This window comes from Pagrus pagrus (genome assembly GCF_965226575.1).
Source record: "Pagrus pagrus genome assembly, chromosome: 23".
NCBI classification, from domain to species: domain Eukaryota; kingdom Metazoa; phylum Chordata; class Actinopteri; order Spariformes; family Sparidae; genus Pagrus; species Pagrus pagrus.
Window position 1 is genome coordinate 23,305,330 of NC_140205.1, and position 135,040 is coordinate 23,440,369.

The following is a 135,040-nucleotide window of genomic DNA, read 5'->3' on the forward strand; positions in this document are numbered from 1 at the left end:
TTGTGTTTTCTACCTCGATCCAGCAGCACCTGGAAAGACTGGAGGAAGTATTCTCCCGACTACAAGAGCAAGGGCTCAAAGTTAAATTCTCTAAGTGCCATTTCTTTCAGAGACAAGTGAAATACCTGGGACATGTAGTGTCAGCTGAAGGCGTGGCAACGGATCCGGACAAGGTAGCAGTGGTGAGAGACTGGAAGACCCCAACTAACCTGGCTGAGCTCAGATCTTTCCTGGGGTTTGCCAGTTATTATAGGCGCTTTATAGCAGGGTTTGCAAAGATGGCTGCGCCTTTGCACCATGTGGTGGCACAACTGAGCCCAGGTGTTAAAAAGGGTAAGACCCCCAGGAAGGCTCTAGCCCCAGTCTGGACCGCAGAGTGTGAAGAGAAGTTCTGCCAGCTGAAGAAAGCATTAGTCTCTGCACCTGTCCTGGCGTATGCAGATTTTCAAAGACCCTTTGTGTTAGAGATAGATGCGAGCCATGCAGGTCTAGGGGCGGTTCTGTCACAGGAACATGGAGGGAAGCTAAGACCGATTGCATACGCTAGCCGGGCGCTCAGGCCCACTGAAAGGAACATGCAGAACTATAGTTCTATGAAACTAGAATTCCTGGCGCTTTAGTGGGCAGTATCAGAAAAGTTCAGAGAATATTTGCTGGGGGGCGCCTGCACTGTATATACTGACAATAACCCAGTCAGCCACTTAGATACAGCCAAGCTTGGTGCAGTGGAGCAACGATGGGCAGCCCAGTTAGCACCCTTTAATCTTACCTTAAAGTATCGTCCAGGGGCTCGAAATGGGAATGCTGACGCCTTGTCTCGCCAATATAGAGAGGCTGAAGAAGAAAAGGAGTGTGAAGGGGGGGCTCTGTGTATTCAATCTGATATCTCTGTCCTCCCAGGTTGCTCCAAGGAGAATCTAGCCACATTACAAGAGCAAGACCCAGTTATTGGGCCATTTCTGGAGTACTGGAGAAAAGCTACGCCACCTGATTCAAGGGAGAGGGAGAGGTTTGGCCCAGGTACGATGGAGCTTGCCCGTCAATGGGGACGGTTGAGGGAGGAGGAAAAGGTACTCTACCGCAGCTTTAACTCTCCAGATGGGGGTAGGGAGACCTATCAGCCTGTATTGCCTCAGTGTCTGCAGAAAGATGTTCTCACCCATTTGCATGACAACCATGGACATCAGGGGGTGGAACGTACTTTGCAATTGGTGCGTTCTCGTTGTTACTGGCCCAATATGTACAGAGATGTAGAGAAATGGTGTCAACAGTGTGGACGATGTGTTTTGGCTAAAGCTATACAGCCCAAAGTTAAGCCTTTTATGGGCAGTCTGCAGGCCTCACGGCCTCATGAGATCCTGGCAATAGATTTCACTGTCTTGGAACCTGCCTCAAATGGAAGAGAGAATGTATTGGTCTTAACAGATGTGTTTTCTAAATACACCCAGGCTATTCCCACCAAGGATCAACGAGCCAGTACAGTTGCAGATGTTCTGGTGAAGCACTAGTTCCAGTTGTTTGGCCCACCTGACCGTATCCATTCAGATCAGGGGAGGAATTTTGAGAGTAATTTGATCCGGCAGTTATGCAAGGTCTATAAGATCCAGAAAAGCCGTACTACTCCATATCATCCTCAGGGGATACTGGCCACAACATCTCCCTCAGGTAACCTAGGCATATAACACCACCGTACATCAGTCCACAGGCATGACTCCCTACTTTATCATGTTTGGGCGAGAGCCCCGTTTGCCTGTGGATTTTTTGCTAGGGGCTGAGTTGGACGTGACGGAGGAGGGGCAGGAGGAAGACTGGGTACAGAGGCATCAGGAGTTGCTGGAGGAGGCTTACAGCCATGTTCGTCAGCAGTTGGATGCAAGGAGGCAGCACCGAGACCAGAAGCAGGAGGCTCAAGTGAGAGATCCATCTTTAAGTGAGGGAGACCTGGTGTATGTCCGAAATCATGGAGTGAAAGGCCGTAATAAGATACAGGATGTGTGGGACCCAACCCCCTATCGGGTGGTGCACTGCCCCCCAGATCGTGGGGTTGTTTACTATGTCACCCCTGCAGTCCAAGGTGGGCCTGTGCGTCAGGTGCACCGGACCGAGCTGAGAGGTACTGTATGCCTGAAGGTGGCCTGAGGACGGATGCAGGCCAGGAGACAGGAGATGAACAGGTGGATGCTGGAGACATGGAGGAGACAGATTTCAATCCCCCAGGAGTGCTGGCCGAGGACTTAATGTCAGAATCTGATTTTTGTCCAGAGGAAATGGGAGAAGAGGAGGAGGACGTGGAAGTAGAGGAGACCGCAGGGGTCGTTGAGGGCCTCCATAGGTCCACTAGAAGTACTGCAGGCAAACACACAAATCCTTACCATCTGTCACAAACCGTAAGGTCAAAATGAGATCCATCAGTGTAGTTAAGTATCACTGTATGCTCAAGGGTTACTGAGTTGCTTATTTTTTTATTCAGTACATCGTCGGGGCGCCGATGAATTTTGAAGGGGTGATATGTGGCAGGTGGCACCGAGTGGGGAAGGGGAGGTGCAGGAAGTTAAGGGGCGGGTAGAAATAAGCCTACCTGTAGAGGGAACGAGAGTTTGTTTGTTGGTTCCGGCCGGAGGAGTGAGGCAGGTCCACACCTCACTCCATGCGGGCATGCAGAGAAACCAAGGAAAACTGACTTGTTGCCCGCTGGGGTTGTGAGTAGCTGGTAGCCGGTGAACGGGCACAATTCGGCAGACCAGAGAATCGGCGGCCTATCAGCTATTTCTTGCCGTTGTTTTGTTTATTATTTTGGGTTTATTATTTTGTCTAGTCCGCCGGGCAAGTGAGCCGGTAACGGGCAAAAAGAGCTTGGTATTGCCCTTGGGCGGACTAGTTTCTTTTTTTCTTTTTGTTTGTTCATTTGTTTGTTTGTTTGTTTATTTGTTTGTTTATTCTCTGCGGCAAACCCCCACTTGTTCACAGTCTCAGGTAAAGTCTCAGTCAAGCCGTCAAGGCAGGCATAAGGTGTGATGTGGTTAAAATGTTTGCAGTGAAATTGAGTTGTGTGCAAACCTTAAGCGTATTAGTTCACCAAGTGTGTAAACCTTTTGCAGTGTCAAGAGTGGTTTGTAAAACGTAATCTTGGCCTTGCTAGTGATATTGATGATGTAAACTGAGGAGATACAAGTGGGCCTATAACCTGTCAAGCAGAACCCTGTTATAAAACTGTTTAACTTTATTCCCTGGACTGTGATCATTTTGCTAATTAATTACCGGCAGTGGGAGTAACAAGTCTTTTATGTTTTTAACTTGACAGGGGTGGGGGTTGGTGGTTTGTTAGATGTTTCCAAGTATTTGTATGTACTTGTGGTGGTTGTATTGTCTTTTCAAAGTCCATTATGCTAACAATGAACTCCTCTCGATAGCTAAACCAAAGATAGTTGACAATGAGCCTCATCCAGACCAAAATGTAATTTACATAACATCAAAAAGCATATGGTATAATGTTAGAAAAACATAAAACAAATGGAACACCGTTACTCAGAGAAATGAAATAAGTTACGTCAACTCGTTTTCACTCTTACCACATGAAATTCTTCATCAAAGTTTTGGCTGCATGCCAGATGTCCATTGAATGGATCACACCTCAATCCTTGTACAGTCCGTGTACTTACTTTGCGAACAGTCGAGTTCCGTTTAGAAGTCAAAAAACGGAAAACAACTCGTTTATCATTTTTCGCTTCAAAATCAGAAAACTTTAAACGGAAAAGGACTCGTCCCGTTTTTTCATTTTAAAATCGGAAACCAAAAATCAGGAAACAACTCATTAACTTATTGTAGGTTCTGTGCTCATGAATGGAAATTGGGAATTAAGATAACAGTGCCATTTTTCATTCCAGATTTTGCTGTAGGTCTTTTTTTAATGACCCGGAAGGCATTGTCGGCCTAGACTGCTTGGCGGGTGATGGTTGATGAAGCAAAGTGTTCTTAACATAGACAGTAGAAGAAGGAAACTTGAATCTTGCATTTAGAGTTGCTAGCAATGGCGGACAGTTACATTCTGTTCAGAGGTACAAAGAGACTGGCCCTCAGGGAGGATGACATGACTGTTGCTAAAATTGGAAGAATTTTCGAAGGTGCTGTCATTTCTCAATATATCATAGTTTTGCATACAAGTAAGTTCATGCTAGGTTAAGCAGCTGGATTAGCAGAGGTAATACCATAGTTAGCTTTGAAATGTCAACAAAGGTAGACGTGTTTAAAAAGAAAAAAAATAATAAAACACTGGGAAACCGGAGGTTGCAACTGTAACTCTCGATCAAGAAAACAAATTACAATTCACTGCTTTTAGGACGCATGCTGTGGCAAAACCAAACTGTTGCCCGACCGTTATTGTAATGAATGAAATTAAGTATTGTAATTAGCCACCACTAGAGGACGCTATTCACCCATTACAGCCAGAGCCATTAATAGAGACTCTGGCTCTGAATACAGCAAGTAATGGGCCACCACCTTTAATTTTCACCTGGTCCAATCGAATGCTTCAAACAAAAAACACGAAATGTGAAGCAATGAGGTGTCTTTATTCACAAACTCATAAAATAATAGGCCAACCAGCAGCACACATTTAAATTAACTACATTATAGAGTACATGCAAAAAATGTTTAGAGTCACCATGCATTTATGATTTCAGTATTGATCTACAATTTCGAAAATAATAAAAATAAAGAAAAACCATTGAATGAGAAGGTGTGTCCAAACCTTTTGACTGGCAGTGTATATAAGAATGTATGTCTGACATAACCAATCTGCTTTATCCTCAGGTCAATACACTTCGCTGATGTTGTCGACAACCGGCTGACAACCTCCCGCACAATAGTGATCAGATTCACTGAGGCTGAGGCCACAGGCGAAGGCATCTCAACCAAAGTCAAAGATGCCCTTGGCACTGACAATCCAGTCACCCTTACTGACTCTCAGGGGAATGAGATTTTAGATTCAGAAGGCACAAGAAGTAAGAAATATGATCTAACAGTTGGTTGCAGTTTATGATTTTGAATTAAGTTTAATGTTGATTTTTAAATACAGAAGTCTAAATGTTTTACAGAAGTCTAAATGTCCATCAAGGCAAAATTATTTTGCCTTGATGGACGAGGACTTTCACTTTCACAAGTGGAGAGCTTAAGAGTCAGAAAACATTTGGACGAGGACTTCCGGGGGAATCATTTCTTGTATTGACTCATGTTTTTTCTGTTCATTTAAGTCGCGGGGTCGAGGACAGCAATACTGTCCAGCAAGCACTAGACCAACTAAAAGAAATGACAGACAACATAACCCGGCTGTCTGAGGTGGTCAAGGCCACAACCTCGGCAGCACTGAGTGCTGTCTATCCTGCCTTGTTTGCAAAGGTATGTCTATATACTGCATGGATATGCTGCTGATGCATTCTCTATAATTAGTGTGCAAAACAATGCAGTGTGCTTCATTGTTCTTCTTAGGTTTACTTTACTAGTGTGCTCATACACACACATGCATGCACACAAACACACACAAACACACATGCATGCACACACAGTAAGCTTTCATTGTTACTTGTCTTTTCTTTGATATCTTGCAGATATAATGGACAGAGCAGTGTTCGCAACCTGTTGCGGGTCTATTGTAGGCTGCTGGACCTGTGTGGAGCAGTGGCTTCTCTATTCTGAACACTGTCTCAAATGTAGAACGGAAGGGTTTAGGTTTAATATACATGAGGGTCTCTCTGCAGTGCTGTTATTTTTTAAGAGTACAGAGGCCTAATCCTGTATGTTAAATGCCGCTGAGTGAAGACCACTATGAAGTTTAAAGTGTTGTGGGTTGTGTAAGAGCGTGCATTGGTTTTGTAACTGTTTTGTTGTTTTTTGTAGATTGTTTGGTTTTGTTGATTTAAAACAATACATTTTGGGGTAAGTTCAAGGATTCCTCATTGTCCATGCATAGATCATTAGAGCATGACACTATATAATGACAAAGAATAGTAGGTAATATGCACCTTCTGACTGTTGTTAATTTAACATGTGCCTTTTTTAGATAGTGTGACAGTGTGATACGATTCTGAAGTTGTAGGACCAATTTATGCAATGAGGGAAACATACTTACAAGGAAATATTCCAAATTCTTTTATTATTTATTACACTTATGACATAGCACATCTTCTAGTGATGTCATTAAGACACTTTACTGCATTCTGAAATGGGGCAAAATCGTTGTTGAATGTACTGTGTAACAGTGACACAGGGTCAAATTGTGATCCAAATTTGCTTTCAGCACTTTGACTGCCTTCCTCGTTGGAAAAAGGGTCTATGCCAAACACACCCTCTCTGGTCAGTGCTGTCCCCACTTCCTGCGGGTAGAGGTCTGCTACAACCTTGCCTGCAGGAAGGAGGTCTTCTGAGATTTTAGCTGGGCATCCTAGTCCACAGAGGAGATTTGGTATCCTCTTTCCTGTGAAAAACAAGTGCTTGATATGATGTTGCTATCGATGGAAACTGAAGTGGGAGAAATAGTGGAATAAATGGGAAAAAACATACCTGGAATTCTGTGGGCATTCCATGCCTTCACAACATTTGTGAGGCCAACTCGGGCCATGTGGCATGTTAGGTTGGATACGCAGTATTTCATCAAACTGTCCTCTGAACAAATTTCATCCTGGTCACACATCTCGACTAGTGATGTGCGGTCTCGACTAGTGATCAGTGTTGCCAGATCTCGCGAGAGAAACAAACAACCAGCTCTATGGAAACAATCCTAACTTGGCTCCTCAAATAAATAAAATAAAGCCCAACAGGTGACCTAACCTACCACATTGTGTAAGAGAGAGGCCACTTGATAACAGTAAATTATTTTTGTTTGCATGGGCAACAGTAACTGGAGAACTGGGAGAGAATCAGGAGGGGTTCATACAGGGAACAAAGCGAGCCCAAATAAGCAACTACACTTTAGAAAACAAAGCCAAAAACCCGCAACCTACGATATTTGCAAGAGACTTTACAGAAAAACAAGCGGAATAACAAGTAGACTTGGCAACTCTGGTACTGTACTGTACTCTAAATATGAGCATTCTAAATATTATTGTATTTTCTTTCCAGCTACCATACGTCAAAAACCAGAGCAATGGCAAGTCAGGGCCCAACTACATCTACGCCAAGTAAGGGTCCAGGACCCTATCATCTACTAACACCAGTTTTCCTAATTTTCAAGTTGACTGAACGACGTGTTGTCTGCAGCCACATAAGCTCTGGATGTGGAACAGTCAGGCGCTGCTGAAGTATGGAATGGAAGGAGGGGACTTCATGCTGTCAACAAACATCCTGCTTTCTGGCAATAATGTTTCCAAGGTTGCCCTTCTCTCAGGGGCGCCGCTAGGGATTTTGGGCCCCATGAAAAGAATCTTTGCAGGGCCCCCCAACACAGTGGCGAAATTTTTTGATGCTATTTTAGCATATAATTTCATCATCATTAGGGGCCTCTCTGGGCCCCCCTCAATCATGGGCCCCTAGAATCCGTCTCCTTTACCCCCCCTTTTCGGCGCCCCTGCCTTCTCTTCCGCCATACAGGACACTTACTGTGTAGATGCTGTGAAGGAGTTTTGGGAGGAAAAGAGGGCTACGAGGGCTACTAGACACAATTATTCAATTCATTAATAATATCTACTTCAGTTTCATCTGGAAAACAAATGTCATTACATTAGGAGAGCTGTCATAACAATAGCAAAACAAACAAAAAAAACATGGACAGTGTATCACTCAAGCAATATTCAATATTCTCAATTCACTTTGTATTCATATCATTTGTATTCAAGTATTGTGTTTTTTTACACAATAACTCACAACATCTACAAAGTGTACAATGAAGTGTCATTCTCACTCATTTCTTTTATGATTTACAAAAGGTAACAGACTGAGCTAGTGTAGACAAGCTTGATCCAAAACATTGATTAACTGACAGCTGATTACACATTCTTCTTCTATAGAGGTAACAGAGTTTTCTCATGTAATTATTCATGTTTGATTATATCCCCTTCCAATAGTCCACAGCCTTGTCCAAGCGGTAACGCCTTCGCTCAGTGCAACGTCAATCTCTGTAATTCTATCCCGCTATAGAGTCTGCCATTTTCAGTTTGTAAAGAAAGCTCTCTGTAACACCAAGGACTCTGTTAAAAGACACAATGATGTGGCATGCTTGAAGGGCTCGTTGGATGCTAGGGATTAAGCGACCGACCCAAAGTCATTCATCAGCTTGTCAAACTGGCTCGAGTAGAAATACTCTGGAAGCTCATGCAAGCATTCACGTTGTTTCTGGCTTGGGTGGTCGATTTGACAGACAGATTTTATTTCTGTATTTGAGCCGAGCCCTGCTGAATAGGCAAACCACCACAGCTCACCGTGATTAGAAAAACAGAAGACAGCATCCTGTCAGGTTCATCGCTCTTGGCTCTTTGAGAAGAACCAGCTGGTAGGGTCCTTGGCAGACTCTCAGATGAGTGCTGGAGACGTAGAAAGCTGTTTGGGCGGCAGGCTAAATGCCCGATGCGGCAATGATGGTGGTGCTGAAGGTTCGGTGTCCAGCCTCGGTGGCCATGGTAGAAGAGGGAGCGACATGGCTTTTTTTCACAGTCTGTTGGTCCACATGTTGAGTAGTTACCAGACTCATGGACTGCATCCAAGGTAGAAGCGACATAGTTTTTTTTTCTATGAGTCTGTGGAAGAGTGGAAGAGTCAGTGGAAGAGTCTGTCTGGTAACCCGTTTTAAATGCATTGCTGATAGGGGAATAGGAGGAGGAGCCGTCTGATGCTGGGTGGGAGGGGATTAGCGGTGGGAACAGGAGAAGGGTCATCTGAAAAACTATTTTTCACCAGCAATATGTCCTTTGAGGACTGACACCTCTGGAAGAGTGCTCTAAGCTTTTCCACTTTTTCATCCATGATTTTCAATCAAGCTTTGACGGGTATCCGTAATGATGTCTGAAATAGGCATGGGCCGGTATGAGATTCTGACGGTATGATAACCTTAGGCAAAAATATCACGGTTTCACGGTTTCACAGCATTATGATTACAGCTCTAAAATGTGTATTTTGAATGTCTGTATTTAAAAACAAAAAAAGGAAAAAACATTACACATGTGCTTCTCTTCTTCACCTCATGTTAGAGAAACTAGCTGGTGTTATCCATCTTAGCAATAAAGATTGATGAAAGAAAAAAAGTTATGGATAACTTTTTTTTTTCTGAGGCAGATATAACTAGCATGCTAAGATGGCTCTATCTTAGCATGCTAGTAAGCATATCTGCCTTAGTAAAAAAAAAAAGTTACTATCAGAGATATAGAAAAGATAAGATATGGTAACTACCATCTGCCTCAGTAACAAGCTCATTTCACTAATGTCAGACGCTAATATGCTCGTTCATTTCAAGACAACATTAACTTTACCTTGAATTTAGCATACAGCGACGGGTGGTGCTTCCATAGATGCGCTATCATATTCGATGTATTGCCTCCATGGGCTGCCACTGTCCACAAGCACGTTTTGCACAGGTGACCTTCTTCCTCCGAGCCGTGGCCGTCTGGCTTTTTACGGTAGCCGAAGTATTCCCATACAGCCTACTTGGTCCTTTTAGATGGGGGAAAAGTTTGGGGGCTCGCCTCCTTCAGCCATCATGCTGTTTGTCACTCACAGCAACCGCAGGTGCGCGGGGGGGAGGGCACTTTACGCTGCAGCTGCACGCGGCGTGAGGGACCTCTACTTTCTCTCTGACGAGATGTCACATAAAAAAAAAAACGCTCATACCGCAGGAACGGTATGACGGAAAATTTTAGTTGTTTTGAAACCTTGACTGTTTCATACCGTAGTATACCTTGAAACCGGTAACCGGACCATGCCTAGTCCGAAATACACCACATGTAGAGCTGAAGTACTCTAAGACGACTGCGTACATTGTTTCCTCTCCCACAGACCCCTGCCGGCTTGAACGGTAGTACCATCTACCTGAGGCTGCATATTACTCCTAGACTGTGTGCTGGAAAGGGCTTCCAAAGACCTTCCTCATTTTAGCATTGAGTTGCCGATAGTGCACACACATCCTTAGCGCTCCTGTCTTCTTCTGCACCGAAACAATAGGTGATGCATAAGGACTGCTGCTCCCTGGAATCACTTTACTATCCAGGATCTGCTTAATGCGATCTTTTACAGCCTGCCACTGTGTAGGGGGTATACTCCTACATCTTTGACGGACGGGGATCTCATCGAGAAGTGGTATCACATGTACAATCTTGTCAGTGCACCCTAGATCCCCCTCACTCTTTCACCTGTTTTTCCTCTACAGGTAAAAGTCCTGGCCAGTGCAGAGCTCCAGTGGTCTCAGAAGGTGGAATTGTCATCAGTGGCCTTTGGTTCCCATTACAGATTCCTTTCACACTCCAAGAGCCTTCTTCCGTCCAGCACCAGTCACTGCTTCTATTTCATCATAGAGTTAAAGCAACACTAGGTAGTTTGGACTCATTACTACCCCTGGCTGGTTGAGAAGCGCAATTATCTGTTACCAGTGTCGTAAATACGGTCACAGTATGAGCATCCCTGGGGAAAATTAATACACGTGAATTTGTTGACGGAGCCGGCGAATCACGAAGCCTCGTTTGGAAACATGAAACCTCAATCATGTGCCAAAAACAAGCGAGATTCAGAGATAGCAGCTGGTAGTTTGTTAGCTTATAGGCTGCACAGCACATTAGCATGCTAGAATTATTCTCATACCGAGTTGGTTATAGTGAATGCACCGAGTTACTTCCAAAACACGACGCTTGGGCGTGAATGCGTTTAGTAATGTCTGAAAATATAACTATGTTTATGGGAGTAACTGAATACAATCGCAAGTTGTGACGTTATGTTTGGTGTAATAACTACAACCAACTCGGTACGACAACAGTAGCTAAGTAGCATGCTAACATTACCGATAACAACAATAGCCTAATGTTACCTCCCGACCACACTGTTCAACAATTACGTTGATTATCTGCATGAACTAAGGCATCCGCAACTTTTCAAGACGAGACGTTCATAGTGTTTTAGTAAGTTAGTCATCGTTTACAGTCACTACATGAAAACATGCAAGCTATCGAAACGGACAGCATTAGATTATCTCCGGGCTTTTATTACGGTTATAAACTGTGGACAAAGAGTGCCCCAATGAACACCACATAACAACAGATCAACTCAAAGTAAAAGTCGGAAAGATAATAAATATGTATATATGTAATATATGACTTACAAATCCAGTAGCATCAAGGCTAGGTCGCAATCAGTCTTGAAACCCATTTCTTCTCTCAGCTCGTGCCACCGAGTGTTAGCTGGTCTAATATTTATCCAGGTCCGGGCTCCTGTTCTATCACTTTCTCTTTTTCTTTTCTTCGCCCTCCTCAGACAATACCTTCTTGACTTTTTTAGCTGGCCCGGCTATGGCGTTGGTTTACAAAAAATACAAGTAGCTGCTGGCTAAATCCACCGATGAATAAACGTGTCGTAAAGCAGGTCGCACTAGACTTCTTTACGTCAGGTAGGTACCTACCCGCTTAGGGAAGTTACACAGTGCAGTTTCTGCCGGCGCGACCCCCCTCAGGCTGCAGAGGCATCACCGATCATCCTATTAACCGTTATTCTACCACTTAACTGAGTTTAGAAACATTATTTTAAGGTCGAAAAACTACCTAGTGTTGCTTTAAGATCCAACAAACAAACAAACAAACAAACAAACAAAAAAGCCTCTTTAAGTGTCCTGCTGAAAATGCCAAGAATGAAGTTCCATGAGCAGATAGTATCTGTACATAACTGATGTGATGGAAATTCTGTAGAGCTGGTGGACTTGTGGTTATGAAGAAAATGCACAGGAGACCCTGATGTCTTAAGAACCAGCATTTATTGACAAGCCTGATCAAGGAGAAGAAAAATAGGAGAATAATAGCGATCAGTACTGTGTGCCAACCACTACCATTCTGAAGAGCTTCCCGATCAGTAGTCTCTTCTACCTATCGCTGGATGTCCATGTTTACTTAAGAGTGACCTGGGTCAAACCATCGGCTATACTCTATCTTTTTGGGCTGACACACATGCATTCTGTACCGAGACAAAATAATCAGCCTAACCTTGTTTCCACAGAAAGGGGACTTGTTTGCTTCAGTGTTATCAAATACAGCCACACTGAGTTCAGAGACACAGAATGGAAGGATACTAGCTAAGAAGGAAAATTCCATCACAACTGACAGTGCCAACTCCTGTTAAGGGGCAGAAGGAACCTTTAAACCCATAGTAGAGACATAGTGTGTCTTGTGACCAAATCTATGGCTTCCCCAAACAGGAACAATTAGCAAGGGGGCATATACTGTATGAGAAATGAATGAAGTTTTATTACAAGATTACATGTGTGTGTGTGTGTGTATATATATATATATATATATATATATATATGGTAGTGGTCCCCACTGGTATTTTTATATATATATATATATATATACTGTATGTACACAAATATATATTCATACCCCTGGCGAATTTTGACTTAAACTTACTTTTATTCAACCAGCAAGTTTTTTCTTGATTGGAAATGACACAGGCGTCTCCCAGAAGATAATAAGACGATGTACAAGAGGCATCACTGTGGGAAAAAAAAATTCTCAGCTTTTATTTACATTTGAACAAAAAGTGGCATGTCCAAAATTAGTCATACCCTTCTCAATGATCAATAGAAAAGCCTTTATTGGCTATTAAAGCAATCAAATGCTTCCCATAATTGCTGACCAGCTTTTGCATGTCCCCACTGGTATTTTTGCCCATTCATCTTTAGCAATGAGCTCCAACTCTTTCAGAGTCCTGATTCAAGTCAGGACTCTGGCTGGGCCACTGCAAAACGTTAATGTTGTTGTCCGCTAACCATTTCTTCACCACTTTTGCTGTGTGTTTTGGGTCATTGTTGTGCTGAAATGTCCACTGGTGCCCAAGGCCAAGTTTCTCTCCAGACTGCCTGAGAATCTTGATGTATTGCTCTTTTTTCATAGTGCCATTTACTGGCTGAAAAACACCCCCAAAGCATTAGGTTCCCACCACCATGTTACGCCAGATGAAGGATACATCATTGTGGCCAAACAATTCAATTTTTGTTTCATCTGACCATAAGTCCTCTTTTTTGTCCAGATGAGCATTTGCAAAGGTCAAGCAGGCTTTTGTGTGCCTTATGTGAAGTGGCGTCCTCCTTGGTCTGCATCCGTGGAACCCAGCAGTGTGCAGTGTCCGTTGGACTGTCTGCCTACCAGCAGAGCCCAGATTCACCAGGCTGGCCTTGGTGGTGATCCTTGGATTCTTTTTCACCTCTCTCACTATCCTCCTGGCCAGCACAGGTGTCACTTTTGGCTTCCGACCACGTCCTCTGAGATTTTCCACAGTAAGGAACGTCTTGTATTTTTTAATAATACTTTGCACTGTAGCCACTGGAATTTGAAAACATTTAGATATGGCCTTATAGTCCTGTCCTGACTTGTGAGCAGCCACAATGCACAGCCACAGGTCCTCAGTGAGCTCCTTTGTCTTAGCCATGACTGTCCACAAACCAACTGCAGAAATTTGAGTAAGGAAAAACTTTTAACAGGGGGGAAAAAAAGATGGAAGAAACCTCAGGAAGAGCTACAGAGGAGGGATCCCTCTCCCAGGACGGACAGACATGCAACAGATTTCGCATGTACAGACAGGAACAACAACATCCCAGTTTACAAGTTGCATTGACAGAATATCTGATACAAATTGTAATATATGTAAAGGGTGTGGATCCAGGAGACGACTGAGCAGGCCTAGGCATCGCCAAGTGGTGCCTGAGCCAAACAACCTCCTGTCCACTGTGGTGACCTGGAAGAGGGCAGGCCACACAAGATAATAAGCAGTAAAACAGAGAGATCAGAGTGAAGAGGCATCAGAAATTTTACAGAAATACAGATATAAGGAGATAGTAAAACAGAGCAGAGCAATGATCCAGTGGAGCCCAGGGTATGACGATCCAGATCCATCAATACGTGAGACAGCAGGAGCAAGGAGGGGTAGATGGTCCCAGGGGCCTGTGGTCCATCAGAAGGGAGCCTGAATGAAAAGAGAGGAGGAGGACGCTACAGAGAGTGAGACAGCTTGCAGCTTGTGGGGACAGAAAACTAAAACAAAACTTAGAAAAATGCAGTGTTAATCAGAATAAGCTGTGTTTCTCGTCGGCAGGACAATGTCAATTCTAATACTATATCAAATCAAATCAAATCAAATTTTATTTGTATAGCCCAAATTCACAAATCACAGTTTGCCTCAGAGGGCTTTACAATCTGTACAGAGACGACACCCTCTGTCCTTCGACCCTCGATTCGAGTGAGGAAAAACTTGCCCCAAAAAAGGCCCTTTTAACAGGGAAAAAATGCGGAAGAAACCTCAGGGAGAGCCACAGAGGAGGGATCCCTCTCCCAGGACGGACAGACGTGCAATAGATGTCGCATGTACAGAGCAGATCAACGAGATCACAATGTATTCAATTATAAGCGATGGTTGACAGGAGTGAAAGGAATTGAGACTGACCCACTGAAGAAGCTAGCAATCAAAGTCAAGGACTAATTAAAGGCTGAGTCAAAGAAGTAAGTTTTGAGTTTAGATTTAAAGGTGTCAATAGAGCCAGATTGTCTGATGTCAGCTGGGAGGTTATCATCCAACAAATATAACACACAGTAGGTAAATAGCAATTAAAACTGGGCCTACTACAGTTAACTCTTGAACAACAATAGCAGTGAAATAGCGTCAAGGCTCACACACTTAAAATCTATAAAGGTAAAATCACAATAGAAAACAGTGGCTGGCCTGGACCTTCACCCGAATGGACACACTCCCAGCACAGAAATGCAGGAGGGAGAGTTCCATGGCAGTATTTCCGGGTCTCTTTAACCACAGTAGCTTACTGGTGGTTACGACAGTCATAAACGTCAGTTCCAGTTTCCCTCTTGAAGGGCGGAATGCTTTCCTTTAGCTATTCCCCGGTACAAGAGGGAGATTCCACCACAAATGGTGCGCTCAGCAAAAGTAAAAGGGCTCTCTACTGAGCCCGGCAAACTTTTTATCACTTCCTGTCGACTGGCCGCTAATCATGACCCTGTGTACACTCATGACCTAGATTCCCACATCTCCCATATCTAATCAATTAGTATTACAGCCAACAGAAATTGCAGATGCATTTGCAGCATATTATACAAACTTATGTGAAAGTCAGAATCTAGACAAAAAGATTGAGCAGATTCCAGAATTATTGGGACCCCTTAAAGGTTTGTCATTTATGTAGTTTTGGGGAAGAAATTTTAATCAGAAAAGAAAGTTGTTTTTTTTACGCCTAAACAAACTGTCCTTAAAAAACAACTGAGTTTCATACTGTTTTACTTAAATTTGCTGGAACCTGCCACCTTTCTAGCTTCAAACTGTTCTGGGGACCTTATTTTCCTCTGAGAACAGCTTGTTTATTCAATTATGAAAAAGTTAAATATTTCTGTGTTTGTACTGCTTAATGAAGGGTTTATAAAGCATTTCATTGTTTGTTAACAGTAAAATAATGAATGTTTAATGATTAATACAATAATATTTTACATATTTATATTTATTATGTTATTTTTATGATTGCAATAGTTCTTTAAACTTTCGCGCAGTTTTGAGGGTACACAAACATTTCACTAAATTACCAACCATACACAAATGAAATAATATTGCAAATATATTTTTGAAGTTTTTGGTAATTGCTTCACAGGAAATATTCAGGTTTAACAAAATAATGGCTCCTTAAATATGAAGTAAAAATATACTACAACTACTGAAGCAAATCAAAAAGACCAATGCACTAACTTTTTTAAGGTTTAATTTGTAAGAATTGGACACCTGTCAAATGGTGGGCAGCTTATCCCCAGAGTAACTGCTCACTGCTAACCGCTAACTGTAGCTGACATAGCTAGTTAGCTCAGTTAGCCGTGCAGCTGGCAGTCTGGACTGAGAGCTCTGGGCCCAGGGGAGTGTTGACGTTTACACCACAGGAGTTTTGGACCAGCATGGGGCTAGCTGGTTAGCATGCTTACTTCAGTAAATATCTCTGTAATAAAATACATAGACATTATAATGTAGAAACTGTTATTCCTTCACATTCTGTTTGAAAATGTCATTTTTTTTGTTTTACCTAAATTCTTACATATTGCACCTTTAATATGACCAAATTATCCAATGATGAGGCAGCTGAACTGGTCAGGCTGACCCCCGAAACAGAAGTAAAAGAAACCATCCTTAAACTTAAGTCTTACCCTTAAACCATCTTTTAACATCAGTCTTATCCCATTCCTAAGTAAAACATAACTTTATGCACTAGAAATGGGAGAACCACCTAGATTGTGATCTGATGCCATCATAACAGTAATTAAGAAAGAGGGAAATTACCTCACACTTTCTACAGGGTACCGGCCTATAAGTCTTCTATGTGGAGATTTAAGGATCTTAACCAGTATCCTAGCCAAATATATTTAAAAAGCTAGTCAAACCAGACCAAACAGGATTTATAAGGCTGCCAAGGCACTAATAATAATAGGAAGGAACAAAATTTACAATTAATAGCCAAATCTAAGACACAGACATCAATGCCTCTTAGCTTAGATGCTGATATATTTGCATCAAACATTGATAAACATGGGTTTCAGGGACAAGTTTGTTAGGAGGATTACACTATTTTATTAGGACCCTAAGTCCGGAGTCAGTGGTAATGGCTACTGCAAATATTCATCAAGTTCAAACGAGGGATGAGGCAGGGAAATGTGCTGTCCACAGTTTTGTTTGCACTCAGTATTGAGCCCCTGGCAGAAGGAATTAGGCAGAATCCGTAGAATCATGGGTAAATGGATGAAAGAGGGATTCAGCATAAGACAGCCTTATTTTTTGGATGACATATTATTGTTTACACAAAATGCCCTGTCCTTGACCCCTGTGCTTTTGAGCTGTCTTTGCACATACAGTATGGTCCAATCTCAGGCTACAAAGTTAATGAGAGTAAATCTGAGGCAATGATGATATCTGCAACCTGGCCCTCACAACTTAATGATATAGTGTCCTTTAGATACTCTCAGCAAGGTTTTGGATATCTGGGAATCACACTCACACCTAGCCCTGCACCATTACTTAGATAAAGTATAGGAAGTTACTTCATCAAATAAAAGAAGACTTAACTAGATGGGAAGTTGTTCCACTTTCTCTATTTGGCAGAACAGAACTCAACTAATTGCTGCAACTAAATGGATTTAACCAGGAGACGGGTTGGGTCCAAATAAAAAAGAATTCTTTGGGTATAGGCTACAGTCAGAACGAAATTGGGGGGAGCACTTTCTCTGTCACAAGCTTTGCATTACCCTCTAAAGATCTGTTCCGATACCTACAAATAAGGCACTACATTAAAAGCCATACAGAGTCGGAAAAGATTAAATGAGACCCAGTAGTTATCGAACAATATTTTATTATGGTAATGAAAATAAATCAGCCAAATAAGAATCACATCCACATATTTACAGGTTGTTAGTAGTCTGTTGTTTGTACTTGGACTACCTCTGTTCACCCTGCTGCCGTCTGGCAAAATATACAGCAGTATCCGCAGCCTTACCACCAGACTACAAAGCAGCTTCTTTCATTAGGCTGCAAAACTCATCCTCAACATGTCGCAATAACATTTTTTTCTTTTACTTTTGTAGCATAATGGAACTACAAGTTGCATTTCGTTGTACAACCCTGTGTTGTAAAATTACCTTGATTTATATAGCACTTTCTAGCCGTACAGTATATATATTTAATTCAACCATTACCAGTTTTAATGCAGGGTTTGAGCAAAATCTGAACATATTTACTAACGTAAAGAACTAAAGCAGGAGCAAATACAGGAAATGACCTTACGGCCACAGTATATTACTTGTCCACACAAAATGCTATGTTTCACCATATGCTCTGTCACTGTCTGTGTCACAGCTGATCGGCGATAGGAGTGCTTGCATAGGCAATTTCTTTAAATCAACCTGTTAGTATCAAATATCACTTCAAAAAATATAAGATATTCTTAAGTTGGAACGCTCCACACTAGTTTGTGTCTAAGGATTGAGCATCTTCCTTATGCAGTATTAACCACCTACTTATGTTCACATTGTGATGCAGTGATGCTAACTATAATTAATTATTTTATTTATTTTATGTATGCAGTGGAGCACAAATCTTTTTTTCAGTGCTCTGTCTTTCCATCAGTCATTGTGCTACCGGTAGCCCCACCCTCAGAGGAGGTGGCCGTGTGTTTGGGCTGGAAAGCCAACGCGGCCGAGTTAATACAGTGGCGTTTTCCTGTGGGTCTTGGTCCATCATCAAACAGGTGTCCCAGATGAGCTCCACACTGAAACACAATGGGAAGATTTTTATGCATTTTTGGTATTTTAGTGAAAAGATGTAACTATTTATGATTCTAGACAGGTGGACATGGCCACAGGTGAGCTGCTCTGTCATAGTTAGGGTTTGTGGTTCTGTTATTTTCTGCTTTATTTTGAACTCAAGTGTCATGTTGTTATGTTCTTCATTTCCTCCCGTTGTGTGATTTCCCGGGCATTTTCTGTGTTCACCTGTGTCCTGTAAGTTAATCAGCCCTTGTGTCTTGTGTGCTCCCTGCTGTCTTTGTCAGTTTGTCTGTTTTATTTCCCTGAGCCTGTTCCCGTGTCTTCATGTCCCTGCTACCATTTTTTTGTTTTGGGGTTTTATTCCTTGTGTTTTTTCCTAGTTTGTATTTTGCATTTGTATTTTTGCACTTCTTGGATTTTGGATTCTATGGTTTTTGGATTTCAGCTTGTTATTAAAAGCTTGCTTTTTGTTGTTAACTCTGCCTGCCTCCAAAGTGACTTGCATTTGGGTGCCCACCAAGTCACTCTGTTCCGGATTTATGGTGTTGAAAAACAGTTGGTTGCTCCCCTGTAGTAACCACTGTGCAGGTGAAAGCTGATGCTTCCAGCAACACCTTAGGAAGGGGAATGTCAAACGTTAAAATTTTACCTTCACCTCGGCCGCAGTCTCTTACTTGCTGGACGGACCACAGACTGCCTTGTGTTTACCAAACTGGTCCCGGATCCAGAGGAGGTGTAGCATAATCACGCCTCTCATACCTGCAGAAGAGAGGATTTCCCCCTCAGCAAGAAGCAGCGCGCTGTTCAGGCCTGTTTTCTTCACCTGGTCGACTCCGCTATAACGCCGAGAACAGCCATCGTCAGCCCACTAGCAGGATGCTGCAGCGGCCAACACCATTCATCCATAACGAGGAAACCAGCTGGATTAATGAGGCGGACAGACACACACTAACCGCCATGAGTGCAGTCACAAGTGAGGCTTATTTAGTGTCTGGGCAGATACTAGAGATTATCTTATATTTGTATGCTTTTAAGCTACTTTGTCAGTTTGTGATCCATTGAAAATTGTAAAACATTGTTTGCTTCTTTGTGCTCATCACAAGTTGATTTGAGCCTCTTCATTGTGTGGAGCCAAGTGTTAGCTTTGAGCGCACAATAAGCTGCATTTCTATTAAGGAACAAGGACCAGCAGAAGGTGATTCGTGCCTTGTTCACCGGCCGCTGAGTGATAGAAAGATGAGCTCTCCATGGCTGTTTCCTCCTCCTTGCTGCGTTCCAAGCATTTTTTGTCTTTCTCTTTCTCTACTAACCCACATGTACACACACACACACACACACACACACACACACACACACACACACACACACACACACATTCAGTTAAACGCACACATAATCTTATGAGTGGCTTGTTGGAAACTAATCGTTAACAACCCCACTATAACATCAGACACGTGTATCGCAGTAGCACATACAGCAAATTTGGAAGCTCAAAGTTCAGCTCTGTCTAAACCATACTGTGATTAATGGCATGCGTTAGGTCGGCAGGTGCTGTTCTCCCATTGTTTTGTTCAAGCCTCGCACGGTCACCTCCATTGACATGCTCGTGATGTGCCCACGTCCGCCATCTTGAACACTCCTGTGACTAGAGCCGTTTCTCAATACCCAGTACGCCAAGTTCGAACTTGTGAACTCCGGGAGTCTGGACTTGCGGAGTTCAGTTGGAAGAACGAACTCCCGGGGGACGGGAGGACGGTCCGCTCCGCTCCTCGGCCATTGCTATCACGAAATGCATTCTGGGATACGTAATTTCCCAAAGTCCACACAAGTCTCCACCGATGCATCCTCGATGAAATGGGCGGGGCAAGAACACATCCGGGGTATTCGACCGTACTTGGCCAGATGCAAACTTTGAATTGGAACAGTACTTGGTCCGGCGCTGATGACGTTTCTCAAGTCCACAAGAACAGAAGTACAGAGAAGAACGCATATTGAGAAACGGCTTTCATCTCCGAAGAGACCATGTCGGCCATCTTGGCTTACTATCTCTCCGCCATGCTGGCTCTCTCTCTTCACATCGGCCATCTTGGCTCTCTCTCCACAGCCACAATCTTGGCTCTCTCTCTCTCTCTCTCTCTCTCTCTCCCTCTCTGACACACACACACACACACACACACACACACACACACACACACCACATGCTTTCTTGTTTGTCTGTTTGTTGTTACTTGATTTGGTTTAGTGTTTTAGTTTCATAGTTTAGCTGCTGTAGTTGATTGTTGATTGATTGTTGTTGATTGTTGAAGTTGTTGTTGTTGAAGTATTATTGACTATTGATTCTAGGGGTGGAGCTGAACCCGAATACGGTATTCGGAAAGGCACAAATAACGTGTTTTTTACGAATACTTATTTCGAACAAATACTTTAAAAAATATTTGTATTTGGGAACAAGTAAAACATCATATCAAAAAGCTACGTTTCCTCATGAGACCGCAGTACATGCCCGGATGAGTGAGTGAGTGACGTTCAGGAGTCGGGGGTGCTGGCGTCGGAACACCGCTGTTCCGACCCCCCCGCCCCCGCAGCTGTCCATGGTGCTGCTGAACCAGGTGACATTGTTTACACTCTGCGTTGTGGCTTGTCTGTGAAACACGCGCTGCTCAGGGACTGGGCAGATCTGTCCCACTTGCTTTGTCCCTCACTCCGTTGGGAGATCTTCCACAGAGTAAAAGAAATACACATTGTTTCTCTCCCCCGCTCCGCTCGAGCGCGGCTGAACGCGGCTTGAGCCCACTTCACGGGCGCGAGGCTGCTGCAGCCGGCGACCCTGCTGACAGCAGACCGGGGGAGAAAAAACATTCTTTGCTCGGTGCTTTGGTTGGGTTTTAGACAATGAAGAAAGGAGTTGGTTAAGTTTAGTAAAAAGACCAGGTAGAGGCCAGAAGCATAATGACCGTTAGCTATAGGCTACTATGTCATATTATTTACAGATCAAGTTTAGTTCTTGGAATTCTGTGCATTAGAAAGAACAGTTCTTTTAAGTATTATTTGTTTTTATTCTGTCTGTTCAACGTCCTCCAACAAGGACGGGTGGTGGTGGGGTTCATAATGTTCACGATGATATTTTATTAGTTGTTGGTTTAACCATGGATAAGGTAATGGCTTATTTTCTTTTCAATGACATTCCTTGTTACATGTTCATTGCTGGATTTATGGAAAAACATCAATCAATATTGCATATCCAGAATTATTATAATGGATAATTAAAGAATACTTACACTATAACGAAAATTAGAAGTGTAACTCAAAAAAAAAAATGTTTATGCCTATTTTGAATTTTACTCAAATACAAATACAAATACAAATAATGAGACTGTTTTCCGGTCTGGTTATTTGTCCCCGATTCCAGGTTGGTGCTCCATTTTTATTAATTTATATTAATAATTGTATTATTGATTTTAATAATACTATTAATCATTATTAATTACTAATAACCAAACCTGCCCTACCTTTGTACCCCAACACCCAGATACAGTAACAGGGACAAATTGATCATCTGGTATGGTTCTTTGTTCACAATTATTCCTGTTTCTAGTTTTGTTTATTTACTAGTTGTTTTTTTTATTATTGTCTTTTGTTATTTTTCATTTGTATGTGAAATGCTGCACTGATAAAAGAGTAAACAACAGATGCTGTTAGTGTGTAATGCAGTGTTTATAGTGCACCTGACTGCAGGTAGTCTCCACTCTGTGCATTCCATAGGAGAAATCATCTGACTGAGTGATGGACTCCTCCTTCACAAGGTCAAAGAAGGATGGCCAACCTAAACACATGATGTTATCATCAGACAGCACTAGTCATACTGTGTGTTTGATGTGGCAGATATGGCAACGGAGTTCCAGGTAAGAGGACTGGTATAATTGAGTCCAGATGGGGGCCAGTGCCCCCTGTTGACTGACTTTTTTCCTGCCTCAGCATTAGCAACGACGTAATCGGTATTATTTACTTCACCTGTCAGTGGTTTTAATGTTGTGGTTGATCAGTGATAAGTAACCAGTAATGTAGCCATTATCACATCGTATTAGAAAGCACTAACTAATCCACAGTCCAGCACATTCACAAAAAACTGGTTTCAGTGCATTTAACACACACTGCAGGCATTTGGGTTGGTGGACCTGCTACTGATAGAGTTATTGGTTGTAGACCAGTCAATTAAAGGTGCAATATGTAAGAACTGGCCCGCTGTTTAAGTCATATTCACAAATACAGGGTCAGCATATCACCAGAGTATAACTAGCTGCTAACTGTAGCTGTCGTTAGCTAGTAAACTCAGTTAGCCATGAATTTTGTGGTCCAGACTGGGAGCTCGGGGCACCAGAAGAATGTTTGTGTTTACAACACTAGGACAGGAAGTTTAAGACCGGAATGGGCCAGGGCTAGGTGGTAAGCATTCTAACTTCAGTAGATATCTCTGCAACACAATACAAAGACGTCATAATGACTTTGGTTGTCACATTCTGTTATTCTCACATAATGCAGCTTTAAACTGATGGAATGATTTACCCCTTAGGTCCACTGGATGCAGCTGCAATGAGGCTCAGACTACATCAAGATGCAAATGTCCACTGGAAATGTTTCAAAAGTGGAGGGTCTTCTTAATGTCTGTTAATGTTATTTAGCAGAAGCTTGTTAATATTGTTTAATTGATTTGGCAACTTTTCTTTGTTTACAAATAAATTGAAAACTCATCTGCAGCTCTTTTACAGTATGATGATCAATGCAGTAACATATACTGTGGCTGGACGTTACTAGTTTTGAATGACTGTATACAGCATGCCATCGTATCTTCAGTTTTACTGTTGTTTTGTATTTCCTGAATAGTGTGTATGATAAGAAGGAGAATACTAGCATTCCTCACTTCACAGACCTTTTTGGAAATGTGACGAAAACAAAGAGAATTTGTTTGCTGCAGAGATGTGACCTGCTTGGGCAAAAATAGACCTGGTTTGTAAAAGACAGCAGAAAGAAGAGATGGATTGCAGTGGTTCAACTTACCTGAGCCTGAGTCAAATTTAGTGTTCGAGCTAAAAAAAGAAGCCAAAATGTCAATTAGAGAACAATGTTAATTTCATGTTTTTGTTAAAAAATACTGCCTTATCTTCCTTATACTTTTCTTTTAGACCTTTGTGAGGTATTATGACTTCAACCATCTTGCAGAAAATTCAGTTTTTCAATTCAAGATAATGTCGACAGAATACACTGTCACACTGTTACAAACAAGTTCTTTAAGCTTATCGCAGGCCTACACGCACGCACGCACGCACACACACACACACACACACACACACACACACAAAAACAGAGTGGGTTAAGGACTTGTTGACACATATAAAGTACAGCTCATACCTGAACAGCAGGGCCCCACAGACAACACAAGTGTAGGTCCCCTCATCCTTATGGTGTGTGAACTCTCCAGTAAAAGCCCTGTGGAAAATGGCTGTTTTAGTAAAACTGAATGGCTTGATATGATGAACAAATGAGTAATTGTTCAATTGTAATTTTCCAACATGTTCCTTTCCATATTCATGTTTCTTTGAAATATATATATATTTTTTATGTTTTTAAGAGAGTTTGTGTGTGTACAGTGCCTAAAAAAAGTAACCACCCCCTTGGATGTTTTCCCATTTTATTGCTTTTAAAAATGGAGACGTGGTCAACGTAATTTGGCTTTTTTGACAAAAAAATTTCAAAAGAAAAACTCTTTAATGTCAAAGTAAAAACAGATTTCGACGAAGTAATTTAAATTAATTAAAAATGTATAATAAAATATATAAAATATATAAAAAATATAAAATTAATATAAAATAATGGCATAAGTATTCATCCCTTTTAAAGTGACTGACCTAATTCAACAGAGGTCCGGCCAATTGGTGCTAGTAGTCTCACAATTAGTAAAATGGAGATCATCTGAGTGCAATGAATCAGTCTCGAGTGATTGTAGTATGAAGACACCTGTGTCTTAAGGTCCAGTCACTAGTTAATCAGTATTCTTGGCTACAAATATACCATGAAGACAAAAGAACACTCCAAGGAACTCCATGAAAAAGTTATTGAAAAGTATAAATCCCTCGGAGTTCAGTTAAATCCATCATTAAGAAATGGAAGGAATATGACACGTGTAAATCTGCCTAGAGCAGGCGTCCTCACAAACTAAGTGATTGTGCAAGAAGGAGACTACTGAGGGAGGCTACCAAGACACATATGACTACTTTGAAGGAGTTAAAAGCTTCAGCAGCTGAGATGGTAGAGACTCTGCATACAACAACTGTCACCTGGGTCCTTCACCAGTCAAAGCTTTATGGGAGAGTGGCAAAGACAAAGCCACTGTTGAGGAAAGCTCATATCAAATCTCGACTAGAATTCACCCAAAGGCATGTGGGAGACTCCAAGGTCAATTGGAAGAAGGTTCTTTGGTCTGTTGAGACCAAAATGGAGCTTTTGGATATCAGACTAGAAGCTGCACTTTCTAAGATACCATTCTTAAAGCTGTATCCTAAAAGTTCCTAAAAAACAGCCTAAGATCTGAGTAAAACACCATAAATGACTAGTTAAAAGGAGTTTAGAAGAAGGATAAGAAGAAATCAATTAAAAGTTAAAAAAAGGTGTGTCTTGAGCCTGCTTTTAAAAACATCAACAGTCTCTGCGGCCCTAAGGCTCTCCAGCAGGCCATTCCACAGATGTGGGCCGTAGTAATAAAAGGATGCCTCACCGTGGGTTTTTGTCCGAACACTTGGGATGACTAAAAGGTTGGAGCTGGAGGACCTCAGGATCCGCGAGGGTTGGTAATGTAAAAGCAAATCAGATAGAAAGAAGGCCCAAGACCGTTAAGACACTTAAAAACTAATAAAAGAACCTTAAAATCACTGAAGCACTGAAAGACAAAATAAAATGTAAAGTGGGAAGGATGGCAAAACTTGGTGTGGGTGAAAAACAGACAGAACCCACAGACTGGGTTAACAGTATGGTCACTGTCCAGGACCCAAGTAAAAAATAAGACTCTGCATTGACCCACAAAACCTCAACAAAGAGGTAGAGAGGGTTGTGGCAGAAATGCCAAATTCCAGTCTTTTCTGTATTGGATCCAAATACTGCCAAATACGACTAGATAACGAAAGTTCGAGATTATGTACATTCAACACACCATTCGGTCTTACCGATTCAAATGCCTTCCCTTTAGTGTTTCATCTACTCTGGAGGTTTTTTAAAAGAGCATTGTTCAGAGGCTGGGGGACTTCGAAGGATTTGTGAACATCATTGATGACATACTAGTATGGGGTGAAGACAAAGAACAACATGACAAAGGCTGCAGCAGCTTCTTGACAGTATGAGAAGCATCAACCTCAAACTAAACAAGGACAAGTGCAAGATTGGAATGACAGAGATATCCATACATTGGACACATTCTCAGTACAGAGGGGCCAGACCAAGAAACTTTCAGGGCAATAATGGATATGCCACAACCACATGACAAAGCTACACTGATGAGATTCATGGCCATCGTGCAATACCTCTCAAAGTTTATTCCGAACCTGGAATGTGAGTGCACTACTCAGAAAGGTTTTGGAAGGGGATATTAAGTGGCATTGAGAAACTCAGCAGCAACAGAGCTTTGAACATCTGAAGAAACTGGTAAGCAATGCCTACATTGACTACAGAAGTGTCAGTAAAGATTTCACGCTGTGGTAGACAAAATGTTATTCACTATGAAATACAGAAAAAAGAGTGAGTGTGTTAAGTTGAGTTAATGCTGTGACAAACATGTAACTTATTTGGTTACTGTCTTTACTTTGAGTAGAAAGGTGTCATTTCTGTAAATGTTTGCTGCATAGAATACTAAACAGATTGCATGGTTCTGACAAATGATGGTTTTAAGTTGAGAAAAAAAGGATATCTAAACTGAAGGAGATAACACATGATCTGTCCTCTCCATCTCAGATAATATCACATCCTTCATCCATCCACGACACTATGACAGTGTCAACTGTGTGCCCCCTGCAGGTTTGAATGCAAATGCCCCCCCTTCCTTCCCTTTTGTTTCTAGTAATGTCATTGTCTGATGAAGCTGATGACCCTTCCTGCCTTTGTTTCTATTGCATTCCAATTGATTTATGCATATGTTTTGTATTACCTAATGCTTTACCCTACAGTATATAAATGCTTGCATTTCATTTGTTCTGGGACAGTTCACAAACACAGACCCGCTCTCTGTCAATCCAGTTCACCAGTTTGCCGGCAGACATCTAAGAGACTCCTCAGAGACTCCTTTTCCAGACCATGGATACAACAGTGACCTGAGAATCCAAATTTTACTAAGAGGTAAGGGGTCCTTTTGAAAACCCAATTATTGTTGCTGAGTGTCGGAGGTGTGTGAAACTCCCAAAGAAGATTATGCAATCCAAATTTAAGTAAATTTGCTGTGTGGTTGCGAAAAGGGGGTTAATGGAACTGTTGAGAGGTTTACTTTGTAAGAATTGTTTAGGAATGCTTGCCTTTTCATAACTTTGACTTAGTTTTAGAGTTTCCTTGCCTCTTCCTGGCCTTAGAATCTGAATTGCTCATCATAAGGTGTAAGATTTCAGGTGACAGAGATAGGATTGGCCAATGAGAAATAGTCTCTGATTCCCCCCCGAAAAAAAACAACTTCCCCTTTCTTAAAATCATTTACTCTTCTTTTTCTGAGTTGACCAATCCAGTCAATATAGTTGTTACCAAGAAGATAAAATTTGTTGCAACACAAAAATAGAATAGGAAAAACATTTTTAAAAAGAAAAAAGGGTCCAGGAATTAAAATGTTGACGAAACAACAGTTACAACAAATACGCAACAACAAAAAAGTAGAGCTTAATGTACAATCCTACTGTTAACCTTGAAGCTTAGTTAATTGCACAATTTTTTTTTATTTTAAAAAGAAAAACAAGGCACAGTAAAACTAGTGTCGATTGTCAAAATAGAACAAAACAATATAACACAGAGCATAACATTTATTGGATAAGTCTGAAGCACCAAAAGAAACATGATTGATTTAATCAAGAGATTTGTGATGAATCCAAAATATAGGTTTTTGTTTTATGTGTGTCTTTGTCAGTAACTGGTGTGGAATGTGTCTTTATATTATATTATATATTTTAATCGAACATTAACCAGATGTTATGTTGTTGTTTTGGTGTGTGACTTCCTGTCTGCGCTGTGTTGAATTCGGCTGAATTGTTGCGCCGTGCTCTGGCATCCGGAAGAAATAGAAACCCTGCGTTTCTGCTCAGGAAGGGTCTGGACTGCCAGAGCTGAAATGGAGCAGATATGCAACTAGCTGCCGTGGTGGAGCCGTGGTGGAGCCGTGACGGAGCGGAGCCAGACCGAACACAGATCTGGTGGAATTTAGGGGTCACGGTGTTCGTAGGTTTGAAGTGAACCAGAATATGATGTTTATTTAAGATCCTCCTGAGTTTCTCAGATATTCCCGCAACATAAGGAATGACAATGTTGTAACGTTTTTCCGTCTCCTTCTCTCTGGATCTTTTAGAGGTTTTGACAAAAGTCCAGTTTGGGTATCCACAGGTTATAAGTGCTCCTCTGATGTGCTTCTGTTCCTTCTCCTTCCCCTCTGACTTAGTGGGCACGGTCTCAGCCCGATGGTTTAGGGTTCTGATGACCCCCAGCTTGTGCTCCAGTGGGTGATGAGAGTCGAACAGCAAGTATTGATCTGTGTGTAGGTTTTCTGTACACCTCAGTGTTGAGGCTTCTGTCTTCTTCAGCGTGTACTGCACAGTCCAAGAAGGGCAGACTGTCTCCTCTGACATCTTCCCGCGAGAACTTGATGTTACTGTCCAACTGACCAATTGTCTATTGTTGTGAAATTGTTTTCTGTGTAATAGTCAGGGTTTTTTGAATCCTGAAAATTATTAGTCTCTTGACCACCTGTCTCAAATCCGTTTGAAAATTATATTTTGCTTACTTCAGTGCAACTCAATCAGCATTTAATTCATCGCAGATTTGCCTTTTGGTGGTTTTTGTTGACTGTTGACCAACCTGACCAACTTTCTCTCAGCAGCAGGTTATAGTTTGTGTTTTCTTCCTGACTGTGGCAGTGACACAACTGTGCCATGCACATCATACTTACCAACAATTGTTTGCTCAGTTGATGTTGGGACCTCCAACTGCTATGAAATGGCTCCAAGTGACTTTCCTGACTTATTCAAATCAATAATGGGCTTTTTCAGATCAATGCTGAGCTCCTTAGTCTTCCCCATTGTAGCGTTTGTGGCTGAGTCTAATGGGTGTATCAAAAAAGCCTTTTTAAAATTGAAGAAGTTAAGAGACCATGAAGTTAAGAGACCATGCTACAAAGCAATACATGATGAAGTAACAGCAAGTAGTAACGGCCTTCTCCAGGGAACTGGCTTTCACCTGGTGGTAATCTATAGACCTCCAGGGCCCTACTCTTCCCAATTCTTAGAAGAATTTGGTGATTTTCCCTCCCATGGGTTAGATGTGTCAGTCCTGAATGTCACTTATATCTCTTCTGCAGTGTCAGACCACTTTCTTATTACATTTGAAACGTCATTAGCACGCGTCCTTGTACTGGTGAGAGAAATATTTTTACTTATTGTCATATCAGCCCAGCAATTTTAGCGCCACTCAGGGACAAATTGTCTGTGGTCTTGGCTCCTTTTGCGACAGTGACAGAACCTGTTGAAAATTTCACAAACGACCTTAACTCAGTACTTATTTCTCTACTTGTTTTGATGCACCCATCTCTACCAAGAGGAGAATCAATCAAAGAAATCTATACCCTGGTTTACAAATGAAACCCAAGATCTTAAGCAGGCCTGCAGGAAAATTGAAAATGCATAGCATAAATCAAAATTGGAAGTTTTCTTTCTTGCATGGCGTGAAAGTGTACTTTGTTTTAAGTGTGCTCTTTTGCTGCAAGAATAGCATATTTCTCTGGCCTAATACGCAATAAAAACACAATCCTAGATTTCTCTTTGACACTGTGGCTAAACTTACTCAAATACCACAGTCCATGAGCTGTGCACCCTTCACTGCAAATAATTTCTTAGATTTCTTTTGTAATAAAATCGATGAGATTAGATTCAAAATTACCTCTTCGTCTCTAGCATCCTCTGCAAATTTGATTGTAAAACATCCTTATGCTGATTACTAGTTAGTCTCAGTTCTTAATATTAAGTATCTATCTTGAGACATTGTCTAAACTGGTCTCAGCCTCAAAACCAACTACCTGCCTTCTGGACCCACCCACCGGCAAAACTGTTTAAGGATCTTTGGCCAACACGGGGACCTACAATGCTAAATATTGTAAATGTATCACTTATGACCAGTGCTGTCCCCCTTTAAGACTGCTGTGGTTAAGCCTCTACTCAAGAAACCTCTAAAGTCTTAAAGTTGTGTCTCAGCAACTTTCTGGCTACCTACTTAATAATAATCTTTTTGAACCTTTTCAATCAGCTTTCAGAGCCTGTCATTCCACTGAAACTGCATTTACTAAAGTGATGAATGACATTCTACTTACTTTGGACTCAAACTCTACCTCAGTACTTCTGTTACTGTATCTCAGTGCTGCATTTGATACCAAAGATCATGGCAGAGGTGTGAAAAGTATTCACATTCATTACTCAGGTAGAAGTATAGATACTAGGGTTTAAAAATACTTCTGTAGAAGTTGAAGTATCAACTCAAGCTTTTTACTCAAGTAAAAGTGTAAAAGTACTGGTTTCAAAACTACTTAGAGTATAAAAGTATGAGTAATGTAAGGGAAAAAAATGCCATTAAGGACAAAAGCTTAGGCCGCACCACAGGGGCCTATAGTGCACTACCCCACCTCCCCAAAAAAACATTTTTCTAAAGGCCATAATGACTATAATGTTATATTAAAATGTTAATGTTGAAAAATTTGGGATGCACTAGGCTACCTGTTTCAGCCTCATATATGCCCATTGTAAATGAACGCATTTTAGTACAATGCAAATACATTAAAGAACCATATATGTGTACTACTGAGCATTAACATCTGTGACATTTTGCTCGAGTTCTCTTGAGTCTCTGCCACGGACATCTTCGTACTAGGCTACATACATAAAGTCTGCTATGTCCTTGCTGGAGTGTGACGTGATTTGTGACGTGCAGGGGCGATGACAGGGCACAAAGGCCATTGAGTAAAATTCGATGGTTTTACCTTTCAGATTGATACCATAACATCCTAATTTATAATGAGACATTGATTATGTATTAAAACATTTTTTAATACCAATAATCAAGTTAATGTTACATTAGAAAACTGTTTTTTACAAGTACATCCAAAAAAGAGTGTAAAAGAGTGTAATTCACACAGAAAGCCGGCTCCAAAAGAGGTGTGAGGGCCCACGTCATGATGAAGACGTGTGTGTTTTCCCCCCGGTGTCCTCCTGTTAATCTAAACATGTACCCGCTGACTGTTTATAATCATATGGATGCTGTTATAATGTGTTGTGATTGGGATCCTGACCCACCAAACATCCTGGAAAGTGACAAAGTTACGTTTTTCTCTTAATTACATAATCACCATCAGTAAACGGGACGCTGTCTGACTCTATCACTTGTGGGGAGGGAGGCTGTTTATGGGGGGAAAGTTCACTGAAGTCTTCACCGCGAAAGTTAAAGTCTTTTGCCGGGGACAGACGCTGTTTTTCGGGCAGAAATGTGATGAAGAGTCGGTCGGACAGACACTTCTCCACGAACAACTGCGGTATTTTTTTCCTCATATAAGTTGCCAAAGACACGAGCAGTTACTACGTTACTGTTGTATGGTCATGTAACGTTGCTTTGTGGGACATTTATCTATATTTTGTTGAGTGAAGGATCTGTACAGTTATCAGACAGTGAACACCAGACCGACCCGCTCCGTGAACTTATCAGTTCACACTTGTTCGGTTCGCCAATACTTCGCGCAGCGAAATTTCACAAGTAACGAGGCTATTTTTAAAATGTAAGGAGTAGAAAGTACAGATAATTGCGGGAAAATGTAAGGAGTAGAAGTAAAAAGTCGGCTGAAAAATAACTCCAGTTAAGTATAGATAGAATTTCTACTTAAGTAAGGTAACGAAGTATTTGTACTTCGTTACTTGACACCTCTGGATCATGGCATACTGTCTGACTGACTCGAAAGTCAATATGGCATCTCTGGCCTGGCATTCGCTTGGCTAAATTCATACCTATCGGAAAGAGCACAATGCGTTGCTTATGATAATACTACTTCAATACTGATGTTAAGTATGGAGTTCCCCAGGACTGTTCTTGGCCCTTTGCTTTTCTCTTTATATATTTAACCTCTTGGCAAAGATTATTCGCAGTTAAGGAATACATTTCCACAACCACTTGACGCAACATTTTTTATTTGCTAATTATTTTGTGTAGCCTGTCCTCTTCCAGGTCACCATGATAGAGTGAAGGCAAGACTGCCATGATATACAGAACATATTCTTTACAAGCAGTGTTTCCCATTAATTGGCAAGTGTCTGGCGGCCCGCCATAGCCAAATTTGCTGCACCATAGTCTCATATTGATCCAAAAATTTTTTTTCACCTTTCACCTTCCATTCAGTCAACCCCCCCCCCAATTTATGCTGCCTCCCCCTCTTGTCAAAGCGGTGCCACTGTTTACAACTTCAGTGAGTTAGAACTAGCTATGTGTTCTGGTCATGGAAAGAAAAGAAATATAATAGGACAGACTAATAGGGAAGGGGAACAGCTGTCAGGTAAACCTGTGGTCTCTAATAACAGTAACGTTAGTAACAGTAACGTTAGTAACTAGGAAAGCTTGTAATCAATTTCTCTCCAGTCAGTCTTGTCTTGATAACCTAGCCTAGCAGTAAATAGCCTCTGTCTCACTGTCTGGGTTTTATTTACGAACCACTTTCAGTGCTGTTCTGTGACCCTGTGCCTGAAAAACAAGAGACTGAAATACAACTCATTATTACTCGTTATTTATTACATTTGATAAATGCCAATAGCAGCAGTGTTAGTGAACCGTGGCTTGGAAAGATAACCGCATTTCGCGTGTACAAGCCTTCACAAGTGCATGCACGAAATGACGGAATGGGTTTTCCAGCAGCAACTTCACCCACACAGACCAGACAATAAATAGTTGAGATGGTACTTATGGGTGCTCATAATTTTGAAACAAGACAATGATTATCTGGTCTCTCAGTCAAGGTTTAGTTACAAGTCAGGACTAATAGGTTCCAAGATTTAAGGCAATAGATTGATATTGACTATTGACTATACTATTTTCTTTCAAATCTTCTCTCAAAGTGCACCAGATTGATGCATTTAACTTTAAAATGTGCAAAATTTTCTTCTTGGGGCGCATACCCTCTACAACCCTAGAGGATCTGTGGAAAGGTCCACACACCAGAGTCTCACAAAATCCTTTGGGAACACTGACAAGTGTATGTTAACTTTTGCCCATGACTGTAATCTTGATTTGTAAATTGCCATGTTACAACACTGGCAGAAGTTTTGTATTGCATGGTGCAGGAGGTAACAGTAATTCCTCCTACCTCTCAGTTCCTCTCTCCTGGGTAACATGGTATTGCATTGGTGTGAGCCGTTTCCTCAGCTCCTCCTGAGAAAAGCTCAGTGGCCATGTGTTCTTAGTCCTCTGTGCTCCTGATGGTTGAGGAAGGGAGGACAAAAAATATTAGCTATGCAGTATTACGTATCTTCTGATGGCACCAGGAAGGAAAAAGAGCTGCATGTAACTATTACACTATCTATACACTACACTATATAAATTTGAAGTCTTCCTTGGTGTCAACAGCATGCTCATACACAAACAATGCTTAAAAGCAGGGGTTGGATGAAAAAAATACCTTACAGTATAGTAATGACAATGAAAAATAAACAGTGTGTTCACTAGATATAGGAAGCTGCAACTTTGCAGCAATATTTTGGTCTGATGATACTTGACCTTAAAGTGGCTAGTTTGCTATGTTCAACAATCTCTCATAGCTTTAATAGTAATAAATACATCAAAACTGTTGAATGCAATAATTATACCTACACAAGCAAAATAGTTGTCGTGAACGTACCTCAGTCCGAAAAGCTAGCTGGCCCAGCTGTTACTTTAGCTGGACCAACTGTGCGATATTCACTTTATGCTATATTAACTCAGTTTGCTGGTTTGTAGTCCATTTAAGGGCTCAACCACACACACACCTCTTTGCTATTTGTTGTGACTGTGACTTTGCTGGTCGAAGCTCTAAAATGTTGAACTCCATACAAAGCCAAGGTGCTTTACTAGCTTTACCACCATGTGCACCAGTTCTATTTGCCTCTTTGTTCGCATGGAAAGTCTTGCGTAGGAGTCTCGCCTATTTTTACCACAACACATGCACAGTTCTCAGCAAAAATAGACCTGAAAACGACCTGTACATAGTCATATCGTCATCATACCAGCGTTTCACAACAGTTTTGATGTCTGTATTTGTAGAATACTGTATGTCACCAACATGAAGACAATACACACAACAGATGAAGGGCAGTTTTTTTCCCTATGCTCACTTCTTTCTCTCCCTGCCTCCCTCCATCTCTTTCCCCCTCCTGCTTTCTCGCTCTTTCAACGGGGGTAAAGGAAAACCACATCATCATATTTATTGATAATTTTTAAAGGCAAACTTTGACAACTTGAAAAAAGGGAATGAAACTTTTGAAATTTTGACATTATGGAATGAAATACTGAATGACACATGTTGAAAAGCAACCGTTTGAGGATGTTTTTCCACTGGCTTTCGCTAACAGAGCAGCCATCTTGCCGGAAGACATTGAATGAAACAACACAAAACATGAGAATACGGAATGAAGTTTGAGAATAATTGAACTAACTGAATTTCTGAGAATATGGAATGAAACACAGGTCTGTAAGGATGTTAAGAGATCTTCTACGAATATAACAAAAAATGCTTCTAAAATACCAACCCTAGCTTTTGACGTATACGTGACCGCATGTTTGTACAGCAATGTTTACAGACCAACTCTAAAAATGGTCTTGGAACACAGATATAAATTCAGTATCTTATTGTCTCCAACAAAAGGCTCTTAAGTAACTCCAGTAACTTCTCAACTTGTTAACACCTTGATGATAAAACCCCATGATCAATGAAAAACTTAAACATTAAGTACAAACAAAACCACTCAGTGCGTGCAAGAAAGCCAAGCAGTGAATTATTTGATTCTTCTGTAAACACTTGAAATTTCAGCAGCATGTGACTATAGCCACAAACTCAACTGAAGCTAAACTCAAAGGAGAAGTGAACCATTTTAAAAGTAACCTTGTGTATCTTTGACCACTAATGGCACTAATTTTGTATTTTTATCATTTATTTTAATAATTTCTCAAGTGATATGTTAATAGGACTATTATAAAGCTTCTTGCTTTTTGTAGCTGAATAAATTGTTTTTCATGATGACATGAATTTTCCATGCCACATTCAAATCAAATTCAAACATAGAAAGCAAAGTGAAGAGGTGTATAGAAATTCACCTTATCGATAAAAGTTTGCCTTGATGAGTTACGGTATATTAGCTTTCAACACTAATCAAGAATTCAGCCAAGAATATCTATTCAAGTACCTGTATGTACATTCTCCTGCAGCACAATCCAATCAATTATTCAGTTTTGAAAGACAAGAGGCTAGATAATAGCCTTTTTAGCATTCAGTGTTATAATTGCAGTACCTAGAAGTTTTGATATTCACTGCATATCACTTGTTACTCAACAGTCCAATAGCCAGCTCTGTTAAGAATTGGTCCAAATGTTGAGCTCTCAAGCATTGTTCACTGCTCCCTGAGAGGATAACTTAAAGCAGCTCACATCATGCTGAACACACACAGATTGGGACAGTAAAGACATGCTGACACACCAGCCAGGGTAAGTCTTAAAGAGAGGCAGAGCACATCAAACACATGGCACCCTGTCAGTGGACCTGAGGGAAGACTGCAGGACCTCAGAGCTCTAGGCTGGCCCTTGGTTATTAGATGCAGCAGATTGAAGCCTGACATGATTGCTGGAGAGAGGAACTCCACCCACCACAAGAACCAAACACCCCTCAGTAGGGTTACAACCAAGGGCTGGGCTGGATGAGGGGAAGGGACAAATGGAGAAACAAAACAAGACAATACAAGTCAAGATGCTTAATAGTAATAGAGGCAACGTGTGGGAAAGTGCTGGTCATCAGGATCATTTGGAAATCCTACTGTTCATGAAGACTTGCATTTATAACAGGCCTGAGGATCATGGACACAAAAAACAAACAACATCAATAATGCATCCTGCGTGTGTGACTAATTCCCTCATTACAATATACATATCCTGTGAAGTTTATGACTTTCATCTCATGAAAATAAAAAGAAATACCAATTTAATTAAAGAAATCATGTACTCATAGTAAAATCCAACCTCGTTGAAAAAGTCTAACCAACCAAGAATGCCACCACATATTTTTGAATGCTGAAAACAAGTACACTCTTCTTAAATTTTGTTTTTACGATTGAAAAATCCATCCATTTTGCCAAAAAGTTCATTCTCAACCATAAATACTGAAATAAGATGACTTTTCAAATCCATCTGTGCTTTCTGTTTTGCTACTCTTATTTATTTAGTTAAACAAACAACTAAAAATACTATTTAAAAATGTTAAATAATATTTCACTGACCTCATGCTCTTGTACCTCACCAAAGCTCTCTAAAATGGACATAATGTTGGGAATGGATGTAGAAAGATTGGAAATATAAAGTAATAAATAATCAGCAAATAATTAAATTTTGTGCTCCCTCCTCGAATGATTCCAGTGTAAGCATCTCCCACACGCAAAGAGATCGCAAGCGTTTCAATAAGTGCAAAAAGAGGAGGGGAAAGAGGGCAACCTTGTCTTGTGGAATGACTTAAAGGGAAATAATCAGACCTGAACTCATTTGTCTGAACAGGGACTAGGGGCAAGGCATGGAGACTGTAGTAAAGGCTCTTGTTTTCACACGCTCTGCTTACCTACCTCACTTCCTTTACCTCACTTCCTTTCCTTTCCTCATCACTCATTGGTTCTTTTGTCACACCTCATTTACTTGCTCAAGTTCACCTGATCCACCCTTATGTAAGTCTTGCACACCCATTCATTCAGTCTTTGTTCACCTTCACATGGGGCGGCAGTCTTTCTAAGGAGTTTTCACACTTAGTAATTTGTATCTTAAGTTTAACTGAGAACTTTATTTACCATTACTTAAGAGCGCTAAGATTTATTTGACTTTCTAATCCTTGGTTTGTTTTCTTGCAGATTTATCGGCACCAGGAGAGGGCCACCTAAAAAGTCAACTCAAGGCCTTAGTCCTCTACAGTACATCTCATGGTCAGCAGGAACAGATCTTTGGCACCCCCATCTGGCAGAACACATGCCTACAAGTTTGAAGCCCCTTTCTTTCCAAACCTGATTAGAGAGAATGAGCTTGCAGTACCGGATGCTGTGTATGGCCCTCAGTTATCTACTCAACCTTAATAAAACAGAACAATTCAAATATCACATTCTTCTTGATCATCTAAAAGTGGACCAAGTCAAGCAACTAGCCCTTGCCTTCTCCTATGCTCCTGATCTATACACCCAAGCCATACAGGTCCTTGATGAACGTTATGGGCAACCTAGACAATTGGCATTGAAGGAGCTCAGAAATATTACGGATCTCCTTCCTATCACAGCAGGTGATGGTCATACTCTTGATAGCTTTGCCCTTCGTGTACAAGAACCTGTTGGTGTGCTTAGCACCATGGAAGATCAAGGACATGATAGCGCTCATGTTGATCGTCTCCTTGAAAAGCTGCCTGCAGAACATTCCAGTCGCTTTAAACGGCATGTCTACAGGAACCAAGGTGTCATTACCTATGACTTCGCATGTAATGAGTCTATATAATATATTAGTTTCAGCTTTTAAGTTGAATTACTGAAATAAATGAACTTTTGCACGATATTCAAATTTTTTGAGTTTCAGAGTAGAGGAGAGGTTCTTAAAATAAAGAAAAAGTCACTATGAGCATGGGGAACACGCAGGTAGACTGCTTTCTCAACAGTTGCAACAATATTCTGCTGCAAACTTTATTACAGAAATACAAGCTATGGATGGCACTGTTAAAAATTACCCAAAAGACATCAATGACCAGTTTAAGCATTTTTATTCTTTCCTATACACTTCATATAGCCCCCAGGATAATGGCTTTGTTGAGAATTTGGACTTGCCCACTATAAGTGATGAGGACAAAGCTAGCTTTGAAGAGCCAATATCTATGAACGACATTAGCCAGGTGATCAAATTAATGAAAAATAGGAAAGCACCAGGCCCTGATGGATACCCCATGGAGTTTTATAAGACTTTTGAAACTAAATTGGTTCCCAATTGTGCTCTGTTTATGCAGAGGCACTTATTCAAAGGAAACTCCCTACATCCATGACTCAAGCCACAATTTCTGTATTGCCAAAGAAAGATAAGGACCCTACCAAATGTGAATCTTATCTTCCGATCAGCTTACTCACATGTGACTATAAAATACTTACAAAAATCCTTGCCCTCAGATTAGAATCTATAGTGCCGACCATCATATATTCTGATCAAACAGGTGGGGCAGTCATTTCACAACTTGCGCCGCCTCTTTAATGTACTCTATTCCAAACACTCATCCCAATCCCCAGAAATAGTTATTTCGCTGGATGCACACAAGGCCTTTGACCGAATTGAATATAGTCACCTTTTTAAATCGCTAGGTAAATTTGGATTTGGACAGACCTTCATTTCTTGGATTCAAACAATATACACTTCACCACAGGCATCAGTGAGGACAAACAATACACCTTCAGTTTGTTTTACCCTTCAAAGGGGCACAAGACAGGGGTGTCGACTGTCCCCTCTCCTTTTCGATCTTTCCGTTGAACCACTAGCTATAGCTCTGAGGCAAAACAATGGTATCAACAGGGGCGGACAGGTTCACACAGTTTCATTATACGCGGATGACCTCTTGTTGTTCATATCTGATCCTGAAGTTTCAATCCCAAAGTGCATGGACACTATATCACAATTTTGCGTGACCTAAGGCTAAAAAAATCAATCCAACAAAGAGCGTATTTTTCCCAATTAACAAGAAAGCATTCACAATGTCCTTTAACTCATACCCATTCAAAGTCACAACTGGCCCCTTAACATATTTGGGAGTCAAAGTAACACGCCGTTACAGAGAGCTGTATATACATAATGTGGTGACTATTGCTACTCAAAGCCACTGTGATTGCCAGACTAGGTCAAAACTAGTTAGGACGCGTGTACTCCATCTTTTGCTTGCACGACTGTTTATTGGTAAAACAAAGAAACAACAAAATATCAGCGTGTGCATGGCTACACGGTCAAAAACTGTGTGCTCATCCCCGGTCCCAATCATCTTCACCTGCCCTGGTGAGCTCACCTATGTGTCTTCCGGCGCACATACACCACCCAGTGTTCAAAACAAAAACAACAAACAAACAAATACTCCATACATACGTAATGGCTGCAACACATAATTTCCAACCAATTATGGACCAAGCTAGGAATGATCTCAGGCGCAGGTCAACTCTCATGTTGTTTTTAGCTGGGCGCATCCACTCAATAAAGATGATTATTCTACCTAAATTGTTATACTTACTTCAGACGGCTCCCATTTTTTTTTTTGCCAAAATCATTCTTTAAAGAACTAGATAAATACATAAGCACATTCATTTGGAATAAATCTATACCCCACGTACGCAAAACTGTTTTAGAGAGACGCAAGGCAAAACAAGCCAAACTTTTTTATATTATTTCTGGGCAGCCAACATTCATAAATTGACTATATGGTATGATAATTTTGTGAGGGGGGAAGGCCCTCTCTGGGCCCTTAAGGAACAGCAATCGTGTGCGCCAGCCTCCCCAGCGTCTATGTTGTGTGGCCCTCTACCACTGGCTGCAGGGGTTCATACAGATAACCCAGTCGTCAAAGACACCCTTTGTATTCCAATTCCGTAAGCACTTTGGCCAAACGCAGGCTTTGAGGTCTATGCCTTTTATTGCAAATCCTCTCTTTAAACCTTCTTTGATTGATTCGACCTTCCAAATCTGGTTTGAAAAGGGAATACACTGTGTGGGGGACCTTTTCACAAATGGGATATTCAATTCCTTTGATGACTTTGTAAAACAGTAGCGTACCAAATTCGCATTTTCTCACATACTTACAAATCCATGACTTTAGTCGTAAACACTTTCCATCTTTCCCATCTGAACCACTCATGAGCCTGCTCGATAAATGTGTCTAAACATTTTTTAAAATTTTTTATTTAACCTTTATTTAACCAGGAATAGACTCATTGAGATTAAAAATCTGTTTTACAAGAGTGTCTTGGCCAAGACCGGCAGCAGCATAGACATACATACACACAAAGACAAAATGGACATAAACATTAATAACAATTAGCATCCAAAACAGCAAACATTTTAAGATCAGCTAAAATAATAAAAGCGTCAGGCAAAACATCTGCAGCTAGAGTTTACAGCCTCCATGTCATCCAATTTACCTTTAAAGGTGTTCAATGAGACCAACTCATTTAGTTTCAAAGTTTTTTGTAACATGTTCCAGGCAGAGGGAGCAGCAAACCTGAACGCTGTCTTACCCAGCTCAGTTCTGACTCTTGGGACAGACAGCAAGCAAAGATCCTGTGACCGAAGATTGTCCCAGCATTACTTCGGTTAATGTAGGACATAAGGTAAGAAGGGACTAAACCTAAGATTGCCTTGTAAGTGAGAATATGCATATGTCTCAGTCTACGCCTTGATAAGGAGGACCATCCAACCCGTTCGTACAGTGTGCAGTGATGAAATTGGGCCTTATCAAGCAGGCTCTGTGTCTAAAGTATACAATATTATTCAAAAAATGGAGTGCTACTCCCTACGACACTTGAAGGAACAGTGGGAGGGGGACTTGGACACGGAGCTCTCTGAGGAAATCTGGCAAAAAGCGATCCAAAGAATCCATACATCCTCAATCTGTGTCAGACACAGATTGTTACAGTTAGTACTGAAGTAATGAACCGACTACATCTCTGCAGGTCCAAATTGGCCCAGATGTATCCTGGTACAGACCCAAGTTGCATCAAATGCCATCAGGCCCCAGCCACTTTAGGCCACATGTTTTGGACTTGTCCAAAATTGTACACATATTGGTCAGAGATGTTTAACACATTCTCCTACATATGCGAAAAAAAGGTTAACTCAGACTCTGTCATTGCACCTTCTGGAGTTGCCCCTGGCAACAGTGGGATATCGAGACATCAATCAGACCTAATGGCATTCTCAACATTACTAGCCCGCAGGCTTATTCTTTTGAACTGGAAATCTGCCACTCCCCCATCTCACTCGCGCTGGATTTGTGAGGTAATGTCATTCCTCAAGCTAGAGAAAATCAGATGCACAGTCCAGGGCTCTTTGGAAAAATTCAAAAACACATGGCACCCCTTTCTAGACTACTATATTAATGATTTGGACGCAACCACTTTAAATTAGTTGTTTTCTACATCTCTACCCTTTCCTCTTCCCCACCCTTTTCAGTCTCTTTCCGGCGGGTCGCACTGCCTACTCCTCCTTCATTTGTTTATCCTGTTGTTATTACAAATACAAATAATTATTGTGCAATGTGTATGAGATGAGCAGGATATTGGTTATTGTACAGCATTTATACAGCAGTGCTAAATTGCCATCTTTTCTGTCTTGCTTTTTGTTTTGTCTGTGTTTGATTCATTCATGTTTCCACATTTTGCCAAAAAATCAATAAAAACATTTTGAAATAAACAAATTATCCAGCCACGTAACTATCCATCCATATATGAAATGAAATCGCACACTTATGGTTTGTAAGGCATTTAACAATGTAACGGGATGTGCAACAGAAGTAATCCTAGCCAGTTCAGCCACAAAACAGCTCATCGTCCATTGTAAATAGAACAGAAAATAAAGATGTAATCCACTAAATCACACATTTCCAGATCTTGTGTTTTGATATCAAACAGACAGCTACTGCTAGCTTTTCAAGCTGATAGGTTTCACTCTAGTCTATGTGTTAACTTCCACCAGGTCCGCTGCACTGCATGTCTGCTCCATCCCAGCTCCGGCAGTCCGCAGCCCTCCGGAGCAGATACGCAGGACCTGCGCCGCCCCTCCCTAAACGCAGAACACGCGCTGTGCGTAGGGCCCCATGATCCATGGGGGGCCCCATTTTGCGCAAGGGGACGCATTCTCTGCAAATGCGCAAAGGATGCACATCGCTGCTGTGAGGCGCGCGTAGAGCACCAAGTCAGCCCGAGGCAGGAGAGAAAAAAAAGAGACGAGTAATCTGACACCGCACACGTTGCCGCAATGATTGACAGCACGCAGCATCTGACCAATCAGCGGTCAGATGCGCCGACAGGCCGTTGGATGCAGGTGGAGAGATGGCCTCCAAACGGCAATATGAATTGGGAGCAAGCAAAAGAAAGAAAAAGTCTAGAGGAGACTCGTGCTTCACTTGAAGGTGGGTATGTTGTTGAAATAAAAAAGAAAACTTTGTGGCATAAACACCCCAGCTGCTAGCCTGCTAATCATGAGACAGAAGAGGGGATAATTCTGTCTAGATGTGGACTGGAGATTAAATTTTCCAGCGGCCCTGATTATCATTTATTGAATGTCTTGTTAACTGCATATACATTCACCTCTGTTGAAAAAGGAGCGGTTAATTGACAAGTTGGTGGACGTATGTTGGCTCAGGTTTATAGCCTATCAATCTATGCTATCAATAGAAGTTTTGGGCTATTTTTATGGAGGTAAAATGTCGCCATCTTTTGGTGAATTTAATTCATAACAGTATAAGATTAGATAAAATAAGATAAATTAAGATAATCCTTTATTTGACCCACAATGGAGAAATTCAAAGCGTTGCAGCAGCAAACAGCAGTGTAGGAACATAGAACCTAAGTACTAAATGTAAAAATAAGTATCTAAAAATATTTAAATATGGAAATATCATCAAATCAAATCATAATGATTATTATTAGTTGTAGTCGTATTTGCATGAATTGCATTTTAATCTTTGTGAGGAGGCTTTGCAGTAACTCTCCCTGTTACAGTTGCCTTTGCTGAGCAAAAACTGAAGCTCATCAATGGCGCAAGAACGCTTGAGTGGCCTGGCTATCATAAGCATCAACTCAGAAGTGGCACAGCAGCTGTCATATGATGACCTCATTGATGACTTTGCATCCAGAAAATGCAGAACTGCGATCGTGCGTGATTATGTAATTATTGTGGGAATTCCTCAGTTTTGTAACTCTAGCTGTTAGGCGGTGCTGTGCTGTGGCGGACTCAAAACGCAGCTGGTGGGGGTTGTACACACACCTACATGTATGTAGGACACTGGTCTGGAAAGGTCACAAGGTGGCACTGTTGCGCCGTCTGTGTCCTGTTAAAAGTAGTAGTTGTTGTTGTTGTTGTTTGTACCTTGCAGGACACTGTAGTTGAAGTTAAGATACGCCCAGGTTTCTAATTCCCTTTCCATGTCCTGTAAGGTAAGCACGGTTATTGGTAAAACCACCCATCCACTACTTGACTGGTATATTAATACTGTTCAGTTAATTCCTGAACCATGTTTTTTTTACCACGAGTAATATTTAGTCTGTGCGTTTTCTACTGTTTGCAAGACTTTGTGGATGGCCGCTAGCATACGATTAGCTCCTTGTGTTGGTTACTGAATACTGACATTTATTCTGTAGTCTGTGATAGTGTAGGTAATAGTTTTAGCTCTTTTTGGTAACTTTTCATCTGTTATTTTGTATTTTATGTTTTGTAATTAATTCCTTTCCACAGTGTATTAAATTTGATTTGACAGTCAAATTTATTTTAACGTTATTTGTTATTTTTTGATACTAGATTATTATTTGATAATTTATTTATTTATTTATTTTAAAGTGAAGTAGTTTATTTTCCCATGCCCTGTGTTAAGAAGAATGATTTAAGTTCCCTTTCCATGTCCTGTAAGTGTTGCTGTGGAGTATTAAAGTGCAGGCCGAAGTCTCAACCACAACCGCGAACCCAGTGTCTGGTGCCATTCCTTCTCTCCGCACGACATCCCATGACACAAACAAACAACAACAAAAACACAACGCAGAGTCCAGGGGAGGTGTAGAGGGATTCCGGCAGCTAATAGACACCCAGATGCTGTTGGTTACATACGCTCAGTAAACAATACTCTGAAGATATCCATTGGTACACAAACCACTTGGCTATGTATCCTCGGATGTTGATCCAGTCACCCCCAATCTTCTTATCATCGGACAACGTGATGCCCTTTAGTAACTTAGCCTGGCTCTGATCACCTAAGTTGACGACGGTGGTGCAATGCATTCGTGTCACATGTAGTCTAACATACTAGTCGCATCTAACATACTACCTCACAAGCAGGGGACAAACCAATGGCTCAACATTGAAGCCATTGGAAATCCTGTATAAGGAGACCCTTAAAGTCACAAATACAAGCTTCTGAGTTGGGAAGATGTCATAAAATATAGGAACATCTGTCTGGTCTTTAAAATCCTGCATGGTTTAGCTCCCCCTCCACTGAACTCACTCATAAACCAACGCAGCACTGTTCAGATCACTAGAAGCACCACACGTGGTGAAAAAGTACATTTGGTCAGTTCTCATTCTATGTTAAAGCAATACATAATTGGAACTCACTTCCCACCCATATCAAAGATACACATACATACTCCACTTTTACAGCCAAGTTAAAAACATGGCTTGCCGACAATTACACCTGCACACACATCTGTGTCCTGACTGGAAGAAATGGAGGTCTTCAGTGGAATGGGGGGCAATTGCTTTATTTGAATGCTTGATTTGTTTGGAATGATGCTCCAAGGATTTTCCACAAACGCTTCAAAACCCAGATTGTCAGTTAATTTATACAAATGCCACTTAAGTGAATAATGGAGATGAAGAGGAATGCGTGTGATGATGACCTTGATTGTTTCTGTTTCTTACAAAAGTAGATTGACGTGTATGCATTAGTTACAGTTAGTATTTCGTGCTTACAATATTTGATTTTCATCTTGATACAAATTACACTAGAATGATGTCTAGTTTAATAAATGTTCTGTCTCGTCATTAGTAATGTAGATGTTCCGATAATGTATTTCTATACATAAGAGTGCCATAGTACAGTTACTATGTGCTTAAAGTGTTCTATTTAAAGTGGCTCTTGGGAGTTTACTGATAATAAATTACTAATGAACTTATAGTCTACTGAAAGTGTCCTGGGAACAAATAGAGAGACTACTACTACTACTACTACTACTACTACAAATATGACAGAAAGGGTATTTAAAATGGAATTTCAAATTATGCATTTGAATTACACTAAAGGTTCTTAAAATTGACCATTTTAATACAATTAAGTACAATAAAATATACTGCAATTACTTTACTTTTGAACTTAAGCAGTTCTTTAAGAGCACTGAATGTACTTTAAGTTGTTCCAAAATAAATATAGAAATAATAAAATAAGTACATTGAAAAAAAATACAACTTGAGTGTATTTCTTTTTCATCTTGTTAACGCTAGTGTGATTGACTGACTCAGTCAAGAAATTCTTTGTATGGGGCATACACTGAACCATGACGTCCGTAACATGATAGTGTTGGGACCTCACCGCATAGTCCTAACAATAGAGAGGCCTGCCTGTAAACCAAAGCCTAACATGTGGCTTCCATGCACTAACAAATCCTGGAAACAAAAAAAGTGTGCAAAACCCAGTGTCCACTAAGTCACACCTGGTTGCTACATTTCCCCAGGTTTGAAACTCCTTCTCGCCTGATGCAAAGAGAGCATGAGTAAAGCTGCACACCACAAGTCACCGCAGTTTCATCGTAGTGCGTTGCTGTAAGCACTAGTTTCCACCCATGCAGCAGTTACTGAAAGGGAGCAACCAAACGTTTGGACACAGTCCTGGCTGGATGTGCAACAGACTGCTTCTTATTTACTAAATAAGTTTTGGATCCAGAGGAGACGCTATGCAATCCAACCTCTCATTCCTGCAGAAAGACGATTTCCTCTCAGAAAGAAGGATTGCAGCTGTGCTCCGTTTTCTTCACCCATGTCACCTCTGCTGTTTCCTCCACTACAACACTGAGAACAGCTACTCTCAGCCCGCTAGCAGGACACTGCAGCGGCAACACCATTCATCCATGCAGAGGAACGTGCTAGTCTAACGAGGCACATGTGGTAACCACCACTACTGCGGTCACAACTAAGGCTTAATTAGTGTCTGGCCAGGGGGGTGACCCCCATTCTGAAGGACCACCATTCCGAAAATTTCCGAAGGCAGACCTTTCTTCAGGTTCAGAATGGAGCCCTTTTTTCAAAAATAATTAAGGGCCGGCATTTCGAAACGTGAAAGTGAACGGAATGCCGGCCCTTCGGAATGCTGCCCTGGAGCCGTCTGGCCAGACACTAGATGTTTATAGCGTGTATTTGTATGCTTTAAGCTACATTTGTTTGTGAGTTTGTGGGCTGGCGAGTTTGATTATATATATATATAATCTGTACTACTGTAAACTTTTGCACATCCCATGATGAAGAGGTTTGCACAAAACTGTTGTGTAATTAGACTTATTCTTTTACGCACCAAACACAAAGGCAAATTCCTTCCTCTAAAAAACAAAAACTGAGCAATGGTGATTATATGGGCACATACATAAATACATACATTGTAGTAATTATTTCGGTCTTTACAATTTTAACAACATGCAATAATGAATTTGCATAGAAACAAATGAAATCTGTAAGATAAATGGCAAAAAGGGCTTGTACTAAACCTTGAGAAAGGGGGAAATACTGCCTCCCATTTGATGCTGAAAAGATGTTTGAAATGATTGTAACATGCCTATGTAATGGTTCATGCATCACGCAAACACAGCCTGGACACTGTGCTTCATATTATTCTCAGAGCCAATCTATTTTATCCATCTGGAACTGATCTTCATAATATTAATAACAGATTATCAGAGTTAGAGTCTGATGTTACTATACAATATCCTGCACATATTAATTTTTCTGAGATTTAAAATGAATCCGCTCGTTTGAGTCATTGGTTCAGTTGTTTCAACATGAAAATGTTGGCTGCCCTAAAATTGAACTAAACTAGGTATAATGTTGCTGATCCATTGAACAAAGGAATACGGTTTGTTTCCAGAGAAGCATTAACTTATAAAGTGGCTTTCTGAGGTAAAATTACTGTTGCTGCTCTTGAAACAATGTTATGTTTGAAATAAATATTTTGTAATCCTGTTCTGAATGTATTCTTTTTAAAAATGGTAGTTGGGAGGACAGGGGAAGTATAGCTGCACACAGCGCGAATAAAAAGGGTTTGGAATCCCCCTCCCAAATTTTGCCATAGGGCCCCCAAAAGCTAGAAACGGCCCTACTTCTACTTCAACAGTTTTATGACAAACTGCAACTTTCTTGTGTTGACAACTTAACTTTTAAATTGACAAACATAAGTGCAATTCATAACACAATTCAAAGGGGGATCAAAAAAATATTTATCTCTCGTCATTCTCTACCATACACATTTTTAAGAATAATATGGTCCCATGGTGATCCACTGGATGGGGTGTGACTTCCTCTCTTCATAAGTTAGAGGAGGAAAAACAGCACATGAGAAGACGTATGCTATTATACAGTGCATTTTATTTCACAGCACTGTTTTACTTGTAAACATATCAAAAAATTAGTTTCACTAACAGAACAGAAATACTGTCTACCAGTGGCGGCTGGCCAATAGGGGGTGCTAGGGAGCCGCCCTCCTTGATGGAAAGTGATTTTTATTTATTTATTTATTTATTTATTCCCCAAATAATCGTTGAAAATAAATAATTACCGCTCATTCTACAAATACATGTGTTTTTATTTATCAAGAACAAGCCATATGTCATTTGCATCCACGGTCATTTTTAAGTATCCTAGCAACCAGAAACAAGTGTGGGAATTCGAGATGGCGACGTCAAGTAGACAAGAACAAGAACACACAGGGCTTCAGCTACCCATACATTCTGTAAAATCTCTCTTGCTCAACCCCTTCGAAAAGGAGAACTTCAGGGGAAAAACTTAGTGTTTAAGAACTTGGACCTGAGAGGCCCGGTCTGAATTTAACACAGCAGACACATGAGCAGGGCCGGTTTTTGCTATGGGCAATGTGGGCGACCGCCCACGGCGCAATCTATGTGAGGGCGCACGAGCGCCCTCAAAAAAAACAAACAAAAAAAAACTCGCCAGTTTTCTAGACTACCGCTCATTTCCATGTCAGGTCAGTGGAGTGGCGCTGGGCGGCCTCATTGTCACGTCAGCTCGCTGCTGAGAGTCACACAGGTTGTGTGTGTCGGAGGGGGGCGGGGATAGACTGATGATCCCAGGCCACACAACACAAACTGCCTCCAACGGGCATCTACGTGAATTTGTTTACATCACGTGACATCGGTAATGATGTCGAGTCTTCGTCTTCATCATGGATCAAAGTAAATCAGGTGCCCAGTTCAGAAGGAGAAGAAAAGAAGAAGAGGAGAAACGGACAAAAGATAAAGGTATGCAGATTTCTATGAGTGACGTGAGTGACAGTAGCCTATAGGCTATTTATTAGCCTCTTGCTAATATGTTGCTACTTAGCCACAGAAGACGACTGTATTTGGTTTGTAGTTTTGCTGAACTAGCAACTATTAGAATTGAGGCATCATGTCATGCAACTAATCTCACCCATAGGCAACCTAGGCTAGTTTGTGTTTGCAACACAACGAGTGCAAGTTCAAAGAGTCCTGACTGGAATTTTTAATGCTATATGCTATATGCTAACTTAAATAACTTCTAATTTACATTGACATGGCATTTTGTAAGCTACATGTGATATAGCTTTTTGAATCATTTGTAGTGTGTTATGCTTAGTTAATAGGATGTTAACAAATGTTAATCAAATGTGCATTATGGTCATTTTAATTGGGTAACTGATGCATGTGTGATGTAACTTACATATTGTATCTTAATTGTAAATTCAGAGGCACTTCTGAAATATTTTGGAGCTGGAGCACCCACTGGCCAAAATGAGGAGTCAGATACTTCCACAGCAGCCACAGACATGGTCCTGGAGTCTGATGAGGAGCCATCTACCTCTGCAGCCACATGTTCCTTGCAGGACTCCTCAGGTGTGTGTGTGTGTGTGTGTGTGTGTGTGTGTGTGTCTGTGTGTGCAAAGCTGGTCTGTTATCATAACTGGAACCGTTCAGATGGTATTAATAGGATGATGCAAAACAAAACTTGTATGTAAAATACGAAATAGTTTACTGCAGGAATCTTTTTGTTATGCTCCATAGAGTAGCCTTTTTTTTTTTTTTAGCTTTCTTCAGGGATTTTTCAAGCATGGTTATTAGATCCTGTGATGAAGGACTTGTGCAATTTACATTTGTGTTTATATACTGTATTTCATTTATTGATCTTGTTTTTTTCTCTGTTCTTGTTACCTTTTTGTATTTAAGAATATATATAATAAAATAATACAAATAATGTAATATATTGTCGTGTTTTGGGGGGGTCAAGGGATGGTTCGCCCAGGGTGTAAATCTAGCCAGGACCACCCCTGCACATGAGAAAGGTAAAGTGTACCAGAGAAGCTTCTCTCTGAATTGGTATGACAGAAAGGCTTGGCTAACTGGATGTAGTTTTGCAAAGGCAATATTCTGCTTCCCATGTTTACTTTTTGAAATGCTCGAAGGTACACATGAACAATGCTGTCAAGCTAGCCATGCTAGGCAGGACTAGCATAGCTGCGCAGCTGGATGAAGGACACAGGATTGTGGTGAGAAAACACAATGAAGAGGTGGACATGAACAGACATATTTTATCGAAGCTCATTGATTGTGTGAAATTCTGTGGAGCTTGTGAGCTGGCATTGCAAGACCACGATGGGACAGCATCCTCCGACAACCCCGGCATTTTTCGGGGATCAGTCAATCTTGTGGCGTCGCTGGACAGTGTGTTAGAGGAGCACCTGAAGACCGCCACTGTCTATAAAAGGTACCTCAAAGGCAGTTTTGGACTACATGCTGTCGGTTCTTCGAGACTGCATTCTGGAGGATGTAAAAAGGGCAGATTATCTAGCTATCCAGGCAGATGAAACAACAGACACTGCCACTCATTGTCAGCTGGTGCTTGTGCTACGTTACATTGACAGCCTGAATAAAGTCCGAGAGCGTTTTTACAAGTTCATCCAGCTTCCAAACGCGACCGCTGACACAGTCGCCACTGCAGTGTAGGAAAGGCTGAAGACTATCCTTCCTGAGGGACAAAGGGGATAAACTAATCGCCCAGGTCTATGATGGAGCTGCCGTGATGAGAGGAGCCACAGGTGGCGTGCAGCGCAAGGTTCAAGACGTTTACGGGAGTGCCCACTACATACACTGTTATGCTCATCAGCTGAACCTGATAATGCAGCAGGCAACATCCCGTATCACCAAGGTTGGCGCTTTTTTTTCAGATCTGGGTGGATTTGCTGCATTTTTCTCCAGGTCATCCAAGCGAACCGCTGTGCTTGATAAAGTGGTGGCACACAGACTTCCTGGAGCTTCAACAACAAGGTGGAACTTTCACAGTCGCGCTGTAAACATCATTTATGAGCACAAGGATGACCTCCTGAAGTGTTTTCAGACCATCAGAGAGAAAGGTGAATTTGATGGTTTTGAGAGTGCTGGAAGATGAAGATTTTTGTTTTTTCCTGGCATTTTTTCACAAGATCATGGCACATGTAGACATGCTGTTTAACCAGCTGCAGAAGAGGAACATCGACTCTGTCTAAATCACAGGAGTCATTCAGAGGTTCACAAACAGCATTCAAGCTATCAGGTAGGCTATGTCATTTTTCACATTGACTGATGTCTGAACACAGTAGAATAACTCATAATTTTAATAATAATAACTAAGCCATTTTTCACAATTTTAAAGACAATGAATCCAGTTGGGATGAGCTAGTAGAAATGTATTAATATAGTGACAATACACAGTGCTGGACTAATTTTATATCTCCAGCAGGCTGGTTTTTGAAACCATAATTGTGTACAGTGATTTATGTATCTTCTGTTTTGTATCAGGGACTCCATGTTCCTCCCTCTGTGCAGCAGCCATCCACAAAGAAACGGAAGGAACAAGGCCAAGAGGAGCACCACCGGTTAGCTACAGAGGTAAGCTGTAACATTGTTCTATATACAGGACCTGAGGTGTTTTACCTTTGGTATCTTTGTTTGTCTTCAATTCCTGTATAAATATGACAGTTAGCCTACGCATTTTAATATTCTGAACTATTCACCACACAGCTACTGAAGAAAATAAACACGCCGAAATGTTTAGATGTAGTTTTTTCATATTTATGATATTTAACAATAAGTTGTCCTTGTTTTTCATACAGTTATAAGGTCAGCTTGTAAGGAGATACTAATGCTATTTACATGGTGAGATATGAACATTTAATGCTACTGTTTATTATGTGTAGTGACTTTTTTTTGTATCTTTTATGTTTCATTTCATAGGTATGTGATACCATTCTGAGTCATGCCAAGGAGAGGTTCTCTTTCACCAAGCACCTCATCAGTGCCAGTTCCCGGATTCAGCTCTGGAAACCACTGTGGAAGCCTACCCCACACTGGACAAGGCCAAACTGAAGACAGAATTGTCCCTGGTCTATGAAAATGAAGAGTTCAAGGCTTGCAGTGGTGCACTGGCTCTCATCCAGGTTTTCATGGAAAGCAACCTCCAGGACACATTCAGAGAGACTGTAAGTCTTCTAAAGATTGTCACCACCACACCGATGACCACAGCAGAATCAGAGAGGTGCTTCTCTACTTTAAAGAGGATAAAAACATTCCTTAGGAACACCATGGCATAAAACCGCCTGAACCCACTGGCTATGCTCTCCATGGAGAAAAAACTGACTTCCTGACTTTAACACCAAAGCCATTGAGAGGTTTGCTACTCAGAAAGACAGAAGAGCAAAGTTCATGTACAAATAAGAGCACTCACTCCCTCCCTCCCTCCCTCCCTCCCTCACTCACTAACTCACTCACTCTATCACACAAAAAACCACATATATACAACTCAGTATTTGCACACTTCAATTGGTACATTTTATGTTCCTATGCCAGTTTTTCTGTGTATAGTGAACTTTAATCATCATCCACCTGTAAATATTACAATAATATATAATAATATTGTAATTTTGTGTTAAGAGTATTCACTAATATATTTAATCCAATTGCTACATTTTATGTTCCTATGCCAGTTTTTCTTTGTATATAGTTATTTTTAATCATCATCCACTTGTAAATGTCTCCCAAGAACTTTAATTTTGTATTAAGAGTATTCACTAATAACCATCTAATACCAGATCTTCACCCTCACCACTCCCTCACGGTGTTCCACAAGGTTCTGTCCTCGGTCCCCTACTCTTTATCATCTATATCCTCCTTCTTGGCAATATCTTCCGTCATTTTGGTATCCACTTTCACTGTTATGCTGACGACACCCAAATCTACATCACCACCAAACCAGACACTACATCACCACCTACTGCCCTTATGGACTGCCTGCAAACCATTACAAACTGGATGTCAAACAACAAGCTCAAACTCAATGGCAATAAAAGTGAAATTCTCCTCATCGGATCCAAATCATCACTCTCCAAATCCCACCCCCTCAGTATTCTCATCGACGGCTGTTTGGTCCCCACTTCAACCGAAGTTAAAAGTCTCGGCGTTGTTTTGGACAGTACCCTCTCATTCACATCCCGCATCATTAACATCTCACGCACAGCCTTTTTCCATCTCTGCAATATCTCCAGACTCCGTCCCTCCCTTACCCAGCACTCCACCGAAATCCTCATAAATGCCCTGGTCACTTCCCGCCTAGATTATTGCAATTCCCTCCTCACCGGTCTACCACAGAAAGTCATCCACCGTCTACAAACCATCCAGAACACCGCCACCAGAATCATCACCCGTACCAAGTCCTCGGATCATATTACACCAGTCCTCATGCAACTCCACTGGCTCCCTGTCCATCAACGTATACATTACAAACTCCTTCTGCTAACATTCAAAGCTCTCTACAACCAGCCCCCCCCCCCCGCGCCCATATCTCTCTCATATGCTACACCGTTATATCCCACCCCGTTCACTCCGTTCCTCATCTGCCTCCCTGCTTTCCACCACTTCATTTTCACTCACCTCACTGGGCGCTCGGGCTTTTAGCTGTTCTGCACCCAGACTCTGGAACTCACTCCCACTACACATACGCACTCTGGACTCCATTGACACCTTTAAATCCCACCTCAAAACACACCTTTTTAAGTTGTCCTAGTCCCTATAATACCCTGGTCCCCCAACCGTTTTATCCACTTTATCTATTTTTATTTTTTTTAACCACATTGTATTTTCTTTGTATATATTTATTTTATGTGCTATTGTATTTCATATCTGTTCTTTGTTGTTTTGTTTCTTTAATGTAAGGTGACCTTGGGTGTTTGAAAGGCGCCAACAAATAAAATTTATTATTATTATTATTATTATCTCATATCATTGTCATTATCTGTCAAACTGTTGATTTCTAAAGGGCAATTCAATAATTATTGTTCATCCCTAAAACAATGGTATCTTTTGGTTTGGGTTCTTTTATTGGGATAGCTACCGAAAGCTTCTGGCACATACAGCCCCATCTAGAATAATTTTCACCAGCCGCCACTGCTGTCTACATCCTAACACTTCCCCATCAGTGCTGCCTTTGTTGTGTGACGTCAGGCAACTGCTGTCTCATGACGTCGGAGTAGATGAATTTGACCCGAGTCATTGAGCGGTGTTCCATTGTACTTTTTCTAGGAACTTTTCGAGCTCCGTGTTGTCTGGAACCCAGCAAGGGTGCTGTGACAGCCACTGCCACGAAATGTCAGTTAGGTGTAGCAGTTTGGGATGCCATGTTTTGACATGCCTCGTTTCTGTTTTGTGTTTTTTAAATAGTCTATTCATACAGTGTTCATGTGGTTAACTTTTCGTTGGCACTCGAATGAACTAGACAGTAGGCTACTATTTCAAGTGAATACACCGAACTGACTCAAAATATTTGCCTTCTGACGCCATCGCATAACATAGATTACCGGGTATGACGACGTTAAGAAAAAGCATGAAATACTGCAGGCTTAATTTTCCTCAACCTTTGAGATTTGCAACCGCTTGATTTCTTACCTGAATCACCAGTGCGCCGTATTGAAACGCACGAGTGTTGGCAGAATTAGAGCATTGGCAGACAATCCTCGAAGTGCCCGTCACATCAAATCGATACATGCAGCCTCGTTACTTGCACCGATATAACTTTGTATAGTCATCTAATGATTCTTACAGTAATATCAGTAAAGTTAGCACCCTGTCGCCGGTCTGATTTCCAACTTGTTCTTGCCTACAGAGAAAAGAAAAGCAATCAACCATATTGCGAATTTGTCTATAAATAACGGACACTGCAAATCGCCGCATGTCACGGTTTACTTAAAAGTTATTCCACAAAATACAAAAGAGTCTTCGATACATACCAGCGAAAAAGCAGCAAGAGAAACGCGACGTGGACAGTGAAGTGTATGTCGTTAGCAACAATATACCGGTAGGTCAGCACATAAACTGGACCCCGAACAGACCGCACAAGCTTAAAGGGCAACACAGTACGCCCCGTCGACCAGCAGACTGTAGCCTTACGTGTGCGTAACTGGTAGCCTACGTGTAAAATGGCAGGGGACCTGCACATCTCCAATTATGGCCAGGACCCCAGTTCCCATTTCGCTGGTAGCAGCCTCGTCACAGCATGATGCAGCCGTAATGCAATGCAATGCAATGCAATGCAACCCATACTCATTCCTAGTCAACGTTTTCTCCAACACAAATAAAGCAACTAAAACAACAGTGGAGAAGACAAAAAACAGGTTTGGGCGATAAGGCTAACAAAGCTAAATGAAATGGCACAGTGTACAGTACATCAGGCGTTAGACACACCTAGTGATAATTTTTATGGTTATGATGAATGTTGAATACACTCAACTATTGTGAACACATGTTATACAATAATAATCAAGGAGCATGTCTTGAAAAGAAATGTCTGATTTTATGAATTTTTTACTATCTAGAAGTCATCACGTCATCTCTGTCCTTTTAGAACGGACCTAAAGGTCATAGGTATGTAGATAAAAGTTTGTCAATATAAATTGTGAAATAATCATAATCATAAATGCATGCAAACAAAATATATATGGTAACCATACAATTGTGGTTTAACCCAATTTTCTTTTAAAAATCTTATATATATATTTCATAGTAGCAGAAAGATGCACTGAAGTATATTAAAGACTTAAAGATTTCTTCACAATTTAATGGTTATATATTTTGTCTATATTTATTCATATATTAATTTCATGTCTTATTTAATATTGAACACTTAACTTGTCCTTGATGGATAGTTATGTTGGACACGGTACTAAATGAAAGGCATTTAAGACTTTTACCACCTGTTACTTCAAAATAATGAGAAATATGTTATGGATTTCAATTAAAAAAACAAACTAAAAGATTAGTAACATGAACAGCTAAAACACAGAAAAGACTTCAGACATCCATTTCTAAAATGATGTGCCCCATGTAGGCAAATGAGAGAAAAGAACAACAATTTAAAAACCCCTAATAAACCTTTAATTTTAGCTTTTTATACAATTGACAAATTACATTAAAACATCTGTATCTTTTTGAATGTCTGTAGTATTGTACACCTCCCCTCTCCGGCTAGCAGGTTAGGGATACTGGTAACTCCAAACATACAACCCAATGGAAATAAAGCTGCATATAGTAGTACATATTACAGTTATATCAATGTACAGTGTTTACATAAAATACATCAGAGGAAAAAGAATGCATCCGTGCAGATGAATTCAAAGGTGGAGCACAAGCCTGGAAAAGTGCTGTCACATCAAACCAACATTTACATGCAGCCTCATTACCGTCATTGTGGCATGAGACGCTGCAGGTTCACCAATCTGTTGGAGCCATACAAAAATAGATTACAGTGATACAGTGTCAATTGGCTTATTTCTGAAAGTGATCACTATTTTGTTGTTTTACACATCCTGACAACTGTGTGGAAGTGAATGAAAGATTACTGAATTGATGGCTTGATGAAACAAATGTTTTGACACACATGTAACAGGTCAATTGACATTGAAATGGTACACCATGGCTGATTTTAAAAAATAATAATAAATAGAGAGAAGCATTTGGTTCAATATATAAAGGAAACTGCTACAAAACACCAAATTTGAAGATGTCAAAAGCTACCAAAACTACATCTATAGCGAGTCCTACTCATCCTGTAAATGGTTCAGCATTTCTTAAATTCTGGACATTCTCCACAGTAATGCAGTGCCAGTCTTAAAAAAACCCACAAATTTAAGGCACAGTTAAGTTGTCTGCTGCAGCAGATTTTGAAAATTTGAGATGTGCATTATTTGTACAATTAAACACTGCAAATAATGAATCCAACTGTAATTTACTGCATTAAAAATTATTTCTGGCAACTCCTAGATTTTTTTGCATTTTCTGAATACACAGGTGCTCCAAAAAGACACAAGGAAACGGGAATCCCTAAATTCAATACAGCCCCCTTACCAGGGTTGGAATAGTTGTAGCTCAGTATAACAAACTGTCAATTTATGACAAAAGCAGTGGCAGCATCATTACAAGAGGCTGATATGACCAAAAAACAGAACTGACACAGTCAGATTTCATCATGACAGGAAAAGTCTGTCTCACCCAAATGAGATGAGCACAGATTATAAATGACATGGGACGTCCTGAAGTCTGTGATCTCCACTGGTCTGTTGGTCACATACACAGAGAGATGACAATACATACCACTTTTTCAGAAAAGGTTTGGAAATACAATTCAATGAGGAGGATGCACCAACAGTGAAAATGACCCAAGTTGAAAAATGTAAGTAATAAAAATAATAAGTATTATACTGGGAATATATTGTGTTACATCTGGAAAAGCTTCAGGTGACTCTTCGATTTACACTCTGACTCTTTTGTATCGTTCACAAGTTACGAGTCTGTGAGTACTGCTGGAAGCTATAACAAAAGGACAGAGGGAAAGAAAAGGCCATACATGGCATACATGGAACAAACAACCAACATACATTGAGTCAACATCCTGTTGCCCTGTTTTATCAGCTCAATGAAAGGCAAACACTCCTGAAGAGGATGCAACAGCACAGATCTCTGGGAGTGGTTCCTTCTGTTACAGATGTACTCTGCAAGTGAGCAGCAACAAAAATTTGAGCTCATAGTTTGCTTTTAATAAAGAGGATTTAATAAAGCTTGTGCCAACATTCACATGTATTTACAGCACACCCTCTACAAGTTTGTTCATGCCTTCCTCACTTGACTAAATAATAATAAGAACAATAATAATAACAAGGAGCAACATCTAACATCTTCAGAAAATTAACACCCACATTGTGTTGAATTGAAAGCATACTCTGATACATGCAGCCATTTCCATTTAGTGACCAAATGAACTCCATCATGGCAACAGTTGGATAGTGGAAGAGGAGGAGGAAGGGTTAGAGTCTCTGCACACATCTTAAATATTCCAGAAAAAAAACTTTGCTTCCTAGTTAAATCAATGACATTTCTAATACAAAGATTATAGAAAACAAACACTGCACTGCTGAACAGCTTCTCTTGAAAAGATCCTGTGTTAAAAAAGAAAAACAAACAAAGGTAAAAAGCTCTCCTGTGATGCTGATCATGCTTGGAGGGCACAGGGGAGAATGCTAAATCCACTGCTGATGCTGATCTCATGAGAAGCCTGAACAGTTGGCTGAGCCACGGTGCTGCAGGTGGGGCGTAGTTTTCACTGTGCTTGTGGTGTTCAGGTGGAGGCTGGAGGCCTTGAGAGGTGTGTTGCAGCCCAGGGCCTGTGGGAAGCGCTGGTGGTACCGGTCCAAACGCAGATACTTCACAGTCACCAGCTTACCTGTCAAATGAAAACCAGGAGCCTGTCACTGCTCTTCAATATACAGAGCACATGACATCAGTTTACAGTTTCTCCTGAGGAGGAAAACTCATCCCACTCATCTTAAGAATGAGTAAAAAACTGCAGGCAGGATGCTAAGGTATCAATCAGTTGATAATTACCAGGTGGGGGATTACATAATAACATAAATAAATAGTACCATGGTATAACAATTTTCAGTGTGGCAGTTGGTGGCTGTCATTCACAATTATGTTGTGCATGTAGTTATTGCTTTGGATGGAAAATGCAGCAGTCGATTTAATTCTACAAAAAGTCACTGTGGTCATGTTATTGAGTTTGATTTCTCATTTGGGTTATGAATTGGCAAGTTTTCCTTTCAATACCAGCAATTAAGGGTAGTGTTAAGTGTTGTTTCCATGACGAGGAGGCAATGACAAGACAGCACAGACATCAATAATAAATGTAACTAGCTTATTTTATCATTGAAAATGTTAAATTTAAGTAAATTAACACAGTTTGACAATACAACACTGTGATGATGCAAGTTAAATCTAGAAAAAAAGGGATAGGTAAGTAATAATTGGATGAATGAATGAACATGACAGCTAGCTAGCTTCTAGCTAATAACCAGATGATGTAAATGGTCACCTAGTGGGTGATAAGGGTCACACATTAAAAATAGCTTGTTTGTCAAATCACATGTCCCATTGGGAAAGTATATCATTGTAACCTCCAGTGTTTGCAGCAGTAATGTAGTTTTTCTTAGCTGGCAGGGTGGCTGAGTGTTTGTTACATTTGTTGTCCTCTTCAAATTGCTCTTGAATTTTTTTTATGTAGTTTTCCCTCCAAAGTTGGCATCAGAAGATTGAAAGATAAAACCTTTACCAAAATATGTCTTTACTTTTGCTGCCCATCAAGGTGGCAGCACACACACACAAGACTTGGTGTGTGTGTGTGTGTGTGTGTATGTACGTGTGTGTGAGAGAGAGAGATATTAAAATCCCATCTGACTTTTTAACAGCATTATAAACTGCTGGTCACCATTATGTGAGTGATCAGTAGGCTGGGCAATATATCGATATTATATGGCTTTGAAGGCTGCATTTGAGTAAAGTGATATACTCTAAGTTTCTGAAACCTCCAGACTGTTCTACTTATTCTAATATTACCATTAGTCATTATATCCACATTACTGATGATTATCAAAAATCAGATTGTTGTAATATTTTCAGAGAGTACCAAAATCATCATCACTACAATATTGTAGCAATATCAATTTGAAATTCTGGTCAAAAATGGTCACATTTGTTATTTGGGCCCAGTTCTAGCATTTATGAAGTACTTTTAAGGAGATTTCAAAATATTTAGATATATTGTGAATTGCTATTAGGGTTGCCACAGTGACAACATTTTCCCACCGGCTAATAAATTTGTGATAACACCGGTGTTACCAATTGCAAAAGGCTTTTTACATCAAAAGACTATCTATAGAACTCTGTATTAATTTACTGCTAATGTAAACCATTTGATTAAAACAAGTATCGAAGATATTGATGGGGACAGTAGGCAAGTCATGTTATTGGTGTTTGCCAAAACACTGGACTAGACTTCCTGGATTGTATATCATCTTCTTACCTGTACTTGAAGCAACACACCCACATAAACATAGTCCCTTGTTCTTTTTTTTCTTGTGTTACTGCTGATGTGCTCTAAACGTAAGTGTTATTGAGTGTGTAATTTACCATCAAACCAGGAGCCATGAAGTGCCTTGAAGGCTTTCCCTGAGTGCTCTGCAGAGAGACACTTTACATAGACACAGCCCTGTGAAGAGAGCAGGAAGCATAATGTGACATCACTGCAGCCAATAGCATGGTCAGGTGGTGTGAGGTTTGCTCATCACTCACAGGATAGAGCATACCTCTCGTGAGTTCTTGTCAACAGCAATGTGGACGATGCCGTCATTGTCATTACACTTCTCCAGGATGGCCTCATGGATGGCTAGATCCCAGTTCTCCCCAATCTCCCTGAAAACACAAATACAAAGAGCTCACAAGAGCTCAAAGAAGTAGAATCGTGATTTAGATTAAATTTGGTAGGCCCTGACAGCGCATTGAACAAGCAGCAGGGAAAGCTACTCACATGACTGGATCAAACATGTTTCTGATCTTCAGACATGGAGTCAGGCTGTTGGGAGGAGAATTCCTCCGGTCTAGAGGGAAAGCTGAGGGGGAAAGAAAAAATCTCATGAACTGATGAAAATGTCAGAACACACTGCTGGTTCAGTACAGTCCAGTGCATATGTGTAACCAGGGCCTGTCAACTACATGGTATGTGGACCTGAGCTGGCTGCAAGCTTCTTGCAGCAGGTTTGCACAGACCTTAGCTCGAGCGGCTACTAACATACAAATTGTTGCAGAGAGTTTACAAACGCTCCAGGGAAGGTTTCACTCAGATCACAGCAAAGAGCATACTGGGCCCCTTGATATTTGCTACCAGGAATTTTAGAAGGGCAGTGATGGTGTGCTCTTCCCTATTTAGCAATAAAAGTTTACCATGATACCTGGATTCTTCCGGTTTCTGAAGGAGTCATTGCTACAGTTTGAGTTAAATGCTCTCTGGAGCCACGGAAAATGTTTTAGTGTGTTACCTTTTCCTTGCCAGACTTTGGAGGGCATCAAGGAGGTCTTGTCACAACTGAGAGAAGGTTGGATCCACCTCCAGACTAGGAAGTCTGCTCCACCAATCCTTTGAGTCTCTGTTCGAATTCTGGACTCATTTGCAGAGAGAAAGCTCACAGCCTGCTCCCAAATCTTCTTCATTTCCTTCCTGTGAAATATCAGAACTAGTGACAAACATTCCTGAATTGACAGATCAATAGATATACAGTTCACGTAGTTTGTTAATACATAAGCTAATGTACATGATATAATAAATGTTTATTTTAACGGTATACCATAAAAACAGTTTACCGTTGCAACCCTATTTGCAACATGAAAGCATCTGTATTAACAGAAAGGCTACAACACACACGCTGCAGCAGTCTTGTGTGTACTGACCGGTCCTGAGGCTGAACCAGGGAGTCTCTAACATGGGGAATGGGCAGGTAGGGCTGCAGATCCTGGTTCTCTTGGCAAGCCTCACTGTGGCTTCTCAACACATCTGAACAACAACAACACAGTTAGGAATAATGAAGGAAAATAATGAGGTTAGTAGCAGAACAGCTGATTGTCTGTATGATCATGTTATTGAGTTTGATTTGGCAAATTTTCCTTTCAATACTAGCAATTGACGGTAGTGTTAATTTTGTTAACAAAAAGTATGGCAAAGTAAGATCATCAATGGCCGTAGTTTCTATGACGAGGAGGCAATGACAAGACGGCACAGACATCATTAATAAATGTAAGTTATTTTATCATTGAAAATGATGGCAATACAACACTGTATACAACACTAATAAATTGATGAATGAATGAACATGACAGCTAGCAAGCTTCTAGCTAACAAACAGAGGATGTAAATGGTCACCGAGTGGGTGATAAGGGTCACACATAAAATAATAGATTGTTTGTCAAAACACATGTCCTGTTGGTAGTAGCAGAACAGCTCATTAATTTCTTTGGAAAAAACAATCAGCTTCTCAATTTAAAACAATCTGAGTTTGGGCCAGGATACTCAACAGAAAAGGTAAAATTATCTTCCAGAAATTATCAAGAGATTACTAGATGATAGTAAGGTAGTCAGAGCAGTATTTTTTAGACCTGAACAAGGCCTTTGATATTGAGAATCATAAGTTACTTAAAAAGGTTGGTTTAAATCAAATCTCAAATCTCGAGACCAATGTGTCAAAATTAATGGTATGACATACACCACCAAACAAGAGTCAATAGCTGAATAAGCTGTTTGGCAGAGAAGATTTGGCAAATTTTTAATGGGCGCAACCCACATACTCAGCTCCGCTGCTCATCCCACAAATGCATGCTCCTTACAAATGTGGCACCATTTAAAAAGGGAAATAAACAGGCATAACAGTATAAGATATATTGCCAAGACGCATTGTTACAACAAAGAAATAATCTACCGAACACAAATTTCCTTACTTTTTGTGCTATGTTTACATTGCACAGCAGCCTCTCAACTCATGTTGATGCAAAACACACTTGACTGTGGACACTGTCACCTGTCCTCCAGCAGCTTCTAATTCATTGCAGACTGCTTTTTGGTGTTTTTTACTCTTGACTATCCTGACCAGTTTCTCTCAAGAGCAGATGATAATAATAAATTCAGATTTCAGCAAACTTGATGAATGTTTTCTATGACAAAGTGGTATGTGTTCCTCTCATTCCATTTCAGAAAAATGAGAGCTGTAGAAATCATTGGAACTCAAGACTGCCATGATGTACATTTTCTTCACACTCAAGTGAATGTAAACTTTTGACCGTGACTGTAGCATTAAAGGGTACAAGACCATCAAGACTAATCTTAATCGATTATGACTCTTACAGTCTTGTGTGCTGATAGCTTCCAACCACATAGATGCATGCTGTGATTTTATCATATTTTCCTTATTATGTAAGCGTCTGGGAAACCAATGTTGTCCTCCATACAAACAAGCTCTGAAAATATTTGATCAGAAGCCAATCAAATGGTACCACTGCAAAATTCAAAACTAGAATTGGCATCTCACAGTTATATCCCTCAGAGCACTAGTAAAGTGGCAGTCTGTATCTATGTCTGTTCAGACTAATTATACAGCCTAAGTAGTAAAGAAGGAATTTAATAAAATATATTAAATGTAGCCCTGGGTAAAATTAAAGTTATAACTATATTGACATGTATTATTCCAGTGAATAATTTCTAGTAAGAAACATATTGTCTTCAGTTAAAGACTATTTTTACGGAGTACAGGAGACTGATAGAGAGATATCGCCACATGGTGGACAACCACCTATGAGTTTGTGTTGGACTACTGCTGTATGTCTGTTAGTGTGAAACAGTGTGAAATTGAGTGGAACATGAAACAGCCAGATTCCTTGTATGTGTTCACATGAGTGGCCAATGAAGCGGATTCTGATTGAACATGAAGAAGCTACAAATTTTAAAATGCGGATACTACACATCGGATATACACATCTTCAAAGCAGCAGCATAGAAGATTTAATCAATCGGCACAATTTCAAGGTGGGTACCCAAGATTTATGTTCTCAATTCAGTGTCGAGAGCAACTGTGAAATATAGTCACAATCTGCCCTTCTGTTATGCCGTTAAATAATGGCCAAAAGAATGTTTTTGTAGAACATTATGATGTAGGAGTGAAGTTAACCTTTAAACATTTGAATCTACATAAAAATGTCATCACTTTATCATTTTATCCTATTAGGATAAATAAAGATATGTTAGACATTTGTGTAAAATGTTGTCATGATTAACGTATGACTTATTGAGTTTTGGCGGGAGGCCACAGGGACCTCGACCTTTGACCACCAAAATCTAATCAGTTCATCCTTGAGTCCAGGTGGATGTGTGCCAGATTTGAAAAAAACAAATCCTTCAAGGTATTCCTGAGATATGGTGTTCACAAGAACGGGATGGACCTGAGGTCAAAATGAACTTGACCTTCGACCACCAACATCTAATCAGTTCATTCAGACAGGTTTGTTTGCCCATTTTGGATTTTGAAGGCTACATTTCAAGCCAGCTACTAGCCCAAGCCTCAGCCCCAGGTTTCCAGCTACTAGCCCAAGCCTCAGCCCCAGGTTTCCAGCTACTAGCCCAAGCCTCAGCCCCAGGTTTCCAGCTACAAGCCCAAGCCTCAGCCCCAGGTTTCCAGCGGGCCTGGCCTCCAAACTGCACCTTAGCCTCATTTAGCCTGCTAGTCTCTCCCCAGCTCCTGTGTCAGCTAGCCATTTGCTGGCTAAAGAGTTATCCTGAGCTTGCTGCTTCCAGCCTGGTGGGTTTGACGTACATGCATGTAATTCGGTGCACATATCTATTAGGGATGGGCGATATATATATCGTTTGCGATAATATCGTCATTGTTGTTCTGACAATGTGCAAATTTCTATTATCGAGTATTTAAATTACTTCGCCAAAAATATTGAAACACATGCAGAAACTCCTCACATCCACTTAATACACGGTGCAGCAACGCTCTCTACAGCATGGCAGGATTTGTCCCACCCCTCGACCTCTTGCCTTCGACCTCTGAGCCCCGCAATGTCTCATAACAACAACAACAACAACGGCGGACTACATGCTTGTGTTCGTGTTTCCTGCGACTTACTCGCCTTGTAGTCGAGTGTGAGTCGCAGCAGCAGTTCGACCTCATTATTGGTCCACACAAATGATTCTGGTTTCCTTGCACTAGCAATTTCGTCTTCTTCTTGTTGTGTTCGGTTTCTCCATCTACTGTCTGTTTGTTTACTGCGCCCAAGCTTTTTGCGCATGCTCCGTCTCTTCTTCTCTGTTTTTGGTGAATTTCAAGTGCCACATATAGGCCTGGAATATGAACTACAGCGTTTTCAGTCATTTTCAGTGGATCGGTCTGGACACAAATATTCTTGAAATGATGCCGAGGAAGAAAATATCATTTTCGTCCGTGTGGATGGGGCCTCAGTCACACGACTAGTGGGCCTACATGATCACATGACGTGATCACATGACCTCTCGCTAGCATCCTCCTTGCAACAGTTTAGCAGCGCGTGGTGATGGTAGAGAGAAAATGCAGGCACCTCCAGTCCCTGAAGCTACCGGTACTTCAGATGATTTAGAACACCTTTAGAACAATGCATGATAATTTTAAATGAGTTTTTGAGCGCTCTCAGTGCTAAAAATGCGTTTGGTGGACACAAGCCCTTACTCAGACAATTCCAATCTCATTTTAAAGGACATCGACTGATTATCGTTATCGCTACAATCCCCAAAAAATAGAGATATTGTTTTTTGCCCATATCGCCCACCCCTAATATCTATTGCACCTACATCTACAAATAACTTTCTTTGTGCCACTACCTCAACCAAACAGGAAGTCAGCCATTTTGAATTCTTCTGCTCTTTTTTTGCGATTATCAAGTTTGCAAGTCATTTGACAAACTCCTCCTTTAACGTGATCAACTTCAAATTTTCACTGGCCAATCTTTAACGCCTTTGTGATGAAAAGTTATTAAGAGCTCAAGTTTTCATTAAACACTGTGGCGGTGCAACTAATATCACTCTTTCGCCAGGAAACAGGATGTTGCTGTAACTCCACTGTACATGTACATACATATAGAGTTTGGTTCAATAATGAATTTATTATGGGTCTTCTGAAAATGTGACCATTATACATACAGTACATATATACTAATATTTAGTTGAATGTCCATTGGCATTTTCACCTCAATTACAAATTTTTGTTATTTTTGTTATTTATATACAATTTTCTGGTATTCCTCTGAATGTTTAACCATTCACTTTGACAGATTCTGCACAGACTTGTTGCTTCAGTACAGTCCACATGTTCTCCTTCTCCATGCGGTTCAAGTCAGGACTTCGGGAAGGCCATTCCAAAATCGTAATTCCAGTCCGATCTAGCCATTCCTTTACTACTTTTGATTATGTTTGGAATAATAGAAATTTGATGCTGCAAGTCCTCCTTGTTTTTTTATACTTGTAGTTGTTAGTTTGATTCTTGGTGTTTTGTTTTTCCAATACAATTTGGAGATTATTAAGTCAAGAGATTGGAACCAGGAGAGGGTGGGTTGAGTTCAAATAATTAGGGTAAGGGTGGTCCAATTCAACAGGCACCAATTGTTATATGCATTGTAAAAGGTTTGATCGGTGGTCTCTATAAAACCCGATCAGGAGAGCTGATGAAGTAAACACACGAAACACACTCTATGCGCCTCTAAAAATGCCACACATAATGTAGTAGAATCTGCTGCTCGGCTGCTACCAACAGCTCACTAGCTCTCGCTAGCGCTACAGTTTTTCAGTGCCATCTTGGTTTAACCAGTGCAATATATTTGTGAGGCCCTGCCAGCAAGCCATTTGTGACTGAGGGGATAGATGGGCCAGTACTGCGGAACAATTCTCGAAGCGTTAAGGCTGGCACTGAGACGCCAGTCAATGATTGAAACTAGTACTGTAACAGCGCTGTGGAGAGAGAGATCACTATAGCAACAGTGTGAGAAGACACACTCAATCGTAATCAGAAGTAGTCATTTCAGTTTAGCATTTGGGATTGCCTGTTTACATTTTCCGTCGTCCCGGGTGGGGGGACAATGTAATGCCATTTGTCTTGAGCCCTGCAGCATAAGAGCTAACAGCAACCGGAGCTAACAGTTGACTGAGCTAACAGCTGACTGAGCTAACTGAGCTAATAGCTGACTGAGCTAACAGCTTACAGCTGACTGAGCTAACAGCTTACAGCTGAGCTAAACACAGCAGAACTGTTCAGATGAACATGAAGTGTTAAACTGAACTGCAGTTAAATGTGAAAACACAACAAGTTTATACTAAATAAATGTACTGTAGTAATTTAGATGAGTACAGTTTGTAACTGAAAGTACTTTGGAGTTACAGACACTCTACATCAGTGTATGTGTTATCAATCTGTAACCTGGTATAAGCAGTGTAGTAGTGGCTTCAGGGCACACAGACCTCCGTACAGAGACTGAGAGACAGAATTCTTCCTAAAATCCTAAAATCAACATTAAATAAATATAATTATTTATTTTCCCAATATTTTAATGATGTTTTTACTATGGCACTAATAACTATAGATGACCATAAAGTGAAGAAACATCCTTCTGATCAGTATCAGACGATAATGCTTCCAGTGATCGGTGATCAGTGATCAACCCCAGAAATCCTGATCAAAGCACCCTTTGAAAAGGTCATTTATTTTAGAGAATATTGTCGTTTTAATGGCCGCTATTCTGCCAATGTTGGAGAGAGGAAAGGTTCATCCAACGGAGGAGGTTATTAATTATTGTTTTAAGAAGACAACTCAGACAGCCTCGAGGAGATTTTAATTCCAAAATATGTGATTTTTCTTGTGTGCATAAAGGGATAGGCGGTGTGTGGGCTGCCGCATCCCAGCTGTTACTATGCAGTGGAAGGATATAAGATTTATGTCAGTTTATAGAGTAATTAGGGATGTTGGAGTATGTTTCTATGAGTTTACTTGTCCCTTGTAGTGATGAGAGGGGGTTTTGTAGGAAGAGCAATATGTCATCCACATCGTTGAGTAAAAGACAAATTTATGACGTGCATTTGGTATCTTCCTTTGATGGGGTGTTGTGGCGAATGGCTACAGCCAGTGGTTCCATTCCCTTTTTCGATAAATTTTTTTGGGCCCATTTGGATAGGGCTAGTTTGATACACCCATTAGACTCAGCCACAAACACTACAATGGGAAAGTCTAAGAAGATCAGGATTGATCTGAAAAAGCCTCCTTGTCACTACTGGTAGTATGAGGTGGTACCTGCAGCCCAATCAGGTTGTATAGGTAGTCCAGCTCCCCCAGGAGGGCACTTCCATATGTGCGGTCGCAAGAAAGTTTGCTGTGTCTCCCAGCACAGTCCCAAGAGCATGGAGGAGATACCAGGAGACCGGCCGCGAGCTGGACAGGGCTGTAGAAGGGCATCAACCAGGCAGCAAGAACGGTATCTGCTCCTTTGTGCAAGGAGGAACTACTCAAAATGGCTACAAAATGATCCCCAGCAGGTAACTGATATGCATGTTTTTGACCAAACTGTCAGAAACAGACTCCATGAGGGTCCGACATCCACTATTGGGGCCTATGCTCACAGCCCAGCACCATTCAGCTCGACTGGCATTTGCGAGAGAACACCAGAGTAGGCAGGTGCCCAGTTCTCTTCCCAGATGAGAGCAGGTTCATACTGCACACGTGACAGGCGTGAAAGTGTCTGAAGATGCGCGTCCGACAATATGCTGCCTGTAACATCATCCAGCATGACCGGTTTGGCGGCGGGTCAGTGATAGTCTGGGGAGGCATATCCTTGGAGGGTCCCACAGACCTCCATGTCATAGCCAATGGTACCCTGACTGCTGTTAGGTACTGTGATGAAATCCTCAGAGCGACTATCTTATGCTGGTGCAGTATGCCCTGGATTCCTCCTGGTGCAGGACAATGTGCCTGGATGACGATGGAATGGATGCCAATGACTGGCCCTCTTGTTACCCTGACCTAAATCCAATTGAGCACCTATGGGACGTTATGCATCAGTACATCCGATGCCACCCACAGACTGTCCAGGAGGTCACTGATGCACTGATCCACTTCAAGGAGGAGATCACCCACACCATCCACCAACTCATGAGGAGCTTGCTGTAGTGAGTGCATACAGGCAAGTGGGGCCCTACACACTACAGAATCACATTATGAGTTGCCGTTATAAACTTCACGCAAGTTGGATCAGCCTGTGATTTAAATTTTTTCCTTTGATTTTTGGTGTGATTTTGAATCCAGCCCTCAATGAGTTGATGATTTTCGTTTCCACTGACTGTTCTTACGTCATTTTGGTCAAGTATGTCAGTAAAGATTTTCAACTTTAATAATGTGTTCATCAAGATCTTATGTGTGATTAAAGTGTTCCCTTATTTTAGTTTTAAAAATAAGTTAGTGATATTGGGTGAGCGATGCCTGGTTTCCTCCAGACATGACGCTTAGAATTGAGGCCAAACAGTTCAATCTTGGTTTCATCAGACCAGAGAATCTTGTTTCTCACAGTCTGAGTGTCCTTTAGGTGTTTTTTTGCAAACTCCAAGCGGGCTTTCATGTGTCTTTCACTGAGGAGAGGGGATCCGTCTGGCCACTCTGCTATAAAGCCCAGATCTGCGGAGGGTTGCAGTGATGGTTGTCCCTCTGGAAGTTTCTCCCATCTCCACACAGGATCTCTGGAGCTCGGCCAGAGTGACCATCGAGTTCTTGGTCACCCCTCCAACCAAGGCCCTTCTCCCCCAGTTGCTCAATTTGGCCAGGCAGCCAGCTCTAGGAAGAATGCTGGTTGTTCCAAACTTCTCCCATTTAAGAATTGTGAAGGTCACTGTGCTCCCGGGGACCTTTAATGCAGCAGACTTTTTTTTGCAGCATTCCCCAGATCTGTGCCTCAACACAATCCTGTCTCTGAGTTTCTTAGACTTCATGGCTTGGGTTTTGCTCTGATATGCAATGTCAGCTGTGACACCTTCTATAGAGAGGTGTGTGCCTTTCCAAATAATGTCCAATCAATTGAATTTATCACATATGGACTCCAGTCAAGGTGGAGAAATATCAAAAATGATCAAGAGAAACGGGAGGCACCTGGGATAAATTTCAAGTGTCATAGCAAAGGGTCTGAATACATGTGTCAATGTGATATTTCAGTTTTTCCTTTTTTAATAAATTTGCAAAAAGTTATAAAATTCTGTTTTCGCTTTGACATTATGGTGTATTGAGAGTCGATTGATGAGGGGAAGAAATTAATTTAAACGATTTTACCATAAGGCTGCAATATAACAAAATGAAAAAAGTGAAGGGGTCTGAATACTTTTTGAATGCATTGTATATATACAAATACATATACACACACACACATATATATAGTATATGTATACACATACAAATATAGGTATACTTTCTGTTATAACTTGGTGTAGGTTGTGTGCTTAACATTAGCAAGTGTTCCTTACCAATAATCCTTTCCACCATGTCATACATCTGCCTGGTCTCCTCTTCCTCTCTCCTCCAACGATACTTCATGTAGCAGACCACACTCCACAAACAGCCTACCACTGCACACACAAACAAGGACACATGATTCACAGGTTGAAATACAACTACTGAAAAACTGTTGAAAAAGACTTGGAGGTGATGTGTTATCAGAGGTGACACTTCACTCCTCCCGTGTCCCTCTCAGTTATCAGACTTTCAATTAACTTAAATCTTATTAAATTATTAGTGTCTGTTAAAAGGTTGAGGTTTACAGATTTGACACGGTGGCACTCTTAGCTTTTAATGATACCAAATATCACATAAATGAATTAACAAGATATCACATATTAAGAAATGCATGAAAAAACATTTAATTCAGGTTTAAAATGTTATGAGCAGCATTACCTACATCCATGTATTGATATATTTGATGGGCACAGTGAAATGAAACAGAAACTAAATATCAACACGCTTTCCAGTGATTGTTCCTTTTTCTCTTGGATGAGGAGGACTGTAGTGTTAGGACGCACTCACACTTGGCCAAGTTGCTCTGTACCGTGCCGAAGCACAATTGTCCCTCCTCCCCAGTCCCCTGCTGGCCTGCACTTGCATTGCTTTGGCCTGAGCATGGTTACCTCTCGTACATACAGTGTGAAAAAATTAGGACACTCAATGAAAGCCTGTGTGTTTTTTTTAACCATATTTGGGCGTATGGATATTTAATATCACTTTTAACAATACAAAAACAATTAAAACTGAAGAAAATACTTTTTAAAACTTTCTGTAAAATGTCATTTAAAAAAAATGGAATTTCTGGTGAGGAATAAATTAGGACATCCCCACATTTATTCCCACTTAAAATGGCTAAAATCACACACAGGTGGTATCACATCAGGTGCACATGATTAGAACATCATTACTCAGCATTTAGAAGGAGGCTTGCCCTATTTAAACCTCAGACATTTAGTTTGGTGTACTCCTGACTGTTGAAGTGAGAGTGAACGCCATGGTGAGATCAAAAGAGCTGTCTGAGGCCTTCAGAAAGAAGATTGGAGCAGCTTATGAGTCTGGTAAGGGATTTAAAACGATCTCAAAAGAATTTGAAAACAGCCATTCCACTGTTCGGAAAATAGTCTACAAGTGGAGGACAGTCCAGGCAAGTCCAAGTCTGGCAGTCCAAGCAAGTTCACCCCAAAAGCAGACCGCAAGATGCTAAAAGTAGTCACCAAAAACCCTAAAATGTCATCATGGGACCTACAGCAGGCTCTTGCTACTGTTGATGTGAAAGTGCATGCCTCTACAATCAGAAAGAGACTACACAAGTTTAACTTTCATGGGAGGTGTTCAAGGAGGAAACCTTTGCTCTCTTAGAAAAACATGAAGGCCAGACTGAAGTTTACCAGAGAGAACAAAGACAACACAACAAAGACCAGGACTTATGGAATAATGTTCTTTGGACAGACGAGTCTAAAATTGAATTATTTGGACACCAGAACAGAGGACATGTTTGGCGTAAACCAAATACAGCATTCCAGGAAAAGAACCCCATACCAACTGTGAAGCATGGAGGTGGAAGTGTCATGGTTTGGGGATGCTTTGCTGCAGCAGGACCTGGCCAGCTCACCTTTATAGAATCCACCATAAATTCTACCGTGTATCAGAGGGTGCTTGAGAAACATGTGAGACCATCTGTAAAAAAATTAAAGCTGAAGAGGAACTGGACCCTGCAACATGACAATGACCCAAAACATACCAGTAAATCCACCAGCGACTGGCTGAAAGCTAAGAAATGGAGAGTCCTGTAATGGCAGAGTCAAAGCCCAGATCTTAATCCCATTGAGATGCTGTGGGGTGACTTGAAATGGGCTGTACATGCAAGAAACCCCTCAAAGATCTCACAGCTGAAAGAACTCTGCATTGAGGAGTGGGGCAAACTTTCCTTAGACCAATGTCAGAGACTGGTAGGTGGCTACAAGAAGCATCGCGCGGAAGTTATTTCAGCGAAAGGGGGTGACACTAGCAATTAGGGGGTAGAGTGTCCTAACTTTTTCCTCAGTTAGAATACACATTTTTGTTGTTATCTTTTGTTTAATGAGTAAAACAAGGTACATTTTAGTTGTTTACCTGCAATTAAATCATTTTCTTTTCCAGAGATGAATAAAAGCAAGATTAGACATCGATATGTGAACATTTCTTAATAAAGACCTGAATATTTAATGGGGTGTCCTAATTTTTTCACGACTGTATATCATCATGTCGTAGCGCGGTCACAGCACAATGGAGAACAACAGAGAGAACATGAATAACTTTACTGACTTTTTTGTGGTTTATTTTGTGTTGTTTTGGTCATAGACGGCTCTCTCATAATCCTGGATTTCTTGATTATGCAAGGCAGCGTAATACGCATGATTATACTTCATGTCCACGTTGCGCACTCGTGCTTGTGCTCGTGCATGAGCAACCGTACTGTGCTGAAGCACCCCTCTTCCAACCATGCCAGGGCCAAGGAAGTCTACCGTGCTTGTGCATGGTACGGAGCACTTACACTAGCCAAACAAATTAAACTTTGGGGATCAAATGTGCTTGGGCACGATATGGATTGCCTAGTGAGAGTGCGGCCTAAGTTAGCAGACAGGCATGTAGATTAGCATCTACACAAACCCTGGGGTCCGAGGTCCTGAGAGAGCAGTTCACACTTCTTTGTCAACTCTTTGCCATGTCTGAAGAGGCGGAATTGGTCACAGTCTATCAGATAGGTTGGTGCTCTATACTGCAATAAACTGCCTTGCAATTTGGTCTTTGATTCTTTGATGTCCTCAAGATGATGTTCTGGTGTGTTTCGAGTCATTTTATGACTCTCGGGGGAATGTCCTGAAGACACCGGACTGACTAAGAAGTTTTGCAGTCGAATCCAAATGAAAGTAAGTTGTTGCTTAATAACTGATATTCTACTCTTTAGTTATATAAATATAGTTTCTTTTTGAATACATTATGCACTGTGCCACCTTGAACTGTTTATATAACGGTTTTATAAATGTTTTGCCCCATGTCTACCATGCCTGCCGAGCAGATTGGCAGCGCAGCAGCTTCAGTGCTGTCTGCTCAATCAAGGGTTTCCCTTACATTGATTTATTTGTAGTGCCCTGCCACAATATCACCAGTATTCACTTTCTATATTTAGAACTGTGCGCACCCGTGTTTCAATTGCTCTCTTAAAAACAGGTCAGATTTGTCAGAGATGGAGACTTTCGTTGTTTAATGAGTTGAATTTCCTAGTATTCAACTGCTCAATATTATTGGGGTTTTCTTTGAGTAAAATGTTTTCACCTGTGCCTGTCAGTTTGTTGATTTGTTGGTTAGTTGGCTTGTCAGCAGGATTACACAAAATTGACAGATTTCACAAAGCCTGATGGAGGATGAAGAAGACATTTTCCCTCACTTTCTTTAACATAACCAGACAGGGTGTTTGACATTTTCGTTAATTTCTCAGAGAATAATGCATGGTTATTGATGAAAAAAATCAGGCATATTTAGGTGGCTGGTATTCCGTGACAATCATATGGGGTACTTCTGCTTTCCTTCTGTAGTAAAATAAAAGTAGCTGGCCATGATCTACGCATATGCAAGAAGTAGTCTTGAATGTCTTGTCTTTGGCAATGAATGATTGGACTATGTACAATTGCAAAACAATACAGCAGCCAGCAGCCAGTAGCAATCCCTCCCTCCCTCCCTCCCCCCACTTGTTCAGCGGGACAACCAGGGCACCCAGTGGGGTGTGGAAGAGGAAGACAACCAGGAATAAGCATTTAACTGCGAATCTTCCGATCTCCCTCCCTCTTGTTGTCCAGCATATAACAGGGTCATGATAATCTTGGTTAGTGTGACTGACAAGTTTTTATATTGTAACTGTATGTTCAGCGGTTGTCTGGTGTTAATAGGTTGTTTTTCTTGCAGTTGGTTCGTAAAAACAAGCAGCCAGCTGCAGCGGATTGTGAGCAGTATTTTCCTCGCCAGTAAACACAGTGTCAATTCGGCTGTCCCAACTGTAGAGTCTCTGGGCTTGTTAGGTGAAGCAAGGTGTGGTAAGGCAGCCTGACGGTAGCCTGCCAGGCAGCCAGCCGGCCTGAGACACTAGCGGCGAAGAGCTGAGTGACCCAGAGTGACCCAGACAGGAGACAGGACAGGTTACTACAGCAATAAAGCCAGTCCAGAGCTGTTCATGTGGAGGTAGCTGGTTTGCAGTTACTTTAACTACAAGTAAAGCTATCTGTCCAGAGTTGAGGCAAAGCAGCCGGAGAACATCAGACAATACTTTCTCCATATAATATAATATGGTTTCATGGAAATTCCTGAATAAAGTTATTCAGATGTGTTTTGGACAGTAATCCAGGAGGCCCAGTTCCCAGAAACACAAGTCCTTCTTATTAGATCCATGGCAGTAAGATATAAATTAAGGAAGCATTTGTGGACAAAAAAAATAGTATACGCAGGTGCAGGATGGCTCATCAACATTTTTTATCGTTTTAAATTAAATTACAAACTCATAGGAACTTCCAACAAAATTTTTGCAACTGGGCCCAGGTGTAGGTGCACTAATCAATTACTGTATTTGAGAACACACTCTGCATGTTTCTGTGATCTACTTATCATGTGATCTACTTATCTCACCAATTGCAATAAGGAAGACTCTACTGATGACTGTGATGAAGGCTCGACGGAAGCGGCATGTGAAGGGCATCTTGGGATGTGTGGACTCTAGCCAAGAGATCTCCGACACATCAGACACTGGAGCATCAGCTACCTGCCCAGTCAGCCTGCAAAACACGTACACACACACACACACACACACACACACACACACACACACACACACACTCTCTCTGAGTATATATGTTACATGTAAGGCTTTTGATCAGTAATAATACATATATTGTGTATTACCTTATCCCAACATCCTGGCCTGTCCGAATGATCCACTCCAAAGAGGTATGAATGAAGCCTTCAAACTCCTGATTCTGTGCCTAAACAAAAGACAAAGTACAGATGAAGCCTCTTATAACTTCCTGTTTCTCTTTGACGGGGCCCTAATCAGCCAGTGATGGGCCTGTGACGGGTCCGTACTGGACCTGGAGTCCATGCCTGGAATGAGATCCCCTGCGACGAGATAGTGAACACAGGGCCGAATTGTAACAAGCGCCATGTGTGGAAACCAGTTGCAATGGTTAATCTATCCACCAGGTGGAGCAGTGCTGATGGAAGCTGAAGTATTACTTCAGCTGAAATCAGCTGTTCTTACTGTATCATGGGCATACAGTATTTGATGTGTCTGAGAGTGTCAGAGAATATTTAATGATTGTTAGCTACCATATCATAAAGTCATTAATATTATGCTTCAGCTTTTCCTTTTTGCAACAGTACTGCATGAAAGTGAAAGTAATATGGCTGGGAAATTAATTAATTTAACAGGAAAGAAAAAACTGCGTGTGCAGCACTCATCTGAGCGGCTGACTTTATCTTCAGTGGTACCGGGACAAACTATTATAGTGCAAGAGTCTAGGGCTGTGCAATTAATCGAATTTTTTGGGTCAAACGATCAACAAACTAATATAATCGAGTTGAAACGATTTATTTGGCATTTTTCGTTGTACAGTAGGCCTAGAGATTTTCTGAAAATCCCTCCCCCAAAGCATTCAACGCGGCCCTGCTGACTGGCATAGAGCCGCTGAATGGGCGAACCGAACCAGTGTGAATGGATAAGCCGGCGGCGCAGAACGAGGGCGCGATGATCTGATGATGTTCACTGTCTGATAACTATACACATCCTTCACTCAACAAAATAAAGAGAAATGTCCCACAAAGCAACATTACAGGACCAAACAACAGTAGCGCAGTAACTGGTCGTGTCTTTGGCAACTTATATGAGGAAAAAAATGCTGCAGTTATACATGGACAAGTGTCTGTCCCACCGACTCTTCGTCACATTTCGGCCTGAAAAACAGCGTCTGCAAAAAACTTTTACTCACTAAGTGTTTGTCGTGGTGAAAAAAATCACCGCAAAGGTCAGCCCTCCCGACCGAGACTTCAGTGAACATTCCCCCATAAAACAGCCTCCCTCCCTGCGAGTGACAGTCAGACAGCGTCCTGTTGACTGATGGGGATTATGTAATTTAGAGAAAAATGTAACGTTGTCATTTTCCAGGATGTATGGTGGGTCAGGATCCCAATCACAACATATTATAACAGCATCCATATGATTATAAACAGTCAACAGGTACATGTTTAGATTAACAGGAGGACACCGGGAAACACCTTGAAAAAAGCACACAGATGTCATCATCATGACCTGTACCATCACGCCTCTTTTGGAGCTGCGGCACCGGCTTTCTGTGTGAATTACACACTGGTTCGTCTTTTACACCCGAGCTGCTTGGCTATGTGTGAACAACCAATGGCGGAGAATTGGCAAACCACCGCTGTGGCGATAACGCGGCGTCTCTGTGTGAAAAGGGCTAGTCTCAAGCAGCTATAAAGTCATGGAGGCGAGTTGTATGTGTGGTGACTCGCGGTATTCAAAAAACAGCGCGAGTAACGAGGAACAGCACCACACAATGTGCAAGATTTGCTAAAAGGTGATATCCGCGCCACTTGTAAACACAACAAATCTATTCAACCATCTCAAACTAAAGCACAAAATCACTCACAACAAATTAATAAAGAAACAAAAAGACAAGGCCACAACCCCAACGACATCAACGCAGAGTCAGACATCGATCTCAGACACACTGTATAATGCGACTCCTTATCCGTCAAATTCAGATAGGCACAAGAAAATAACAGCTGCCATTGGATACTTTTTAGCTAAAGATATGCACCCTATCCTTTGTCTTTGTCCTATCTGATTTTCTAAGTATATTTATTTTATTCATCAAATGTTTTATAGAAATTGCAGAACAGTTGGATACATATTTGTACATTGTTTTCGATTTGAACATTTTGTATTTTTCGATTTGAACATTTTGTGTATTTTTTTAAGGGGAAATTTTAAAGTTCTCAGTTACAAAGTGTTTTTTTGGAGAGAAATCCTGAATAAATGCATCACGTCTCCAAACTCAAAAATAATCGTTTCAATAATCGTGATTTCAATATAGACCAAAATAATCGTGATTATTAGCCCTACAAGAGTTGTTTTTTTTTTGTTATTTTGTTGTGTGTATGTAATTTCTTAAGCTGTTAGAATACTGCTAGACCACGCTGTCAGGTGCGTGCGGAAAACCAATGTTTTTTTTGCCGCAGTGAAAATGTTAATTTGAAAGGAGCCAACAACCACACCAACAAGCATAATATTTTGTTAAGTAGAAACATGTTGAGGATTTTGGAAATGATTATTATTATTATTGACTTTTGGTCAAGAAGTCAGCAGCAATCCTAAGCAGAACAAAGACAAAAACATCTGCTCATTTTTTTTGGAAGGCACATTAGCCTTTAACCAATGATATCTAGTCCCTGTTGAGTCCACTTCTACAGTTCTCACTAACTGGAGAGGGGTTGGCAGGCTTTTAAACTCTGTGTGGGTGTGTTCTTACAGAGTCGTTAAGGACACGCGTGAGCTCTGAGTTTCAGAGTCGTTAGGGCCACTTGTGGGTTGTTGGTCAAACGGGCCTTCATCTGGGTATATCTGCAGACTTCATGTTAAGTAAACTCATAGTGTTAAAAAATCCACAAGCTGAATTGTATGGAAAAAATATTGATGTAATCATTTCCAAAATCCACAACATGGTTTTACCTAACAAAAGATTCTGTTTCAATATGTGTTTAATCACGAAAACAATATTTTCAATTTGGCAAAAAAGTTGAGACAAGCTACAAACTGGACGGACCAAAACACACTGCAGCATTTAACAACTTATATCAACTCTGTGGTGAAAATATAACCCCTATGCTCAGTCTATTTAATACATTTTCTAACACTGAAATAAAGAGACTGCTCTCCATTGCTCGACATACAACATTAACAACACAGTGGAGTGTACCCCCTTATTTTGTAATTCACATACAGGCACCACTGTAAAATGCTTTCAGATTAATTAATTTATGTTAATTCATTAATGCTAATAAATCTTTAAAGCTAAAAAAAATGCTGTTGAACATTAACTCAATTAGTGTGAATGCTGATTCAGCATTTATCATACTTTATGAAATATTACAATTTTCTGCAAAATTTTTCTCATTCATCCTCTCCCTTTGGAACTCTTCTGCTCGTCTATATATTGAGCTACAGACACCATTCAAACTTTGAACAAGTCAAAACAATAAAAAAGTTGTATACAAGTTAAATAATTTATAGTTTTTGAAATATCACACTTAGTTTTACGTGTTTTTTTCAGCTCCTCTTCTGCCTTTATAATGGGTATCGCGCTCGTGAAGGCTTTTTTCACATTTCTTGAAAACAGCAGACAGCACTAGTTTTCTAACTCGCTGTTATTCCCTAATTTTTCACTCGACAACAATAAAATAGACATCTCTGCATGCGGCTACTCTCACTTATGATGTAAAAAGATACGCAATTGTAAAAATAGGAGCTATTTTGCCGCTTCTTTTAAGTAGACTATTTTCTAGCTATCTCCCCATTTCTCTCTCAATGACACAGCAATGTCAAGTCTTAGACTGATCCTCAAATCAGAGTGTTACTCTTTTCTGATTGGTGGACTGATGTTATGCCCTTTCTGTTGAGTTTTACTGTTAATAAATTCAAACCATGATCTGCTTCGGGTTTAAACTCTTTCTTTCACAAACTCCTCCACTGTGTCTTCTTCCTCCTCATCCTCATAGTTCTCCTCCTCCTCCTCCTCCTCCTGCTACTAGTAGTAGTAGTATTACTACTACTTCCTCTACTAAAACTACTGCTTCTACTACTACCACTTCTAATTCTACTACTACGATAGTAGGTCCCTCCGTGACCTGCATGCCTCCAGGGCCCTGGGGTGGGCAGGTAGGATTGTGGCCGACCCCTCCCACCCTGGATATAAGCTCTTTGAATCACTCCCAAAACCTCAAGGCACAAACTCAGTTTCTTCCCGACTGCAGTTGGCCTCACAAACAATGCCCGGGTTCCCCACTGACACTGACACCATACAGTCACGTCGCACTAATGAGAGATATGTGACTACATATCTCTCTCACTTTGTTGTCACTTATGGTTCTGTCTGTCATGTTATCATGTTGTCTATTTGTTGTCTATTTATTGTTTATTGTATGGCACACGCACCTTCGAGACCAAAACAAATTCCTTGTATGTGAAAACCTACTTGGCAATAAAACTCTTTCTGATTCTGATGATTTCTACTATTTCACACTGTGCACTGGAGACAGCACACAGAGCGCACTGTAGACGGTGCAGTCTCCGCACACACAGTCCACTGCCTTCTCCAGTCAGCTCATCTGGATCATCCTCACCACCTGTGAATATGGATTGTATGATTTATGAAAGCCTGTAAATAAAGTCAGTGACAGCTCTCACAGAATCGTTACACGCCATATCCGAATTGTGAGTCCTAATCATGATGCAGGCTGAGTTCACCGTAACTACACTTCAATGAACAAATAGTGTTCACCTATCAAACTTTCATTTTCAAACGATATCCCAGGCTGAGGGATACCACTGACTGTCGCACATAATTTGGGCACGTGAAGCAGTCAGTCTGATCGTACACATGAGAAATTTTCTCATGCTTAAGAAAAAAGTTTCTCGTGCTCACAAGATACTTTTTTGTGCTTTGACAGTAAAACCTCCCAGCTTTTCTAGCAATGCTTTTTCAACTCTTACATTCTCAAACTAATGCAGTTTAACTTGAGGGTTTTTCCGCAGTGTAGTGTAATGCATTTTAGGTTTATCACAATCCTGCCAATTGATTTCACATTTCTGCATATTCAGCAAGTTTTTTCAAAATCAATTCAGCTTTTTCGCAGAAAATAAAATTTTTCTAGTCTACATTATTATTATTGTTCTTGTGTAAGTTTTCTGCCGCATTTCCACTGCTTCATACTTCTGCTTCAAACTGTTCAACTATTAAAACGTTCAGCTCATTAGGAGTCGGGGTGTCACAATCACCATCTCGATTGTTAGTCTGATATCAATTGAAACGATGTCAAGATCTTGACCTTCGAAATCAAAGGTGGAATCGAGGCTTTAGCCACGCCCCAAGTGTCACGTTTGGCAGGCGTGCCAAGAGGGAAAAAAAACCACACACACAGCATGTCGTAGTGTGGCGAGTGGATTTACATTGGATATATTTTCTGGTCATGGAAAGAAAAAAACATAATGTAAAGATTTACAGGATCAGCTGTCAAGTAAACTTGGTCTCTAACAGTGAAGTTAAGTTGAAGTGCTAGCTTGTAGTCAATCTCTCTCCAGTCTGTTTGTCTGTCTTGTTAATTTACCTGGGCAGTACATAGCCTATATCTCTCTGTCTGTGTTTTATTTACCAGCCATGTCCAGCGCGGTTCTGTGACTCCATGGCTGAAAAACTTGAGACTGAAATGCAACCCAAGTTATTTATTACATCTGATAAATGCCAACGGGCAGCGGTATTAATTAACCACGGCTCAGCAAGGTAACCGTATTACGCACACACGTTCACATGCCCGCGCATGAAGTGACACTGGGGTTTTCGAGCAGCATCCTCAACCCATGCAGACCAGACAATATATACAGGGTTTCTGCAGGTTTGAACAAGTCAAATTTAAGACTTTTTAAGACCATTTTGAACTAAATTTAAGACCTACACGAAGTACGAAACAGTAAGGAAAAATAAAGTCCCAGAATTACTTTTAAAAATAACTCAATTTATTGCCATTCACAGAGCAACTCAAACAATGAAGAATGGAGTGAGTGTGTGTCACGGTTATTATAGTTTTTAAATTTTATTAGTTTTTATTTTAATTTGGTTTTTCAGTTTGCTTTTTATTTCAGTTGAGTTTTAATTAATTTAAGAAGTGATTAATGGTTTTAGTTTAGTTTTTATCTAGGAATTTAACCTAATTTAGTTAACTCTAATAACCCACACTTTTTAAAAAAAACTGTGCATGCACTCTCACACTCACACACACACACACACACACACACACACACACACACACACACACACACACACACGGTGTTCAAAATCCAAAGCACCTCCGCTTTCAACGTCGGAGTTGAAACGAAGATGGTTTAAATGTTGCTCGACTGCGAGATGAGGCGGCTCAGAGTTCGGGTCGAGCAGAACTGGACGAACTTGGACCTGGAACTGGTGACAAAGGCATACAAAAGCGCGTGATAGTGTGACTTCGCTGGAGACTTTTAGAAGCTAACTGTTTATCCGATTTTGTGTGTGACACCAGCGCTTTCACACCAAATGTGCCCAATTTGAGGGTCCTCTTGCAGAGCGTACACTGCGCTTCAGATTCATCATTATGCGGCTTTTAACCAACCGAATTCTGGTTGTTCAAGCCAACACACTAAATTTACACTTTCCCATAGTTGTAGCAGACTCCGCAGTCAAAGTCTTTCCGGGACTGGTGTACGACGATAAATTCCGACCGGGCTGTTGGCAAAATGCCAATTACGTTCCTGGATACTTCAGAAAGAAGTACAACACACGGAGCTAACTGTGAATCTCACCAACACGTTTCCCAAAAACGAAAAACAAAAAAGGCGATGACGGAAGCGGTAAATGACCGATCATATTTAAGACCTGACTAAATGTAATTTAAGACCTATATGCAAAATATGGACGTATTTAAGACTTTTTAAGGCCTTAATTTTAGATACATGAATTTAAGACTTTTAAGACTTTTTAAGGAAGCGCGGACACCCTGTATATAGTCAAGGTGGCACTGAAAGACACTCATAATTTTGAATACCCTGTAAACCCTGATTCTGACACTCCTTAGTGGGAGAAAAAATGACCGGTCATCATGCATAAAATTCCAAGAATTTCATGGCCATTGAGAACTACAAAATCTTGTCAAATAGTGTGAAATCTTTGCCAGCTGAAAATTATGGTAATAATGCTGGAAATCCCAGTTTCAGGATTTCTTGAACAGTCTGCAATGTTAATGTGTGGACAAACCAGTAAATATGCAGAGGCCTCATCCATGGACAGACTCCTGTTTGGATGTTGCTGGTCTCCACAGTCATGCTGGCCTGCAATCACAATATCAAACCATTATTGATGAAAAACCACACTGCTAACTGCTTGAATCACATCCTGTTAATCTACTGATAAGTCATGTTTACATGACAGGCATACTGGGACTGGGCGGTATGAGCAGTAGGTCCAAGTATGGCAACATGTCTATAGGATGTGATTTGAATAATGTCCAAGAGTGCACCAGATTAGGAAATATTACGATATTACAGACTTATCAGTTTCTATTACAATTTTAAAATCTGATTTCAGCAGCTCTATCTGATTGAGGACCTCTCTTGCCCATTTCTTAATCCATGTGCACAGTATATAAATTGTAATTGTTACGTCTTTCAATGTCAGAGTCACTGTCACGCTAGTTGCAAAGAACTAGAAGACTGGCAACCTATGATCTCAAAATAGGCACAAAACATTGTCAGTCCATGTTCGCTACATTACAGAAACTGTCATTTTAATGTGGTGCCACTCCTTTCCTAAATTGTCTGCCCCTAGTGTGTGCTGTCAAAATTTTGAAAATACAGACAAATGTGCCAAAAAGTTGGATCTGCATTCCCATGGAAGATCAGTATCCATGTAAAATGATATTTCACCATTCAATTTGCCCTGTAATGGGTAATGGTTTTATTAGGTTATGTTGTCATATATCTACTGGGCAGCTTGACCAAGCCTTGTATCTACATAATAGCTGAACACAGTCAATGAAAATAAAAGAATCACTGCTGAATTGTACTAGCAGAGTCAGAATTGTACTAACAGAAATCTGATTGTTCAGTCAGTCAGTCAGTTGATAAATCAGTCAGTGACCACAGAGTGGAGTGCAGAGAGTTAATAGCTACCAGCAATGTGGGCCAGGTGGTTGTGTAGATTGAGCAGCAACTTTAGGATCAGGTCCTTCTCCACCTTGTCCTGCAGGCAATAAATAATTAGTGGACACACTCTACCAACCGCATTTAACTGCATTTTAATTATTTTAGTCGTAATTCAAGTCCTACATTGCGTATCTGCTAGTGCAAAATCACATTTGATGCTTAAAATAACTTAAATGTCAATTTAGTTAGAAAGGTTTGACACGATGAAATACTGTGTGTATTAAGCTAAGGAACTATGAATAATATTTTGTCCGCAGAGAACAATATTGCATCATCTAGTATACAACAAACCAAGCCATTACAAGATGCAACTTGCAAATTCCCTGAATCCGATTAAAACAGACCCAATAGGTGTAATACAAATATAGGAAACCTTGAAGTGAACCAATACAAATATTTAACAATTAAATAAAACCACATCATAAATTACAGCAGTGAGAAGTATGAGAAATTATTTTCAAAAAAATAATCAATGATACATGAGTATTTTTATAAATGCCTGCATAATATTTACACTTTCACATAAAGTTTAAGGAAATTAAAATAATCCTTCTTGGTACAACATAATCAAAATATCTTAAAGTAGGGTTTTAAGTTCTGAGGCTATACTTGGCGAGATCATTGGCATCCAATTTTTATATGCAGTACCAAATAACCTGCATACTTTCACATTATAACTATAGTATTACTACAAACAATAAAAATATGGTTGCACAAAAGTGAAAACTGGTGGAAATATAAATTATTGTTATTAATTTGATTACTGTAAACATTCTGCACCAACTATTTAAATGAATGCATGTTGCAAATTATCTTTTTTTTTTTTTTTATCTGTTTCTTGGATGAAAAGAACAAAATTTAACCCAATCCAGTGAAAAACAAGAAATTGGTGAGGCTCAGAATACACATTGATAGAATCACAACCACAGATTTCGCAAGGTCCCATTAATTAAATAGAAGTTTATACCTGATTTCTCTCCAAGAAAATCTATGACATGACCTAGGAAGGCCTAGGTGAATCGGTATGGAAAGACTCTAAACTATTTTCACAACCTGGGTCTTTAATCAATTTTTGATTATATAAATGGGGTGGACAAAACATTTGAAACACTTCCAAGCAACACACTTGGTTCTCTCTAGGTTTAAATGTAATGTGCATATCACAACAAAGATGAAAAGGGTAGTGCTGCCTCTTTGACAGTTCACCTGAGCATGGCCACAAAAGTGAGTTCAATTCTGTGTTCACTGCTCACATCCATTATGTTTCCAATCCAATTCCAGATTGAGTGTCAGCATTGCACTTCCTGTGCTCTATAATCTGAACAAAAAAAAATCCTTGACAACCTGCTGTATACAGAACTAAAAAAGGGGGGTCAGAGAGAAATATCCACTTACATAAGAAGAGTCAAAATCACTGCCAAATGGGTGGCTCTTAACTGTAACAAAGGAGAAAGAGATACAGTCAGGAGACAAAAAAAAAATGTTCACTGTAAACCTAACACACAAGAAATGTAAAAGACAGAAGCTGGATTGGTAGAAGGAAAAATGGAAAAATGACCTGATTGGACATTGTGGAATGTGAGTTTAGTTCAGACATCACATAACACTTGAGTCAGTGGATATAAAACTAAACTTTTTGAAAACTCAACAATCAGCTCGGCACTTGGACCACTACCACCTATTACACTGACCATAATCTCAGACACAAAATTAATGAATGACTACATTATACCGTGTGGTGTACAGAGATGACCTTTTTTAAACCTTAAATATATTTTTAGATAATGTTATCACTCAGATTGGTAAATTTACTCCCCAGTTTGCCAGTAAAACCCCACCACATCAAATTTACACATAATATTCAAGAAAACCTGAACTTCACACAATTTTAAAGCATTAAACAAATACAATGTTCAAGGGCTCATAAGACAGTGAAGCAAACTACTATGTTATACACCAAGTTACCACAAAATATAAATCTCTGTATTATGTAAAGTAATCCAGCAGTTCTGTAGATACTTTTGTGAAAAGTTAAAATTTTAACTGCTGATGCTATCTAAGATGTGTTTAAATCCACAGTATTGAGGCAGACAAAAAACTAGATACGACTTTCAACACCTTTGATACAAAACATTTTAATTTGTTTTAAGGCTGCACCCAACCGATTTATTGGTCATGGCCCTTAAACGGGCCTATCACAGACATATTGGTATCAGCATAAATATCTTCAGATATGAAAACTGAAGATATCTGATATGATAACTTTTTTTTTCTTTTTCTAGAGACCATGTAATTAAAAAAACAATGCTTGGGTTGTTTTTGTATATCATGTCATCACGTACTTTGTCCAGCAGAGTGCATTCCAATGTTAACAACACTCTCAAGTCCCTTTCACACATGCACTGCAACTCTGGATTTATCCAGAGTTTACTCAGGGGAGCGGTCTGTGTGAATACAAATGTCTTCATTACTTTTCCCCCAGACTTTACCCTGCCAGCTCCCTAATGATCAGTCCAGGTGAGCCACATGTGTGAATAGAGCAGATAATTGTTCAGAGTGAATTCAGTGTGTGTAATGTTACAGTAATAACAGCAGATTAGGGTTAAACTATAAGCATCAGAGCATCTTTCTGCAAATCAGTGGAAGACGATGCAGTGTTTTGAGTCTGTTGAGTATTCATTTCACACTACGTTTACCCAATTTGTGAGAGGCAATGCTGAAAGTAAATTAACAGCATCCACATCTTTTACTCTCCGTGACAACAAGCTTATCATACCTGTTAATGCTAAACATTAACAGTGAAATATTGTTAACGATGAAAAGATGGCATGTATTGATAAGAAAGAACACTTTTTTGATTTGGAGTTAAATTCATTGAAATATTTGCTCGGAAATGTAACAAAGCTGCGGCATGACTGTCATAGCTAGCTTAACAGAGAATGAGTGGTTTAGTAGCGAGCAGTTGTGGAATGTAACTAACTGTAAGTACAATACATTTACTCAAGTACTTTAGTAAAATGTCTAGGTACTTGTACATTACTTGAGTATTTCAATGGCATTTTCTGCTACTTTTTCCACTCCACTACACTTGAGGGAAATATTCTACTTTTAAGATCAATATTTTATTCATATATATATATATACATATATATATACATATATATATACATATATATATACACATATATATATACATATATATATACATATATATATACATATATATATATACATATATATATATACATATATATATACATATATATATACATATATATATATATATATATATATATATATATATATATATATATATATGAATATACAGTTGCAATCAAAATTATTCAACCCCCACTGCAAATTAGGTTTATTGGCAAAATGTACAAACTAGCAGCTGTTTGCAATAAACAAATCAAACAAGAACAATTTAAATAGCTCAACACAACTAATATTACAAGTGGTTTCTCCACATTCAACACAAAATGCCACTTTTAATGACTACTGCAGTCTCAAAATTATTCAACCCCTTCATGACAAGCATCTTTAGTACTTAGTAGAGCACCCTTTTGCTGTTATGACCTGCTGCAAACGTGATGCATAACCAGACACCAGCTTCTGGCAGCGTTCCTGAGGAATCTTAGCCCATTCCTCATGGGCAGAGGCCTTCAGTTCATTAATATTCTTGGGTTTGCGTGCTGTAACCGCCTTTTTCAAATCCTACCAGAGATTTTCAATGGGGTTCAAGTCAGGCGACTGTGATGGCCACTCTAGTATCTTCCAGGACTTCTTCTGAAACCAAGCCTTGGTGGACTTGGTATCATTATATATGGTTGGGATCATTGTCCTGTTGGAAGGTCCAATGACGCCCAAGCTTCAGCTTCCTCACAGATGGCATGACATTTTCTCCCAGGATTTCCTGATACTTGACTGAATCCATCTTACCCTCCACACGCTGCAGGTTTCCAGTGCCAGAGGAAGCGCAGCAGCCCAAGAGCATCATTGAGCCACCGCCATGCTTCACTGTAGGCAGGGTGTTCTTTTCAGAGTATGCTTCATTCTTCCTCCTCCAGACATATCGCTGATCCATAGGCCTGAAAAGTTCCAGTTTTGTTTCATCGCTCCACAGAACAGAATCCCAAAACCTCTTTGGCTTATTTATATAGTTTTGAGCAAATTGGAGCCGACTTTTCTTGTGCTTTTGGGTCAGTAGTTGTGTACGTCTTGGAGTTTGGGCATGGAGCCCTTCAGCATTTAGTATGCGCCTTGCTGTGGAAACTGAAACCTCAGTGCCTGCTGCCACCAAGCCTTGCTGCAGGTCGTCAGTCGAAGGTTTTTGACCACCTGCCTCCTCTGGAATCTGGTGGCAGCTGTTGATAGCTTCCTCTTTCTGCCACGTCCAGGTAGCCACTGTTCCTTTAACTTTAAACTTGCGAACTATGCTTTCAACTGTATCTCTAGGAACATTCAGTGCCTTTGCTATCTTTTTGTATCCTTTTCCTTGTTTGTGCAAGGCAATGATCTCTTCTCTGAAGGTTTTGGACAATTCTCTTGACTTAGCCATGTCTCTAACATGCAATGAAACGTCACCGTCAACAGTCCAGGTATTTGAGGTGTTCTATCTCAAGCACACCTGATGCAACTAATGAAGAGCCCTTGATTAGTTGCATCAGGTGTGCTTGAGACCACACCTGATTGGCAAATGTGTGCTCTTATGAGGGATTCTATTCAGGGGGTTGAATATTTTTGAGACTGCAGTAGTCATTGAAAGTAGTGTTGTGACGTTCACGAACGAACCGATTCTTTTGAACGGCTCGTTAACATGAACAATGCTGGGAACCGTTCTTTTTTATTTATTTTTTTTACATTGTGCAGATGCACACAAAAGCTCCTCCTTTGCTCCTCCCCTGAGTGGGACAGAGAACAGGAGGGAGAAAAAAGGTAAGTGGGGAGGAGCGCAGCCCAGCTGCACGGTGCTTATTAGATATGCAAATATAGCATGACGCCACCTGAGTTGCGCACGCTGCCTTTGCGTAAAAAAAAAAAATCAGTCAAATGAGCCAGTTTTTTGAACGGCTCTTTGAAAGGAAGGGCTCACCAAGATCCGGCTCCCCTCAAAGAGCCATAAATCCCATCTCTAATTGAAAGTAGGACTCGGGAGTGTTGAATTTAGATAAAATGCTTGTAATATTAGTTTTATTTAACTATTTAAACTGTTCTTGTGTAATTTGTTTAAATATATATATGTATGTATATGTGTATATTTATCTCTCATTTTATTTTCTTGTCCGCTTGGTTCCTGATTAGGGTCACAGGGTGTTGCCGCTTTATTGCGGGGCTACTGGGGCCAAATCCAGTTCTCAATGGGCGAAGCCAGGGTACACCCCTGGATGAGACGCCAGCTCATCGCAGGGCCCTCTGATGGCAGAGGCTGCCTCGCAAGGTGCCAACTGCGCATCAGGAGCAATTTTGGGGTTCAGCATCTTGCTCAAGGATGCTTCGGTATGTAGCTCGGTTCCGCCCAGAGGAGCCGGGGTTCGAACCAGCGACCTTCTGGTTCTTCTGGAGTACCTTCTGGTCGCTGGTCACCTGCTCTACCCACTGAGCTACATCTGACCATTTAGGAAGCACAAGTGATTGTGAATCAATTTCACTTGCTTTGGTGCAAATGAAAGTGGAAACGGGTGCAATGCCCACACGCTTTTGGGAGTGCATACAGGAACATGGGGGCCATACACACTGAGTTACATTATGAGTTACAGTGATAAAATTTACGCAAGTTGGATCAGCCTTTGATATACATTTTCGTACTATGATTTTCAGTGTGATTTTGAATCCAGCCTTTATATGTTATATGTATGTATATGTATAAATACAATGGTGGAGCAGGACAGGTACAACATAGTCATCTATAGTCATATTTAAAAAAAAAAAAATATATATATATATTTTAAAGTCAACACTGTCGCAAATTGAACAATAACTCAGGCTTTGTAACATTAGCAAAATAGAGCAACTTTCGAGATGTGCAGGACACAGTGTTTAATTTGAGTTGAAAAGCTAGCAGTAGCTGTCTGTTAGGGTTAGGGTTAGTCTGTTTGATATCAAGACACTAGATCTGGAAAAACGTGTGATTTGGTGGATAACATGGTTGGAATCTGTTCTATTCACAATGGACGATGCGCTGTTCTGTAGCTGAAGTGGCCAAGATTACTTCTGTTGTGCGTCCCTTTACATTGTTAAATGCCACTCTTACAAACGTCTTCGTGCATATAAATGGATGGATAGTTACATGGCTGGATTATTTGGAAGAGAGAACGCCACATTGGTACAGTATAAAGTAACGTAACGTTAACAGGATTTTTTTTTTTCCTACCTGCCTTGCCGCCTTAAGTGCCCAGTCCTTATCATGGACAGGGTGATGGTGTTACCAACAGGATAAACTGAAAACGGGTCTGATGAGAGAGGTCTGGCTATGCAAGACTAAATATGACTTGAATGCCACACTTGTCAGCCTCCGGTAAAATCAGCTGTTTCAACGTTTAACGTTATGATGGGACCACAAAGATTTAACGGTAGCCCATATCTCATAACCCTGTCGCCAGAGTAATGCATGTAAGATATTTTAATGGTGAGTTGAATGAGTGGAGAATTATTTTATGAAAAAAAATCTGTTTTTCTTAGGTCAACATTGAAAAATGTGACATTAATTAAAGTCTGTCACGCATGTATGGCTGCTGCATATCTAACGTTAACATACAGCAGTTACCTGTCTGTGTCAATTTGTTTACTTTAAATTAGAGCCCGACCGATATATCGGCTGGCCGATTATTATCGGCCGATATTAGGCATTTTCCAAACTATCGGTATCGGCATTTATAATGGCTGATAAATGAATATTTAAAAAATAAAATAAGAACGGATGAAACACCCTTCAACCATGTTATGAGTGTTGGCGTTGCATATTTTGTCCACCAGAGGACACTCTACAACGTCCCTGTTGGTGGCACTCGTGTTTAGAACGCGACAAACCCGACAACCAGCTGATCCAGCCAGAGCGAACCAGTTACCCACGACTGAGATCATCGGTGGAGTGTGTTCATGGCAACTGTCACGAGAAATACATTGCTTGAATGACAATTAAAAGAACATACTCATCAGTTCTCTTAACTCAAATAAGCATGACAAAATTTGTGACTACCATGTCCAGTTTTGCTGCTGATGTAAGCCGAGAGTGAAACTGAATTAGCAAGTAATTTTGATGTTCCTCTGTTCTGTTGTGACAATAAAACAAACAAGTTTATTTTTAAACTGCATTATCATATTATTTCAGTGAGGACTCATAAATAACTACAAATAACTAATGTTACGGAAATCTGTTGTATGTTTTGTTACACGTTTCTGGATTTTTTATATATATATATATATATATATATATATATATATATATATATATCGGCTGATATATCGGAATATCGGATTTTTAAATCACCAAATATTTGTATCGGTATCGGTCTTAAAAATCCTTTATCGGTCGGGCTCTACTTTAAATTAAGGGGGAGAGGGAGATTAAGAGGATTTAGATATTTTCAGCAGAAGTGGCCCTCAAATGATGAGGAATGACTCAGCATAACCTCCGTGCAAAATGGTGACCTCCTCCCCTGCCAGCCAAACCGGTATTGGCGAGTACGTGAGTCTGCACCAATCCGATACCACGGAATTTAGAGATGGGACCCCGCTACTTCCCAGTTAGCTCCGTTAGCGCTGCAACACATTTAGGCAATATTTTATTCTGGATAACCCCACCAGTAAAACTGCAACATGTGCAGTATGCAAGGCTATACTTTCAAGGGATGGCATGAGTGTTGCCAATTTCAACACCAGCAACTGTATAAAGCATTTGAAGACTCATCACGCAAAACTTTATGAGACAGTGAGGGAACACATTTCATGTAGGCTGAAAGACGTGCAGGCAATCAGCTTGACTAGCCCTATGCATTTGCTAAGTCTTGCACACTGGGTGGACACAGTATCGCTGTCAACATTTGCCGTTCAAAGTGCAGTGCTGCAAGCAACAGGTTCTGTGAGTAGGTTTTAAGGGAATTTTTTTAATTCGTCAAATTACTTAAGTTGCTGTAGTACTACTGTTCTATTTAAAAAGTGGCTTCACTTTAATAGTTTTTAAAGGGATTGTTATTTATTCCTAGATTTCTTTACTTCTTCTTTTTCAGTTATGACTGACTGTCAAAATAGATAATAGAAGAATGCTGTATGGCAATCATTCTCTGCAAGGTTTTACTTGAGCCATGCCATACAACAATGATAGCAATCATATCACATCCATACAGGGTTAGTAGTATATACAGCTTTTTCCTTATCTTTTTTTAAACACACACTCAGATCGGTACTCGGTATCAGCCAATACCAAAAGGCATGGTATCAGAATTGGTATCGGGAAAGGAAAAAAGAAGCTGCAACTTTGTTAATAGGTACAGTGTGACATGACAACATTAAAATTACGTACTGTACTGCTGCAGAGTTGCACTGGCCTGCAGATCTTGTAAAAAAAAAATGTTCGGTACAGACCCCAATAAATGTCACACAGTCACGGTCAAAAGTTTACATAATTTCGTAAAGAACATGTAAGGTATATCATGTCAGTCTTGAGTTCCAATGATTTCAACAACTTACATTTTTCTGTGATGGAATGAGTGCAACATATACTACTTTGTCATAAAAAAAAGAAAAATTCATGAGGTTTGGTTTGGTATAGGTCCTCTGAAAATGTGACCAAATCTGCTGGGTCAAAAATATACACAAAGCAACCAAAGTCGTTCTTCTGAGTAATTATGATTGATAATGGCTGATGACTTTTATGGGCCCATTTTAATAGGGCTTGTTTGATAGACCCACTAGACTCAGCCACAAACACTACAATGGGAAAGTCTAAAGAGCTCAGCACTGATCTGAAAGAGCACATTATTGATTTGAACAAGTCAGGAAAGTCACTTGGAGCCATTTCAAAGCAGTAACCAAGATCAACTATGCAAACAATTCTAAGTATAAAGTGCATGGCATAGTTGTGTCACTGCCACAATCAGGAAGAGAGTGCAAACTATCACCTGCTGCCGACTGCCGAGAGAAAATAGGCCATAGCGACCAAGAGACAACCAAAAACCACCAAAGGCCAAGTCTGCAATAAATTAGAAGGTGCTGAAAGACAGGTGTAAATGTCCCAAGTCAAGCGTGTTTCGCATCACCATGGTCTGAGAGGCTGGTGTGCAAAAAAGAAGCCCTTGCTCCAGACATGTTAAAGCTCGACTGAAGTTTGCTGCTAATCACATGTACAAAGAAAACAGTTTCTGGAGGACAACTCTGTGGTCAGATGAAACAAAAAGTGAGTTATTTGACCACAGTGTGCAGCAATATGTTTGAAGGCGAGAAGGTGAGGCCTTTAATCCCAAGAACACCATTGTTCCCCATACATAGGCTCTACGTGGGCAGCCCACCCAGGTAAATAAAAATCCAAATACCAATTTTTCCCCCCAATCAACTATGAAATTTTACTGCACACACACCATGCCCTCCAGCTGCACCCACCTTGTCACACACACGTGCATCACGCAGCATGCACCAGCAATTTAATTCAGTGTACACACATTCTTTTTTCTGTGTCGGTCCGCCACAATATCGACATTGGCCGCCACATATTGATTTTCTATTTTTGGAGCTGCGCATCCTGTTATCACTCTGTCTCACAAGACAGCGCACCTGTCAGTGAATAGCATGATGTTATGTACTCTGATACAGTGGATGGCGGTGTGTTTTTTAGTCCGCTGGTAAAACCAACGAAGAAGAGGATGAAAGTGTATTTAACGCTGTTGGCTTGACTAGAACTTCCTCAGCAAAGAAGATGACCGGCCTTATCGTCGAGATATCATTCATAGTTAGTATAAATACTTTTGCATAAATTTGTGAAAAATTAAGACATTAAGTGTAACTCTTAGTCGAAGTTATCAACACAAGCTCGAAGACTCAACTCTTGTAAATAATTTAAAGCATGCATGCAGGTTTCAAGCAGACCTCGGGATGTCCCAGAAGGACGGTGTAAAGTAGCGTTAGCCACTAAATGGAGAAGAGTTTGAAAGAAGGAGAAAGTGAATGTGTACGCGTGTGCTGACGATAAGTTCGTAGCAAGAGCTCAACATGAGCGAAGCTGTTAAGCCACCCGCCGGACTGCCACAACAATTAAAATCTGATTCTGTGAGAAACACTGCATTGTATTGTTCTGTTTAAACAGCAGAGGGCGCAATCCTACTGTCCATGATATAGACTTGTTCTCGTAAGCCCCACCCTACTTTGCCTCTAATTGGTTGGCTTCATTCTCAATGCTCGACTCATTCAAACCCATCAAGCTCCCGTAATGTCTGTTTTCAGCAGTCTTTGAGCTGTAGTAACACTCCGACCTCTTCACACAAGACACACCGACCTCTTCACTCATTCTCTGGAGCTGCTTTTCGCAGCAAGAGTGGCTCCTTAGGTGGAGCAAGCAGGCCAGCTGGGGCTGAACGATTTTAGGAAAAGATCTAATTGCGATTTTTCTGGCAGATATTGCGATTTCGATTTGATTCACGATTTCCTTCAAATAAAGCTTCAGTGCAATATTCACAATGTACAGTAACATTAAAACATTAAAGGTGACATATTATGCTCATTTCTGCTTGTTGACATGGGTCCTTGGTGTCTAAATGGAATGTTAGTAACATGCTTTGGTCGAAAAAAACGAAGGATTGAGCACAGCAGGGTTGTTTACACACCAGTTTCACAGCCCTGCTCTAAGCGGCCGGTTTCAGTGCCTTTCCCTTTAATGCTAATGAGCTACTGCGTGCGCCGCACACCTCTTCCTGCCGGGCGGAAGACGTGAGGACGGCATCGCGTGACCAAGGCAACGAGCGATACACAGCAACTTTCAATAAAGTTTAAAAAAAAACAAACAAAAATAAAAAAACGAGCAATACACAGCGTGACGCAACTTTTCTGTGTCCATGCCTGCATATAACTGATAGTAGCACAGCAGACATGTAGCAGGTAGCCCCTGTCTACAGCTCCAAAACAAAGTAGTGATTGCTTTACTGCAGATAACGTTTTGGTACCCTGAGGTCTGGTCTCTCATGCCAGCAGCTAACGCTACAGCTAACGCTACACGTAGTTAGCTGACTATTTTATATCATCTCCTCTGCGTGTTCAGGGCGGAACAGGAGCTCACCGTCCACTAACAACTGAGACAATTTCATACCATCTCCTCTGCGTGTTCAACGTTGATAACTTCACATGTAACGTTAGTTCAGCCTCATATTTACATCGACGGTTAGCGTTAGCTCATGTGCTAAACGGCCAAAGTAACACAAACTATACTGTTAAATAAATACTTACAGTTCCATCATCTGTGCCGTTGCCAGCGTTATACTGACCCTGGTTGCTGAAACAGTCCGGCGTGAAGTGACTGGCACAGACCATAACGCTTTTGCTCACTGAAGCTGGGACGTTTCCCTGATAAATGAAATGTAGCCACTTCGCTCTGACTGTTACGTAACAATCCGGGTGAAATCCAAATGGCTCGTTTAGAGACTCAATTCCTGACTCAGGTAGTTACAAAACATTGACTTAGTGGTCGAAAATCACGCTTAAGGGGTGGGGAGGCACTCCGGATACGAAAAGATACATACTAAAGGAAGGAAAAAGTGAGTTTTGCAAAATATGTCCCCTTTAAATGCTATGACTCTAATGCAAGGATGAAAACTAAAGTTAAAAATGGCTTCCAAATGTATTTATTTACAAGAAACATGCACGGCAGATGGCTGCAGTTATCCTAACGACCGTAACAGCCGTTGTGTCACTATTGAGTCTTATTTCTTGATCCTGCCCCAAGTTCCTTTAAATAAAATACAAAACAATTCCCGGTGTCCCGGTGTGGCTGCTCTTATCATACGGAGTTACACTGGCAGAAGATGCTGGAATTGTAGTCTGTTTGCTACAGTGGGCCTGAGTATCATTTTCACCTGACTTTTTCGTCATACACTCGTCATGCAAATGCCTGTGGTGATTTTTCAAGTGCCGGTAGATATTGGTTGTGTTTCCGCTGGATGTTGCAACTTTAGCGCGGTTTTGCACCGTACCTGTTTCTGGTGCATGTCTGCAGCCTCAAACCCGAAATACTCTCAAATGACCGACGTGCTGTTTTTCTTCGGGATTAAATCCCCTAACTCGCTTCTGGTCCATCTGAAGCCATTAAGGAAGGAGGTTAATACTGATTGGTTAGCGTGACCTGTCCACGAGTAGCACGCCGCTTCTGATTGGTGAGCTTGGCAGGATGGCAGAGAGACTATGTGTAAGTATGTGTAAATTAGTTGACGCAATAGATCCTGGGTCAGTCAGGAGCGCTGCAAAAACAGCAGCTTTGGCGATCACATGATCGCGTTGTCTGAAATCGCAATTTCGATCAGAAAATGATAAATCGTTCAGCCCTAAGGCTAGCTGTTAGCAGGGCGGGCTGTCACCAGACTGCCCTGCTGCTGTTCCACCACCTGTCCTGTCTGCTTCACCTAACAAGCTCAAAGACACTGTAGCTGCGACAGCCAGGTGCACACCAGACAACTGCAGAACAAAGTGTTAGGAAATAATAATATGTCAGTAACACTAACAGAGATTTACATGGCCCTGGTAGTCCACTAGACAACAAGAGGGAGGGAGATTAGTGGGGCCCAGGCCTGAGTGCATGTTCTCGCCTGTCCTCCCATGCTACACCCCCCTCGGTCCCCTGGCAGTCCTGCTGTACAACCAGAGGGAGGGAGGGATTGCTGCTGGCTACTGTATTGTTTTGCAACTGTACATAGTCCAATCATTCATTGCTAAAGACAATTCGTGGCTACTTTTTGCACATGCTTAGGTCATGGCCAGCCACTTTTACTTTACAAGGAAAGCAGATGTATCTCAAGTAAAAAGTAAAAACAAATTATATACAAATAATAAATGTTGTTCACATCAGATTTATTGTTAAAGGACGTCAGGTCAAGTCACCTTTTTTTTAATATCGTGATAAATATCTTATCGTGGACTATTTATCATGATGATATCTTACCATGAATTTATGCTATCTTTACACCCCTAGTGTTCAGTATTGCTTGTTTCAGTGTTTATATCTACCCCAATGCTTGTTGTTATAATCGTTGTGCTGACATAATCAAGTAGGTACTCATTTTCATACTTCACTCACAGGTGTATGAAAAATATTACTTTGGTTTCTAACGTAAGGCGGAGGTTTTTCAAAAAAAACAGCTAATGTTAGTTTTGAAAAAGACTTAGTCTTCTCCTGTCTTTTAATGTTTTACTCCCAAGTGTGAGAATTGACATAGATAGGAAGCTTCCATAGCGCAAAATAATAGCTATAACGTTAGTTAAAAGAGAAGATGAGGGGCCTGTCCTCTTCTCCTGCCTTCTCTCCTTTCCTCTCACTCAAAATATCATGAAAAGAGAAGATAAAATTCTATGAATGCTAGTAGTAGTCGTAGTAGTATGAAGCTATGTGAGACAGCGGTTTCATACCCAGAAGTTATTGTAAACAAACATTGTAATTGGATCTAAAGTTTCCATGTCCTGAGACAATGACTCACAACAATACCAAGCATTATTACTACACCAGACAGATAGGACACACGCCTCTGCTTCTTGTATTTTATATTAAAATTTTAGGCAAAATTCTAATTTTTTAAAATAGTTTCACCAAATCTGTTGGTACATTCACTGGTCACAAAAGCGCTTTTCCTTCATCATTCTTGTCTTCACTTTTCGCTTTCCATCAGGCTGTGTGCACGGAAAGATGGCACAATCTGCAACTGTGTTTTAAAATATTGATTAATGTGTCAAAATTAACTGTCATTTGTCACAGTCTTGGTTTTTCATCTTGGCATTCATTTTAATCCCTATGGACGCTTTTATCTGTCAGATCATGACCACGCTCTGTGTACATTGGCCTTTTAACTGCCAGTGGCTCTATTTAACAGTTTATATGGATAAACAATCAAAAGCTTCAATAGCACATCTTGCCAGATACTTACTGACTCCATCCACCTCCGAGGATCCAGAGCCCCTCATCCTAAGATACATGAGGCCCAGCAACAGAAAGAAGAGGCAGGCTGCCGTAAGAAGGAACATGGACAGATAGTGAGCACTAAAGCTACCAGAGGCGGCCACCTCTTCTCTTTTGAATTGCTGAAGCAGCTCATCCTCCGGGACAGACACCTTCTGCTTCAGCACTGCCTGGCTGTATGAGTGGTTGGGAATGGTCTGGTTGGAGTGGCTGCTCCTGTAGGTCTGGGCCAGACTGCTGTAGTTGGAGAAGCGCGGTCTCAACCCGATGCTGAACCTACTCCTGCTGCTGCTTCTGGAGGCTGCGCAATCCCCGTCGACGTGGTTGTTTTTGCTGGCCTCTCCTCTATGGTTCTCGGTGAGGGACACGTAGATAGACTTCTTGGAAAAGTTGTGGCTTCGCAAGCCCCCCGATGAGTCCGATTCCCTTCTCTTTAGCTTGTCTTCCTCCCCTTCCTCCCTCCGGCTTCCCACCATATCTAGATTCTCAGGCGGGTTAACCTCTCCGGCTGCCCCTCCCGTCAGAGACCCGCGGCCGACTCCGTGGGAGGGGAACAACGCTTGCGGCTGGCTCCGTGTAGGTTGCAACCTTTCCCGCTGTTGGTCTCCAACGCTCCCAACCACCTCCTCGTCCGAGTCTGAATAATCCCCGGCTAGTTTGCTTGTGTCCAAGTGGGGTGCCCCACAACCATTTAAAGAGCGTGAGTTCTTATCCGCACCCCCCTCATAATCGTCCTCGTCCCCCGATTCGTCGTAATCCCTCCCTTCCGCCTCAGGGCTGTATCTGGCACGAACTCCCCAGCCCAGAGAGACACTTCTCTGTCCATCCGGATCCGGAGAAGAATCGTTGCTGTTCAGCGTACTCGTAGCGCCATACTGACTCTTGATAGTCACACTCGGTGTTGTAACGGGTCTCGTCTTCGGTTGTTGTTGAAAATCAGAGCTTCGGTCTGTCCTGCCACTGTGATTGAAACCCTTTCTTTTCAATGGAGTTTCAGCGTCAGACTCGTCAGAGCTAAAGCCGAGAACAGAGGACTTCCGGCCCGGTCTTCTGCTAGAGCTCAGGTGCGTGACGTCATGGCTGGCTGGCCTGGATCCCGCCGTGCTGCCGCCGCCAGTGGTGCTGTTGATATTCCCGCTGCTACGGGTTTTACTCAGTCTGGAGCCCCGCTGCTGCTGCTCTTCTCGAAGCTTCTTCAATTTCTTCAAGTATACCGGACGAGTGTTTTCGGTTACCGGACCTGGAATGAAACCAAAGCGCTTTAATTCGGAGAATAGCTCCTCATCCGTTAACTGTGTTGACGCCATCTTGGACAAAACTCTCGGAGAAGGTTGTGTAACGGAAGTGACGTATGGGGTGAAGTGGCAGTAGACCAACTAGGCTGCGTTCAATAGCAATAGCAAGCCGTTTCAAAATGATAATCCAAAAGTCTTGGCTATAAGATATTTCTCAGACCTTAAACATTTAATATTACATATAAATAATATCAAAAGTTTAAAAAGAGTTTAAAAACGTACCTTCATTGTAATTGTACAAAAAAAAATACATTAAACGGCATACATGAGCCAGTAAACACAGAGTTAGCCTTTTTACAATATAGGGGGAAGTTACTTCTCATAGAAATATTTTGGGTGTTTCGTTGCATTTCGTTTTGCAACCATGCAGAGCTGTTGGAAGTGTGGGGGGGGGAGTGATAGCTTCCGTTTACTGGACGAAACTTTTTTTGGTCTAAGTAAGGAATTGCTGCTTTAATTTTTCTTACTTTCGTTTCTAACTATATTTGCATTCAAACAAATTGGAATCAATGAATGGAAATTTCTGCAGTCAATTATGGCACGTCAGTGCGTAATTTCCTGTTAGAAATTCCAAATCAAGTTGAAAATGTGCGCACATGGATCAGCCCTCTTATCAGTGGTTCTTTACAATGAATCACGGCCACAATCGAGAGGAAGAAAGTAATTATTTCTGGCACATAAAATTAAGTGTTTGTGTCTGAGGTGGAGGTTAGAAAACACTTGTTAGACAGTGGGTATGCAGTAGCCTATTGATATGTTTACCACGATTACTGACTGCTTCACGTGTCGAAATAATTCGCGACAATCAGTGGTAGCCCTATCCCTCAGCCTGGGAAGGATAGAAGATTGAAGTTTGATATGTGAAAACGATTGATTGATTGATTGACTGACTTTTTTTTTACGGTGAACTTGGCCTACATCTTGATTAGGACTCACAATGAGTGTAACGATTGAGCAAGAGCTGTCACTGACTTTATTTCCAGGCTTTGATAATTTATACAATCCATATGTGCAGGTGGTGAGAATCATAAACATAATAATAATAAAGGGTAGACGCCGCATCGACCGCTACTGCCTATTGGCGCTGACGAGCCGTGGGGCCGCCATCTTGGACCGGTCACCCGCTCCACCCAGTGTCAGCGCATTTAATCAATCATGACTCGCTGAATAGTAAACTGATTTTCACGCGGGTTTTTTTGCTGCAAACGTCATACATGTAGCTATGATACAGGACACATGGCGTATTTTAATATTCATAGTGGGCTTAACAGTAAGAATATTCTGATATATGATATATGTTGCAAAACACACAATATATATAGCCTATATATATATATACATATATATATATATATATATATATATATATTCACATCGAAACAGCAGGAAATATACCTATTCCAGCATTAACAGCACATATAGCAATGCAAACCAAAAAGTTCCACAACAGAATAAAAAAGAGTGACAACCATGAGTGACTAGAACAAAGCCTGGATAACAAATGGGGAGGGGAAGGAAGTGGAAATGCCTCTACATGCTCTCATCTTGCTTTTCAGACTTGCATAACAAAGCAGAGAGAGAAAAAAAATGTAAATTCTCAAGTTAAACACAAGAACATGACACCTCCCCGCCCCAAACCATGTTTACACATGTACAAAGTTGCTCATGAAAGTTTTACATGAGCTAAAACCCCTGAAAGGGGGGTTTCGTGCTCCCTTTCTGCAGGTCAAAAGAGTTGAGTTTGGCAATGTGGTGCAGCCTTATCTTAAGAAACACAGACACAACCAATGACAACAAGTTGGAATGATGGTTGTCAGCAATGCCAAACTGTGTCTCCTCAATGTGTTCCCCAAGCAGAAAAACGTCCTCCGTTCCAATCTCCTCCCGGACGATGTGCGTGACTGTCGACATCTTTGGAGCTTGCTTTGTTGAAGCTCGGGCGAATCACCCTCTCTGCAGCTCTCAGCGCCTTCACTGTGCCTTGTGATGGAATCACTAGGCCACCATTGTTTTTCAGGGCTAGAAGGTGGTAGCTCTCGTCAAATGATGATGGTACAGCATCTCTGACCAAGCTCACACGGCACACATCACAGGACAGCTTTCGCAGAATATGCCGGACTACAAATCCTGCTATGTAGACCAGAGCATTTTCCACCGGACCAAACCGAGTGGGAAGATGGCTGTGGTCACACATAACGGCCGAAATGTTGGCAAATGGAGATGGTTGCTCTTCAGCAGTTTCAGCAGAGGGCATCTCTACAGCAGACAGGGACACAGTGTCATGTTGGGCTGCCACATTGCCTGTCTCACTAGGTGAGACACCACACCGAACCATCAGATGGCAGAAGATGGCCTGGAACTGGGGTGCGGATGGATTGTTATTCCAGCCACCTTGTATGGAAAACAGGCACACAATACATACATTACTCACAAGTAATGACATAACATATAAAGATATTCATTAAGTATATTTTCAGAATTTATTGTAATTAAAAGAACATCAACCCTACCTGACGCTCTGATTGAATTAAATAGGAGCTCCAAGTGATCCTGGCTGAACTTGTAGGTGAGGACATACCGCTGAACTTGGAGCAGTTCAGGAATCATCAGCATCATCAAAAGTTTTATTACTCTGATCATGGCAAAACAAGACACCCCAAGAAAGCACCATATAATTTTGTTCATTCAAAGCAGTAAAGTGAATTTTCCATCACAGCCCTCGGTAATGTGTAATCATCAATTCTTGAGTGCCTATCACAGGGGTGCAACCTCGAAGAGAATGAAAATGGTAAACAGCTGCCAGGGCGGATACAGATAATTTGTTTACATCCATGTTTTTAGGAATGGGATCAGTTTCTTGTTTAACTTATACAGTATACTTGTAGGACACTTAGCTAACTAGGAACAATGTAATTGCAGAACTGGGAGAACTTGAGAACAAGAACACATGCAATACATACCATTTTGACACCTGTACTTGATGTTGTGTAATACATACCATTTAGAAACATCTAGGACATGAAACATGTTGAATACAAGATAATTCAAATAGAAACAAAACTGCAGATTGAAAAACATTGAAACATACATACTATCCTTCTGACACCTGCATAAACTTGATGTTGTGTAATACATATCATTTAGAAGCATCTGGGACCTGAAACACACTGAATACAAGATCATTCCGACTAACAAAACTGAACACTGAAAAACATTGAAATAAAAGAGCATCATGTTAGCATACATACTGTTATGACACTTGTGTGGGACTGAATACAAAACAATTTGAACAGAGACAAAACTAAAGGAAAAAAAATTGTAACAGTAGCATCATATGAACCTGATGCAAAGAACGGAGCATCTTAGGAACTCGATGCATAAGGGAACAGAGTATCGTTGAACTCATGTCATGAACTTTTCAGGTATGAATAACAAGCACTATTTTAGAAGAATATGCAATATCAAGGTTTAGAGGTTTTAGAGACAGTCAGAATTATCAACAAATTGTTCCCGATGCTCAAATCAAATTTTGATGAATTATTAAAAAAAAAAAACCATGTACTTCTGCCAATGTCTCACAGACTTTAAACTGAGAGTACCCAAGGGCCGCCCCTGGCCAAATTGGGCCCCTAAGCAAAATTTTATTTTGAGCCATTTTGTACTACATTTTGTTCTTTTTTCCTACACTGCTGTTTGCTGCTGCAACACTTTAAATTTCTCCATTCTGGGTCAAATAAAGGATTATCTTAATTTATCTTATCTTATCTTGTCTTATATGACTGTTATGAATTACATTCACCAAGAGATGGCGACATTTAACCGTCAATTAACCGCTCCTTTTTCAACAGAGGTGAATGTAGATGCAGTTAACAAGACATTCAATAAATGATCATCAGGGCCGCTGGAAAATTTATCTCCAGTCCACATCTAGACAGAATTATCCTCTCTTCTGTCTCATGATTAGCAGGCTAGCAGCTGGGGTGTTTATGCCACAAAGTTTTCTTTTTTATTTCAACAACATACCCACCTTCAAGTGAAGCACGAGTCTCCTCTAGACTTTTTCCTTCTTTTGCTTGCTCCCAATTCATATTGCCGCTTGGAGGCCATCTCTCCACCTGCATCCAACGGCCTGTCGGCGCATCTGACCGCTGATTGGTCAGATGCTGCGTGCTGTCAATCATTGCGGCAACGCGTGCGGTGTCAGATTACTCGTCTCTTTTTTTTTTCTCTCCTGCCTCGGGCTGACTCGGTGCTCTACACACGCCTCATGGCAGCGATGCGCAGGGGCGTAGCAAGCTTTTCAAAAGTGTGGGGGATGGATGTGGTCTTTCCAGTTAAGAGAACTTGTTCCAGATGCCTTAACATTTGCATTCCCTCCTCCTCAAATCTTTCTCTAAACTGCATGTCAACAACATCTAGAACTTTGTAGAATTCAGTCCTGTAGTAGTCAGAAGGGGACGCATGTACATGTGCAGGAGCACTACCTGTGAAGCGCTGAGGTGGGATACGGACAGGAGGAGAGGCAATAGGAGTGAGATGGAGTGTCTCACACATCCTTGTTGCCTCTCACTTACCCATTCTCACACGTACGAATATATATCTGGGAAACAGACAGGTACCAAAAACAACGTCTGTAACGTTCTCTGATGATTATAAATGTTAACTACTCCTTATATGTTTAGTAAACAGGTAGGCACCAAACCCATGTATTTTTCTAATGTTTTCATGAGTGTTTACAGCCATAGACATATATACATATGTTCTTCAATGTGCTTCCTTGTACATACAGCTGTATAGATATAAGTATGTATATATGTTCTTCAGTGACCTGCTCTATGTAAAAGCCAGCCAGCCAATTGCAGTGTCTTATTTTTTTATTTTTGATTTGCAGACTTTGTTATTTTTTTGTCTCCATGATTGTCATTTTTAGTAGTTAAAATCACTGGATATAAAAATGACTCATCAAAATCAGTTAAATGTAAAATGTAATGTAAACATCAGTGCTTTTTATTCCCACAGACATCACATTTACATGTCAGGATCTGGTTATTATAGATTCAATATTTATCATCACAGTAACAGAGTTACACACATTGGCAGCTGTAAACACTCATAAAAACATTAGAAAAATACATACGTGGGTTTGGTGCCTACCTGTTTACTAAACATTAAAGGAGTAGTTAATGTTTATCATCAGAGAACGTTACAGATGTTGTTTTTGGTACTTCTGTTTCCCAGATATCTTCGTATGTGTGTGAATGTGTAAATGAGAGGCATTAATTTACAGCACTTTGTAGAAGGAGCTTTATAAAGTTCACTCCATGACTTCGACGTACGATTCAGCACTCAGTGAAGCGTCTATCTACACATATATATATATATATATATATATATTTATATATATATATGTATGTATATCTATGGCTAGTTCCCGCCTCCTCAGCACGAGCTGAACGATAAATCTAACACAGCAAGAGAGGCGGGACTTAAGGCAGAACAGCCAATCATCAGCCGGTCGCACTGAAAGCCGGTGTCATGTTTGAAGCAACAACAGGAGAGGGAGGGGGAGAAGAGGCATCCGCATACAGAGAGCGGCCAGAGAAACTGAGCAACTGTAGTAAGGCGTTTGTGCAAAACTGCGGAAAAACTGCCGAAAAAGTGTGGGTGTTGAACCCTCTAACCGGGAAAAGTGTGGGTGTCAAAACACCCACATCCCCCACGGGTGCGACGCCCCTGGCGATGCGCATCCTTTGCCCATTTGCAGAGAATGCGTCCCCTTGCGCAAAATGGGGCCCCCCATGGATCATGGGGCCCTACGCACAGCACGTGTTCTGTGTGTAGGGAGGGGCGGCGCTGGGGGTGGGTATGAGACATGAGGTATCTTACTTTTGTCAGGGTGAAAGAATTACATGTGAATAATACAGTCTGTGCCACCTGTGTAAAATTTGCTGGTCAATGTTATATCAGTAATATTTTTTTTATTTCTACAATAGCATTCTTGTGTCAGTTGTAATCTAAGTCAGTCTTATGGAATATATGATTTATAAAGTCTCAGTTAGCCTTCATAGCCGGGTGAACACTGGCACTAAACATAGCCTAGCTAATGTTAGCTGGCTACGATTTCGCTGATGGACATAAATACAGTACAGTAATATTATATTCACAAAATGTACATTTACACATACATTTACATGTACACAACCAATAATAATGTTCAGTCTTACTTGTGAAAAGTAATCCCCCGAGCCCTGTTTTCAATAGTCCGCCGATTTGAACAGGAATACGCTGCACAGTGCTCAGGCATCGTGTATCTTCTTCTGCTTTGGTTTATGTCTACGGGTAGGATGACCGGTTCAAGATGGCGGCCACATTTCTTGCGTCCCAGCAGCCAATGCGGCGTCTACTCTTTATTATGTCTATGGTGAGAATGTACCAGGTGAGCTAACTGGAGTGGGTAGTGTGTGTGCAGAGTATGTAGTGCACGGTGTGCGCCTGACAGTCGTTCCCACTGCAGCGATTTCAAACACAACAACTAGGCTATATGAAAACTAAAATGGTACTTGGTGATATATGCACAGTACTAATTATTTAATGCTATTAGATGCTACCTGTCTACCGTTGATAATGATAACTTGATCCGTTAGTTACTAAACAGTCCGGCCTTCTCCACCGCACTCCGAGGGAGGGGAATGTAATGGTAAGGCAGCACTGACGGAGGAAATATTGATTTAAGACTTGAGCTGGCTTGTATTTGTCGCTAGTTTCCCCAGTCTCCAAAATGTCTGTACACGAGTCAAAGTTTCTTTGAATATACCCACATTTTCACGACCAGTTTTATAAAAAACAGCCCACCTTATGCTTAGAAGGTAGAGAGGATTATAAATGAGGCCCTTGGAATGTGGACACAGCCTTTGTAAGTGGTCCAACGTTCTCATTAAGGTTTTCACACTTTATGATTTTATTAATATGAGCATGAACACAGACTGCAATCTTTTTTGTCGAAATAATAAAGATGCTTTGTAAATTTAAATTTTACTTTAGAGTTTTTTCAGCAGTATACTTCTCAAAATTATTTGAATTTAAAGCCTTGAGTCACGTTAATATAGAGTATACACTGGTAAAGGTACAATATGTAATGGCATCTAGCAGAACAGACTTGGCAGAAATAGAATATAATATTTATATGTAGGTTTTAATTAGTGTATAATCACATGAAAATAAGAGTTGTTTTGTTTTCATTACCTTAGAATGAAGCATTTATATCTGCATAGGCAGCGGGTCGCCATGCTGCACCGCCATGTTTCTAAAGTAGCCCAGAATGGACAAACCTGGCACTTTCGTGTTTTTAAATGTAGTGGTTGGCCACTGGAAATGCATTGGTTGGAAGATGAAGAAGAAAAGAGCGAGTGGCTGCTGTGTCCTGTCAAACAATCTGTATTGTGAGAAGATTGAAACCACACTCTGATAAAGGATGGGCGAACATATTTATTGTTTTTACAAGTAAATCACACAAGTGTGAAGAAACGAAAGCGCTAAGAATTTAAAAGAACGTTTGAACAAAGGCTGGCATCTTCTCATCAGCAAAGCTGAACAGCTCTGCACAATTTGTTACATTATGTGACAAATGTAACACTCAAAACAAGTAACTTAAGTAAGAGTCACAGCACAGGAACAGAAGCAACAACTGTGGTTAGGACCTGAGTCAACATATTATTAACATATATTAACTTAAAACGTGTCTTAAAATGTCCAGGCTTCAAATAAGAGTTTCAGAGTTTTTCAGTGGCAAAAGTATTCACAGTGGGAAAAACATTATGTCAAAAGTTACAGTGTACTGCAGCAGCTTTGAATAAACTATCAACCTACCTTCTTGCAGTCAGGCTGTCTATTGATACTCCAAAAAGTGTCCCGTGGCAGGCTTTGCGCAAGCTTCACGGTTATAAATAGGGAAACCCATTACCACAAGTTAAAGAAAAGGATAAGAGGACAACTGAGCTTGATGCAAAAAATATTCCCATGGTGAGTCATGTGTGTGTAGGCATGCATGAGCACATCTTAGGTGTGCTCCAGTACTGATACAAATAACACCACCCCTGATTACAACCGTCCCCAGAGATCTAATTTGTTTATCTTTTCCCCCCTGCTTCCTCCAGTGATCACCTCAATCCTGGATTTTCTCTGGCCTACCACAACCCAGCCTCCGGCACCTCTGCCACCAGCCGGCTTCACCAGGGACTCTCAGTGCCACCCATTCCTCCATGAGTTGTACCATCTACTCGGTGGAGCCTCCAGCCTTCTCCTCAGCCCTCCACTGCAAAATACTCTGCTGTGTTCAATAAACTCCCTCCTAATAACATATGATGTCTGCTTTTGGGTCCCTCAACTCCATACTACCCAGTGTAACAGAATAATCTGGCTAAGAAATGGACCCAGCAGACCTGGAGGCTCTACACCAAGCACTGAGTGCTCAAGGCATCATCGTGGGCCGACATTAACACGTGCTCCTGGAAGTCATGGAATCCCTTTAATGCCTCTGTTCCAACGTTTCAAACTCAACTCAACCAGCTGTCTACGCAATCATGTCCACATTACTCCGGTGATTTAGGCACCTGTAGTCGTTTCCTCCTCCAGTGTTCACGTGTTTGACTTACAACCCTCTATCTATTCTTCTGATAAAAACTTGCATAGACTATATCATGAATCTTTTGAGGAGTATAGCAGCTCAGTGGGGAACAGCTCTTTGGGAGGGTAATTCTGCAGTGTTAAACTCCTTGTTAAAAGAGGCAGCAAGGGGCAGAGGCAGCCAGTCACTTGATAGCTTTCTGTCAGGGTTCACAGTCAGCTGTAGCCTATTCCATAGATTTTCACATTTTGGCAGCAGAGAGCAAGTGGAATGAGTGAGCGCTCATTGGGATTTTTTGTAAGGGGTTATCGGATCATCCTAAAGACAAGCTCCTCACCCGTGACCAGCCAGCCTCTCTTGAAGAGTTAATTTCCCTAGTCATTCGTCTAGATAACCGTATTCGACAAAGAAACAGGGAAAAGCATTATCCTAGCCACAGAGTAGCTAGCCCCTCCCCCAGCCAACCTTCCCCCTCTTTACCTGAACAACGTCCTCCCCTCTGCCCTACCATCAGTCTCGGAGCTTCCCCTGCTGCCCAGGACGAACCCATGCAACTTGGGCGAACACGCCTTTCCCCAGAAGAATGCCAACAAAGGTTCCTTAACAAGTTGTGCATCTATTGTGGTCAATCTGGACATTTCCTCACTGCCTGCCCTTCAATGCCAAAAGGGAGGGCTCGTCAGTGAAAGAGAGCCTACTGGTGAGCTAGACCACTTCCTCCTCTGCCTCTCTTTGTCAACCTCCCTGCCTCCATCCTGTGGTCACGTGAGTCTCTCTCATTGAATGTACTTATTGACTCTGAAACTGATGACAGCTTTATTGATGCAGCCCTAGTCGAGCAAGCTACCATCCCTATTGAGCCTCTAGAGACCCCTAAGACTGTGAATGCCCCTGACGACAGATTATTGCCCACAATCACCCATTGCACACTCCCTGTTACTCTGATTATCTCTGGAAATCACCATGAGAGGATTCAACTGCTCATCATCCCCTCCCCCACTTCCCCTTTGGTACTTGGACTTCCCTGGTTGACACTCCATAAGCCCCATATTGATTGGGCAGCAGCCTCCATTACCAGCTGGAGCGTCTACTGCCACTCCCATTGTCTCCACTCTGCCGCTTCTACCCACAGGACACCTGCCACCACTTTCCCCGCCTCTCCTGATTTATCTCTAGTGTCGCCTGAGTACCATGACCTAACCCAGGTGTTTAGCAAGGAGCTAGCCCTGTCTCTTCCTCCGCATCAACCTTATGAATGTGCCACTGACCTTCTCCCCAGTTCCACTCTATCCTCCAGCAGGTTATACAACCTAACTCGCCCTGAGAGAGAGGCCATGGAGGCTTACATTAACGTCTCCTTAGTTGCTGGGCTGATCAGACCGTCATCTTCACCCCTTGCAAGTGCAGCTGGTTCTGCGGAGAATGTGAGCTTCATTCTTCCTCTGTCAACTTTCTGGGTTATGTGGTTCCCTAGAGTCAACTTCAACCAGACCCACACTAAGATTCATACAGTGGGGGAATAACGTCACAACTCAGAAACTTCACCCCTGTGCCTACTTCTCTCAACGCCTCTCACCTCCAGAGAGGAACTATGACGTGGGGAATCATGAGCTTTTGGCAGCACTGGCTGGAGGGCACTCAGGAACCTTTCCTGATTTGGACAGACCATAACAACCTTGCATACCTGCACTCAGCCGGTGGTCCTTCTTCCTGAGTAGGTTTAATTACTTTCTCTGATTCTGCCCTGGTTCCCGTAATGGGAAACCCGACACTCTCTCCCGCCTCTTCCCCCTGATTCCGTGACTACTACCCCAGAGCCTATTGTTCCCCCTCCCTGCATTTTGGTGCAGCTACGTGGGTATATATAGATAGAGATGTAAGAAAAGCTCAATGCTCCCATCCAGACCCAGATACCGGTCCTGCCAATCGCCTGTTTGTGCCAGAAACAGCTCGCTCAGGAGTTCTTCAGTGGGGACACTCTTCTCTTCTCACCTGTCATCCTGGAATACAGAGAACATAACAAGTTCTTCAACAACATTTCTGGTGGCCTGGCTTGGCCACAGATGTGAATGAGTTTGTGGCAGCCTGTTCAGTCTGTGGCTCTCCTCCTGCACTACTACCCAGTGTAACACTAATGGTACACAACCTCGATAATGAACAATGTATACTCGCAGTACATTAGCTTCACTGAAAAGTAATGCTGGCACTTATAAAGTTAAATATTTGCACACCGTAGCCTCAGTTTGTACCTCACAGAGAGCTGGTGGTAACGTAGTGTTAGCAAGATGTATTTACATTTATTCCTTGTCTGTCACAGGAAGACAACAAATCGAGTGATAACTAAGATATTTAGGGCTGGCACTGTGCCAAAGACAGTCAAGTTATGTTGAGTCCATATTTAGAAAAATGAGTTTCTTGTCCATGATAGCCACTGTAGCTTCTGGAGCCTCTCCAACGTCTTTGGAAAGGGAGAGTTGATCGAGGGAGTGTTGCAATCTAGAACTTCACTGCTAGATGCCGCCAAATACTCCATATAGTACACACTGTATCTTTTAATATGTTTCAGCTGGCAACAAGTTATTTAACCCTAACTGATGCAGTGAATAGCTTCTCATTTCTTAAACAACCATGTTGGAAGACATATCCTGTGTTCGTTGAAAAGATGTAACTATTTTAAAAGGGTCAAATTATTGGCCCGCATCAAGCAAAGAAAACAACTAAGGAGATTGCTCAAACTACTAAAATTGGGTTAACAACTGTCCAACGCATTATCAAAACCTGGAAGGATAGTGGTGAACCATCAACTTTGAGGAAGAAATGTGGTCGGAAAAAAATCTTGAATGATGGTGATCAGAGATCACTTAAACATTTGGTGAAATCAAATCACTGACCATGGTGTAACTGTGCTTAATGGCCTGCCAACTCGCCTGACGTGAACCCCATAGATTCTCTATTGGTCAAGAGGAAGATAAGAGACATAGACCCAACAATACAGACAAGCTGAAGGCTGATATCAACGCAACCTGGGCTTCTACACCACCTCAGCAGTGCCACAGGCTGATCGCCTCCATGCCACGCCACATTGATGCAGTAATTCATGCAAAAGGAACCCCGACCAAGTATTGAGTGCATAAATGAAGATACTCTTCAGAAGGTATTATAAATCCTTTTTGAGTGGTTTTATGTAATACTGTAATATTTTGAGATACTGGATTTTTGATTTTCATGAACTGTAAGCCGTAATCATCAAAATTTAAACGACGAAAGCTTGAAATGTTTCATTCTTTGCGTAATAAATCTAGAATATATGAAAGTGTCACTTTTCAAATTACATTAAGGGAAAAAAATTTACTTTACTGTTATATTAAATTTTTTTCAGATGTTCACCTGTAGATGAGGAGGTAAATCATGGCAATGTGCAGAAACTGTTTTAATACAGCCTTAAAATAGTCATTTTTCATAGCAGTGTAAGATTTTACAAAAACACAAAGCCTTAAGTCTACATGCAGACTAATGGCACAGCAAAACATTTCTAGTTGCACTCTTCTTAAGGCAGCAGTCTCTCTGTCTGAAAGAGTGAAACTCGAAACATTGCTATGCAACATACTGTTATAGAAACTACATCTAGTGACAGCAAGCCTTAGGGGGTGAAGAGGAGTAAGCAAGTTGCTGGTAAAATATAAATGATCGCGATCAATAACACATCTACTAATAAGGATGTCATTTGGAATGATGACTCACGGTAGTAATGATAATTGTTGACTGTGATATGAGCAGTGTGTATTGTTGTGGTTATCATGTGTGAAAACGTTCATACATTTGTCCAGAAATTTGAAATTCCAGAGCTAGTAGCAAAAGTGGTTACAGCTCCTATTCTGGCAACATCACCTGATACTACCAAACCATCTGAAGGCAGGGATTGTTACAGTGGTGTGCCTGTCCTGAATAATGAAGACAGAATCCCTTTCTTCGAAACACCATCTCAGTGTGGTACTCTGCACACCAACATGTTGGAGACACACCAGCACTATCACAGTTTTCCCCTATATGGGGTAATAATTGTTTTATACCAGGGAGAGCAGATGGTGGATTTAACATTTGTTTTAACAAAGGTGTTGAGAAAATTTCAGACTTATATGTAGAAGACAAGTTGATGTCATATAATCAGTGATGTGAGAGATATGGTATTCCAAGACAACATTTCTTTAAATACTTACAGCTGAAACATTTCATCTTATCTGTGCATTATCAATCATTATCTGTACCTCCATTGTCTAAGATTGAGGAATTAACTCTATCCCATATGGACGGGAGAGGACAATTTTAATTGTTTTACAAATTAATGTTAACATATTCAAAAGAATCATCTTCCAAAAAGCTGGAAGCATGGAAAATTGACATAAAAGAGGACATTCAGGAAGCTGATTGGGAAATGGCTTGTTTTAAGGCTCAGACCCAGTCTGTCAACACAAAATGTAATTATTACAATATAAATGGTTGATGCGTACCTATCTCACGCTTAGTAGGTTAAACCACATATTTTCTAATGTCCCTGATATTTGTGTGAAGTGCAGAAAGGAAAAAGGTACATTAATTCATTGTTTATGGGAGTGTACAGAGATACAACAATTCTGGAAGAGTGTAATAGGATGTATCGGTCTTACATTTGGAAGGGAAGTTCCTTTGCAAGCCAGACTCTGTTTACTGGGAATATACCCTGAAGACTTTGTTGTGACTCATCAACAGTCGCTGTTTATAGACTTTGGACTTTTTCAAGCCAGGAGGATAATTACATTGTTGTGGAAGAGTATGGACACAGCCTCTATTGGAATGTGGACAAGGGAACTGAGAGCTCTAGCTTTGGAGAGACTAACATATATTATAAAAAAGAAAGAAAAGAGCTTTGCTCACTTATGGAGCCCTTACATAGACTTTGTGGGAACTCATGATTTTGAACTCTGATTAATTTGGAACTTTCTGAAAGTTATACACTGCTATGACTTTATTTGAATCTTTTTCTTTATTTTCTTTTAATTTAACTGTATTTTATTTTACTTTAGGTATTTTTGCCAGATTGGGGGATAATGTGTTTATTTCATGTATTGAAATGTTCATGTAACTATAAAAATCTCAATAAAGATATAAATCTAAAAAAATGAAGACAGACTTGCGTGTAAATCAGGAATCTGTAAAAGACAATACATACATGAAAGTTGTGTAATGTTTGACACCCAATTTAAGAATTTCAAGTTGGAAATCATTGTCATTATATACACACAATGATGGAAATTACTAATCATAGTGACTGCCTCTCTGTTTAACTAATGTTTAACCCAAAGGAACTATTGAGGAAGACAAATTTGTTAGTGCACTGCACGCATGGACTATTTTATCTAGAGGCGTAAGACCGTTAGGATGCTCAGCTTCACACATTTGAATCTCATTTGTACTTTAAAGTATACTATACTGATTCCTTGTCTCACCTATCACTCTGTCAGTGTGAATCCTAACTGATGCAAACCCTTGTGTGGACTTAAGTTCCACTGGACCCTATTGTTTTCCCCTTTAGTAAAAGCTGGGATCTTAAGCTCAGCATTGTACAGACCAAGTGAATCTGCCACATCAAACCCCTCTATCAGCTAGTATCACATCACCTGGGTTGAGGTGATCCACAAATCAGCTTCTTTCAGTCAAGTGTTTCATGATGTTCTGCCACCCCATCCTTTTGATATAAAAGAAACTGTTCCTTGTGGTTTTATGCCAATTAAATATTTTATGGTATGGTGGTAGTAGTAGTAACATAGTAGTCTGTAGTTTGAGTTTGTCTGTGCTTTTGCTCTTAGGTCTCTAGGCTTTTCAATGACAATCTCAGTCAATAATACAGGCACATTTACGAAAAGACCTGTCTAAATATCAGGCATTGACAGCTGAAACTCCTCTTGATTTGGCCAAAACACAAGTGCAGGAACAAGCCTCGCATTCAACACTTCAATGGTGCTTCTAAATGTTCTGCTGGCAGTTGGAATTGAGATCTTAAAGGTACCATTAAGGAACAAAAGAGTCAGGTTTATTTTCAGTCTTATAAGAGTTAACAGCAATTGTTGGAAAGGACCGAGGTTTGTACCAGTCTGTAGAAATGATATCACAAATGATAAAAATAGTTGTAACTTTGCATATGTGGGGATTCATGCCTTCAGTTTTTCATCATCTTTTTCAAAAGCCTGTTCATCAAATGTTCCTCATTTAATAATGATCTTCATCCTGTGGTTTTCCTCCATGAGTTCACTGCATTCTTTCTAATCTTGCAATCTTCTCTTTGCGTGGTTTATTGTCACACTGTTCATCCTCAGTCTCCGCAGGTGGTGCAGGCTCAGTGTCTGGTATGGATGACAATTCTAGGAGGACAACCATTGCATCCTGCTTATCTTTCTCCTCCACCCTCTTGTTCTTCAATCTGCTGCTCTGCTCATACCTTTCAAGGATTCAAGGGGTTTTATTGTTGCATCCCAGTTAAACGTGGGGTTTGTATAATATGTGAAAAACACATGAGACTGGGATGGAAACAACTGCGCTCCCCCCTCCCCTCCCTGTTTCGACTCAGTAGCTCCACCCTGTCTTTTGCCTGAATTCTCGTGGACATACGCGACTGTGGCGCTTGAAATATTCACGTCGGAACTTTTCTGTCATACACTAGCCATGGCCGAATTACAGGTAAGAAAGTATTTTTCCTTTCTCTCGTGAAAGAGACCGACAACAATTATTTCTTGCTAACGTCTCAGCATGACATAGCCTACATGTCTGGCACCAATAAAGCCACAATATTTGTCATACTGACGTGATACTTATACAGCATAATCTAATGACAACAGCAACACTTATATATCACAGGAAAGAGGTGTGAATGCTAATCATAATAAACCCACATATAACGCTAAAGTAAACAATTACCCACACATGCACGGACTATCAGAGACAACCACTTTATTCAGACACTTCTTTCTTTTCACCATAATCTGAAAATAAATAATAACTGTCACATCCATATTTACACGGCACACGTCCTCTGTATGTCATGTATATATAACGGTATTGACAATAAATTTGACGTTGACTTTGACTTGCTTGTAGCTGGCGTGAGCCTTTGGCTACGGTTAGCATAAAGCTAATCAACTCACAACATTACTCGTCAATTGTGACCACAAACCGCCTGCTTTATTAGATTCACGGTCATTTCAACTACACAGCCGTTGCACCTTCACCACCGATGGAGGGTGAACGTGTCAAGCAACCAGTAGGAATGCCCAGAACAGCTTGCTCTGTAAAATGAACTGTGATTGGCTGAACACTGCCGTCATGGCATTGATTTTTTAAAGCCTGAATACAGAGCCAAGAGGAGACACAGAAGTCCAGTGTTCCGTCATAACACAATGAATTACAATATGCTGAAAGGTTATTATTGATTTTTGACCAAATGACGCCTAAAATAACTTACACACTCCAGCTTTAAAACTAACAGTTTAAATGAGACTAAAATGTGTATGTCTACGTTCCTCGATCTCACAGTAGGAATGGTAACAATATACACTGAGAATTTACAACATATTAATGACAGCATGACTCAGTGTTCACCTTAAATACGCTACGAAGGCTCAGTAGTAAGTAATTTCGTGCTACCTTTTCCTTACCTCGAACTTCAACCTGGTAAAAAATAACTGAAGAAGAAGACTTTTCTTGCCCGTCAGGTGGGCGTTCCAACAACGATGTGACATCACGTAAAAACTATGAATAGATGACCCAGCAAACAATTGAAAGTTTCCGGAACATTCCGCAAATGTTGTCTGCAGGGTAGAGGGACGTTCCCTGGACCCCCTCATCGAACGTCCCTAAATCATTAATCAAACTCTTTCTACTGTTTGGTAAACGTTCGTGGAAAGTTCCACCAACTGTGTCTTTCTACCGCTCCTTTAAGACACCATTGGTGGAACGTTCCTCTACCCTTCAGGCAACCTTTGTGGACATTCCCCGAACAGAAGATTATTTAGTGGTTTGCTTCTCATTATTCTGCTTACTAGTCCTAAATTGCATATGACACCAGCTTCCACTGTGACACATATCTTCATCTGCTCAGCTATTCACAAGTTCTTTTCTTGTTTCGCCCACTGTCTATTGCAGTGGTAACCATCTGACTGCATCGTGTGACCGTTGGTGGGGGGTCGACGTCTGAGCAGGGATGCATTTCCTCAGTATTGTCGTGTTTTCCTCCATTTCAGCAATCACGCTTTCAATTAATACCCCAAACTGTACGTTGCTACTGTGGCAGTATGGTTGTTTTTCTGTTTTTCTGTGTTCTGTTCTCCCTACCTGCATTTCCCCCCTCCTTTTCTCCCTCACCTGCTCCTTCTCCTGTGGGTGCTTCTGTGGGCGTGGCAGCAGCAGCAGCAGCAGCAGCAGCAGCAGCACAGTGGCACACCTGTTCCAGATCCAGAGCCCCAGTGTCGGCGGCCCAGCTGATGCCTACTGGGTTCCCTCCGTTGATAGCATGGCTGATACCCCGGTGGACACCTGTTCCTGCTCCCTCATCGGCGCGCCAGTTGACATCTGCCAGTGGCTCCCAGTCGGCGGTCCGGTCGACATCTTCCAGTGGCTCCCAGTCGGCGTTGCAGCCGGCGCCTGTTCGTGCTCCCCGGTTGGCGGTCCTGCCGGCTCCTGTTCCTGCTCCCCTGTCGGCGGCCCTGCTGACTCCTGTTCCTGCTCCTTTGTCGCGGCCCTGCCGACACCTGCCAGTGGTTCTCCGTCGGTGCACCAGACGACTCCTGCTCCCTCGTCAGCAGCCCGCCCAACTCCTGGCAGTGGTTCCCAGTCGGCAGTTCGGCTGACACCAGCCAGTGGTTGTCCGTCAGCAGCCCACCCAACTCCTGTTCCTGCTCCTCCGTTGGTAGTCTGCCCGACTCCTGTTCCGGCTCCTCTGTCGGCAGTCTGGCCGACACCTGACCCCAGACTGTCTCCGTCGGCATCTTGACCGACCGATGTTGGTCTCTGTTTTTCTGGTGTTGGTGCTTTTTGTTTTGTTGGACTGACATCTGGAAGCTGAGTGACACACCTGTTCCAGATCATCTCATCACCCTCTGGCTTTATCTACCTGGTCTCTCCACCACTTCGGCGCTAGATTATTAAATCCCATACGGTGACTGTAGTGCTATGATTTAGTACACTTCTTCATATACTCAGAGTGTTTTCTGCGTTTTTGCCGTTGCGCTAATGCCCTTGCTCTTTGGCTGCAGAAATCTCTAACGCTGTTCTGCACTACTTCCAGTTTGCTCTCCTGAGCTCTCACCACCTCTCTCTCTCTCGCAGCCGCACCTCGACCACGCCCACCTCCACACAAATATTATGAATGGTACTGAAAAGTTAAATTAAACTCATCATGTAGAGGACTTCTGGTATGGCGACTGACTTGGGCGGATGTTTCGAATATTCTTCACTGGCATCAAATCTGAAAAGAAGGAGGTTAACAGAGAGGTGAAGCGTGCCATAAAAAATGCCAAGCTGAAGTACAAGGACAAAATGGAGGAAAAATTCACACAAGGGAGCCTCCGCTCAGCTTGGCAGGGAATCAAAAACATGGCTGCTGTGAACTCTGCTCCCACCACCCACAGGACCATCCAGGTGGCCGGCAGCAGCCCAACATCCCTCCCCAACGACCTTAACTCCTTTTTTCAAGATTCGAGATGGACAACTTTACCCAGATAGAAGACATTATCTCCTCCCTCACATCTGCAGAAGCTGAACTCTCCTTCAACACGGAGGAGGTGGTGAGAGCCCTCAGGAGGACCAAGGAGAGCACAGCACCTGGCCCAGACAACATCAGCGGCCATGTCCTGCGGCGCTGTGCAGAGCAGCTGGGGGGCGTGTTTCAGCTACTGTTTCAAAGACCTATGGACAGCGGCATAGTCCCCCAGCTATGGAATCACTCCACAGTGGTCCCCATCCCCAAGAAGAGCTCTGTCAAGGCTCTGAACAACGGTCATCAAGAACCACATCATCAAGGTCACTGACCCACTGATGGACCCTCTCCAGTTCGCGTATCGCGCAGGCAGAGGGGTTGATGATGCTAAAATATACATCATGGACACTGTATATAAGCATCTAGAACACCCCAACACCACAGCCAGACTCCGGTTTGCAGACTTCTCCTCTGTATTCAACACCCTACAGCCACACATCCTGGCAAAGAAACTCTTCACCCGCTTCCACCTGGACGACCAGCTGATTCTGTGGATTACAAACTTCCTGACCAACAGGTCACAGAGGGTTCTGGTCAATAACACCTTCACCTCGCCTTCACCTCTACTGGCTCCCCTCAGGGCTGCGTCCTCTCTCCTCTGCTCTTCATCCTCTACACCGATGCCTGCAGGTCCACCCATCCAGACTGTCATCTGGTCAAGTATGCGGATGACACAGTTCTCCTGTCCCTGCTCTCAGGCCCCTCACATCACCACAGCTCAGCGCTTCATGAGTTTGTGGAGTGGTGTGATAAATCCTGCCTGGAGTTAAATGTGGAGAAGACCAAAGAGATGGTGGTGACCTTTTCCAGCAAGCAGAGGGAGCTGGCTGCAGCAGCTGTCAGCACAGTACATGGGAAGACTGTAGAGGTAGTGGACGAATACAAATACCTGGGCACAATCTTCGACTGCATGTTGAAATTTGCCTCCAACACAGAGGAGATTCTCAGGAGATGCCAGCAGCGGCAGTATCTCCTGAGGAAACTCAACACTTTTGGGGTCAACACAAACATCCTCCGGACATTTTATTACTCATTCATTGAGAGTGTAATCACATTCTCAATAACCTGCTGGTTTCACTCCACCAGCCTGCAAAACAGGACCCGCCTGCAGAGCACTGTCAAAGTATGCTCTAAAATCATCGGACTTCCGGTCAGAACACTTTCAACCGTGTGTGAGCAGCAAACACTGAGGACAGCGCTCAGGATCCTACAGGACCCCTCACACGCTCTGTTTCCAGTGTTTGAGTGGCTCCCCTCAGGATGCTGGCTCCGCTGCCTGGACTGCAGGACACAGAGGAGGAGGAGTTCCCAGAGCTGTTCAACTCCTCAACTCCCAACCATCCCTGCCCCACTGCCTCCCTGCTCTGGACCCTGGACCCCCCCATCCCCCCATCCCCCCTTCCCCATCCTGCTAATGGACAATAATCTACACAATTCCCCACTTTATCTGTACATACTTATAGTATTTATACAGACATTCAATCTACCTCAGTACCAACTTGCACCTTATGTAGATACTGCTTATATTCCTTATTCTATTTATAACCTTTTATATTTTATACCTTTTACATTTTATATATATTCTCTTTAAGAAAGGACAACTCATCTACCAGGGGCACCGGATCTTTCTCTTTCCTGATCTGAGTAATGCTCTTGCTAAAAAGAGGTCCACTTTTAATCTGGTCAAGTCAAGGCTCTACCAGAGGGGCATAAAGTTTTCCCTTCGGCTACCCGCTGTCCTTTACTTCACTCACCAGCAGAGGGAGCTCCGATTCCACACTGCAGAGGATGCTGATGTTTTTCAAACAACATCTTACAGGACAATAAATTGACTGAAATCAGTCCAATCATGGTGAGAGATAACTTCAGTTATTGGCAACATCCAAAGTTTGATACAGCTGCCTGTCATAATCTCTCTCTACTTTTTCATTTAGTATAAGTGGCTGACTCAGCGGTACACACTAAGACTTCAGTTTCTAACATACACATTTCTTAGTTAAATAACTAAGAGGTGAGTGAGCCTCTGCTTAGCTCTGGATATGTTGTATTCAGTAACAGTAGCAGATGACTACAGTTCCCCTGTTCATATCACTGCTTCTAATAATCTTGTTAATTTAGGTGGTTCATGATGACAATAGGCACCCCTTTCCGCTAAAGGCTGAGATGGTTGAGTTTGTTAGTTGTGTTCCTCTGGAAGTTGAAGTGGACAATGTTTCCCAGCAGTCTGCCCTGTTTGGAGCAGACATTTGGTTTGGGCTGGCTGTCGCTCTTTTTTTTAAATTTTTTGTTATTTTTTTTTTAAACAGTTTGTTTATTGAGTTTTACATATTACAAAACCAATAGTGTTCTGATTACAGATCTAAATACAGTATACCCCAGAACAGATACCATCCCCGCACCCCCATCCCTCCGGCACCCAGCCCCAGCAGATGGACATGCATAGTTAAAAGTAAATTAAAGACAAACAAAAGGAAAAAAATAAAATAAAATAAATAAATAAATAAATAAAAAAAAAGATAATAATGATGATGATGATGGTGATAGAGGAAGAGAAAAGGTAGGTGAATAAATAAGCAAGTGAATAAATTAATGTATGAATAGATACAAATAAATAAATAAATAAATAATAACAGTTGTAATACTCAATAAAATAAATAAATAAATAGACTAATAAGATCAATAAAGAAGCATAGATATCTGAGTTGGCAGGTAGTAGGAAAGATAAATCAATTAAAAATAAATAAATAAGTTAGCAATAATAAAGAATATATAATAATAACAAATATATATACACATACATACACAAAACCCATATATAAAAAGTGAATGAGTAAAAAAATAATAATTCAAAAAAAAAAAACACATTGCAGTAGCATTGCAGTACTCAGTTCACAGTGATCGGACATCTTGTGCTATTGACATAAGACAGAAAGGGATTCCAGGTCTTCTCAAATAAGACATCCTTTCCAATCAGAGTCAGTCTAATTTTTTTCTAATTTAGAAAATAAAGCACCTCCTTAACCCAGTTTGTATAGGTAGGTGGGACTGGGGATTTCCATGTTAGCAGTATCAACCTCCTGGCTAGCAGAGTTGTGAATGCTATTAAATCCTTTTTAGCTGGGGAAAGAGTACGAGGGAAAGGCCATACACCAAATAGGGCAGTTAAGGCATTGGGAGTCACATCCCTATCAGTTATCTTGGATAAAGTACGAAAGATTTCAGACCAAAATCTAGTCAAAGAAGAGCAGCTCCAAAACATGTGAGAGTAATTTGCTGTGGCTTGTTGGCATCGATCACATAGTGGAGACACTGTATCGAACATTTTTGCGAGCCGGGCTTTAGTGTAGTGGGCTCGATGAAGGATTCGACATTGCATAAAGCTGTGACCAGCAGATATTGAAGACTTATGTACTCTCCGCAAAATCTCTTCCCAAATATCATCAATAATCACCTCTCCCAAACAGTTTTAAGTACAACAGAAGAGCCTGGACTAAGACTATAAATATTTGAATAAATAGAGGAGATTGCCCCCTTTAATGATGAGAGAGGCTTCAGAAAAATCTCAAAATCTGAAGACTTGGGAAGAGCAGAGAATCCTGGGAATGAGCCACGGACAAAATTTCGGACTTGGAGGTATCTAAAAAAATGTTCTTTAGGAAGCAAAAATGTATTTACCAATTGTTGAAAAGAAGCAAAAATAGAATTAACATACAGGTCTTTAATAGTTTTTATGCCCAGCCTAGCCCATATAGAGAAAGTGCTGTCCAATAACGATGGGGGAAAAATAGGATTTGCTGCGAGTGGAGCCTCAGTTGAAAGAGTTTGAAGGCCAAAATGACGTCTTAACTGAGTCCATATTTTAATACTGGAGGCAACTATCACATTCTTAGTGTGACCAGAAGTAGAAAAAGACAAGGGCGAATACAGTAACGCTTTCAATGACGCCGGCTGAACTGAATTTGCTTCCAAAATCAACCATGATGGAGGGACCTCAATATCTCCATAACTAACCCAATACTTCAGCTTTCTAATGTTTGTTGCCCAATAATAGTAAAGGAGGTTTGGTAACACCATTCCGCCCAAAGCTCTGTAAAACTTGTAGACGCAACCTAGGAGTTTTCTTGTTCCAAATAAAATCTAAAATAAGACTGTCTACTTGACGGAAAAAGGAAAGAGGAAGGAAGATAGGAATGCATTGGAATAAATATAAAAAGCGCGGGAAGATGTTCATTTTAATTGCATTGATTCTGGCAGCTATGGAGAGATTTAGTAGGGACCATCGCTCAAAATCTTGTTTAATTTTGGTGAGCAGAGAGAGGAAATTTTTCTTATAGAGATTAACCAATGTTTTGGCAACATATACTCCAAGATAAACAAAGCCAGCGTTCGCTACCTTAAATGGCAAATTTTGAAGCTGAAGTGAATTAACATTTACCTCTCCATTAACAGTAAGCATTTCACTTTTACTAAGATTACGTTTATATCCGGAGAATCTACTAAATTTGTCTAGGACTGAAAGGGCTGCAGGAATAGAACGTGACAGATTAGACAAAAGCAACAGAAGATCATCCGCATACAGCGCCACCTTCAGCTCTACACCATTTCTGGTTATACCACATATATCAGGATGAGACCGCAAAGCAATTGATAGAGGCTCCATCACGATAGCAAATAAGAGCGGACTCAACGGGCAGCCCTGCCTTGTAGAACGATGTAAGCGAAAGTATTCCGAATTTGTGCCATTTGTCCTGACTATGGCCTGAGGAGAGGCATATAATAACCTAACCCATGAAACAAATTTTTCCCCAAAACCAAATTTCCCCAAAAGTAAAAAAAAGATCATCCCACTCTACTCTGTCAAATGCCTTCTTGGTGTCCAGAGCTATCAGAGCTTCTGGGAGAGCATTTGAAGGAGGATTATAGACCACATTAAACACCCTTCTAAGATTGAAAAAGGAGTGTCTATCACGTATAAACCCAGTTTGGTCCAAAGATATAATTGTAGGCAAGACAACTTCTAAGCGTCTGGCTAATAACTTGGACAATAATTTGAAGTCAACATTCAGCAGACTAATGGGTCGATATGAACCGCATGAAAGTGGGTCTTTACCTTTCTTTAGAAGCAGAGAAGCCTGATTTAGGGTGTGGGGATGTGTGCCTGAATTATAAGACTCAGTGAACATCTCTAACAGGTGTGGGGGCAGTTGTTTCCAGAATGTTTTATAAAACTCGGCCGGAAAGCCATCTGGGCCTGGACTTCTACCACTTTGGAATGATTTAACTGCCGCCTCAAGTTCAACTGCTGTGATAGGACGTTCCAGTTCTTCAGCTGCAACTCGATCCAGATTGGGAGTATTAAACCTATCATCAAGAAGGAGATCATATCTGCAGAAGTATTAGGACAATCAGATGAATATAGTAATTTATAGAATCAAATAAAAGTTTTATTGATTTCCAAAGGGTCAGATGTTACGCCCGAGCCAGTCTCAATTTGAGGAATTAACTGAGATGCAGAAATTTGACGTAGTCGATGGGCCAAGAGTTTACTAGTCTTATCACCCTGTTTATAAAATTTGGATCTTGATTCTAATAAAAGTTCAGTAGTGTGCTGTGACATGATAAGATCATATTCAGCTTGTAAAGTCATCCGCTCCTTGTAAGTATCTGGTAATTTTGAGACTGCGTATAAAGAATCGAAGAGTGCGATGCGTTGAGAAAGCTTGGCTAACTTCTCTTTTCTAGATTTTCTCTGATGAGCCTTGTAAGAAATTATCTCCCCTCTGATAAAAGCTTTCATTGTTTCCCACAACCCTGAGGCTGTTAGTTCTGGAGTTTTGTTGACCTGAAATCCAACTGCTCTGCAACAAATTTAATAAAGTCTGTATCTAACAGCAAATGTGTATCTAAGCACCATGGTGGTCTTGTATTAGCAAACTTCTGAAAATAAACATTCATAGAAATGGAGGCATGGTCCGAAACCACGATTGAATCATATTTGCAGCCGGAAATTGAGGATAACAACTTGTTATTCACTAAAAAAAAATCAATTTGTGTGTAGGTACGTTGAATGTGAGAGAAAAAATCTGTGGAGAGCTTGACCACAGGACATTTACATATCTGCCACTTTCACCTAGCAACAAGTTACTCAACAAGTTGTTCTCTGTGCTCTGTGTTACACCAATGATATACGATCACACCCAGTTGTCTGTGAATAAAAGTTATGCATGGGGGAGAGCTCGTTGGAAGACTGCTGATCAGACTCACAGTGCTGACACCTGTACTTCCCCTTTGCAAAGAAAGACAAACTCTGAGTCCGTGTCTGTTTGTGTGTATTTTATTAGTGTTAAACCTAACATTAAACCTAACATTCTTCTATCCGGATTGAAAAAACGCCAAGGGTCAACAACATTAAACTCTTTCATAAAGGCTTGAATCACTTTGGTCGACTTGGACTGAGTAGCTGAGGTTGGGGAAGAACGATCTAAGGATGGATTTATACAGCAGTTAAAGTCTCCACCTAAAATTAAATCATACATGGACAAGTCAGGTAGCATTGAGAAAACCTGTCTAAAAAAAGACTCATCATCCCAGTTGGGGGCGTTAACATTAGCAAGAGTCACTTTTACATCAAAAATGTGTCCTATGACAGCTATAAACCTGCCATCAGAATCAGAGATATTCCTTTTGTTCATGTTAAAACGATCTCTATGTAAGAGAATAGCAACGCCTCTTGATCTACTGGAAAATGAGGAATGATATATTTTCCCGACCCAGCTCTTCTTCAGTCTAACACTATCTATCTCTTTTAAATGGGTTTCCTGCAAGTATATAATATGAGCATCCAGGTGGCACAAGTAGTGCAACACCTTACTACGCTTAATTGGATTATTTAGACCCTCACAGTTTAAACTTACAAATCTAACATCTCCACCCACACTGGATAGTGTTCTCTTAACCTGGGCCATTAAAGGACAAAGAATTCAGTATGTAAAAAGAAAAATGGAAAAAAGGAGAAAAACAAAACAAACAAAAAAAAAAAAAAAAAAAACCCTCTCCATACATCTGGAAAAGTAGCGTAGGTGCCAGTCATTACCCCGAAAAACACGAACAACCCCCCCAGATTCAAACAAACCACCCCACCTTCCTCCTCACTTAGCAGAAGCATCCAAACAATGATGCGTTCTACTTTACCCCACATTGAAATGAAACCTGTCGTTATCAGCAGCTTAACCGTGCTACTAAACGACCTCAGGGAGTGTGGATATGTGCTGTCCCAAAATAAAAATAAAAAATAAACAAAAAAAGGTGCCATGGATAATAATAAAGAAAGAAGAAAAAAAAAGAAAAAAAAAAAAAACTGGTTCAAAAGCACTGCATCAGTCAAAAACATCCTCATAAGTAGAGACTGACAGAGAGAAATATGACAATAAAAATAGAAAATAGCACCAATATGCTCTATAAGTGGAGCAATAAAAATTTAGAGACAGTTCACCATACTATAGTCAGACCCTGGATAAGATAACAGCAGCATAAATGTTACCTGCTAAATATGCAGCCTATTGCCGCAGAAATACAAACCGAACCAACAAGCGCTGGAGGATTTCAGAGTCAGTCACTCTCCGGGGCCGGGATTCTTCTTGAGTCTCTTGTTGACGAACTCCAGGGCCTGGTCCAGGTCTTCAAATCTGTAGGACTGGTCGTCGGACATGGTGATGTGTAGAGTAGCCAGGTACCGGAGGCCGAATTTAGCGTTAGCACAGGCATGGAGCTCCCTCTTCACCTGGACAAAAGCCGCTCTCCGTTTGGCCACAGTCGGTGTAAAGTCCAGGAAAATGTGCACCCGCTTCCCATTGTGTAGCAGGGGGGAGCTCTGTCCAGCACGGCGTAGAATAGCGTTCCTTGTTTGAAATTGTGTCACCCTGATGACCATCGGGCGAGGTGGTTCTCCCTCCTTTGGTTTAGCACGCAAAGTGCGGTGGGCCCTGTCAAGCCCGGGCAACCCGTCGAGTCCCAACAAACCCATTAAAAGTTTGGCAGTAAACTCTGTAGGTTGAGGACCCTCGGTTCCCTCAGGCAAACCCACTAGCCGAATGTTATGCCATCTTGAGCGTGCCTCCAGTTCTTCACATTTCTTGCCCAGAGACTCCACCATAGCAGATAGCTTGGTGATATTCACCTGCATGCTAGTTAGCTGGTCTGAGTGCTCGTTAGCGCAGCGCTCCAGGTCACTAATAGTTCCACTTTGCAGGGAGACTTTTTCTTGCAGTGGTTTAAGAGCAGTTGCCACCTCCTTCTTAACTAGCTCTGATATGATTGACTCGAATTTTGTCACAATTTCAGTTTGTTGGTCGTCCATCATTACCTTAATGCTGCGTAGCATCTCTTCATTAGCACTCGGCCTCTCAGGTAATTCGGGCTCCGAAGTTTCGCAGACTCATCGGTAGACTCATTTTTCACCCGGCCGCTCGACAAAAATGCTGGTTTGGCTCTCAAGATGCAGGGCTCCTAAAAACCACTTGGTCACCTCGAAGTTGCGGACAGTGGACAAACTTAAAATGATACTAAAACTATATTATAATCACATTCCCGAGGAGCGACCGAAAAACACTTCCTACATCGTTCGCGTCTTGACCACGCCCCCCGCTGTCGCTCTTTTTTATATTCTAAATATATGTGTGGGTTTTTCTGTTTGTTTGCTTTTGTTTACTTGTTTTTTGTTTTTCTTTGCTGTTATTGCTGTCACTAGCTGTCACCCCAAGTGTAAAGAGGTCTGCAGTCAGAGTGGTGTCACATTTCCCCTCAGATAGTTATTATGGCTACTAACAAAAATGCAAATGTAGGTAATATCCGCCCAATTAGATTTATATCGTGGAATGTAGGTGGACTTAATGGACCTGTCAAGAGGGCGAGGATCTCCTCCCATAGGTAAGGATCTCAAGGCTGACATTGTTTTCTTGCAGGAAACACTTGCATGTCACAGACCATCACAGACTTAGCCGGCTGTGGCTCAATCAAACGTTTCATTCCAAATTCATCACTAAAACAAGAGGTGTAGCAATTCTCGTTAAGAAAAATCTTGCTTTTAATTTAACCGAAGCCGTTTATGACATGAATGGGCGCTATGTCATTGTAACTGGCACACTTTGCCAATTTCCAGTTGTCCTAGTGAACGCATAAGCCCCAAACTTTAAAGACGAAACTTTCATGAAGAAACTCTCAAAATTGCACTCTCTTTATTTAATATTTGGGGGACATATTAATTCAGTGATAGACCCTCAACTTGATAAGTCAAATCCAAAAACTACCCCATGCTCCAAAATGGCTCAGACCTTACTATCCTTTATGAACCAATGTAGCCAATGTATTGACTCGTGGAGGGCTTTACATCCAGATGACAAACAATTCTCCTTTTTCTCACATGTTCACAACTCCCACTCAAGTATTGACTATTTTTTCATTGATAAGAGCCTTCTTCCATAAGTCACCTCGGTTGAATATTTGGCCAGGGTTAATTCAGATCACTCTCCTGTTAGCCTCGATCTCACCTTCAAAAATCAGCCTAAGGAATTCCAGAGTTGGAGACTAGATCCCACTCTCCTATCAGACCCCTGTTTGTGAATCAATTACCTATTTTCTTTAAACTCATAGAACCGAAGGTGTCAGCCCTAGCCTACTATGGGAGACCCTTAAGGTCTATTTGCAGGGGAAGATCATCTCCTACACCGCACATATTAAAAAGGAACATAAAATGCAGCATACTGAACTACTAAAATCTATATCTGACCTGGACAACCGCTATGCCCTTTCACCATCCCCAAAATAGTTTAAGAAGAAAATTGAGTTACAGACAGAGGTAAATCTTCTCTCAACCAGCGAGGCAGAGAAATCACCGAGGCCATTTGGCTTCCCAGTTGCATTTTTCAAGAAATTCTTAGAACAACTAACCCCCTCAATTTTAGACATGTTTAATTATTCCTTGCAAAATGTTAACATAAAGTTTCTCGGATGACCTTCTTGTTTATGTTTCGGACCCACTGTGGTTGCTCCCACATATCTTAAAGACCCTGAACCTCTTCTGAACTTTCTCTGGGTATAAACCTAGTATTTATAAAAGTGTGTATTTCCCTATGAACCAGCTAGCAGAGAACTTACTGCAGTACAACTTTCCGTTTAATTTCTCCCCTGCTGGGTTTAAATATTTAGGGGTTAATATTGCTCGCACTATTAGCAAATTGCACGATAATAACTTCACTGTATTGACAACAAAAGTAAAAGAAGACCTTCAGACCTTCAGCGGAGAGGGGGGCCAGTTTCGCTCCAGCTCTGATCCAACTCCAGAGGTAGTATCAGAGCTGCAGCAGAAGCGAGACAGCGTCAGTGTGAATGGAAAAGTAGGCAGCGTGGAACAGGGGTGTGTCGGTCTGATGATGTTCACAGTCTGACAGCTAAACAGATCCTTCACTCATCAAATAAAAGAGAAATATCCCACACACAAAGCGACGTTACTGGACCAAACAACAGTAATGTGGTAACTGGTAGTGTCTTTGGCAACTTATATGAGGAAAAAAATACCGCATCCATACGTGGAAAAGTGTTCACGTGAAAGTGTCTGTCCTACCAACTCATCATCACATTGTTGCCCGAAAAATATCCCCAGCAGCAGAGCCAGGCAGCTCCCGCAGTTGAATGGCGGTGATTATGTGACGTGATTTAGAGCAAAAAACTTACCATACTCACCATGTCCTTGTTGCCTTTCACTTTTGTGTTGTTGCAGTAACTGTATGGCAACTTGTATTGAAAAATCACTGTGACAGTCAGCCCTTCCGACCGAGACTTAAGTGAACTTTCCTCCAGAAAACAGCATTCCTCCCCACCAGTGAGAGCCAGACAGGGTCCGCTGCTTACTGATGGTGATTATGTAATCATATGATGTAATAAATTAAAAAAACTTAACTTTTTCATTTTCCAGGATGCATTGTGGGTCAGGATCTCAATCACAATACTTTATAATGGCATCCATATGGTTATTAACAGTTGGCGGATACATGTTTAGATAGACAGATGGAAACCAGTGAGAAACACGTAAAAAAAATATAATAATGCGGAGTCTCTGTGTGAAAACGGCTTGTGTGTGTCTGTGTGTGAGGGCATGTGTGTGCGCATGTGAGCTTACACATGCATTGTTGACTGTGTGTGTATGTATGGTCATGTGTGCACGCTAAGGCCTGTATTTTTTACTTCGTTTGTGCATGCCACTTTGTGTTTTAGGGTGATTTCAAACCTGTTTGGAAGTTTGGACCAAGTTTCATGCTTTGTTGCCGGCTCACTTAAAGCACTGGGACAGGCTTGCTTTTGGGGCATGAAATTTTGGAAGATGAGACAAAAATGTGTGTTTTGCATTTTAATGCTGTTTCAATGTACACTATATGTAGCTATTTGAAACAATATGTCTGCAGTTTATTTTTATGGCCGGAATTTTGCCATCAATTATGTCCAAACTGGCCATGAAAAAAAAGTCTAGCATAAACTCTTTGGTACGAAAGTTCGATCTGGACCGAGACCACCTCTTATGGTCGGACCAAGGTCTGGCTGTTCGGACTGTGGTCCAGGGGAGGTTTCACACCTGAAATTTTTGTCTGGATCAAACTGCAAAGTCTAAAAGTCCAGACCAAACGAAGGTTGGCTCAATGAAGAAAATTAATGCAGTTTGCATTGATCTTTTTGAGTTATGACATCTAATAAAATTGTGTTAAACCAATGTACTATACCATAGTTATGAACAGACATTTTAACAGTTGACAGCTGTTAAAAATATTTGCTCCAATTACATCATATTCATTACTTTTTAGCTTTTTGATGTTATTGTTAATGCAGCTTTTAAGAAATTCATTCACAACAAAAGTGTTGAGACAATGAACTTTTTTTAAATTTTGAACTGCAGTTGCAGTTTTATTGTATATTTGAACACACAATATATCATCTTGAAAAAAAAACACATGTAAATTGCCCACAAAGTCTGAATAAACAAATTGGCCATATTGCCTTGTAAAATTAAGTAGTAAACATACTCAATTATGCCATCACATCAAACATAAACACCTCTACATATTTAAAATCAAAGTGCCAAATCTCTAAAAATCTGTAAAATAATTTAAAATAAATAACTTTTGCACTGGCTTTCAGTCCATTAAGGAACAGCTTCTGAAACACTTCAAAAGTTCATTTAAGTTCCTTGCAATAGCTCAGATTCAGAACATATATTATGCCAATCAGCAAAGCGCAGCACGTTGGGATATCCTTTCCCTCCAGGATTTTGGTTCCCTCGACCACAATGGTTGCCATCTTGTGGTCAGGGGTGGACCGGTCACCGATGATGGCAATCCTCATCACTTGCCTATCAAGGCCTGCCTCAAACTCTTCTGTGTCCTTGTAAAGTAAATAAAAGGATTAGGTTAGTGTGTTAGAGATCATGAATTGAATGATTACTGCTGGCATTTAGGCCCATTGTATCGTAAAACACGATAATGGTAAGATAACACATGCCTGTTATTGCCATGTTAGGGTTAGGGTTACACACTGTCCCTGCCCAGTGTGGATTTAATTTTCTTTTCAAGTTGAATTATGTACACTCAAACTCCTTGAAAAGGTCCTTTCTTTTCTCCAAGGCAGATGACAAAGCAGCGAATGGCTACTTCTCTGCGTATTTGTATTATGCTATTTAAGAAAAAGGGAAAAAAATGACATAGTATCATTGCATCAACTGTTGATGAAAAGTCTTAGCGTCAGGTAGATAAACATAGCTCTGTGTGATACTGACAGAATCACACTAACAATATTTTACACATTATTGACATCTTAAGAAAAAAATGTAGTGCAGCCCTTTAAGACCAGGAAAAATACAAACCTTTAAAAGGTATAGTTGGTAATGCTGGAGAGCTAGCAAGATTTGAAAGTGGCACCTCGTCTAAGCTCCATCCCCTTCTTCCCCTCCCGTCAGTGCTCCGTCCAAAGCCCCGCCCCCACAAACTTGAACACGCATCAGACAGTCCGTCAGCAGGGCAGAGGAGAGCCGTTAGCATTGGGCTAATACAAGCTACAAAAGTAGCTAAGTTGGCTAACGTTACATATTTCATGAAAATAACAAATCGAAGCAAAACAACTAATTACCTGTCCAACAGAAAGACAGCAACCTCTGCATCACTTCTGGAAGTGCTACTTTTCGCTGCATTTTCTCTGCCATTGTTCTCTCCTGCTAACTGTGCTAACTTTTGTTTTATGGTGTTGTGACGTTCATGAACGAACCGATTCTTTTGAGCGACTCGTTAACATGAACGATTGGAACCGAGTCGCAGCTGGGAACCGTTCTTTTTTATTTTTTTGTATTTTTTTTTTTATATATCACTATGTGTTTCACGCAGATGCACACAAAAGCTCCTCCTTTGCTCCTCCCCTGAGTGGGACAGAGAACAGGAGGGAGAAAAAAGTTACATGGGAACGAGCGCAGCCCAGCTGCACGGTGCTTGTTAGATATGCAAATGCAGCATGATGCCACCTGAGTTGTGCCTTTGGGTTAAAAAAAAAAAAAAAAAAAAAAAAAAAAAAAATCAGTCAAATGAGCCAGTTTTTTGAACGGCTCTTTCAAAGGATGGGCTCACCAGGATCCGGCTCCCCTCAAAGAGCCAAAAAGTCCCATTCTATAATGTTTTATGGCTGTTGGCAAACAACTTTTAGGTGTGCATTACCGCCACCTTCTGACCTGGAGTGTGGATCTCCTGCTAACTCCATATGGAGTGTGCTGAATATATCCTGCAACGGTGACACGTGATGAGTGCGCGCAGGGAGGAGGGGGGGGACAGAGGGGGGTGCAGGCAGGACGAGCCATGAAGACATCTGATTGGTTCTTTCAACTCAGACGAGAGGGAGGGATTGGTCAGAGTTTTTGCAGGCCTGCAGCTGCCACAGAGGTCTGATTTATTTCGTTCCTTTTTCTGAACACATCATGTATGGACTACTCTCAGGATGGAAAGACCATTTCACCCAGTATAACAAAGTGTTTCTGAACAGGATTACCAACTATACCTTTAAGTTGTATCACAATAGTAGCCTAAATCCCAAATAGTTTACAGTACAAATATCATATCTAACATTTCTTTATGGAGGTTTTATAGATTTATAAGCAACACTGGATGAAATTGGCAAGAACGATAAAAAATAAACACTCCGCCTTTGGTACGTTTATCCCTCTCACAGAACTATCCACAGTTTAAATGCATTCAAAATTTAATCATGATTTCCTCCCCACGGCCAAATGAAAACCCCTCTCTAGCTGAGCAGTTTTGTCAAATAAATCCTCCGTTATCCACTGTTATGCTAAACTAAAAGGGTAAGATGGCCAAATTAAACTGCTAAATATGACTAGCATTAGCTACGTGTAGTAGTACAACATATTTCATCAACAGCATTAGCAGGTATAACCTTCATACACGAGTCCACTATTGGTCACATCACAATTCAGAGTATGCCCAAATTCATTGCTTAAGTAGAATATACGGTACAGACCAAAAGTTTGGACACACCTTCTCATTCAATGAGTTTCCTTTCTTTTCATGACTATTGACATTGTAGATTCACACTGAAGGCATCAAAACTATGAATTAACACATGTGGAAATATGTACTTAACAAAAAAGTGTAAAACAACTGAAAATACGCCTTATATTCTAGTTTCTTCAAAGTAGCCACCTTTTGCTCTGATTACTGCTTTGCACACACTCTGCATTCTCTTGATGAGCTTCAACAGGTAGTCACCTGAAATGGTTTTCACTTCACAGGTGTGCCCTGTCAGGTTTAATAAGTGGGATTTCTTGCCTTATAAATGGGGTTGGGACCATCAGTTGTGTTGTGCAGAAGTCATGTGGATACACAGCTGATAGTCCTACTGAATAGACTGTTAGAATTTGTATCATGGCAAGAAAAAAGCAGCTAAGTAAAGAAAAACGAGTGGCCATCATTACTTTAAGAAATGAAGGTCAGTCAGTCCGAAAAATTGGGAAAACTTTGAAAGTGTCCCCAAGTGCAGTCGCAAAAACCATCAAGCTCTACAAAGAAACTGGCTCACATGAGGATCGCCCCAGGAAAGGAAGACCAAGAGTCACCTCTGCTGCGGAGGATAAGTTCATCCGAGTCACCAGCCTCAGAAATTGCAGGTTAACAGCAGCTCAGATTAGAGACCAGGTCAATGCCACACAGAGTTCTAGCAGCAGACACATCTCTAGAACAACTGTTAAGAGGAGACTGTGTGAATCAGGCCTTCATGGTAGAATAGCTGCTAGGAAACCACTGCTAAGGACAGGCAACAAGCAGAAGAGACTTGTTTGGGCTAAAGAACACAAGGAATGGACATTAGACCAGTGGAAATCTGTGCTTTGGTCTGATGAGTCCAAATTTGAGATCTTTGGTTCCAACCACCGTGTCTTTGTGCGACGCAGAAAAGGTGAACGGATGGACTCTACATGCCTGGTTCCCACCGTGAAGCATGGAGGAGGAGGTGTGATGGTGTGGGGGTGCTTTGCTGGTGACACTGTTGGGGATTTATTCAAAATTGAAGGCATACTGAACCAGCATGGCTACCACAGCATCTTGCAGCGGCATGCTATTCCATCCGGTTTACATTTAGTTGGACCATCATTTATTTTTCAACAGGACAATGACCCCAAACACACCTCCAGGCTGTGTAAGGGCTATTTGACCAAGAAGGAGAGTGATGGGGTGCTGCGCCAGATGACCTGGCCTCCACAGTCACCGGACCTGAACCCAATCGAGATGGTTTGGGGTGAGCTGGACCGCAGAGTGAAGGCAAAAGGGCCAACAAGTGCTAAGCATCTCTGGGAACTCCTTCAAGACTGTTGGAAGACCATTTCAGGTGACTACCTCTTGAAGCTCAAGAGAATGCCAAGAGTGTGCGAAGCAGTAATCAAAGCAAAAGGTGGCTACTTTGAAGAACCTAGAATATAAGACATATTTTCAGTTGTTTCACACTTTTTTGTTAAGTATATAATTCCACGTGTTAATTCATAGTTTTGATGCCTTCAGTGTGAATCTACAATTTTCATAGTCATGAAAATAAAGAAAACTCTTTGAATGAGAAGGTGTGTCCAAACTTTTGGTCTGTACTGTATTTGATACTCACTTCAAAAATGTCCGCCGTATTTGTTCAGCCTCCAGGTCCTCTAACACACGACTAACTGTCTGAACTTGTCCAGGCATGTGAAGTGGGGGAAGGGACTCAAGGTGAAGAAAAACTAAGTTATCAAGCCAATTTTATTAAGTTACTACAGCTTAAATTTTTCAATCAACACAGAAAATTTACAACATTATTGTCTCAACACAACTCGTCAAAAATAACGTCTGCAACTTAAGAGGTTTATCTAATCAATAAATTAGAATTTTTATGTTATGGTTTGTACCGAATCTGGACCCAAAAGCACGACTCAAACTACAGGTTTCAGCAGAAAATAACAAATCTTTTAATGATCTCACGTGAAACACAAGTGCAAGGGGGAGGAGTGGTGAGTGTAGTCCCAGGATCCAATAGTGGTTCGTGAAATCTCCAGTGAAGGTGAGTGAAAGTCTCAACGTAGCGTCTCACACTGAGGAGGGAACAGGTGAGCAGGCTGCAGGCAGGCAGGTCCACTGGCAGGCAGGTAGGCAGGAGCAAACAGTTGAACCGAAGCAAGCTCAACAGTCTAAGGCAAGAAGGAAAAACACAGTGGAGTCAGGAAGCACACAACCAGGAGTACAGATGAAACGATCTGGCGACGAGCAGGAGTGAATACAGAGTCTTTATAGCAGGGCTGATTGCTGGAGTGGCTGCACCTGGCGCTGCCTGTGGAGGGAGACCACGCCCACAAGCACACACACACAGAACAGACAGGGGGAGAGACACAGGAGGAACAACAGACAGGGAATGACAACACACACATGAAGGGAGAACGGAGGGCTGCCATGAGGATCATGACATTTTATCTTGCAACCATGCATTTAATTATGTGTTGGTAACAGGTCAACCAAATTATTGACTGAGAAAGTTGATTTTATTGTGATTTTAGCTGAGGCTCACTTCACATCGTGTTTCTTCCTCAAAGACAGTAACTGCTATCACTCAAATGGTGATATGGTAGAAACTATAAGAGTCTACTGAGCACAGTGTGACATTTTTGTGTGTTTATTGTCAGAAATGTGTTTTACTCTCAGTTTAATGGGACTTAATGTGGCAGTAGGTCAGCACCCACTGAGACAATAGTGTGAAAGTTGAATATTTAGAAAAACTAATTAGAAAAAATGTATATCCTGCAAAAATACAGTGTGAATGCTGACAGCTGAAGTGATTTTGAAAAAATTGCTGAATATGCAGAAATGTGAAATCAATTAGCAGAAATAGAAAAAACTAAAATGCAATACTGCTGAAAAACCCTCATTAGCTTAAGAAGGGTTAGTAAATGATGAAATTGCTCAATAATGAAGAAAAGATGAACAAGTTGAAAAAGCTAAATATTTAAAAAAGCATGAAAGGAAGAAGAAATTGTAATGTAGCAGAAATATTACAAAGGATGTGAATGTTTTGACATTTGAAGGGAATGGAGAGAAGAATAGAAAATGAGGTTGAATATGAGGAAGACAAAAGAGGAGAAAAAGAGAGGAGGTGAGAAAAATAGAAAGAGACAGAGAGGTGTGTGTTTCTTGTTCACATATGAATAACAATAATTATTTGATTGAATTGTGTGTGGCACGTTGAAATAACAGGTGTAGTGTTATGAATTTGTAACATCTTATTTTTCATAAGTTATTCGAGTCAAATACTGGAGGTTCTGATTCAAAACGGTTGAGATGATAAGCTGTAGTTGTTGACATGATTCAAATTAAACTTAACGGTCCCCCATGTACTTTTCTTACAAACAAACAATTTTTTTCTTAAGGTCTGAAAATGTGTTGAATGTATTTCCTTCATCATGAAACATCTGCAGGACGGATTTAGTTTTTTAAAAACGTTTTGAGCCTGCATTGTTTAAATCCATGTTTGCTTGCTGCCTTCATTCATTTTATGGAGCACCACCACCTGTTGTTCAGTGGAATAGTGTGAAACAGCCAGTAAAGTGTATCACATCACCCGCATTCACGTGTGCACTAAACAAATGGTGCCTAACTGCAGAGTGTGCATGAGAATGGGGGCAGTAGAGGGTAGCAGAAGGTCATCATAGAACCACCAGCCTAATTGTGAGTATAGCAACAGTAATTCGGGGAGTTGTCAGATCTGGGTCTTTCCTATGTCTTTTAAGTCTATATTTTCCCCTGAAACAAATTTCAACCTGTTGGTAGAGCAGTCCATAATTATCTTTGATAACGTTACATATTTCATGACAGAATAATACTAAAATGCAAACACCATTTATATATATATATATATATATATATATATATATATATATATATATGTGTATATTTATATATATATATATATACATATAAATGGTGTTTGCATTTTAGTATTATTCTGTTAATGATAAAAGTAACACAAAATATTCAAAAATATTGTGCTGTCCTGTAGTACCGGAATGCTGAAGTGGCCCTCCTACGAGATAACAATACCAGCAGTGGCCCCCAGCTCATTTCTGTTTGAGACCCCTGCTGTAGGAACAGGCCATAGG

General features: G+C 41.1%; 2 protein-coding genes across 6 annotated transcripts; both read right to left on the minus strand.

Moving 5' to 3' along the window:
* Positions 1–17,540: 17,540 nt before the first annotated feature.
* msrb3 (methionine sulfoxide reductase B3) lies at positions 17,541–54,416 on the minus strand. Of its 5 annotated transcripts, XM_084345384.1 has the most exons (8): positions 54,256–54,416; positions 54,069–54,125; positions 35,446–35,658; positions 33,085–33,193; positions 23,877–23,954; positions 23,526–23,554; positions 22,196–22,293; positions 17,541–18,472 (listed from the first exon to the last, which is right to left on the minus strand). In XM_084345384.1, the coding sequence occupies exons 3-8, from the start codon at positions 35,582–35,584 to the stop codon at positions 18,308–18,310; spliced, it is 618 nt and encodes a 205-aa protein (XP_084201510.1). In that variant the 5' UTR covers positions 35,585–35,658; positions 54,069–54,125; positions 54,256–54,416; the 3' UTR covers positions 17,541–18,307. The 5 variants fall into 5 exon arrangements, with proteins under 5 accessions (XP_084201510.1, XP_084201509.1, XP_084201512.1 ...); XM_084345383.1 differs by lacking the exon at positions 54,069–54,125; XM_084345386.1 differs by lacking the exon at positions 54,069–54,125 and having other exon boundaries at positions 35,509–35,658; positions 54,256–54,415.
* Positions 54,417–55,376: 960 nt separating this feature from the next.
* Positions 55,377–97,964, minus strand: lemd3 (LEM domain containing 3). The gene is made up of 13 exons (XM_084345150.1): positions 96,604–97,964; positions 83,888–83,928; positions 82,460–82,529; positions 81,546–81,619; positions 74,377–74,456; positions 74,104–74,249; positions 69,414–69,515; positions 60,797–60,899; positions 60,388–60,566; positions 59,880–59,961; positions 59,659–59,764; positions 59,483–59,561; positions 55,377–57,740 (listed from the first exon to the last, which is right to left on the minus strand). The coding sequence occupies exons 1-13, from the start codon at positions 97,940–97,942 to the stop codon at positions 57,562–57,564; spliced, it is 2,580 nt and encodes an 859-aa protein (XP_084201276.1). The 5' UTR covers positions 97,943–97,964; the 3' UTR covers positions 55,377–57,561.
* Positions 97,965–135,040: the final 37,076 nt, after the last annotated feature.

Bases quoted from the DNA above. Each gene is read 5' to 3' on its own strand.
- msrb3 (XM_084345383.1), bottom strand. From the start codon at position 35,584: ATGTCAGGCTTCAATCTGCTGCATCTAATAACCAAGGGCCAGCCTAGA. The intron at 33,194-35,445 runs GTGTGTCAGCAT...CTCAACCATCAG, and splicing joins TTTAAGACTTACCCTGGCTG to GAGCACAGAGGACTAAGAAC. The intron at 23,555-23,876 runs GTATGAGCTGTA...TTCTTTTTTTAG, and splicing joins TGTGGGGCCCTGCTGTTCAG to CTCGAACACTAAATTTGACT.
- lemd3 (XM_084345150.1), bottom strand. From the start codon at position 97,942: ATGGCGTCAACACAGTTAACGGATGAGGAGCTATTCTCCGAATTAAAG. The intron at 60,900-69,413 runs GTAAGGAACACT...GTTGTTGTTCAG, and splicing joins CATGGTGGAAAGGATTATTG to ATGTGTTGAGAAGCCACAGT. The intron at 60,567-60,796 runs GTCAGTACACAC...GATATTTCACAG, and splicing joins CTGGTTCAGCCTCAGGACCG to GAAGGAAATGAAGAAGATTT.